General features: G+C 41.5%; 16 protein-coding genes, 1 long non-coding RNA gene and 1 pseudogene across 24 annotated transcripts in view; 9 read left to right on the top strand and 9 right to left on the bottom strand.

Annotated features, from left to right (window-relative positions):
- The first annotated feature begins 2362 nt into the window (after positions 1-2362).
- On the top strand, positions 2363-7571 carry LOC102701522 (myosin-11). 2 transcript variants are annotated; one of them, XM_006649251.2, is made up of 13 exons: positions 2363-2688; positions 2929-3104; positions 3192-3295; positions 3543-3626; positions 3717-3820; positions 3899-3985; positions 4430-4632; positions 5170-5371; positions 5454-5504; positions 5585-5683; positions 5794-5853; positions 6001-6122; positions 6222-7571. In XM_006649251.2, the coding sequence occupies exons 1-13, from the start codon at positions 2464-2466 to the stop codon at positions 7351-7353; spliced, it is 2649 nt and encodes an 882-aa protein (XP_006649314.1). In that variant the 5' UTR covers positions 2363-2463; the 3' UTR covers positions 7354-7571. The 2 variants fall into 2 exon arrangements, with proteins under 2 accessions (XP_006649314.1, XP_015690276.1); XM_015834790.1 differs by having other exon boundaries at positions 2464-2688; positions 5998-6122.
- A 211-nt stretch (positions 7572-7782) lies between these two features.
- On the bottom strand, positions 7783-10755 carry LOC102701244 (bZIP transcription factor 29-like). Its single transcript, XM_006649250.2, has 4 exons — positions 9914-10755; positions 9654-9786; positions 9479-9563; positions 7783-8274 (listed from the first exon to the last, which is right to left on the bottom strand). Exons 1-4 carry the CDS (start codon positions 10753-10755, stop codon positions 8057-8059), a joined length of 1278 nt encoding a protein of 425 aa, XP_006649313.2. The 3' UTR covers positions 7783-8056.
- A 10535-nt stretch (positions 10756-21290) lies between these two features.
- Positions 21291-36406, bottom strand: LOC121053870. Its single transcript, XR_005811375.1, has 2 exons — positions 36155-36406; positions 21291-21624 (listed from the first exon to the last, which is right to left on the bottom strand). It is a non-coding gene; the product is annotated as an uncharacterized LOC121053870 (long non-coding RNA).
- LOC102700970 (NAC domain-containing protein 105-like) lies at positions 32207-34556 on the top strand. Its single transcript, XM_006649249.3, has 3 exons — positions 32207-32369; positions 32500-32771; positions 33888-34556. Exons 1-3 carry the CDS (start codon positions 32207-32209, stop codon positions 34554-34556), a joined length of 1104 nt encoding a protein of 367 aa, XP_006649312.2.
- Positions 36407-36595: 189 nt separating the features above from the next.
- LOC102721719 lies at positions 36596-40274 on the top strand. Of its 3 annotated transcripts, none has more exons than XM_015834779.1 (3): positions 36596-36796; positions 37294-37464; positions 39280-40274. In XM_015834779.1, the coding sequence occupies exons 1-3, from the start codon at positions 36704-36706 to the stop codon at positions 39331-39333; spliced, it is 318 nt and encodes a 105-aa protein (XP_015690265.1). In that variant the 5' UTR covers positions 36596-36703; the 3' UTR covers positions 39334-40274. The 3 variants fall into 3 exon arrangements, with proteins under 3 accessions (XP_015690265.1, XP_015690266.1, XP_006650999.1); XM_015834780.1 differs by lacking the exon at positions 39280-40274 and adding an exon at positions 39151-39271; XM_006650936.3 differs by lacking the exon at positions 39280-40274 and adding an exon at positions 38832-39144 and having other exon boundaries at positions 36603-36796.
- A 7273-nt stretch (positions 40275-47547) lies between these two features.
- On the top strand, positions 47548-51916 carry LOC102700504 (CBL-interacting protein kinase 9). Of its 3 annotated transcripts, XM_006649247.3 has the most exons (15): positions 47548-47857; positions 48531-48593; positions 48677-48748; positions 48921-49028; positions 49147-49227; positions 49451-49504; positions 49591-49716; positions 49795-49884; positions 50051-50173; positions 50283-50393; positions 50639-50755; positions 50895-50951; positions 51087-51161; positions 51415-51491; positions 51581-51916. In XM_006649247.3, exons 1-15 carry the CDS (start codon positions 47675-47677, stop codon positions 51582-51584), a joined length of 1341 nt encoding a protein of 446 aa, XP_006649310.1. In that variant the 5' UTR covers positions 47548-47674; the 3' UTR covers positions 51585-51916. The 3 variants fall into 3 exon arrangements, with proteins under 3 accessions (XP_006649310.1, XP_015690984.1, XP_015690985.1); XM_015835498.2 differs by lacking the exon at positions 49147-49227 and having other exon boundaries at positions 47549-47857; XM_015835499.2 differs by lacking the exon at positions 47548-47857 and having other exon boundaries at positions 48546-48593; positions 48665-48748.
- A 3140-nt stretch (positions 51917-55056) lies between these two features.
- Positions 55057-56514, bottom strand: LOC102700219 (heavy metal-associated isoprenylated plant protein 39-like). The gene is made up of 4 exons (XM_040522390.1): positions 56408-56514; positions 56158-56262; positions 55947-56022; positions 55057-55828 (listed from the first exon to the last, which is right to left on the bottom strand). Exons 2-4 carry the CDS (start codon positions 56164-56166, stop codon positions 55329-55331), a joined length of 585 nt encoding a protein of 194 aa, XP_040378324.1. The 5' UTR covers positions 56167-56262; positions 56408-56514; the 3' UTR covers positions 55057-55328.
- A 3504-nt stretch (positions 56515-60018) lies between these two features.
- On the top strand, positions 60019-61590 carry LOC121053955 (transcription repressor OFP8-like). Its single transcript, XM_040522639.1, has 2 exons — positions 60019-60803; positions 60976-61590. The coding sequence occupies exon 1, from the start codon at positions 60056-60058 to the stop codon at positions 60794-60796; it is 741 nt and encodes a 246-aa protein (XP_040378573.1). The 5' UTR covers positions 60019-60055; the 3' UTR covers positions 60797-60803; positions 60976-61590.
- Positions 61591-63320: 1730 nt separating this feature from the next.
- LOC102721435 lies at positions 63321-68190 on the top strand. Of its 2 annotated transcripts, XR_005811462.1 has the most exons (9): positions 63321-63674; positions 63771-63823; positions 64227-64286; positions 64611-64688; positions 65181-65310; positions 65536-65588; positions 66623-66787; positions 66928-67158; positions 67315-68190. XR_005811462.1 is itself a non-coding variant. In XM_015834213.2 (8 exons), the coding sequence occupies exons 1-8, from the start codon at positions 63344-63346 to the stop codon at positions 67072-67074; spliced, it is 1017 nt and encodes a 338-aa protein (XP_015689699.2). In that variant the 5' UTR covers positions 63321-63343; the 3' UTR covers positions 67075-67308. The 2 variants fall into 2 exon arrangements, 1 of the variants encoding a protein (XP_015689699.2); XM_015834213.2 differs by lacking the exon at positions 67315-68190 and having other exon boundaries at positions 66928-67308.
- An 850-nt stretch (positions 68191-69040) lies between these two features.
- Positions 69041-73954, top strand: LOC102721150 (C-terminal binding protein AN). Its single transcript, XM_006650935.3, has 7 exons — positions 69041-69763; positions 70574-70742; positions 70878-71008; positions 71623-72411; positions 72554-72601; positions 73238-73354; positions 73558-73954. The coding sequence occupies exons 1-7, from the start codon at positions 69182-69184 to the stop codon at positions 73630-73632; spliced, it is 1911 nt and encodes a 636-aa protein (XP_006650998.2). The 5' UTR covers positions 69041-69181; the 3' UTR covers positions 73633-73954.
- Positions 73955-78070: 4116 nt separating this feature from the next.
- Positions 78071-83272, top strand: LOC102720865 (anthranilate phosphoribosyltransferase, chloroplastic). The gene is made up of 10 exons (XM_040522165.1): positions 78071-78357; positions 78470-78613; positions 78727-78888; positions 79034-79117; positions 81119-81307; positions 81761-81851; positions 81996-82055; positions 82218-82336; positions 82687-82837; positions 82928-83272. Coding segments are annotated over exons 1-10 (1191 nt in total). The 5' UTR covers positions 78071-78168; the 3' UTR covers positions 82930-83272.
- On the bottom strand, positions 83190-85623 carry LOC102720589. The gene is made up of 2 exons (XM_040522166.1): positions 84823-85623; positions 83190-83692 (listed from the first exon to the last, which is right to left on the bottom strand). Exons 1-2 carry the CDS (start codon positions 85332-85334, stop codon positions 83539-83541), a joined length of 666 nt encoding a protein of 221 aa, XP_040378100.1. The 5' UTR covers positions 85335-85623; the 3' UTR covers positions 83190-83538.
- Positions 85624-87532: 1909 nt separating this feature from the next.
- Positions 87533-93167, bottom strand: LOC102699939 (DUF21 domain-containing protein At2g14520-like). Its single transcript, XM_006649245.3, has 13 exons — positions 92784-93167; positions 92626-92702; positions 92457-92540; positions 92230-92343; positions 91409-91495; positions 90915-91054; positions 90745-90832; positions 89921-89994; positions 89270-89463; positions 88976-89178; positions 88617-88663; positions 88288-88544; positions 87533-88069 (listed from the first exon to the last, which is right to left on the bottom strand). Exons 1-13 carry the CDS (start codon positions 92959-92961, stop codon positions 88056-88058), a joined length of 1557 nt encoding a protein of 518 aa, XP_006649308.1. The 5' UTR covers positions 92962-93167; the 3' UTR covers positions 87533-88055.
- An 8093-nt stretch (positions 93168-101260) lies between these two features.
- On the bottom strand, positions 101261-102777 carry LOC102720313 (annotated as a pseudogene).
- Positions 102778-105977: 3200 nt separating this feature from the next.
- On the top strand, positions 105978-109536 carry LOC102699665 (DET1- and DDB1-associated protein 1). 2 transcript variants are annotated; one of them, XM_040522809.1, is made up of 4 exons: positions 105978-106109; positions 106680-106737; positions 108523-108584; positions 108664-109536. In XM_040522809.1, exons 1-4 carry the CDS (start codon positions 105981-105983, stop codon positions 108757-108759), a joined length of 345 nt encoding a protein of 114 aa, XP_040378743.1. In that variant the 5' UTR covers positions 105978-105980; the 3' UTR covers positions 108760-109536. The 2 variants fall into 2 exon arrangements, with proteins under 2 accessions (XP_040378743.1, XP_006649307.2); XM_006649244.2 differs by having other exon boundaries at positions 105978-106142.
- Positions 109537-111747: 2211 nt separating this feature from the next.
- Positions 111748-115571, bottom strand: LOC102720033 (probable serine/threonine-protein kinase At1g01540). Its single transcript, XM_040522808.1, has 7 exons — positions 114764-115571; positions 113946-114050; positions 113735-113857; positions 112696-112866; positions 112474-112603; positions 112188-112394; positions 111748-112101 (listed from the first exon to the last, which is right to left on the bottom strand). The coding sequence occupies exons 1-7, from the start codon at positions 115516-115518 to the stop codon at positions 112003-112005; spliced, it is 1590 nt and encodes a 529-aa protein (XP_040378742.1). The 5' UTR covers positions 115519-115571; the 3' UTR covers positions 111748-112002.
- Positions 115572-120985: 5414 nt separating this feature from the next.
- LOC102719754 (sphingoid long-chain bases kinase 2, mitochondrial) lies at positions 120986-124727 on the bottom strand. Its single transcript, XM_015834756.2, has 12 exons — positions 124496-124727; positions 124319-124395; positions 124100-124153; positions 123952-124011; positions 123772-123849; positions 123430-123476; positions 123297-123337; positions 123051-123135; positions 122858-122972; positions 122631-122753; positions 122447-122547; positions 120986-121642 (listed from the first exon to the last, which is right to left on the bottom strand). Exons 1-12 carry the CDS (start codon positions 124638-124640, stop codon positions 121513-121515), a joined length of 1056 nt encoding a protein of 351 aa, XP_015690242.1. The 5' UTR covers positions 124641-124727; the 3' UTR covers positions 120986-121512.
- Positions 124728-125152: 425 nt separating this feature from the next.
- LOC102699382 (G-patch domain-containing protein 1) overlaps positions 125153-125280 on the bottom strand; it is a 4025-nt gene continuing 3897 nt past the window's right edge. Inside the window, exon 11 of the mRNA XM_006649243.3 lies at positions 125153-125280. This exon is cut by the window's right edge and continues 236 nt beyond it. The gene's annotated coding sequence lies outside the window, so the exon portion shown is untranslated.

The raw sequence follows: 125280 nt of genomic DNA, 5'->3' as shown, positions 1-125280 counted from the left end.
GCCAAACAGATCGGCGTGCCTGCGTGGGCTTTGTATCATCCGCCGGCGCAAGCGCCATGCCATGCCATGCCATGCATGTCATTGATGGATCCAACGGGAGAAGAAGAGGGTAAGCATGGAGAAAGTTTGTTGGGCTTTGGAGTTCAGCGTGCCTTTCTGTCGGCAATGATTCGTCGGAACGCATCATCGTGGAACTGACGTGGTTGCTTGCCCGACGATCGATGATGATGCGTTCCACTTCCACTGCCATGGCTTTCAACTCTCGCTGTGTGCACTCATGCAACACGCATGGACAATGCGAGAGAGGTCTCTGTCCAAATTGGTTAACCAACCTCCATAAAGCATTGCCATGGATGAAAACGATGTCATCCATGCGTCCTTGTTTATCTAGAATGAGTACCATATGCTCAAAAAGTCGAAATGAACACAAATGCCACGATGAAACATTGCGGAAACGGAAACGGATGAGAGGAAAGTGTCATACCTGTCTATTTTGGGATACAAAAGGTCTAACCTGATTCAGTAATTTCAACTCCATCTGTTGCTTTGCTTCTATTTATGTTTATAGGTTAAAATTTAAATTTTTAGCTTTAAATTTATAGTTGATTTAAAAATATCACGAGAGTTTATTTTTCAGACTTGACTTTTATATCATTGGGAATACATATATAAATACTTTTAATAAATTATTTTTTTTTCACAAATATTATGTTTTGTTTTTTTCATGAAAAAGCTAAATATACCCTCTCTAACTACATAAACAACTGGGGTTACGGACGGACTTACGGGCTTGCCGACGCCGTGCTGCTACGTAAATCGAGCTGTTGGATGGTTATTTTGAATTCGATGACCTTGAAGTAATGACGTAGCAATGTGGCATCCTTAAAGTCTAATGTACTCCAGGTTGAGATTAATAACTCTCCCATTATCCAATTTGTATATCACCAGTACATGCTAGGGGTAATAGTTATCACCTCTCCTTGATACCATTTACAGCAGCACTCGACAAGCAAAAAACCGATCAATTATAAACTTAAGCTCAAAATTTCAAAATAAATTTTCTCCTTGTAATATATTGAGATGTGACTTTCTATTTCCATTACCACGACGGGTATTTTGCTAACTTGAGAAAAACCGTGATGTTAGATTTCACCATAAATATCGTTGGGGTAGGGAGAGTGTTTTATCCACGGTTGCACGTATTTTATCCACTCGAGTGAACATCCACGTAGTGCATACAATACTATTTCCTCTGCTCACGTGTAACTGTGCATTGACTAATAGCGTCGTAAGTTTAAGCACTGATAATTTTCAATGAGGAGATTATAACGAAAAGATTAATTCTTAGTATATTGTGTACTCATATAATTTACATGTTTATCTTTTAAAAAGAGACGATACTCTCTCCGATCAAAACTATTTAGCATTTAGAACTAGATTTGGTCAAAATTTTATCAGTAATTCCTTAAATGCTTAGTTTAAATACCGGACAAATAGTACACATACATTCTCTCTAAAAGTACTTACATAATACCATGAACTTATTACTCCTTCATTCATTTCATATTATAAAACATTTTAGATGTGTCTAATTTTATCTATTGATTAATGCTTATGGTTAATATGTGGCTATATTCACTAGTACTTATATTAATATATGTAATGTTAAAAAATCTTATATTCTAACATTATATTTTATATATTAATTTCAACACAAGTTTGCTCGTCATAATTTTTTAACTAAATCTATTTATAAACGATAAATATTTTGTACTTGGTGACATATATAAATATAAACCGTGCGAGTGCTACACTCTCTGTATCAATAAACTAATTCAATACAACAGATCGATATAATTACTAATGGACTGCACAAGTGCACGTCAACACATAGAGAAAATAAAAGAAATGATATTTTTAAGAAAACACTTGATTTTTTTTCTGATTGTTATGAAAGCGATGATTTTTACATGGCGTGGTGAGAGAGGACGTGGTGTTTTTTTTTTCTGACTTGATAAAAGATCTGTTTGGAAAGCTTCTTTTAGCTACAGATTTTCCTAAAATCTTCTTTTGTCAAAAGAAGTCTTAAACGATAGAATCTATAGCTACATAAATCAGTCCTAAAGTAAAGATATATTCCATGTACACAGATTTACTGCTATTTTTATACGCGCTGGGCAAAAATAGGGTTGGTGGGTAAAGTGTAACGCCACCTGGACCACCTGGTTCCTTCTCCAGGACGATTCGGTTCGGTCTCTGGTCTCGATCTAACGGCCAGGATGGGCTAATCTTCACCGACGCAAATCTCAAAGCTTGTAACTTCTCCCTCTCTTCCGACTCCACGAACGCCCACGCGCTCCACTACCACTCGCTCCCGTCGCCGTCCGCCTTTTCCCGCGATCCCAGCCGCCCTCTCCCGCCGTCCTCCGCCGCGCGTACCCCCCCCTGAGGCCGCCGCCCGCAATGGCGGCGCCGCACCCGTCGAGCGAGCTGTTGGTGACGCCGAAGACGGCGACGAAGGATGAGGCCTCCTGCAATGCGGCCACCCCGACCAAGCCCACGCCGGTGTCACCCGGAGAGATGCGCGCGGTGGCGCGCAAGTTCGCCGACCAGCCCGTACAGAACCCAGAGGATGGCGTCTGGGCTGTCCTGACGGCCATCTCTAAGAATGCTCGCCTGCGCCCTGAGGTCCCCTCCCCTTAAACCCTAACCCTAAACCCCACAATGTTTCCTTCCGGAACTGCTAGTACTGAGCATTGCCATGTTCCTGTATTTTGTTTTGGCTGCCTCGGTTTTAATGCATTTAATCAGCTCACTAACTTCTCTAGAAATTCATGGTCTTTTATCAATTGTTAGCTGTGCATGAAAAAGTTGAAGATTGAATCATTTGCTGAGTTAGCTGATCGGATTCATTTTGATTCACTGAAGGGAATGAACATTCTTTTGAGCGCTGATGAGCACTACCTAGGCCGCATCGTTCAGGAAGCCAGCTTCAGGATTTCTTGTCCGCAGATCAGTGCGAAACATTGCAAGATATATAGGGACACCGTGTTGGGGGAGCTGAACCGCAATGAGCCTGTACCTGTTTTCCTCAAGGACACAAGGTTTTTTTTTTTGTTCTTCTGGTTATCTCTGTCATGTATTGCAATAAACAGTTCCCTTTCTTAAACTAATTTATTGTATCACTGCAGCTCAAATGGGACATTCATCAACTGGACAAAGCTTAAGAAAACTTCACCTCCAACCAAGCTTAATCATGGGGACATTATATCACTTGTCTCAGCTCCTCATGACAGTAAGATTCTGCTCTTATTCCACTCTCTAATCCAAGCCTATTGTTCTTTTAAAGATTACGATATTCATTGGCTCGTACCCTTTTAAAGAGTTTTCCTGCACATTGCCCCTGCTAGTTTACCTCTTTGTACTCGATTATATTTACTGTGTTTTTCTTGTTTTACCTTGCATACATTTTCATCGTTTTTCTTGTATATAATTGATATCAAGCTTTTTCTGTCCGTTTATGAGACATGTTCGATCTGCAGATACTTCCTATGCATTTGTCTACCGTGAAGTTAATGCTGTCAGTTGCACAGATAATGAAGTTACAATCCTTAAAAGGAAGTCAGGTAAGAGGGAACATGTGCTCTCTTAAGGTTTGGTGATTAAATCTTCCAGCTAGTAACAATATATGCCACAATTTGTGTTTGATCTTAAAGATGAGATCCGTTCTGAAAGCAAGAGACTGAAGGGTCTTGGGATTGGTTCCCTCGATGGTCCTGTTTCACTAGATGATGTTCGCCGACTAGAAAAATCTAATGCTGTAAGTTGACCCTTTCAAGATGGTAGTTTTTTATTGCCATGACAGTTTCTTAATCTTAATTAGCAAAAATCCACGCAGGAGCTCAGGGAACAACTTGAGGAACATGTTGTCACAATTGAGACTTTGAGAACTCAAATTAAAATTTCTGAAGTACAGCATGAAAAGGTATCTACTATGTTTGTGTTACCTCCTTTTTCACATGGCAATATGGCATGTTTTGGTTTTGCACCTCGGTGTTGTGTGTCTTCTAGGGTATAGGATATTTGCCCCTTTTGTACTGCATGACACAGTGGTACTGTCTACTGCCACTTCTAATGTCCCTCTAGTCTACTAAATTAATGATGATATTCCATATTCTAATGTCAATTAATTTTTTGCCAGTGTTGCCAAGCTATCTAAATAGCTATCAACCTGGCCTGGAAGACATTTTAGAAAATGTCTTCTGCTGGTTAAACCATCCCTCTCCCAGAAGTGAATGTACTGGTGTTTTCCGTTTAAATTGCCCTTATTTTGTCAAAGAATATATTATATTTTGTCAAATATGTGTGGCTCGTGCGCTCATTATTCCCCTTTCCTATATCTGAATCTTTTGCAAATCTGATGATGTAGGAATTGAAGGAGTTGAAAGAGATTATATCAAGTTCTTATGTTGATCAAGCAAAATCTCTTCAGCAAACACTAGAGGACAAGCAGAAACAAATAGATTCACTTAGTACATCAAATACAGAGCTGCAGAATTCAATAAAAGATCTGGATGAGAGGCTTGACGCATATAAGCAATCACGTGCGGAGGCTGATGAGATAATTCAGAGGTTATTTTTTCTGTTCTTTTGATTAATGCTTTGTGGCAATAGAGAGACTTACCCATAACTTTTCATTTTCCATATATAGTGTTATTAGCATGATGTTAAAAGACATGACATTAATTGGAAATAAAAGATAAGAATAATGCAGATATATTTTTCAGTTATGATCAGTAAGGTCATATAAAAAACACAGGTATATTTCACCTTTATTTTTTGCAAAATACAAGCATATTATTATCTAATAGTATAATTGTGTGAGACTAGGAAATTTGGCTAGTTTACTTCAGGATCTCATATGTTAGAGGGCACATGGATTCGAGAATCCATAAAACACTCTTGTTTGGAATAAAGGATTTTGATAAGAATTCCAGAGGGATTGTTCTGTTCCGTAGAAAATTCCCATAAAATTCATGTGTCACAGGCCAAGTAAGACTTCAGTTGATCCAAGTAGAAAAGTGAGATGTTCTTGTGGATAGACATTTAGGCATTTTCAGCAGACAGAAAGATCAAGTTTAACATCACTCTCCACTTATATGTTTTCAGCCAGAAATCAAATATATGTGAGCTTGAGGCACAGCTAAGTGAGGAAAGAAACTTGCGAAGAGAAGAGCGTGATAAGGCTGCAGAAGACTTAAAGTCTGCATTGCATAAAGCGAATGCAGAAGCTCAAGAAGAAATCAATAGACAGGCTGAGGCTTACCTTAGACAACAACGAGAACAGAAAGAAGTTATTAGCAAGCTTCAGGTTTTACCTTTTTCTTTCCATTTCTAGGCATGGTCAGGAATTGGAAATAATGTATTGCATTGACCTTTCGATTTATTTTCAGGAATCTGAAAAGGAAATCCGTTTGCTTGTGGAAACGTTGAGATCTAAGCTAGTATGCTTTTTTTGCTGTTGTTTATTAGAACGCTTTCATTCCTTTTCTTACCACAGTTTTTTTTTTTCCTTCACATTCAGGAAGACACTCGAGAGAACCTTGTAACGTCTGAGAAAAAAGCGAGAGAACTGGAAGCTCAACTTCAGGATGAGCAACTTGTATCTTCCAACAATCAGAAGGTTACTGTCGTGCACATGTTATCAGATGTTAGCTCTGGGTTGTTTTCATTTGCCATTCTTTGAATGTATATAACATCCTTTTCCCACTTCCTCCTCCACTGCAATGGCAGAAAGCAGAGAAACTGGAAACAGAATTGAGAAAAGTGAAGAAAGAACTTGAGCATGAGAAGGTAGAAAAAGATTTCAAGTTAACTTCATTTGATTCATTCTGCCGCTTTGATTTTTTCATCACATAAGCTAATCTTCCCTGGTCTTCATGAATAGAGGACTGCTCTTGTTTACTTACAAGCTGATTATTTGTGTTCTTCTGTTAGCAGGCTGCTCGGGAAGAAGCATGGGCAAAGGTATCAGCTCTTGAGCTTGAAATAGCTGCTACAATTAGAGATCTATCAATTGAGAAACAGAGGTATCAAGGAGCAAGAGAGAGAATTATTTTACGGTAAGAAACAATATTCGAGTTTCAGATAGAGATGAAACCCAAGTTTGTGAAGCTTCAAATCAGCTTACCTCCTTTTCTTTCCTTTGCTGCGTACTGCAGGGAGACTCAGCTGCGTGCTTTCTATTCAACTACAGAGGAAATATCTTCTCTGTTCGCAAAACAGCAGGAACAGCTTAAAGCTATGCAGAGAACTCTGGAGGATGAAGAGAATTATGAGAACACTATAATGGGCGATGATCTCAATAAGGTGCCACTGGCAACCGTAACAGCTGACAATGCCCGTGTAAGGGTAGACTACTCAAAAAATACAATGGAAGCTTCTGGTGCTTCAACAGAGAATGCCCAGGCAAGTGAACAAAGTTCCAGTGGTGATGATTCCAAGGAGACTGAGCAACAGGATGATTTTACCAGAGTTGAAGGTGCAAACACTCAGGAGTGCAATAGTCCAGAAACACCAACAGAGAGATTCAGGTCTGATTCACATGGTGATCATGCTGCTACAGCTCCAGAGCTAGAGCCAACAGATACAGAGCAAGTTCCTGAGACAGAAAGCCAAGCTGGTAACATTGGCTGTCGTGATCAGAATTCAGCTCTTCAAAGATTTAGCGATATGGGAGGTGATACCATGCAGCTAGATGATGAAATGCAACCACAAGAGAATGATGAAACCACTTTGATTTGCAATGATGGAGGGCAATCGCAACGAAATGAGGAACCATCATTAGCTCTCAAAGGTGGCATTGGTCACTGTTCCGAACAAAAACATGAGGTTGGCTGTTCTGAGAACAAACATGAGGACATCCAAACCAGAACTATTGGGACAGCTGATTTGTTGGCCTCAGAAGTTGCTGGTAGCTGGGCAGTGGAAACAGGTCCATCTGTCAATGGGGAGAATGAGTCTCCTAGGAGCTTGGGGGAGGCTACGGACCATGCTGGGGAGCAGGACGAAAATGTCAGAGGGGTCACAGCAGTTGATGCTTCGGTGAATTCCGATGGACAGGCTGCTGGGAGTCAGAGTAATATTGATAATGTTATCACCAAAATAACTGATCATCATCGTATTCTTAATGCTATGATTGAAATTGTTGATCCAGATTTCAGAAAACAACTCCCAGGAAGTGGTGTTGGAAAAGACGATTTGATGTCTGATGCCGAGACTGAGGAAGGCAGTGAGGCGGAGGATACAAGTAGCGACAGTGAGGAGGTCATGGTTGAAGATTCTGTTGGCTAGGCTAAAAGGCTGCTAATTTTTCTCGTAAATATCTCATCAGCCATTTTTATCCTGCACTCGGGTATGAGCTTGTAACATTTCGATTCCAAGCATTTTTTTTTCTAATTTACTGTATCATTTAAGTATTGTGTATGGTTGTTAATGTCAATTTTATGTAATGTTCACCACGGGGGTGATTGTTTGGGTGATTCAGGAAAAAAATCAAATGTCATTTACAAATCCAACATAATCTGTGAATAAAATTTTTATGTGTATTCTTAGTAATTTAAAAGACAAGGCTAAAAAAATAAAATACGATAAAAACCTTAAAATCAACTTTAAATTTAAAGTTGAAAATTCAGATTTTGGCTTATAAGCATAAGCAAAAGTGAAATAATGAGGTTAATATTGTTCTTTGGTTGAATACTGGTGTGTCCTAACGAATCGGGGTACACAAAACACTCGATAAATAGGACTAGATATTACTACAAAAGAATAATAATGAGCTACAGCTTCATCAGTTTGGTAACTTAAACGACAACTGTATCATCCAAAGAATCAATGAACATTGAAAGGTAAAAAAAGGAGGTTCACCAACCACCGCCTAGAAAAATGCAAGGTGATTATTAACAATATTAAAACAAATGAGTTAGGAAATCATGCGAATTCAGCTCATCTAAACCGACATTCTTTCTCCATGAACTAGCCCAAAATGCCTCTGGAATCATTCATTTGCTTCATTGTTCTTCGCTGCACCGTTCTGTTGTGTCTGCTGCAGTTGATAGAATGGTATAGCCTGCTGCGGTTGCTGCAGTTGGAACATCTGATTCTGAGTATTGAGTTGGATCTGCTGAACTAGACCGCTGGACGAGCAAGTATCTCCGAGCTCAGCGGTGGCGAGTTTCAGGCGTTGGACTTCTGTTGTCAGTGCCTCATTCAAAGCTGTCCAACACGAGAGAACGGCCAGCAGTCAGCAGTTGGGCATCAAAAATCAAAACCAGAACTGACAAGTAAACAACTCCTGAACTCTATTTTTTTTTTCAATTCACTCCTGAACTCTATTCATGGCATGCTTTCATGGTGCAATGTTTAACAGGATAATGCAATAGGATGAATTCACCTAGTTAAATCTACAACCACTACATATACTCCATGACAGATGGATTAACCTTAAGGATGAAGTCAGGTACATTATGCAAAAGGCAATAGACATCCTAGACCAGTGTAGATTCCTGGAACGACGGACTACTTGTGAGAGGGAAAAAAAAAGGAAATGTGGCTATCACATGGCAACATGGCATCCAAGGAGAAACACTGATATGTGAAAGCCCTGAAAACGAGGGTGGCAATACGGAGAAGTCACCGCAGAATCGGAATACTCCAAAACATTCTTCTCCTACACGGGACTGCAGGCTCCTACTAACATGCTAGCAACTAACAGTTTCAGACTTGAGAGGCACCACAGGGCATATATTTTATCTTGATTGGGAGGAAAGGCACGCACAAAGGCAAATCTTCGTTCTTGGATGATTGCCAAGGCATGTCCTCCCTACCAGTACCACTACATGCTAACGACCACCGGTTCCCGGCGAGAAATATACATAAAGAAAAGCTTAACTACCAACCACCGAGCCTAGCTAGCCAAGTTACCTCCAAGTGCAAACACGAGCTGAGCTTATATGGGCAAACGGTTGACAAGCACTAGCTAGGACAAGCAAGCATGTCAACGTCAATAACTTAGGCCTCGTTTAGTTCCTAAAAATTTTCACTCAAAAACATCGCATCAAATCTTTAGATACCTAAATAGAGTATTAAACATAGATAAATCAAAAAACTAATTGCACAATTATATGAGAAATCATAAGACGAATCTTTTAAGCCTGATTAGTATATGATTAGCCATAAATACTACATTAACCCACATGCGCTAAGATTCGTCTCGCGGTTTTCATACCAGCCGTGAAATTCGTTTTTTCTTCTAACATCCGGTCAAACGTCTGATGTAAAACGTAAAAATTTTTATTTCACCGACTAAACACCCCCTTATCCAAGATTGTGCTACGTCTAGTGCCAAGCACATCTGAACGACGTTGGCGAGCACAACACAGCAGGAGGAGGAGAGCGAGGGGGTAAGGGACGCACGTACCGTCGCGCAGATGCGCCTGCTGCTCCATGGCCTGCAGCCTGAACTTGAGCTCGTTGTTCTGCGTCGCGAGCCCCGCCGAGTCGCGCTGCCAACACGCACAAGATACGACCGTGTTGATTTCACGCAGGAAAGAAAAATTAAGATGAGACGGCAAGTGCACGAGAAAGCGGGGTACCTGCAGGATGGTGACCTGCGTGGACAGCTTGGTGGCCTCCGACTGCAGGATCTGCACCTTCTGCTCCAGCTCCGCGATGTAGCGCATCTTCCTCTCCTTGGACCTCGCCGCCGACTGCCTGTTCGCCAGCACCCTACATTGCATCCGGATCGAGCAACCTCTCGGCGATCAGTTGATCCCATCGTCTCATGGCGTGGCACACAATGCCATTTGTAACAATCGTTGAGATGATCGAGAATGGCGAGTGATCGTGTGATTACCTCTTGACGCGCTTTGGGTCGGCGAGCGCCATCTCGGCCAGCTTCTCGTCGGCCATGATCTTCTTCATCTCGACGGTGGTGAACTCGCCGCTGCCGAATTCCAGGCTGAACCTGTTCGGCCCCAAGCCGGCACCATTCGCCGCCGCGGCCGCCGCTGTTGCCGTGAAGTTGAACTTACCGATGAGGCTGTCCATGGACAGGCTCCTGGCGTGCCGGGCCAGCGGCACGGCGGCCGGCTCCCCGGTGGCGTTCCTCTTGACGCCCTCCCTCCTCTCGGTTCCGTCGGCCCATAGGCGGATCCCGCCGCGGGTGTCGTCGGCGCACTCCTCCGACTCGTTCTCGCTGCTGTCGGCGCCGTTGGTCTTGAAGCTGCTCCCGCGGCTGTCCCCTTCGTCGTGGCCGCGGTCATCCGAGGAGTTGAGCCCGTCCAGCCCCTCCAGGTTCATGTACGCGGTGAACAGATCATCGGCGGCCACCGCGCCGCCGCCGAGGTGGGCCCACCCGGCCTCCACCTTGGGCGGCGGGAGGAGATGGTGCTGCCCACCCAAGTACCCGAACGACACGTCGCTGCTGGAGCGGCGGTGCGCCTTGCGCGGCGGCAGCCCAGCACCTTGCGCCACCGAGTCCTCCATGCACACGTCGCCGCCCGCCGCCGCCGGGCGCTGGCCGGCGAAAACCTGCTGCGGCGGCGTTGGTGGCAGCCCCGCGGCCCTCGGCTTGCTGGCCGGCTCAGCGCCCACGAAGGTCGCCGCCACCATCGGCAACGCCGGCGCCAGAGACATCCCCGGCGGCGGCGCCTGCACCTGCACCTGCATCAGCGCGTCACCGATGCCACCGTTCATGATAGCTCTAGCTTATAGCGAGAGAGAGAGAGAGGGAGAGGCCGGTGTAAATCGGCTCCGCGAACGGGCGGTGCACACGCGGGACGCAGCAGCGGGAGGACGGAGGAATGGGGTTTTTTTGCCGTGCGCGGCCTGGGGATCGGGTCGCTTTTAAGGGGTATTAAATCGGCGCCGGGTGACGACGTTGGTGAGGTGGTGGTTCCGGTGCGGTGGGGTGGGGTGGGGTGGGGTTTGCCTGATTCCCTCGCCTCTCCTCTTCTCTCGTCTCGTCTCGTGTGTTTCACTTTGCTCGGGTCGGTTTCTTTCTCTCTTTCTGCCTCTGCTCGTCTGCCTTGGCTATATGCGCCCCGCACCACTTTTGTACCGTTTTACGCAAAAGCATGTGAATCCCAGCTACACATTGCCCTTGCTGATTTACTTGTCAGTTTTGGTAGCCGCCGGCCGGTGTGGGAAAGGGCGACGAAACGAATGGACGCGCGCGTCGTGTTACGTTGTATTGCCGTTCATCCCAGCGCACACCATTATTTTTGTACCGTTTTATATACAGACGAGCCAACCTGTACTGTTCTTGCTGGTTTACTGCCCATACCACTGGTGCGGGAAAAACGGTAACCAAATGGATGGATGCGCGTGCATCGTGTTGCCATCTGTTATAGCATACTGCACTACTTTTGTGCCGTTTTACATACAGGTGAGCCAGCTTGTACTGTCCTTGCTGGTTTATTGTCGAGAGATGGATGGATGATAAAATGGATGGATGTGTGTGCACTATGCTGTAGAACATTGTATTACTTTAGTACCGTTTTACACATGGGACGGCCAGCTTACACTCTCCTTGCTGGATTATTATCTAGGGGTTGGCAATTTTCGTAGCCAATGGCACGAGAGATGAGTGATAAAATAGATTGATGGGTGTGCTATGTTGCCACCTGTTATAACATACTGTAGTACTCTAGTGTTGTTTTATACATAGGTGAGCCAGCTTACATTGGCCTCTACTGATATACTGCCAATGGATTGGCATTTTTGGCAACCAGTAGCGCGGGTGAAAGAGCGACAAAATAGGTGGATGTGCGTGTTGTGTTGCCACTTGTCGCCACACACTATCAATTTTGTGCCATTTACACATAGGCAATCCAACTTGTATTGTCATTGCTGGTTTAAAAGAGGCTACCAAATTTGTAGCCGCTGATATGGTGAAAGGGTGATAAAATGGATGGATACGTGTGTGTTGTGTTGCCATGTGTTGTAGAACACTGTATTACTTTAGTACCATTTTACATATAGTGAAGCCAACTTACACTCTCTTTACTAGATTATTGTCCATGGGTTGTCAATTTTTGTAACCATAGGCACGAGAGAAGAGTGATAAAATGGATTGGTGGGTGTACTATGTTGCCACCTGTCACAACATACTACAGCACTCTTGTGTCGTTTTATACATTGGCGAGCCAACTTGTATTGGCCTCTACTGGTATGCTGCCCATGGGTTGGCATTTTTGGCAACCACTGGTGCAGGGGGGAGGACGACAAAATGGATGGATATGGGTGTTGCGTTGCCACCTGTTATAGTACACTATATAAATTTTATGCTATTTTACATAGGCAATCCAACTTGTACTATCCTTGTTGGTTTACTAGCGAGAGGCTACCAAATTGGCAACCACCGGTGTGGTGGAAGGGCGATGAAACGAATAGATGCATGTGCGTTGTGTTGTTATATGTTGTAGAACCCTGTATTACTTTAGTACCGTTTTACATGTAGGGAAGCCAACTTGTACTCTTCTTGCTGGATTATTGTTTAGGGGTTGGCAATTTTCACAACCATTGATACGAGGGAAGAGTGATAAAATGGATTGATGGGTGTGCTATATTTCCACCTATCGCAGCATACTGCAGTATTCTTGTGTCGTTTCATACACAGCGAGCCAACTTGCACTAGCCTCTAATGGTATACTGTATATGAGTTGGCATTTTTGGCAATCACTAGCATGGGTGAAAGGGTGACAAAACGGATGGATGTGCGCGTTGCATTGCCGCAAGTCACAACACACTATATTTTTGTGCCATTTTATATATAGGCAACCCAACTTGTAGTGTTCTTTCAAGTTTAATGTCGAAGGACTGGCAATGTTGGTATCTATTGGCGCAAGTAGTGTGCTAAAACGAACGAATGCACGTATTATATTTCTAATTATCATAGCACACAACACCACATTTATACCATTTTACACATATTCAAGCCAGATTGCACTGGCTTTGTTGGTTTACTATCTATCTAACAGTTATTAAATTTTTACTTCATCGACATGGGAAAGGGTGATTAACAAATATATGCCCATGTTGAATTATCACTTGTTATAACACATTACACTGCTTTTATCCAATTTTACGTATAAATGAGCTAGCTTGTATTTTTTGTTTGATTTGCTGTTTAGAGATTAGTAATTTTGCAGCCACCACCATGAGGCGAAGAACAACAAGAGGGTCATTCAATTACTTTTTATTGCCCTACAGTGACATTCACATATCATATATATATATATATATATATATATATATATATATATATATATATTATCACATTAAAAGTAACAAATACTTAAATATCCCGTTTAGGGATGACGCACACTTTATGGTGCGTGTTGCGTCGTCACTCGTAGTAGCGCATTGCACCGGGCATGTTCCAATAGGCTGGCCAACCTCGGACGTACGTACGTCAGTACGTGTGCCTTGCTGATCGGTGTCAGCTGCATGCTGCTGCGAATGTGGGGTGGCTGCCCGGCATGCAATCAAGGCATTCATTCATGGAGGTTTCTGCCTGCAAGGTTTTTTGTACGGGCCTCCTGTTGGATCCCTGCTCATTCCCTACAGGGATTTCTGAAACATGTCTCCCTATTGCATGGGCAGATCAATGGTGGACCTAGGAGGCTCTTAGAACCATGAACTTAACTGTAACTTTTTTTTTCAGAAAATGCTGGCTTCAAACCCTCCAATTACATATATAGAAATTCAAATCAAACATTCAGTGATGAGTCCGAGTGTGGTGGATCCGCCGTTGAGTGAGACGGCGGTGTATTCATACACTGTAGAGCCAGTTGGATATCAACATGTTTATATTTTATTTGTGGAAAAGAGTATGTTTTCATGCTTGTTTCACTCGGACTTAAGCTTCATACTATTTCTAAGCTGGCAGTAAAAATGTAAAATATACTCTCTTCGGCAAGAAAAAAAAAATGTTGTTTTGTCCAGTGCACTTCCGAACCAGCTCACACATGTATATTTCGCTCATTTAAACAATTGGATCTCCATCTTTTTACTTGTGCTTTTGTTTATAAGTCAAATTTTGACTTTTTAACTTTAAATTTGGAGTTAATTTTAGTTTTTTCACCAAAGTTTATTTTCAACATTGGTTTATAGATCACTAAGAATACATATATAAAATATTTATTCACAAATAATTTTTTATTTGTAAATATATCATTTTGTTTTTTATTAAAAAAGCCAAACAATAACCCACTGTATGGAGATAAAATGAGAAGTGATTAATATAATAAATAGTACTACAAATAGTATAAAAAATAATTATATTTGGTATAAGATTTAAATCCTAGAAATACTTACCCTGCTACGGAGGAAGTCTTCTAATGTTTATTTTAAAATTAAAAGATTCAAGGCTTGTCTATAGTTGGAAAAGATGGTTAAGGAATATTTTACCCCAAGACTGCAAGACACAAGTGGTGATCTAGTGTCAGGGTCGATGGTCTTAGTACTATTTGTAATTGTTTCATGTGTGTGTATCTCTGCTATATAGAAGCCGAAAATACTTCTAGAAATGTATTAGAGCATGGGTAAATGCAGATACGATTATACATATTAGTATTATGGAAACTATATACTATCATGGTAGTGTGGTCCATCGACGAGCCCAAGTGGTCCTCACTCATCAGGGTTGCTAGTCCCTGAGAATGTACAATTAATCGAGGGGGGATCGACAACATATTCGTAAAAAAAATATTTATTAATAAAACTTTTATCTATGAATTGTTAGTGATCTAAAAATCAATGCCGAAAATAAACTTGGATGAAAAACCGAAAATTAACCTCAAATTTAAGATTGAAAATTTAATTTTTTTATAAACATGAGTAAAAGCGAAAAGATGGGGGTGATACCCTTTTACCTTATTTGTTCCTCATTTATTAAGTACCATAATCTTTTCTTTATAACCTTAATCTCTGTTAAACAACATATAAATTTACATTTTAAGACGTAGGCAGGGGCGGAGATAGGAGTAGGACGGGTAGGCTGTAGCCCTACTCTTATCCTGAATATGCATTGAAATTTTATTTTAAAACTTCAAAAACAAGAAGATAAAGGTAAAATTATATAAATTCAACTAACTGAGCCCTATGTTTTTTTAAAAAAAATCTGGCTCGGCCACTAGACGTAGGTAAGTTTTAGTGTACACAAATACACGAGACCTATTACTCATTGTTTTCCTGGTATAACTTTCGAAGGATGCCACAATTAAAAAAAACACTCTGTTTCTTGGCCGCCAAGCTGAAGCCACCTCGCCGAGCTGTGGATCTGCATGTATTTGCAGTCGGTGGTGCTGGTGCACCCTCCTGAGCCAGTGAGCCCCTCCGCAACACATCACGTGCATCGGAAGCACCCGGTCAAGTCCAAGACACGTATTTTATTAATCACGATGAATGTACAGCCGTTAGATGAACAGATCATAGTACATCACAATCTTCGTCAAGTGCATAGCAAGCACTGCCGCCACATGGTTGCATAACACAAAAAGCTACTACTGCTAGCTCCAAAGGCATTTTCCGGAGCAGCCACGGCCGGTGTGGAAGACGGGGGCGATTTCACGGGGTTGGAAAAGCGACGACGACCAAGGAGAAAGCTGCTTTTTTGGGCGGAGGAAACCGCGTGGACCCCCAGTGCGCGCTGCGTTGCCCTCCCCTGCTCGCGGTCGCCACGACGCGCGCTCGTGACGCCCTTCTCTCTTCGCCCGTCCCGTGGAAGCTGTGAGGCGACCGAATGGAACACTTGCAATAGTGGAGTATTCTATGCGGATTCTCCACGGGACGAGCGCGCGGCGACGGCCCGTGGTGCCGATCACATCGCCCGCTTTTGTTTCAGATGCAAGAGACGACGTGCCTGCCGCGCGCGCGCGCCCTGACCCGCCCGCCTGTAGGCGTAGCCGACCGGTTCGATTCTATCGCCTTCTGTTTTGTCTGCATTCTGGGTATAATTTGCTGAGACATTATATATTGACGGCCATTCTTAGGCGAAGCTATGGCCCGATCGATCGATTGAACGACAGTTGTCACGAGCGTAGGGGATCGATGTTGCACCCGGACCACACAGCACGGGGATCATCTTCATACGTGTATCAGTATGTACGGGCTAGTTACTCGTGTCACCGACCAGCCGCAACGTACGTACGCACGCACGTACACCTGCAGTATTTTCAGAGGAAACGCAGTAATAATTTCTGAATTCTTGCCGAGAAGAACAGTGACCATTGCAGTTTCCGGCCGTGACGCCCCTGTTCGCGGTGCTGTTACTGCTTTAGCCGCTCTGGGGGCGGATTTCGTACGTGCGCGCGTGCACAGATTGATCGGCACGGTGAGCTAGCCGTCCTCGTGAAAAGCCCTGACACGGCATGTACTATACCGTCTATGACTACAAGGACGTGTACGTATATATGCAGGTATCGATCGATGGCTTGCTCGTGATCAATGGCCATTGACTACTGGGAGGCAATGCGATTTACTGCTGCCGTTCCGGCAGAGGGTAAAAGACGACGCGCGTCGTCAAGAAGAGGACCACATGGGTTGTGGCCTCCGTGGCGTACAGGTTGATTACTGCAGTAGTCTTCCATCTCCAACAGTACGCGGCGCAGATCGAACCGCAGCACCGTACCCCAGTAGTATTTGCGTTTTCAGTAATCGGGTCTCATGCGGCTCTCTCGTGTATGGATGGCTACAGGCCACAGCATGTGCTGACGACGGTGTCCGTGCTGCTGCAGGCACGCCAAACCGCATCGTGATGAAACACGTGCCAGGGCGATAGAGCTAGAGTTTCTTGCAGGTTGCAGCTCAAACGCGACGAATTTTATATGACCACTCGGAAAGACTCTTTAAGCTGCGTCGTAGCACAAAGATACATAGCACCAGTAGATGTTCGATTGTTATTCTTCTGACACTTTGGTACTGTCTCCAAGATTTGTTTGTTCAAGCTATAAAAAGAAGAAGAAGAAATGTGGAAAAAACATGGGCTTCAAAAATCCGAAACAGGTGAGGTATAAAGTCTACACCTAGCCCAATAAGAAAATAATCCAACACAAACTTTGGGCCGAGTGAGAATTGAAGCCCAACTTAAACAGCCCACTCAGTAATTTTTCCCTTCTGTACACTGGGCCAACTTTCAAAGGAGAACAGAAGCTAGCTTGCTACCCATAACATCTCTTTCTATTTCCTTTTTTTTTCTTTTATATACATCCCTTCTGTTATTGCATTTGTGCGCATGCATCGTAATATCTTATCCTCTCATTGTATATGTGTTTTTGTAAAGAAAGGAACAATGAGTCACTGAAGCCTGCTATCATCTTGAAGAGAAGAACAGGAAAAGACAATAGCAAAAGGCCGCATACGTCAATGCAGAATAATGCACAACGGGAATAATTACAGGATAGAAGAGTCAGAGAGACGAAAGCTAGCTAGCTAGCAGCAAAAGGAGAAGAGGAGGCCGTCAGGCCGGAGCTAACGATCGATCGCAAGAGCACCCAGGATCGAGTGGGCTGCAATTCATGGATGCCGCTTTTTAACAGAGCTTTTCACCCACAGCCATATATTGGTGTGTGAATGGAGATCATAGGTACACGAAACTAGAAAGGTAAAAGAAAGGATGGTAACTTTGCGAGAAAAGATTGCTCGCATGAGTTGAAAAACTAGCTACCAAGTGTGATGGCAAGCTAGAGTCTGAATCATGTCGATCAGCCGCCCGGCACAGGCCGCGGCCTCCGTGTGCTCTCTCCAGCACCTCCACTGCGCCGAAATGATGTAGGGCGTACGTCTCCGACGCGGAGGAGCATCGATCGATCGGCAGCAACCGCCCGTGTGCGTGCGGTGGCCAGCCTGAATTTGGCAGTAGTGATCAAAGGCACCGGCCGGCCGGCCATCCACTGCATTCAGAGCTGCAGACCTTGCAGAGGTATGCAATGGCAGTCGCTCGCACTGATCATAAGTAGAAGGAGGCGAGCAGCTACACATCTTACCACTGAACTGTCACTAGCTAATTGTTGCTCTCAATCGTCTATGTTCTGTGTATGTTACCGAGCAGAAGAAGACGATGAAGTAGAAGCACTGCAGTGTACTGTAGAAGATGAATGGTCCAGTTGTCTGTCTGCCATTAGACCAGATCAGAGAGGATCTTGTACTTATGAGCTAGCGAGCTGCTGCTACCATTGCGAGCTTTTCTGTGCCGTATCATTTCGTTTCTTTGCTCGTCGTCATGAGAAACGATCGATTTGATAGAGGAAGCGCGCGATCATTCCGCTGGTTATTAGTCCACGAAATCCATCGATGGCTCACGCACACCGAGGGGCTGCCAGTTTCTTGCATGATTCCGTTCCAGAAGCTAACTCAACATGGTAGATTTTTTTGGGCCACAGAGAGAAGAAGCTAGCTTCCATCAAACTGACATTGATCATGAAGTTCCAGTTAAACAATCGAAGTTGATTCAGTTTACTGATTAAGTATTCTCATGCAAGCTTGTCCGGACAAATGCCATGCTCACGCGGAGTAGCTTTCGAGACAACCATGGCGCTCCATACCCTGGAATGGAACGGCGGTAATGGAGGCCGGCGAGCAATGATAGCAGGGAAGCATCGACAAGCCATGCATGCAGAGACAGCATGTACAGGGGAGAGAAAGGATGAAGGAATAGAAAGAAAAGAAAAGAAAGAAACAAGCTTGATGCTCACATCACATGTATCAAAAGTGGTAAGAGTGTGCAACAAGTATCTATCCCTCCATCTATATATCTATCTATCCTACATCAGCTGCACTTTTCTGCACTTTTTCCAGTAGCCAACGTGTTGTGCAGTCACTCTCTCTTTACCAACCTCCATATATATGTGGCTTCAGCTTCTGTCCACGTAGGAGCATTTCAATAGTAACTTGTAACAACCTACGATATCGATCCTTCTGATGATCGATCCCTTGCCGTTCACCTCTCGACGCACTAGATAAGACATGCATAAGTCGGCTCACATGTATATACATCCATGTAAACACTTCAAAATTATAAGCGTGCCGCCAAATCAATCACACAGTGTGCCGCCAGTGAGAGTCCAAAAAAATCTACTAGTAGCATATTAGCTCGCTTTCTTAGTCAGTTGGAGTAGCATTTTTTAGCACGTCATCACTCCTGCATCAAAGGTATATAAAGAGGCTTTTTCTTGAAGCAGCTAGAGAGGATGAAAGCGCGACCATATAGTAGCTAGCTAGTACAGTACAGATCGAACAGAACTGTGTTACTGTCACACAGTAGCTAAGCTTTTCAACCCAGGCATGCACTAACACATGCTAGCCTTTTTGCCGCTTACGCCAAGGATCTCACACATGTATGCTTGCTAGCCAACTTGCCCGTCTCTTTCCTCACCGAACGACCGACCCAAAAGGGACAGATCGAACCGGCTAGCTGCTGCTTAATTCTCGGCGAAAGGGAGAGGTCACGCCGGCGCCGGCCTCGCGTGTAACCGTCCCGGCCGCAGCGCTAACACCGGCCTCCCGGCCCCCACCCCACCCGCGCGCGCGGCCGCGATCGCGTCGTGCGAAAAAACCAAGCGAATAATCGATCGCGTCGGCGTGGGTCGGCACGCGAAACGCGCGCTCTCGAGCAGGGGTGGACACGGCACGAGAGCCGCCGAGACGTGGAGGGCGCAACGCGTACGCGCGGTGGTGGTGGGGGAGTGGGGGGCGGGGCCAACGTATACGTACGTACGCGCGCGCGGTGTGTTTGGGGGTGGGGGGGGGGGGGGGGGGGGGCGGCGCACCGCGCGAGCGGGATGATCCGTGTAGCGAAGTCGAGCAAATGATGCCCGGCTAACCGGCTTCTTTTCTTTCGGACCGACCGAGCGAGAGGGTACGTGCATGGGCGCCGTCCCCATCCGCACTATGCCACTATGCATACATGCACCGCCCCACTTCACTGATCCATCCTTTGCCTTACCCAGAGTTGGATATATATGTATGACATACTCCTCCCAACAAAATATTTGTCATTTAAGACAAGATTTGATAAAGTTATAAAATTATGGTAGTCAAATTATTTCTTAAATGCTTTATTTAATTGCAAAACAGATGATATAAATTTATTTGGTTTTATAAATTTATTATTTAAAAATAGTTGTCGGAATGTATAAGTTTGACTAAATTTTATTTTAAATGATAAGTATTTTTAATCGGAGGGAGTACACAACGTGACACGAACGAGCTACCGTTACAGTCCAAAATAACTTATCAGGCATTTTTTATCTGGTTACATTGATATTTTTATGTATATATGTTTTTGGAGTTTGATTGTATATATATGGTGTCATCTGTCTTTTTGTCAACCGGAAACAATATAATGCTATCTGGCGGCCGCGGATGCAAACACTCTATCCGAGTTTAAATGGGACTTTGTAAATGTTATCATTGCTTAGGTAACTAATGATGTTAAAGTGAAGCACAAGGGGTTAACTCTGAAAGCGACGGTTGTCCTAGCTGCAGGATATTTTGATAAATCGCCGGCTGGTTAAGTAAAACAAAGGTAACGAGCTCTAGTTTAATACGGCATTTCAGAGATACGCACGGTGCCGACCTACCAGTGAAAGTTAAGTACAAAAACAACATTTTCTGGATAATATCATGCTCAACCTGATCGTGTATTGCGCGCTATCTTTTATCATTTTACTTCTTTTTAAGCAATTTTATCATACTTGAGAAGATACCAGGATGTACCGCTATTTTCTATGTAAAATTTAATATCTTAGCTACCAAAAAGTACCAAATTTTATATAGAAAACCACAGTACCTCATGGTACCTTTTCAAGAATGAAAAAAACTCTTCTTTTTATACTTAACCTTAGATTTAAAGTTAATTTTGAGTTTAATTTTTATCGTAGTTTATTTTCCAGCCTTAACTTTTAAATTAATAATAATACATATATATTTTTTATTTATAAATGTATCGTTTGTATTTTTTCAAAAAGGCCAATCAATAATCCCTGATATGTTACTGTTAGCTAGGTTACTATTAAAACAGCGCAGATAATAATTAACATCCATGTATATATTGCCCGTCACATCACCCATAAAGTACGCTTGTTTGCAAAGTACTACAGTTTTCTGAAAGACTTTTGACTTTTCTGCCTTGGTAGCGGCCGGCTGGGCCACAAAGGCCGGTTTCTGGAGGCAACAATATGTGCCTGCCGGTTTACGTACTGTTCTGTGAAAAGTAACAGCCTTTCATGGAAAAAAAATCTCACCGCTTTTAGAGCGTTCTGAGGAGGAAAAAGATGGAAGGCAAAATTGACACTGTTTACACTCGACGTAGACAGCCAGCTAGCGAACTTCCTCTAGCTACCTCCTCTTTCGCAATATCTACATGCATCACGCATGCATGGCTGCATCTACAATACCTCGATCAACATGCTGATCATCATACAAAGCACAAAGGAGTAGTTGTCCCAGTGTAACAATGCCATTATGCCACATTCACCTGCAGCAAGCTGGGCCCTGTGTGCTTTGCCTTCCCTGCATCTCAACGTCGTCGTCTGTGTATGCAAGCTAGCAACTGCTCCAAGCCTGCCACATGTAAATAACTCTGTCAGAAGATGCTGTCATGGATGTGTACACCCTCCATGCTTACAAGTGGAAATCCTCGTAGCCTAAAACGACGTCGAGTACAAAAACGACGTGTGTATATGTACTTTGCATCTAGTGTATCTTGTACGTAAAGCCTTTGGAATATCATCGACCATCCCATTCGATCGATCGATCGCCTTTATTTGCCGATGCATCCGTCAGCTGCAACCATGTTGGTAATGGTACGTGTCGAGTTCAGAGGTTAGCCATGTCTGGATCTCGACGAGTTGGTGTCCGGACCCAGCAGGCAATATGCAACTTGGCCAGAATTTTCCTGTTCATCTCATACCAACACGTCGATCTGTATTTTGCTTCAGTCATGTCGCTACGTATATATGTACCAGAACCTGAATTGTACTACACTGCTACTACTACTGCAATTGATAGGAGTACATAGTTTCAGACACATGGATCAGTACACTATATATGTGTGGGCCTAAAAAAAGTTGGTGAATATATTGGAAGCTAGCTAGCTAGTTCTAGATGCATCATCGGTAGTAGCATGATTAGTATATACCCTGGACGCCCAGTTATTGGCCACACGATTGTAGTTTATGCATATGTACGGGTGAAGCCTGAAGCGTAACAGCTACTAAGCTTATCCTGTTATTGTTAAGTGCACTTTTGTGGAGATGCTGTTAGGGAAGAAGAAAGGACAAGTCATCAGCCAGCCTTAACCGAGAAAGAAAGAAACATGGCGTGCCGTTACAGGTTTCCGATCGATGATCCAGTACATGTCTGCTGCTGCTGCTGCTGCTCTTCCTGTATGTTCGATCGCATGCAGCTGCTGAAGTACAGGTGGTGTTTAGTTGCTAAAATTTTTTGATAAAAATATCGTATCGAATATTTGACCGAATGTCGAAAGGGATTTTCGGATATGAATGAAAAAACGAATTTCACGGCTAGCCTAGAAACCGCGAGACGAATCTTTTGAGTCTAATTAATTCATCATTAGCACATGTTAGTTACTGTAGCACTTATGGCTAATCATGGACTAATTAAGCTCAAAAGATTTGTCTTAAGATTTCTTTCATAACTGTATAAATAGTTTTTTGGTTCATCCATGTTTAATGCTTTATTTAAGTGTAAAAAATTTGATGTGATGTTTTTGGAAAAAAAATTTAGTAACTAAACAAGGCCTATTACTATTACTAGTGTGTATGTACACGTGTGTAATGCAGTGCGAGATGAAAAGCACATCACTTTATGAAATATGCGGTGATTAGATAGTTAGCTTCAGTTCTGCACATACGGTGCGGAACTGGCAAGCACAATTTACAGATATACTACCTCTAAGATATTTTGATTATATAAATGTAGAGTTTAAATTCTTTATATTTTGAGACAAAGTATTAACTAGAAGTTGGTCAGAAATCAGAGCCGCATGTCATATCGATCTCATAGATGATAAACACTCAGAAGTGCAGATTAACAATTTGGAACTCTGTTAAAACCCTCACTTCTTTCAGGTATATATGTGCTAATTACTATTTACTAATGTCTTCAATTCTTTTGAGGACTATTAAGAAGGGTTAATGGCAATATTTCAAATGCACGTTCTTAATGTAATAATTTATCTGCTTGAATTAAAGTGCATATGCTTGGGCAGACAAAAAAATATCTACATGAATTAATTTATCAACATGCCAACCAAGAAACAGAAACATCATGCAGAAACATCAAACATGAAAAGGGAACACATCTACATATATCCTACTGGCCCCTGTTCCCTAATGCTGCGCCACTCTAACCCTGCAAGAACATGGGTCACCAGGGCACCGCCGAATTAATTAGGATTTAGAGCAAGTTCAATAGTTAACCAACTTCTAGCTCCAACTTATCTATAGTTAATTTAATAGCCAATTCATACAATAGTTACTTACAAAACATTAGTATATGGTCCCACATATCATATACACACGGTGTCCTAGAATCCGTGTGTAGCTGGCTACAAATTAATAGTTCATATTTCTTTAATCTCTTCTCTTATCTATTTTTAATATGCTTATAGCTGCCTTACCGCTTGTATTGGACCTGCTCTAACGCAGAGTAGTGATCTGCAGAGGACGTGTCGTCCGGGGAGCAAAAGTGCAGTAAATGTCGTGCTCCAGCGTGGAGAGCAGCTCCCATCGGGATTAGCGCGCGTGAGATTGTTTTGAGGTGACATAATCATTAGCAGCTGCTCGCTTGGTATGCCCTGCCTGAATTCCTCCCATTTGACCTCTCTCTACCAGAACATTTCTCTAGAGCGAACAAAAGTTTATGAACTAATCTCTCTGTTTTACTTAAATATAAATCTAGCATTAAATATGATACGTACTAGTCCTACGAATCTGAACAACGATCAAATTTATAGCATTATAATGTATCACATTAAATACAAATTTCGGAGGTAGCAGTGTATATATATGTATGTCTATAGCTATAGAGATGAAGGGGCCGGCATTATTATAGTCACCCGCTCGCAAGAACATGATGCAAACCCAACCAAATTGCAGGGCTGCTGGGCCCCTGTGTCCATAATCTTTTCCATCTCTCTCACACTACCTATCCTTATTAGGTTTTGAAAGTTCGTGTTACGACATACATATGGTCCAAAAACCAAAAGTGTATCATTGTTTTGTTCCAGTACATACCAGTGTCTGCTATTAATTTGAGAAAAGAAGAAGAAACATATTACCTACCTCCGTTTTATAATACAGGATGTTTGATTTTTTTAGTTGCAACGTTTGACCATTCGTCTTATTTAAAAATTTAGTACAAATATAAAAAAGACAAGTTGTGCTTAAAGTTTTTTTATAATAAAGTAAGTCACAACCAAAATAAATGATATTTTCATATTTTTTAATAAGACAAATGGTTAAACATTACAAACAAAAAAGTCAGACATTTTACATTATGAAATGGAGGGAGTATATGTTATGCTGTAGCTGGACTCCATTTCCAGCTTTTGTGTTCCTGATCACTTGTTCATCAAGTACTACAAACATGTATATATACTTTGCAGAGGAGGCAGTTAATTAGTCTAAAGGGGTTGCAGTTGAAAATGGAGTTCTTAGTCTCATAAGTATTTCCTCCGTTCCATATTATGAGACTTTCTGACATTGTCTATATTCAAATGTGTGCTAATAAATCTAGACATATATACAAAATATAATATTGATATATGGATAAATTTAGACAAACCCAGAAAGTCTTATAATATGAAACAGAGGTTGAATATATATATATATATATATATATATATATATATATATATATATATATATAAAATAGGGAAATACAGACAAACTCAGTGTGACGAAGAAGATTGTGCGAGTTTACCACTTGATTAATTTAAAATTGTAAACTTGAAAAGATGGCACATATATAAGCGATACTATAATGGGGACTGTATGTAGGTTTTATTATTGAAGGAAAAAGCACATCTTGAGCTTTCTTTGCTTGACGAAAAAGAAAGATCTGAATATAGATACACTACCTTAATCCAAAATTTGACCAATCTTTGCTTTGTCTCTGTGGTCACCCAGTTGAATTAGAACACATTTGTTATAATCATCACCAATTATAGCACACTAGCTACTCCGTAGATTTTCTTGACTTTGCTCATGATACCGTTAGTTAGAGTTGGATTCTGGAGTAGAAAGTTATGCCATTGTTCATATTAGCTAACTTTTTACTTTAATTCTGAGGTAATGTGGAAGAAGTTAATTTGTCCTAATTAAATATATGTCACAGCAGTTTGATAATCAACAAACCTGAAATTCTTTCCCTTTCATTGCATCATGGTAAATATCTTTTCTTTGATCATGAGTTGATCAGCAGCTAGCTAGCTAGCAAGCAATGAGAACCGAAATGATGCGAGGGTTCCCAAATTTGATCCAATCTTATCACACAAGGATTTCTTGTTTCCCGGTGGCTCCTAACAATGGTAGGTGGCATCATACTTAGCACAACATGTTTTGTAATGGATGCCTACACCTCAGTGTTATCGACATCATAATTCCCACTGATCATGCTTCTGGAATATAATTGATTTAATGCTAATGGCTAAGTCTAACAGATGCAATTAGTTCCTCATCAGTCTTGGTGCATGCTCTCTGATCTGAGAACACGAAATTCTAGGTAGGAGATGAATTATAGTCAAGGAAAGGGACATGTGTTTGTATTGCATATTTGCATTTGACAAGTTAGCTAGAGATGATTTTTTACTGCTACTGTGTGGGTGATCAAATCAAAGTGTCACTAGCTAGAGGCCAACTGCTAGATTTAATTACTAGCTTGTTACTTACATATCAAATCAAAACTGTACAGTTAGGTGGTATTTTGATTGAGAAAATTTTTAGGAGAAGTGTCACGTCAAATGTTTGATCGAATGTCGGAAGGGGTTTTCGGACACAAATAAAAAAAACGAATTTCATGGCTAGCCTAGAAACTGCGAGACGAATCTTTTGAGCCTAATTAATCCGTCATTAGCACATGTTGGTTATTGTAGCACTTATGGCTAATCATGGGCTAATTAGGCTCAAAAGATTCGTCTCAAGATTTTTTCCATAACTGTGCAATTAGTTTTTTGATTCATCTATGTTTAATGCTTTATTTAGGTTTCTAAAAATTCGATGTGATGTTTTTGGAAAAAAAATTTAGGAACTAAACAAGGCCTTAGAATCATTTTGTTCAATTCACGCATCACATCAATCAAAATTTCCATGGAAAGTAGGGAACCCCATTCGCCCCAGAAATCTACTGCAATGATACAACAGACTGATCATGATACCTGGACAACTGTACGGGACCTGCAGCATGCAGCAGCACATTCTACTGAGTAACTTGTTCATCTGTCAACGGGGCGACATGTTCCTATAAACAGCTGAAAGCACAGTGGTACCATTGGCAAGAACTAACATGCACTTGATTGCACCCAGAACCAGACTTTCATTCTAATTAGCCACAGAGAACTTAATGCACTTCAAATTAAAGAAAGTTGCACATATAACTAACTTACAGACTAGCATACAATCAGTTTTCTGTATCTTTGAACCGATGGCCAAGTGCTGGCCACTGCCATGTACTCCTATGTATCTGAAGGAGCTATAGGTGAACATATCATCGATCAGCAAGATGCAAAAATTATGGATACTCGAAGACCAGCTACTGATACTAGCTAGCTAGAGCTTCTTCTGTACTGTTCATTGCCGGGAGAGGAAAGGGAAAGAGAGGAGCTAGCAGCGCGGCAGGAAGAGGACGACGTGACGTCAGCTGGTGGGCCCGTGTGGGGCCCAAGAGGCCTTCATTCCCCCTCACCCACGCGCGACGGAAAGGAGAGCGACCTCGACTCCTTTTTTATACCCGCCACCTTCTTCCCCTCTTTTCTCCTCCTCCTCTCCAAATGCAAACTCGATCATCGTCTATCTCCTCTTCCTCTCCTTCTCATGCTATTTATTCTTCCAGACACACAGCCCAACTTCTTGCCGACAGACAGATCGAGAGAGAACATACAGACCAGCTCGTGCTTCTCCTTGCTTGGAGGAGAAGAGAGTTCTTGAATCCGATCGCCTAATCTGTATCGATCGACTAACCACGGACGGCGGTGTTTTGATCTGAGGTGAGTTTCAGTGCTGTCGATCAATTCAGCTAGTTACATATCCTGGTGTGTGTGTCCATCTGTGATCCGCGTGCTGGCTTGATCTGGTTAATTAATTTCTTGTTCAATATAGCTCTCTCTTCTTCTCCTGCTATCCTGAACTGAAAATAGTTGAGCAAAGAGATTTGGGTGGCTACATATATGTCGCCGATACGTACATCTCGATGCAGAAGCTTAGTTTTATTTGTTTTGATTGTAAAAATATGTGGCTATAGATGTGCCCTATTTATTTCCAACATTTTCAGTTCTTTCTCTTTCCCCTCTACACTTCGTTTGATCTTTATTGATCCTAATCAGAGGCTAATTAAAGACATTTCTTCATACTGATGTTGATATCATATGCATCTGACCAGCGTGGTGTCCATCATTTCAAAATCAAGCTATTTGTTGCAATATATAGTTGTCTTGCATTACATATGCTAATTCAACATATATTTTTTTTAAAAAATAAAACAACCGTCTCAAGGTTGACAGTAATATCTGTTTATAAGATTTTTTTTTGTGAAGAAACACTAATAGTAATTTGCATGTAGCTACAGAACAATCATACCATAGAAACATCCTTCTGATTGAGCTCGGTATATGATCATAGTAATTGATCTGCCTCCTTTTCTTTTCGAGAAAAATCCTTCTTATTGAGCTGGTATATTATCATAGTAATTGATCTACCCCTTTTCCTTTTTCGAGAAAGCACATCAGTCATAATATTTTTTCTTCTTCTTGCTTTCTGTTTTATCCCGTTTCCCCACACGGCCACACCCACACACACGAAAGATGCGAATCATACCATCAAATCGTGACCGGAATTTCTTTTACACATACAAATGCGCACATTTGTGGATAGAGCAATTTTATAGTCCTTGAGAATGTACCGTGAGGTACCAAATTTTTAGTGTAAAATTTAGTATCTCACAGTATCTAGGTATCATAAGGTACTAAAATTTTACGCTGAAATTTTGGTACCTCATGATACCTTCTCAAGTACCGTAAAATTACTCTTGTGGATATATATATTATGGTGATATAATACTATATTAAATTAAATGGGCACTCTTAAAATGATCGATTCAGAATATAAACTACTACATGTACTGTATGGTATATATATGTTTGAACCAAATTAGATCTACTTATGTCATACAATAGACGGTGCGAAAACATTCTTTTTTCCCTAAGTGTTACAGTCGATGCATACTTTGTTATTCACCCTTAAACTTTGATATCTTTTCCTGTTTGCAAAAAAAATATTTAAAAAATATGTCATGTTGTCAAAGTGTATTCTATCTCAAACATAATCATAAAACTTTTGTTTATTACAGCCAAACCATTTAAGAGTAACTAGTGCTGAAAATGAAAAGGTGCTAGTTGGTGCTGACAGATATTCGAAAATGGAGAGAAATGTAACTTTTGGCATGTAAAATGATACCAGTACTATACTGATTTGACAAATCTTCTATAACATTATATTTCCAAATTAATGCTAGCATATAATTAGAGATACAAGAAAAAAATGTGTGTGGAATGCAGGTACCATCGCCAATATCTAAAAACTACTAATTTTGGGGAACATGAGAGTCTATATGTGCAATACTTAGGAAAATTAATCTTGACAATTTATTTGTCTCGTTCTCATTAAACATAGATAGGGAGGTCATTGTACATATATCTTGGACCACTACCCCCTTTCTATCCATTCTGAGTTTCTGACCCAACCTGGCACATGCTATATTACAGGCAGTTTGTGACCATCTTAGTTGGCATCCTCGCTCATAATAAACACTTAAGGATTAATACTTTGTGACCGATAGATCGATCAATCAAATTAAATTCACTCTTCTTGTCAGTATCATGGGGGAAGATTATCTAACTTTGGTTTATTGACTTATTTATGAGCGTCGGTTTGTAATTTTGTTATAGAAGGGGTAGATTTCATATGTTAAGGAATGGCTTCACAAGCATTTTATATTACAAATCAATCATGCATTGTGTCCTCTTGCAAATAAGGGAGACAACATGCGTCTATATTTGTACTTCATTAAAAAGTCTCTAGTGGTTACAACACGGTGGATCCGCCACACCCCAGTGCTCCCACTGTGAATTTTGTAACTCGCCCCTTGAGCTTCTCAATATTAAAAACAGTGAAATCTAAATGAATAGTCATATATAAATCAAATTTGAGGTGAATATACTTTTTAGCAAAAGTGGTTAACATGTTTCATGATAGATATTTTTATTTATTTTAATTATTATTACAATATACTTTATATTATCCATAGCAAAACATGTGAATTTGGTTAGTACTCCTTTAGTTATTCGAATTTGTTGCATTGAGCTATACTCTTATGAAAGAGATAGTTATCCGTACACATGGTTTAAAAGTATATACATTAAATAAATGAGTGGGATAAAATATGAAGAAAAATAGTATGTATATTAGCTCTAATATAAACTTATAATTAGAAGTTAGCTCTATTATTAAACTTATTCTTAGGCCCTGTTTAGTTCCAAAAAGTTTTCAAAAAACATCAAATCGAATTTTTGGACACCTAAATAGAGTATTAAATATACACGAACATTAAAACTAATTATATAGTTATGAGGGAAATCATGAGATGAATCTTTTGAGCCTAGTTAGTACATGATTAGCCATAATTGCTACAGTAACCAATATGTGCTAATGACGGTTTAATTATGCTCAAAAGATTCGTCTCGCAGTTTCTTAGCGGAATCTGTGATTTATTTTATAATTAGATTACGTTTAATTAATACTTTAAATATGTATTCGTATATCCGATATGATATTTTTTTAAAAAAAATTTACAAAGGCCTGGTAACACTAGGCCGAGCTTATTTTCTCAACCAAAGGGGAAACACAAAATGATTGATTTGCCTGGACCTTCCTGTCCATCCTACTCCATATACTACACGCCCTACGAGCTACTGGCTCCACCGCCGGCAGTACGGTCGGCACGCCATGCAGCTGATCTGCAAGCAAGCAGTAGCTAGCGGCAGCAAATGTGAGCGCATCTAGCTACCTATAGGCAGCCCAAAATGCATGCAATTGACAAGGGTCCCCTTCCGTGCCAAGGAATTCCTCGACAAACAGACACAGCGGTCAGAAACCGATAGTCGTGTGCCCCTGCTGGCTGCTGCTTCAGTTCTTGGCTTTCTTCCAGCCTCCCTGTGCATGCTAGTAGTAGCTTTCATGGAGCAGTGACTGACTGAATGAGCGAGCAAGTAGCTTTTTTGGCCTCTTCTTCTCCTTTATTTGCAGGCCTGATCGATCTCGCTGAAAGGGCGTCCCAGCTTCTTCTCCGGCCTCACGTTTGTATTCTCCATCTTTTGCTCCAAGCCCCACCTTTGCCAAGTTCTTTTTTTTTTTACATGCCCCCACGGCATGCAGGCATGCAACAAGCGCGTGCTCATCCGCCCGGCAAATGCTAGCAATGCCATCAGCTTTCTCGTTTTCAGTTTCCATATGGTTCTTGTTTTAGTTTTTTATATTTAACATCATTGACTTTTAGATCACGTTTGATCGTTCATCTCATTCAGAAAAATTATATATTTGTTAATTATTTTATTATGATTTAATTTATTACTAAAGAAACTTTAAGATGACTTATAATTTTATATATATATATATATAAATTTAAATAAGATGAATGGTCAAATATATATTTAAAAGTTAGCGGTATCAGATAAAAAAACTAGGGGGAATAATTTTTACAACCACGATATATTAACGTGGCTAGAATGGTGCTATGCAAACTAGTAACTTTGGTTAAGAGGTCAGATATGTCGCAAAGCAGTACACGTAACTTGCCGTCATTAACCTAGCCAGAAGAGACCAATACTGCAATACAATGCAGCTACAGTATGTGCATAAGATTTGCCCTGTCCAATAAAAAATATTTCAAGGTATTAAATTATTTTTTACCATTGGATCTAGCTGAATAGAATACGATCATAGATAACTTGGTATCACCACATATATATACTTTGAGATACTTTTTGTTGGTGCATAGATCTATAAAATAAAGGCCTGTGGTCAGCTCTGCACAACTGCATTGCATTGAGCCGTGCATGCATGCATACCCATTTCATGAGAGCTATATGATCAAGATGAGTATGAAATCATGCATATTAGTTAGATATTCTTAAATAGCTAGCTTGTACCTAGTACACATACTTCAAAGATATTTGCACCGCCCTCTTTCTCGTATAATAATACTATTAAAAACCAAAACGTTATAATTTGATCACTCTAAATCAGTACCATTGTGTAAACTACCACAGCAGCAAGCCATCCTTCTGCTGCTGAAAGCCTGAAACAGCTATAATTCGCTGCTGACTATAGCCCACATGCCTCTGATTTCACCAGTCGACAGTATCATTCGCAGGCCTGTAGCTTTCCTACATTTGTCCCTGCTGCCCAATTGCTGATCAGGCTCTACCGTACTTTGCCTTTTTATCCTAGAAAGTGCTCCGTTCCATAGAGCAAACATGGCTGGATTAAATTTTACCAAAGCACTGAAACCCATACAAACACACAGGAGCACTATACATATATACACCTTGTCAGTCAGTCTGTAGCTAGTCATTCAGTATCGAGATCCAACACTGTAGCCCTTCTCTGCAGATAGCTTTTGCCTTTGTGTGCTATAAATAAAAAAAATTGCAGCTAGCCAGCCTGCTTGCACCGAATGATTCGAGCACTTGCATGTGTTCTTTACTAGTGCCACTCGCGAGCTATATCATTTGATGCATGCAAGGGATGGATTGGATGAATATTTAGAGACGGCGTTGCTGAATCTGATGCACATACGCATATGATCCATCTGCTGAACGGTGCAGGGCAAGCTAGCTGGTGGTGATCATATGGACGCCATGGAATCATGCGTCCCTCCTGGGTTCAGGTTCCACCCCACCGACGAGGAGCTCGTCGGCTACTACCTTCGCAAGAAGGTCGCCTCCCAGAAGATCGACCTCGACGTCATCCGCGACATCGATCTCTACCGCATCGAGCCCTGGGATCTCCAAGGTACGTACGTACATTTGATCTCAGCTAGCTCCTGGATCAATTAAGCTTCAGAGAACTGAAATTAATCGTAACTGTGTGACTGTTTATGTGATCGAAAAAAATGGAATGGAATGGAATGAATGAAATGAAGAGCACTGTGGGATCGGGTACGAGGAGCAGAGCGAGTGGTACTTTTTCAGCTACAAGGACCGGAAGTACCCGACGGGGACGAGGACGAACAGGGCGACAATGGCGGGGTTCTGGAAGGCGACGGGGAGGGACAAGGCGGTGCACGACAAGAGCCGGCTCATCGGCATGAGGAAGACGCTCGTCTTCTACAAGGGCAGGGCGCCCAACGGACAGAAGAGCGACTGGATCATGCACGAGTACCGCCTCGAGACCGACGAGAACGCTCCGCCGCAGGTATGTTCATCTGCATCCATCCTACTTCCAAGCAATTAACCCCTCACTATACATACATACATCTAATGAATTTCTTTCTGATCTGCATACTAGCACAAGAAGTTTTTTTTTTTGCATCGGAATAATAAGCTTAATTAGTACGTCGATAGATCATTTTGTGGTACTTGATTATGTCGTAGTTTGACCTACTAGTATATGTTGGTTCCAGTTATCAAAGAAAATATATCTCACTTAGTAGGTATTCCTTAATAAATTGTGTCATTGACTTTTTGTACACATTTAACTATTTGTTTTATGTAAAAGAATTGTGTAAATATAAAAAATAAGTCACAATTAAAATTTATTTAATGAATTAAATCATAATAAAATAAATTAGTAAGTTTTTGAATAAGGCAAATGGCAACTTATAGCTTAAAGTCAATTGCATAAAATTGGAGTATTTGTGTGTGTTAACCGAAGAAAATAATGTAGTATAAATTAATCAGCTTAGAGGTAAAGGTCTCATGGTGTCTGCACTAGTGTTCTGTGCAGATACCAAGAGATTTAGCACATACAGAACTGCCAAGATACATGTGTCCAAGCATGTATAATACTATGTAACACTACTAATGGAGCATATAAATATTAATGGCACTAACTCTAAGCAACAGAGTGCACCACAACTCTTTTTGCTCTTGAAAGATAAGTCTTGGCATTCCTTTTTGTGAGTCTTCCAAAGTCTTCTATTCTTCCAAAAATAAAGCTAGGTAGCAGTACTGCATCCAGCGTTGATGCCATCCTGACCTTACCACTAACACCAAACCTTTTTCCTAGACAAACCGCATGCGCATGCATGCATGGCTAAGTTAGGGTTTTCCCTGGTGTGAACGTCCTAACACGCGCCATTGTTTACAAGCTGTATGCAACTTGTGTACTAGCACTCATCAAAACCATTGCATGCTAGCTGCATGGCCAACATTGTCACCACAAAACTAAAAGTTTTTATTGTTCCACTATCACACTGTGTAGTGGGGAGCTATCTAACTTAGATGTCAATGTCAACTTTGCAAAATGCAGTTCGATCACAGCTTAGCTTAGATGGTGTGTTAATTCCACTGTGTGTGTGAGTTTCTGCAGGAGGAAGGATGGGTGGTGTGCCGGGCGTTCAAGAAGAGGACGGCGTACCCGGCGAGGAGCATGGTGGAGACGTGGGACGCCAACTACTCCCTGCACGAGCGCAACATCATGAGCGCCGCGGCGGCGTTCGTCGATCCGAGCGCAGCGTACGCGGCGGCGGCGCAGGTGAGGCGGCAGCAGTCCGCCAAGAGCGGGCGCTTCAAGCAGGAGGCGGAGCAGCTGGACGGCGCCGCCGCCGCGCTCCTCCACTACTCGAGCCACCTCGCCGAGCTGCCGCAGCTCGAAAGCCCCTCCGCGGTGGCGCCGCCGGCTCCGCTCCCGCCCAACCCGAGCCAACTGGCCACCGCCGCCGAGGACGACGACGAGGGCGATAACAACGGCCGGAGGGCCAGCAAGAAACCGCGTGGCACCGGCGCCAAGGTGACCACTGACTGGAGAGCGCTCGACAAGTTCGTCGCGTCGCAGCTTAGCCCCGTGGAGGCCGCGCCGGAAGCGCCGGCGGCGGCGGCAGCAGCCGGCGTGGGCTCTCAGCTGGACAACGGCGAGGACGACATGGCAGCATTGCTGTTTCTCAACAGCGACGAGAGGGACGAGGTGGACAGGTGGACGGGGTTGCTCGGCTCGGCCGGCGGCGATGGCGACCTCGGAATCTGCGTGTTCGACAAATAATAATGAGTTGCTAGCTCCGTGCAACGCATTATTCACAGCACAATCGATGTGTCCATCGATCACATCGACCGGATGGGATATATGGTTATAGCTGAAATTTTTATAAAATTGTTCTCCTTTTTTCTTTTCTTCTGCTTCTTTTTGTGTTCCCAAATGTACGTGATTGTAACCTTTAATCTGGCCCCTGTGCAGAGTCATAATATGCATGGCATTGCGATGTGCTTTTTTCAGTTGATAGATGTGATCCTAAACTGGCACTTTGTAAATGTCTTGACTCCCAGCTGGGTGGCATATATAGTACACTATATGCTCTATAGTGATTAATGGCATAAGATTTGAAGGCATCATAAGTACTATTCCTGAAAATGACTAAATAAGCAAGAGGATGCGCATGCAGAACGTACAAAATGCTACTCTGACGCAGCACACTAGGATATATATGACTCGTTGAAGTTGTTTAATTACATTGTGGAAATTTTATCGTGAAAAGCCCTCTAGTAAAATCTAAACTGTGATAGTTATTCAAGTGTGCACGCCATGCAATCCCCTAACTTTTTGTTTCTGCTTATGTTTATAAGCCAAATTTTGATTTTCCAGTCATAAATTCAGAGTTGATTTTAGTTTTTTCATCTAAATTTATTTTTTTCATCTTGGCTTTTAAACCGCTAAAAATACATATAAAAATTTTATTTATAAATTATTTTCGTTTGTAAATATGCCATTTGGCTTTTCAATCACCCCCTAATACAAGAGTTTAAAAATAGAGTTGTATTTTCCGTACAGATTGTTATAATCTATAGCGGCTCAAATTAATACATATCAAATCAATATACACAGTTATAATGTAGACCTATAGAAAATAATAACGTATTTTTGGCTTCAGATTGAATTATTCAGCAACCCTAAACCCTAAACCCTTCCATGCATTTTGATACTATATATAATAATATAATGACTATCTAAATTCCGGCGCCATTGTGTGGCTATATAGATAGTAGGAAGTGATATACCTGTTTATGAAAATTTAGTGTTTGATTAGCTAACTTGTGACTATCTGTGAAAATACAGGTGTATTTTTCATAGAATTGTGACAGCTCTAGTACATCATGATCTCCAGCAAAACATTCGCTCTTGCCGTGTTCGTGATAGATTATTTCTCGGCTTTTGCGTGTATATTTTTTAACGGTTAAACGATGTGTATTTTACAAAAATGTTTCCATATAGAAGTTCATCTTATCACATTTCTAGAATATATTTTAATTTTGTAGTAGTTAATTTCTTCATTTACACCAGTAAATAGCTAAAAAAATTAGATAATGTTCCATCTTTTATCTCTCATCAACAAAAGAACACAGAACATTAGTTGCCTAACAATCTAGATGTAAAATTGGACCAAGGTCGACCGATCTTCCAAAGGAACTAATTTTACTGTAGTGCAATATGTGAATTTAGGTCAAAATCATATAATATGGAACAGAGGAAATATAAGATATGCAGTTAATGAACTCCATCTACAAGACTACAACAATCTGTTCCCGTTGGTCCAAATATTACTATCTAGTATGATCAAATTAAATACTGCAGGGGACGAGGCGTACCTGCTGAATTGCTCCGATCCAGCAATGCATTTGGTAGCTTCTGAAACCCCATCTGCTAGCGCCCAGCGGCCCAGGGCACCACGCGGCACCAGAGCAGGTGGCGGCGGTGAAACCCGGGGGCGGATCGAGCCAGCAGGAGCATGGTGGCGAGAGGATTCGTGTGGCGGCACGCATGAGTGCTCTCCGACGGCCAATCGATCGCGCCGGCGGCGGCGGAGCGAGAGGACGCCTCAGGCGTCAGGATGCCGCAGCCATGGCTACCCTAAAGACAGTGAGGGCAGTGAAATCTAGCCCGGCCCGTGTAGACAATCCTTCTCAACTAGGCCTAATAAAGCCCATCTTATCCGAATTTCATGGGCCTCATCTCATCGGTCTTGTGATACTGGCCTATTTAGAGAATCCCGAGCCTCGTGGGCCCAGTTGGCCTCTCCGTCTACGGGCTCCGGCTGGTTCGTCGTCTCCACTACTACGAGAGGAGCTGAGCAGGTGGGTTCTGCACGAGGGCCGCGCCAGAGTCGAGGAGTGGATCTCCGGTGAGCTCCACCTCTGATGGCACGCGGCGGCGGCGGCTACGGGTGGGCGCTCGCGGCGGGCCTCAACGCCGCCCTCGCCGCCATCTCCGCCAAGTTCTTCGCGCCTCCGGTACTGAACTAGGAGTTCTCTCCGATCTGAGAATTTTATAGCCTGTTTGTCTTGCTTGCAAGGGCGCGACTGCAGCGTCGATTGTCCGCTTCGGCCTTTGTTCGGCTTAATTTTGTTGATTATGCTTCGGTTAATCGAGTTTGTCTAGCTAATGAATTGCAAGGGCATGAATCAGTCACTGACTTGGTTCCGAGATTGCGAATTCGGTAGACAATTCGATGTTAGATGTGAACCCTCTCATTTACTGACTGACTGCTAGAGGCTTTGAAGTATAACTGAGATCATGCGGAAATTATTGATCAAGTCTTAACTATTATTTTGGGGGGAATTAAGTTTTTAGTGGTAACTAATATGTGCGATTCATTTAATTTAAGAAATGAGAAAATATCTCATATTTCAAACTATTCAGGTTTAATCGGTGCTTGTATTAATTCCTCCTACCAGTGTACTAGTAATGCCTGCTAATTTTTCTCTGGCTTTAATATTGCCTTGTACAGCTGGTCAAATACGGCATGGTGATACTTTTCAATGTGACAATGTGGGGGTGCTATGTGAACAGCCTCAAAGCACTGTCGTCCCTCCAAGCAACTGTCACAAATTTCGCCTCCAACTTCATCTCGTCAGGTCTTGCAGGGTATTTTCTTTTTGAAGAACCACTTCCTTCTAAGGTAATTTGAGCTTTTTTCCCCTTTTGTGTACTGAACAGCTAGCAAGTTCTAATGCAAATCAAATAACAAGAAGTCTGCATATGTATTCATTTTAGCTTAGGTGGTGTTTAGATTGAGAAAATTTTTGTGAGAAGTGTCACGTCAAATGTTTGATCGGATGTTGGAAGGGGTTTTTGGACACGAATAAAAAAACGAATTTCACGGCTAGCCTAGAAACCGCGAAATGAATCTTTTAAGCCTAATTAATCCGTCATTAGCACACGTTGGTTACTGTAGCACTTATGGCTAATCATGGGCTAATTAGGCTCAAAAGATTCATCTCAAGATTTCTTCCATAACTGTGCAATTAGTTTTTTGGTTTATCTATGTTTAATGCTTTATTTAAATGTGCAAAAATTCGATGTGATGTTTTTGTAAAAAATTTTGGGAACTAAACAAGGCCTTATACTACTTCTGTTTCAGAATATAAGACTTTCTAGCATTACTTATATTCATATGGATACTAATACATCTAGAAATATATATAAACAATATATATTGATCAATAGATAAATCTAGACATAGCCAAAACGTATTACAATATGAAACGGAGGGAGTATACTCTATAAAAAATAAGTCATTTTCCTCCTTAGTAGGAGTATCCTAGGTTGATCTGTCACATTGATTCTTAGGAGCGAGTTTATTGACCCGTAGTGTGACAATGAAGATAAGCTAGATGACTTTGGCCCTGTTCGGAAGGAGAGGGTGTAAGTTAACTTATCTGTCACGGAAACGTAGTAATAGATTAGTACATGATTAATTAATTATTAATTATTAAAAAAATATAAGATAGATTAATAAGATTTTTTTAAAACAACTTTTCTATAAAAAATTTTTGTAAAAAATATACCGTTTAATAGTTCGGGAAGCGTGCGCGCGGAAAACGATAAGGATAAGTTAACTAGAGGGGGTGGCCGAACATGGCCTTTATCTGGAATTATCTTCATTATTTGAATAGTCGCATAGGTATGCAATAAATTACCTTGCAATTCAGTGTTATATGTGAAGTTTTCCGTTGAGATATGCAGCTATTTGATCGGTAGGAAAGAAATTGAAAAATACACACCAGAATGTTATGTTGTTAGGCTAAAATAGATTTCCCCTTCTATATAATAGAGAAATAGTTACGAGCAGTTACGAATGAGGTAAGCCTTTCATAACTCATAGCAACAACAATAACAATAGATCACTTGGTTACTACATGTGTGCCGCTGAATTTCTGAATAATCTGTAAAATATGGATATGTCATCTTTGCCCTTTTCAGTTTGCATGTATACAGAATTGTTTTAACTGAGATGCAGCTTTTGACTTTGATGTATTCATACAGTGGTTTGTAGGTGCTAGTCTTATCATTGTTGGCGTTTTTATCCTAAGCAAATCAAGCATTGAGAAGAAATTGAACTCTGACTAGAGAAGGTTAATGCCAATTTTTGGTTAGCTATGACACGAATTGTCAGCTTGTACTTGTACATGCCTGTGGTGTGTTTGTCAGTCGGCAATGCTCAGTTTGACCATAACTTGACTGTTTTATTGAAACTTGTGTCAGTTATGCTTTGCAACTTCAGTTCATATTTGTATTTTGTAATTAGTCATTATACTTGAGTTCATATACTAACTAACAAATCGCTATACTCCTTTGGTTCCAGATCCAGTACTAATATTTCCAAGTAACTGAATGTACGATGTAGCAATTGCATTTTTATTTCGATTTTAAGATGTCAACATTCAAGCAGTGGTAGCCTCATATGTTGAAGGATTATCTTTCTCATTAGCAGTCTAGTCGCGGCATAAATTCTTCTTCTCGAAAGGTTCTTTCTCACTGTTCATGAAGGCACAGGAGATCATGCTACTCCGAAACGACAAGCTATTGTCGGATGCTCCATCAACATTACCTCCACATCTGCTGACCCCTCCAAGGGACAGCATAATTTGCTTTTGATATCCACGGTATCTTTTCATCAGTGTTTAGCAGTTTAGTTGTCCCTTCATTTCTTAGAGAACCTTATTAGTGCGCAGTTTGGATTGTTAAGTGTGTACATGTTTGGTGATACTGATGCCTGAACGGCTGAACCTATGTTGTCAGTTATCAGGGCCCTAGCAAATTACAGCTTGTTCTGCCCTGCTAGCAAGCAACACTATTAGTATCTCGGAGGAGATCTTGCGTGGTCGTGCTATCAGCCGATCAAGTGTTGGGATCAAATAGGGATTGGAATGTGATCTGTAGAATATATTAATTCCAAACATGTCTGAGTTTTTCATAAAAAAGAATCATGTTTGTTGGCTGTTGCAGCATCCCTAGAGAAGAAAGAGGAGCACATGCGTCCCATTTGAGCATCTTTTTTTTGGGTAGGGTGGGCTCCAAATGGATGCAATATCGCCATGGCAAGTAAGCCATTCCTGTTGACTAGTACTCCATTTGTACACAAATTCTGCTAAAAAATAGTACTAGTATTCTTCAGACAAACGGAGTAGGACCATTCAAGACGATCGATCAAATGGCTTTCTGCTGGGCAGAGACAAGAGTTAGCTATCTTGATTCCGAGGATGAGTCGACCCAGGGACCCTTTGCAGTGTCAGGTTTGTTTTTTTGTCCCACTCTCTAGAAGAAGACTGGAAGTGCTCTACTTGAAGCATCCCATAGCTGGTGATAATGACAATTACATAGTAGTAGTGTATTCGCCTATCTAATTTGATGAACCTGAAGAAACGGACTGATGGAAATGGCAGAACAACGATCTGAAATCGAGCAATAGTAACTGGAGTACTAGTAAACGCAAAACACCACTCAGGATGAGTCATTTTCCCATGATTATTCTCAGATTTTTTTTACATGCACACTCCCAAAACTACTACAAGATGTATTTTTTTAATATATATATATATATCATCTTATCTTTTAAAAAAGAAATTTTAACTTTATAATAGCTAATTTTATCGTTTATACTAGTTAATAGCTATCATAAAAATTAGATATTTTTTTCATCTTTCATCTTCAACACAATCTCAGTCCTGCGTGAACAAATGAAAAGACATTGGGTGAATCGGATTGATCGTGAACAAATGAAAAGGCATTGCGTGAATCGGATTGCTCGAAGCGTTTCATCCAAAAGTTTTTACAGTCCAAACGAAATGAGACACTGCGTGTTGCTTCGATTACACGTTAGTGCACATCCGGCATGATACGACAAACTTTCCAGCTGAAGCTTGATGTGTGCGAGCAGTGCAACTGCCGGCCGGCAAACGAACACCACCTGATCTCGTGGTGCCAGTACCAAGACCGGACGGACTGAGCTGGATGCAGATTACGCCCCGCAGAATTAATTTGTTGGCGAAAAGACTTATTTTCCGTAATAAATGATTATTTTTGTTTAAAATTTTATCTAAGTGGTTTAAAAGAAAAAAAACAAGAATATAAATAAGTGTTTTACATGCTCTCTATTTACGGTTAGACCTTTTTTTAACTAATGAATCAAATATATTTATGCTACTAAAAAAATATTGGTAGAAGAATATTTTTTTTACTGGCAGTAGAAGTCAAGCTCAAATATAAATATATACAGTTATTATATCCATTGGAAAGTAATGTTAAGACATATTTCAATCATTAGGCATCATTTTTTTTCCAGCCATATCTAGGTTACATTGTTTTTCACGCGTACCGCGTACACTTCTCGAACGGCTCAATATTGTATTTTTTGTTAAATTTTTTATATAGAAAAATTGATTTTAAAAATTATTAACTCTAAAAGTTTATATAGCTAATAATTAATTAATTATATACTAATATATTACTGTATTTTTTTACGATGCTTACTTAACATGACCTAAAAGAGTTGATATATTTGGGAAGTGTCATAGAGCAAGTCTCCAGATCGACCAATATTTGGGAAGGTTGAAATGATTAATAGATATTTGATCTGTCGTAAAATTTGGTTCCGTTTTTCTTGGTAACAAATCAATCAAACAATCAATCCTCTGATCATAACGATTTATAAAATGTTTGGATTTATTACGTGGCAATCATAGGTAATCTTTCTTGTGGCAAGAAGAAAATCCATCGAGTGCATTGATCCTGGCGTGGAAAGCGATATGCGGTGATGTCGCGTCGCGTCGTGTGCAGTAGAAATGGAAGGCTCCGGCGGTGGGGCAAACGAGCCATCACCACTTCACCAGATAACCCCGCCCGCATGCCCCCCCGCCTCAGGCCCCCCTCCCCAGCCTAGTATATTCACCTCGCTGCACGCCACGGCGCGGCGACCACCACCGAGCTAGCGCAATGGCGCCGCCGCCGCAGCAGCAACGGGAGGAGAGGAAGCCGGTCGCCGTCGGCGCCGGCACGCTGGACGCGGAGGCGGGAGGAGGAGTGCGGCGGGCGGCGGCGGCGGGGGAGGGGGAGGGAATGAGGGTGACGCTGTCGTGCCTGGCCGTGGCGGCGGGCGTGGCGGCGACGGGGGTGGCGGGCGCGGCCGTGCTGGTGTGGTGGGCGGTGGTGTTCCACCAGGCGCACGAGCAGCTCTGGATGGTGCCCGTCGGCCTCGTCCTCCTCGGCACCCCGCTCGTCGCCTGGCTCTCCCTCTTCGCCTCCGGCGCCTGCCGCCGGCTCGGCAGCCTCCGCACCGTCCAGGACCAGGTCCCGCCGCCTTTCGCCGCCGAGAGATGACCCGCCCGCCGGCGCAGATTAGCTTCGACCTGTCCGTCCGGCCGGCCGGCGGCGTCGAGTGTACATTTTTTTCGTCTTAATTATTTTCTTCGGTGTTCTTTCTTCTTAATTTATCGTCGTTCCTAAGATGATCGGAATGTGATCAGAATGGGATCCCATAGAGAAGTTCTTTGCTACAAAGCCTGCAGATTTCAGATGCTTCGATTGATCTTGCAGATAACTTAGCCACTTAATTATTCTAATCGATCAATTCACAGTACGTGGGAAATTCTCATCCGAGGCTTTCATTTGGCGAGTTAAAATTGACAGCTCCGGATCGAATTTTGAGAGCTAAGCCCGACAGTGATTCGTCAGAGTCACATCATAAAAAAAGATGGCTACTTAGGTGGTGTTTAGTTGCTAAATTTTTTTAAAAAAAACGTCCCATTGAATGTTTGACTGAAGGGTTTTTTGACATGAATAAAGAAAATGAATTTTACGGCTAGTCTAGAAACCGCGAGATGAATCTTTTAAGCCTAATTAATTCGTCATTAGTACATGTTGGTTATTATAGTACTTATGACTAATCATAGATTAATTAGGCTCAAAAGATTCGTATCAAGATTTCTTCCATAACTGTACAATTAGGTTTTTAGTTCATCTATATTTAATGCTTTATTTAGATATCTAAAAATTTAATGTAGTATTTTTAGAAAAAAATTTAGAAACTAAACACCTTAGTATCGCCGCATAGTCCACATAGACACGAGAAAGAAACAGTTTTTTTTTTCTCTCTCGGCGATCGCAGCCACAGCTTGGAAAACAGAGTGACCATCGCGACGCGAGAGGCTACAGCAACAGCAACGAAGCCCTGATGGAGTGATGGCTGATGCTGATGGTGCCAACTCGAACCAAACTCCCAATTATTCCTCCTCCTCAGCTCTCGATAACGTAGCAGTCGACGTCGCCTTCAACCTCAAATAGTGCAAGGCGGACTACCAAATGAGACGGCATGTAACATTTGTCTCTGGCGGATTATGGGTGGATTTGGACGGAAGCAGCTACTGCTAGCTCTGCGGAGGGTTTCAGTTTGTGTCTTTGTGATACTGGACGTTGCAAACTGCGATAATGGCGAACGGATCGATGGGGCACAGAGCCACAGATGCATGGCCTTGAGTAGACTATAGTAGTGCGGTTTGGTGACGCGTACTGTCTGGTACTACCGCATCTCATTCCCTTGTCAATGGTCAAAAGTTGAGGCTAGCCGCAAGCCGGTGAAGAATCCGGCGGTCGAGTTCGAGCAGCTGTTGGTGTTCAGTTCAGGACCAGCTCTGCGCCTGGTTGATGTGGACTGGAGTATCTAGTGGAGCAGAGCACACTGCCCAGTACAAGTACTGGAGTAGCTTCTTCTCTCTTTCTTGGGACGAGGACAGCAGCAGCAGGACAGGACCAGGTCCTAAACACCCAAAAAAAAAAAACATACGAAGTACTGCATTTTGTAGGCTAAAAATAATTTATGAATAAAATTTTACATAATACGTGTTCTTATAATACGTGTTCTTAGTAATGTAAAGCTAAGTCTGGAAAAAACATTCGGTGTAAAAATATCAAAATCAAATTTAGATTTAAGATTAAAAGTTTAAATTTTAGCTTAAAAGAATAAGCAGAAACGAGGTGAAATTCTGCAGGCTAGCTGGTGCGTGCAAAAGCCTTGCGAGTTCCGACGTACGGGCACCAAACGGGAAACCGGCCGGCACCGAAGCCGTTCGCCGGGTTTCGAGTTCCGATGCTGCTGCGCTCACAGCCACGGCGAGCCGGAGGGCGGGAAGAGACGATCGAGAGGAGGGTGGGTAGCGATCACGGGCATGGCGTCGCCTGGGGCGGTGCCATTCGGTGCAGCGTCAACCCGGAAAGCGGCCGTCCGGTGACACTTTGTACTACTGCAACTCCAAGTTGATGGAGACATTCGGGTTAGTTGACCGCGTGGGGCTCGGACGCTCGGCCATGGATCATCGTCGTTTTAAAATATATACATTTCTAGTCTGTTTGAGTAAAAATTATATTTAAATTAATTTAGTGGGTATTTCTTTAAAAACTCAGTGGATAAGACTTACTTTGCAAGCATCTCATTGAACTGATCCGAACTATGGAAATCAACTCATAAATGTTTGTACAATGGTATAAATTTCAAATCGTAAAAATTGATTATATTTTAAATGGAGATAGCACATTTTTACTTAGATATTTCAAAACGGTACAACAACAATAGTAAATTAGCTTTATCCCAAAAAATATGAATTTTATCTCTTACTGTGCATTTGACACGTGGAACCAATTTGTAACCGTAGAAATATTACATGTGAGTCTGATGGATTGACCCAACCGATCAGACAAACAGAGTTTGCGGTTCTGTGATAATCAATTCGGTATGCAGTTTTCTAAAATACACAATTAAAGTTACAATAAAACGATATATTTGATAAGAAAAGTTATAGTTTTGTTAAATCTATTCATTGATTCATTGTTTCACTCGTTGTGTGTGTGTGAGAGAGAGAGAGAGCGTTTGCATGCGAGAGAATCGGTGGGCTGGAGAAGATTGGGCCAGGATCCTCACCAATATGTATGGGCTCCTAAACAATGCCTCACACAGAGTTCTCACTCTTTCTGTTCGAGGTGTCTCACGAATTTATGATTTCTTTCTATCAACATTTTTTCTTCTGCTGCCATGTTAGGAACATAAATATCCATAAAATTTGTCGACATAAAATTTATATTTTAAATCTTCTCGCCAGGTATTAGATGAAACCTCTAAGAACTGTTGCATAGAACAGTTTAAGACGAAGCATTTCACATACCATACGACTCTCCATCCTTCTTCTAACTGACGTTTTGGACTGTTTTCTGCGAGATCACCAACGCATAGAACTCGACAAAACGCACCGTCCACGGGACCCAATCTGGCTAGCGGCCACAGACAGAGCTCATCAAAGCATCCTCCAGGAATCGAAATCAAACAAGATGACAACGCACAGAAAGCCACACGTGGGAGCTCTCGCTCCAGCACAAACAGCGCACGTACTGTCCCAGTCACAATAATCGCGGCCCAATTCCAACACCACGAAAGCTTCTTGCACTGTGTATATTTATAAATAAAAATATAATTTACTAATAATTTTTCTATGTATTTATTCTTAGCGATCAGATTAAAAACAAACTATAAAAAACTTTAAAATTAACTTTCATTTTAAGTTAAAAATTAAATTTTAATATATAAATATAAGCCGAAGGAAAAGAGAAAATAGAGTCGCTATCACGGCTGTAATAGTGACGGTTACGATTTCTAATCAAACACGGGTCACATTCTGAACGTCCCGATAAAGCCTTCATGGTGATGAGAAAAGATTGGGATTTGGGGGATGTGGTGTGCAGTGCAGTGCAGCCGGGATAAGGCGTGTGGCCCCACCCATCTGATCGCTAGATCAATCACGGTGCTACTGCTGCTAGCTAGCTAGGCGGAGGCGGCCTTCCTGCCTGCTGATTTGTGGCGCACCGCTTCGACGGCGACCGCACCGGGTTGCTTGCGTGATTGATTGCTGGGAAAATAACACGGCAGCAGTAGCAAGATCACACAACATTTTGTAGGGATGAGAATGATCGTGAAAAATTCTTGGCTCCATTCGGTAACGACAACTGATAAAGGATAAAACGAAAAGATAAACCGGGAAAATTGTTTGCTTTATTCAAAGAAAAAACTAAATGGTATATTTTTAAATAGAAAATAGTTTCTGAATAAATTTTTTATATAAGTGTTCTTAGCGATCAGTTAAAACAAAAAATAAACCATGATGAAAACCCTAAAATCTACTCTAAATTTAACGTTAAAAATTTAAATTTTAAATCGTAAGCGTAAACAGGAGATAAACAATGGTGGTAGAAAATGATTTGGTTGTTTTAATGATAGATGGATCACCGCTATCCAAAGTAAAGTCAGAAGCCTGCGAGTGCCGAGATTAGGGATAGGTTAATTATTTGTGGTTACATGTATGACAGTGTTTTGGGTCTTCGTTAGTTTCTGTTTTCCTCGGCTCGTGAGCTTTTCGCATGTTGATGCCAGGTTCTGTGTCCTCGGGTGTGTTCTCGCCCATAGACTTTTGTTTATGCGTTTGGTGTTCGTTTTGTTTGCTTATCCTATAAAACTGGCAACCCCGGTCTTCCGCGAACATGTTTCTAGCTTTATGAAAAGCAGGGCTTTTATTTTTTAAAAAAAATTATTGTTTTAGCAACCCTCGTATTTTGATAAAAATTACCGCTTTAATTATACGGTAATTATCGTATTTTTACGATCATTTTATCTCCAAGTTTTTGCATTATTGAATAGCTGCGGGAGAAACGGGGGAGAGAGACGAGTGATGCCATGCCATGCCATGGTACCACCGGTAGTCGGTAGAGTTGTTTACGGGGAGGACGTGTGCATCACGGATGTTGGACGGATATACCAGCGAGAGTCGTTTTCAAAGGACGAATGATTGAGAGTACGGTACCGTACGGCGTTCCTTCCAGGAAGGTACGTGCTGCCACGCATGTTCAGGTTCGCTCGCTGCCGCCCTGGCTGTCGCTGTGCACGGCCGGCGAGACTTTTGCCTCTTGTGCACTACGCCAACCTGAAGAAAACCGAAAGAATGATGATGGACGAATGATCGTCTCCCAGCACGCGAAATCTGGTCAGTCTTCTTCTTTTGAACACACCACCGAGAGTCATACGGGAGGATTAGGAGCTATCCATCCGATCCATCCACACGGTTAATGCCTTTTATGATGCGTGCGTGTTGATCTCGCCTTGTTTTTGAAAATATGAAAAAGCTCTGAAACTCAACTTCTCTACTTCTGTTCTTATAGTTTATTATTCAGAATTTGTAACTATAGATTTTTAGAAGTTGTGAACCGTTTGAACAGTTTCTCTTCTATATATGCATGTGCATGTACATGTACATTCGTGTAATCATTCATCAATAATATGAGTTTATTTCGATGCACAAGTATAAATATATTATTAGTATAATAAAACATTTATATTTTAAAATAGATAGAGTATAATTTTTATGTTCAAGTAAAAAGGTTTAAATTTAAATTTTTGATAAAATGTATTATTGATTTTCTATTTTTGTTATAAAAAATTTTCAAATTCAGAGATATCGCCTGTAAGCTAGTAGTAATCTTTTATCCGGTATCAGGAGTGTATAGCCTTAGGCAAATAGCGTTGGCGCTCGATCGGATCGCGCACGCGCGAGTGCGCGACGCCACGTCTCCGTGCCGCCCGCCGTCTACGTCTCGCCCCACGCGGTTCCCGACCGGGCCCCACCTGCCGCCGCCACCACCACCTCGCCTCGCCTTATATGAGCCGCGCGCGGCCGGAGCCATCCAGCGTTCCAGCCAGCCAGCCACATACCAACAAGCTCGGCAAGCCGCTCATCGGAAGCGACGAGCCGCGGCGGGAACGGCCGATCGATCGATCTGCTCTGCGTGAGGGATTCATGGCGGATGCCGGGGCGGCGGGGAAGAGGACGACGAGGGTGGGGGACTACGAGCTCGGCAAGACGATCGGGGAGGGGAGCTTCGCCAAGGTCAAGATCGCCCGCCACACGCGCACCGGCGAAGCCTTCGCCATCAAGGTGCTGGACCGCAACCATGTGCTTCGTCACAAGATGGTCGAGCAGGTCGCCTCCCCCTCCTCCTTAATCATCCCTCCCTCCCTTTGTTCATCCTCAAAGTTGTTTTCTTGGAGGGGATCGAATTGATAATTCTAAATTATTCTAAATTATCCTAAAAAGAATGATCTTTATGGGGGGATTAAACATTACTAAACAAGAATATACGCTTAGGTCTCTGTCATGGTCAAGATTCTGTCTGTTTGGATTGTTTGTGATTGAGTGATTGAAGAAAGGTCGTGCGTTTGCCTGTCCGGTGTGCTAAACCTGCTCCATGCTAAGTAAATTAGATGCAATTGTATCAAATATGAATCCGAGATGTAATCACAGGTTACCAAGTTGGGTCATTTAACCATAATAATATCAACAATGCCATGATGCCAACCATGTGTTCATCGATGCTTTCCACGGTTCCGCCTATTAATTAAGCCTGTGCTTAATCTGCCGTTCCTATAAGTGGCAATAATTGAGGGAAAAAGCCGGTACTGTACATTCCAATACATGCTATACGCCTATACCACTCATTGTTCATTGGCTGATTATGCATTGTTTGGTGGAAAATTTAGTATTTTTGTTGAAGATGTGATTTTCCATATGATGTGTTGGCACAATCAAAACTCAAGCTGGAAACACAGAACGACTTCTAATTGTGAATGATAACCTCGTCTTGCACTTCTATCAGATCAAACGGGAGATTTCCACCATGAAGCTAATAAAACATCCAAATGTGGTCCAGTTGCACGAGGTACCTTGCCATCTTTGAAGGAACATAGTGTCATCACCGCTCTCTCCCCCTTTTTACCTGATCTCATTCAGTGTGTTTGACAGGTCATGGCTAGCAAATCAAAGATATACATGGTTCTTGAATTTGTTGACGGAGGCGAACTTTTTGATAAGATTGTAAGGCTCTTGAACTTTCTGTGCCGGATATTATGGCTCTTATCTTTGTCTATGTACGTAGTTGTAGAATCCAACATGTATGATGTTTAGGTACTTGCAGACTAACCCGCAGTCCATGGACCATATGAGTTAACCCATTTACCATTTTTACCGTGATGTTACTTACAACCAGGTCAATTCTGGGAGGCTAGGAGAAGATGAAGCAAGAAGATACTTCCATCAACTTATAAATGCAGTAGATTATTGCCACAGTAGAGGAGTGTACCATAGAGATCTGAAGGTTTGTTGAATTATCCTGCTTACCTCATTTGTGTGTAATCTCCTACCTGGATGGATGTATCATCCATTTTATGCTTTATTTATTGTCATCCATATATTTTTTTATGTGGCATTTCCAGCCAGAGAATCTGCTTCTTGACTCACATGGGGCTCTTAAAGTTTCAGACTTTGGCCTCAGCGCGTTTGCTCCACAAACAAAAGTATGATCTCTTGATAGTACACAGAAGTATGTTTTTGTTAGTTGAAAAATTGTTGACCTTTTTCTTTATCCTTATGGGACACATATGGGAGCATTCTTCTGGTTAATTAATTTGTTCCTTAGCTTGCATTATTATCTCAAATGAACTTCATGCAAAATTATTTGTTCTGGTGACAAGAAAGAGTTGAGAGAAGTAATTTTCATGAACTATTTTCAACTTTTAGGAGGATGGGCTTCTGCATACCGCTTGCGGAACTCCAAATTACGTTGCACCTGAGGTGATTCCTATTGCCTTCCATTAGACGTGTATTTTCCCGAGAAGGTGTAAGGAATGAGGATAATATATTCATACTGTTTCCCTCAGGTGCTTGCTGATAAAGGTTATGATGGTATGGCTGCTGATGTATGGTCCTGTGGCATAATCTTATTTGTCCTCATGGCTGGTTATTTACCTTTCGATGACTCCAACTTAATGACCCTGTACAAACTGGTGAGTTTGTGTAACATACATTCCAATCTTGTGAATTTATTTGATAACCTTGATAGACTTTTGATGTTGTCTTCATAGATTTGCAAGGCAAAATTTTGTTGCCCACAGTGGTTTTCTTCAGGTGCAAAGAAGCTCATTAAGCGCATAATTGATCCTAATCCTCAAACTGTAAGTGACAATTAATGACATACCTTTTATTTACTGTTTAATCTATTCAGCTAACCAGTTTGACCAGACAAGTGCTACTAAATGAATTTTATTATATGTTTATCTTATTAAAGCCTTTTTTATGGCATTTTGAGAGAAGTTAGAAAACGAGTTTTACTCTTTGCAGAGAATAACAATTGCAGAAATTTTGGAAGATGATTGGTTCAAACAGGACTACAAACCACCACTTTTTGAGCAAGGTGAAGATGTGAGCCTTCATGATGTTGATGCTGCATTCGATGGTTCAGAGGTAATGCTAGCTGAATATTCATCTGTAACCTGCATCTTTTTCCAAAAATATGATCTGTTACCCGCATTAAAACCACTGTTAATTCTGTTACATTTGTTTAACCTTTTAGGAGAATCTCGTGGCAGAGAGGAGAGAAAAGCCTGAATCCATGAATGCATTTGCTCTAATTTCAAGATCCCAGGGATTCAACCTTGGAAATTTATTTGAGAAGGGATCGATGGTATGTTGATAGAGTCCAAATATTATAATTCCATGTTGAGAATATGTTAGGTGCTAGTTTTTATTAGATTGATTATTTACAGAAGATGGTGTCAGTTAATCTAGTTTTTTGATTTCCTCTTTTTCTTAGTATACTAATCCTACAGCATCAAAGTAACAATTGGGTTCTGATCAATTTATCATCTTATTGGTCGTACTCCGTGAACCTTATTGATTATTAAATAACCCAAGTCTTCCTAAATATAGGGATCGGCGAAGCGGGAAACATCCTTCACATCTCAATGTACACCACAGGAGATCGTGTCTAAAATAGAGGAAGCTTGTGGACCTCTTGGTTTCAATGTGCGGAAACAGAACTATAAGGTTTGTAGCACTTTTGGATGGCTATGTATGGACTAGCTAGTTTTATGACGGTCTTTGTTAAACCAGTTTCCTTGAGAATTTGCGTTAGTATGTGCATGACTCAGGAGTAACATGGATTTCTTTTTTTATTGGACTCCAGATGAAGTTAAAAGGTGACAAGACTGGAAGAAAAGGCCATTTATCTGTAGCAACAGAGGTACTAGAAACTAAATTGTCATGTATCTTGTTAAGTCTGTATAAGGCTGCTGTAGATTTTTCTTCAATAAAAAATATTGCATATAGAGCTTTATTTGGTTGGCTATATGCTTCATGTTCCCATGCTATCTCACAGGTTTTCGAGGTTGCTCCATCACTCCACATGGTTGAGCTTCGTAAAACCGGAGGGGACACGTTGGAGTTTCACAGTGTATGTTCCCAAACTTTGTGTTTCCCTATTGAGAAATTTTACCATCCTAGGAAAGATACCAAAATTTTAGTATAAAATTTGGTACCTTAGGTGTTAGGAAATACTAAATTTTACACTAAAATTTTGATATCTACTAGTACCTTCTTAAGGACTGTAAAATTATTCTTCCTTACTTATAGTGCCCAGTGTTGAGACAAATCTGTTTCTTGATGGTTTCAAAAAGTTAACGTTGTTTCATCCAAATTGCATGCAGTTCTACAAGAACTTTTCATCAGAATTGAAAGACATAGTGTGGAAATCTGAATCTGATACTAATGCAACCAAGAAAAGGTGAGATTTGGTATTCTAACTATCTAATGCTCCTGGATGTAGACACGCAGTTCCCCCATTGTGTTAAAGTGTTTGTGCCATTTCTCCAGGTGATAACAGAGAATATCGTCTTCATTGTCTTGTGCACATTGGCTGTGAATCCTAGTAAAAGAAGCGCTCTCTTTTTTTTCTCTTAGCGCAATTGTAGACATGCATGTTTAAGGCCCTCCCAGAGATGCACCTTGTATTATTGCAGTTGGGATGCCAAATAGGTGTCCTAAATATGCTTTTGGTGGCTAGTAGGGTTGTGTGCCTTTCATTTAGTGATGAATTAATAAGTATCTAATCAGATCAAAATTTGAAACTGGGCGGCTATGTAATTTAAGACTAAGCTGTGCTCCTGTTCTTGAGAAATCTAGCCGTGAAATGGCAGTGTAACTTTGTTATTAGTTCCTTTTGTGCAACTGTAATGGCTGCACGCACACCCAGCTCTGGCCTCTGGGTGTATGCAAGCATATGATGCAATCTGCATGACCGGATAAAAGATAAGAGTTTTAACTTGGAACGAGTGACTTATAATATCTCTATTACTTAGAAACGATTCATCTCTTCCTCACCTCACGTTAGCCACTACTAAAAAAAACCGTTTATTTTTTCTATCAACATGTGCAGTCTATTATTAATTATATGAGTATATTGTAAAGTACGAGTATATTACTAGTGAAATGGACTATCAGTGAGTAGGGACGACCACTGTTGGAGTACTAAACAATGTCCGTCGTGATCATCGTACGGAAAACTGGACTGACGGTTGAACAAGAGAAAAAAAAACGCTACCTTGGCGACTCGGTTTCGCTGAAAGATTGCCAGTAATCGAACTAGAAAAGAAAAATGGACTAGGTGGTTTTTGGTGAAACGGAATTGAACCAATAAAAAACCAGATGTCCTGGCAGTTTTTTAGGTGAAACGGTGTACCTATGGCGGTTTTTAAGAGTGGCATGCAATCGAATTGATAAAAGTACTGTACCATGCGGTTTTTGTTTACCGGTTTTTTTAAATCAGACCAATTTTTAATTTTTCCTGTGGTAGTATGGCATTATTATATTAACACGCTACAATTATTATTTTAACATCGTGGCCATGTAATATAGATATATTAGGTTATTTATATATTTACTAATTGATAATTCTATACTAAAAATAACATAAATCAAATGTGATATTAATAAATAAAAACCGTTCAATTGAACCGTCTGTCCAGACTCGCTCCGGTTTATTTGTACTGTCTTCCTGTAGCGATTCAGTTATGGGCCTTGCCTGACGGGCTTGTCAACTTATACGGACCAACGACCGTACATCTACATTCGAGGCCCAATATTGTTCATTACTTCTCTTGGGCTGGATCAATGGTAAGGACCCTTCTTAAGCTCAGCACATTGAATGATATCTCCCGTGCACTATCCTACTTTTTAGTGGCCAAATTTGTGTCGCCGTCCACTGGTCGTGCTGCAAGGAAGCTATAGATGATGTGGTTCCTCTAAAAACCAGTACGGTTATCACGAAATCTATACTTTATGAACTGGGTTGATAACACAAACCGCCTGTTATTCCGATCGAGTTAAGAAAATCAAATATACTTTTAAATTTTAGATAAAAATTAGCCGGATTTTATCGGTTTTTAAAAACACTGATGTTAGCTCCACTTTCGCCATGCCGCTTAAAATTTTATTGGCCGCGTAGAGTCTGATGATTAACACACACTTGAGCCGTTCGAAATATCCATACGTTGCCTATATCTACATCACCTGCTAGTTATAGAATTAGGATGGTGCTAGAATAAAATATAAGGGGTGACACTTATTTGCCTGTTAGTGCTTATAATTGACTTCAAATTGTTACATGTGTCTAAATTTAAATTGAGAGTGATATATAATATTGAAAATATATAAACTCTAGCTATAAAAATTTTTAGACCGGGTTATTGGGAACCCCACGCTCTAAGTAGCTCTGCTCCTTTGTATTGCGAGGCCGATTCAATCTGACATGGTGAGCTTTTGCTTAAGAGTTGAGTGCGATGATATAGCAATCCGAATGACAGGCGCAGATGGTTACAAGATTCACACCAGAAACACATCAAAACCGTGGGTAGCTACTTTTGTTTGCTGTTGCGATCATTCATCCGACAATTTTTTACTTGAGGGTAGTAAACATGTAGTCACCTCAAATTGACTCAAAGAACAAAGACTCATCTTTTCATTTTTGTTTATGATTATAAGTCAAAATTTTAATTTTTAACCTTAAATTTAAAATTGATTTTAAAATTTTATTATACTTCATTTTGCAGCATTTGCTTTTAGATCGCTAAGAATATATATAAGTTTTATCTATAAATTATTTTTTGTCCGTAAATAAGTTGTTTGTCTTTTTTGACCATGACCCCAAAGAAAGAACATGAATTTACTCAACTGTCAATGTCTCTGCGGATGATCTCTACGATCATGATGTAACTGACAGTGTTGTTTGTCCAAGAAAATTCTGTCACCGAGTAGTTCTATATTTCACTTTCACCCTCAGCGACAACTAGAGGGTCAGGTTGAAGCTGGATGATAAAAACCGCAGGAGGCAGACTGCTAATTTTCGACCTGCATTTCTGATTTTTCTTCCGTCGCCATCCTCACTGACCACAGAACACACACATCTCCATTTCCGCATTTTCTGTTCTAATATATCACGAGTTGATGACCGGAAGCTGAGCGTGACTTCACCAAATAACCATTTTTCCATATCATCACATGATCACATCTGCATCACCCACATAATTAACAACACCAATTTTTGTGATACAATCTGGAGCACGAAGGCTCTGTTCCATCGGAACTGAAAAAGATGCGTCGCCTTTGGCTGAACTGTTGAGCTCCTTTCGTTTAGTCCTCGAGCGTTGGAAGGCTGGCTGTCGTCATGGGTGACGAGACGTCAGGATCATCCGGCTCACCGGCACCGCGAGAATCGCACTCCTGTTTGAAGGATGCGAAATGCAACTACAGATGAATGGGAACTGAGGACTACAACCAGTCGAGCGCAACCACGGCTACTCCTGCCAATGTTCTTCTGCTAGTGTTTTTCAGGTTAGAAATTAAAACCTACTCACATTATAGAAGCCCCCAGTGATTCGGCTGCCGTCTTTCTTTGCCTTTTGAGTGCTACAAATCTATGGTTATGGTTCTCTCTCTCAACAAAACAAAAATCTATGGTTACAGACTTCCAGTGTGTAGTTTCTTAATGAGAAAAGCTGAAAATGCATACGCAGATCAAACTTTTGGTTAAGCCTTCCTAACTATGGATTACCGTGGTCTTAAAAACCAGTGCGCAGTAAATTGCTAACCCACTAATCTTCAGTTTAATTAGTGGAAAAATGTTCTACGCTAGAGCCTAGAGCATTGAAAGAAAGTGGTTCGTACACTAACTTTTCAGCTTTCGAGTGGCTGTTTCTTCCTGTTGGAAAGCTTAGGACTTTTTTGCTTATGGGTCCTAGTTGAGCTATCCGGCTTGCATTCTTTCTCTTGTCAAAGTTAGTGAAAGCAGATGGTTGAAATCAATGTCTCTAGATGGTTAATTCTCCGTAATACTATGGGCAACAGTCAACAGGCATACGAATGATGATTCTTCCATGGAATGGTTTGACTCGGCTCTGCCATTCTCGTCAGAAATCATCAAAGTTGCCGGCAAATTCTTCTCCCCCAACGAACTCAAAACACCAGATATGCTGTACACTTCTCACGATCGATCAAGAACATGTACATACGGCTCCCTGCTACAGATGATGCAATGCAAGAATCGAATGGTCGCCGTTTGATTTGATCAGCAAATGGCGCACGAGTTGGGGTTCTCCTCCATGCTCATGTTGTGCACGTAGTAGTACTGTGGCGGCGGCACGTACGGGTAGGCCGCCGGCGGCGGTGGCGGCGGCCGGTACTGGTTCATGTACCCCGCGTTGAACATGTACGGCGGCGGTAGCTGGTGCATCGGCATCGGCATCGGCATCGGAGCCACCGCCGCGGCCTTCTTCTCGCCGCCGCCGTCGTCTTTCTTGGCGGCAGCCTCCTCGCCCTTCTTGCCGTCGCCTTCTTTCTTGCCGTCGCCTTCCTTCTTGCCGTCTCCTCCCTCCTTCTTGCCATCGCCGCCGTCCTTCTTGCCATCTCCTCCCTCCTTCTTCTTCTCCGGCTCCTTCGCCGGGCCGAGGGACTCGATGTAGGCCGCCCACGACGCCTTGCGCAGCTTGCTCACCACGTCCACCGGGTCCACCGTCCCGACCACCGTCATCTTGCGCGACGCCATGTCCATCGAAATGGTGTCGATGCCTGATCGGCATAAACGAACGAACAAACAAGCAAGCAACAGCAGAGTCCTTTGGCATCAGCAGAACACGGACAGAAATGGCAGAATCAGAATGGGTGATGGATCGAGCACGACGCGTACCGACAAGCGCAGAGACGACCTTCATGGCCTTCTGCTTGTCCTTGTTGTCATGCAGATCAAGCTTCACCACGATCTTCTGTAGAAGAGGAAGAAACATGTAAAACAGCAGTGTTAGTTTAAGGGTGTTACTCCCAATGTGTGACCGACAAAGCTTTCTGGGACCCTTAAATCACAGAAGCTAATCAAACAGGATCAGAATCCAAGAGCTCACCTTCGACATGTCCTCAGTCCAGCCAGAGTCAGTCACACGCGAGCGAAGAAGAAGCAGGAGCAGGCCAGAATATGATGATCAAAGCAGCAGGGAGATCGATAGGATCTTCAGAAAAAAAGCAGAGCAAAAATATCAGCAGGAGCTAGCCAAGCCAACGCACTTAGGCGAGCGTATCACGCAACGCAACAGCAGCAGCAGCAAAAGCAGAGGAGCGAGGAAGGGGGGTAGCGAAGCGAAGCGTCCTAAATACCACTGGCGAAGTGCGCCGGCGATGGTGGTCTGCCTCCTGCCGCGACCGCAACCCTGGTACGTAGTAGCTCCGGGTGCGCGCGCGCGCGTGCGAATATGCCCAATCTGCGGGTTGATGAGGAGGTGGGGGGAGTACACGATCGACGTAGGAATTGACCCTCCACCAGCCGGTGTACTTGGCCACATCGGCAAAACCCCAACGCAATCTCTCCATTTGGTTAATGGATTCTAGGGATCCCGTTTTCTTGTGTTATCTAAATAGATATAAAATAACGAGATGCATTAATATATAATATATTAATTCATAAACATGTATGTCCAAATTGATCTTTTATAAGGTGTAAGAAATGAGACAAATTAAACTTAGATAGTATACTTGCTTTCATGGTAATTTATTTTACAACTTATAGATGACAAATTTGATTTCATATATTTGCGGATGGATCTATAACACATTAATCTATCTTGATTTTTAAATTTCTTTTACAATCATCTCTACTCGTTGTCTGTGCTCCTCTCCATCACAGGTCACGCAAAACCACAAATTTAAAAAATCTGAAAAAAAATAATTGATTTAACTTTTTTTCTTTTCCCCAGTCCATTATTAATTGCATGGACTATTCTAATACCTGGGTATATTGATAGTTTAGATGCTCCAAGTAACATGGGTTTTACCTCCATTTGTTCAAGTAGGGCGAGCTGTCCTGCTGCCTTCCCGAGTACGTATAGGTTCGTGCGCGACATGTCAGCATCCAACAGAGCGGAACATGAGCCGTGGTAATATTATTGTTGCAACACACAAACAAGAACATCTCTGATTGGTCTGAAAGAGATGAGACCAATTGCTTGACGCCACTGCTGGTTTAGCTGAAGAAAGGCTATACTGCTCACATTTTCTTCCAGAGACTTCCCAACTGGTGCGGCTCTACGCCCCCTCTGTTGGGACGTTGGTACTTTATTTTGGTCGCGTCGTTTTCCAACGGCATGAAGAATATCTGGAGCTGCTCGCGCATGGTGAATGTGGGCAGACAGTCGGCGGCTTTGCAAGACCGGAACCTGACCGACTGACCAAGAAAAAAGATGGTGGCGCTGGCGTTGGCTGCCTAAAAAAACTGAGCCTTTTCTCTTGTGGAAAAAAGAACGTTTCTTTCACATCAGGGCTAGCTATAGTTATACATATGTACTCCATCCGTTACATATCACAAACTTTCTGGATTTATGTTGATTTATCCATATATTAATATATATATCTAGATTCATTAAGCAATAATATAAAGTCTTATAATGTGAAACAGAGGGAATAAGATGTTAAACTCTACGATATTAGCTGGTTTATATCTATTATTATCTTGGTTTTAGGTTATATAAATATTTTGACTTTCTCTAGATTTATTTAAATACTAATAAATTTAAATATATAGGTATATGATATATACATTGGTTTAAAAATAAATCTAGAAATAATTAAAATATATTATAATCTAAAACAAGAGGAGTATTCTTTTTTCGCAAGTGTCTGTTCGTTCCACTTTTTATTACTCTATTTTTTTTTAGAGGAGAGTCGAACAAGTAGGGATTGCTCCACTTTATAAGCGTGTTCTTATCATATTGGGCCTTTTAAGTGGATATAATAGGCTTTTTAGTTTTTTATGCCCAGGTTTCACAAGGCAGATTGTTGGGCTGCTTTCCCTTTTTTGCGTGCACTTGGGTTGTCTGTGTGACCCAGCTAGAGTCCACGAAACAAACAAGCTGTTACGGATTATCTAGGGCTGATATTTTCTTCGGACAATCAATAGGTCGAATTAGTAATTAGTACAATTGGGCATTGCAATTGGGTCCGAAGCCCGTAAAAACATTTTCGGCAACCGTTGATATCAGATTCCCGTACTTAACTTTCCCTAACATAAATGCTGATATATGGACCTATAGCTACATGATCCATATATCAGCTATCAAGTTAGAGAATAGTTACGTCAGAGGAGTGTTGTTTCATATCATATGACGAACTTTTTTATTTGATATCTTTTGTTTTTTAATTTTAAACCAAAACATTCTCACATTTTACTTTCATATCAGAACTTTTCGAGGACAAGAGATTCTACTGCGCCAACTAGACTAACGTGCCAAGAAAACATTATCACGCTCACAGTGGCTGGCGTGACAGCGTGCTGTAACGCTGTGTCTATACACTGTAGTAGCGCCGTCTGCTAGGATTTGTGGATCCTAGTGAGCTAGGACTAGAAGATAATACACAAACAGGCATGAGCCATGAAGCCAATCAAGCCATGATTGAGACTTCCGATTCCGTGCCATTTGTCAATCACACCGATCGACCGCTACTATTCCTGTTTCCAATCAATCCATCGCAGGATGCATCTGATACAGGAGTTGCCAACTTTTATCAGGCGACAACATGTTCGATAGAGTACGTAGCACCTGTGCTAGAGTCAAAACTCCAAAGGCACAAAATAGAGAGAGAGAGAGAGAATGCAATATGAAATCATTGTTTTGGGCTTTTGGCTTTGCTGTATGCAACAATGGCACATTAGCACATTACCATCATGCAGTGATCATTGTATCTGTAGAAAATACTACTACACCTTGTTTGTTACACCTGCTGTTTGGTGTTCCTATTGCATCAATCACCCTTTTCTGACAGTCTGACTCACTTCGATCTCGGCTAGCTGCACGCTGGACAGCAACCGTGCATGTTTGGTGGGCATTCTGTTGATGTTGAGGGCATGATCATGAGCAGCAGCAGCAGAGGAAACACTTTGCCTTTGCCTAGCGTGTCCGGAATGTATTACCAGCAGATGATGCATGTGACGAGGAAGCAACTAACAAACGTCCAGGCCCAGCACAGTGTTTCTTCCAAGGCATCTCTCCTCTCCTGTCTGCAGTAATCTTTAGCTGTTGCAGACTTGCATTTGCAGTACTGGCTGTGTAGGGTCTCTCTTGACCTTGAAAGGAAATCTGCTAATTAGGCCCATCCAAATCTCCCGTCACTTCGTTTTGACATCCCTTGGATTTTCCTGTGTCTCGTGTTATCTGCTCATTTGTTCCATTCGCTGGGATTTAGTTGCGGAAAACGCGCGCAAGACTGGGAAAATTGGCGGGTTACTTGTTCATTTGCCGCACTGTTTTCTGAAGTACTGCAACCTTGCGTGCGTTTCCTAATAACTTCCCTTGCAAATAGAGCTATGCAGAGTCTGAAAGCATCAGTAGTTCTGTGCATGGACAGAATGCTAAGCGTATAAGTCTTGAAACAAATCAAATGGATGTAAAGTAACCGTCTAACGATTAACTGAATTGTAAGAAGAACTGTGTTTGCATTGGGCAAACCATGGCTTGGCCTACTGCTAGAAAGCCAGTGTTGTTTTCACCCTATATTGAGCTAAGATTATCTCTGGTAATCGGCCAGAATCTGACACCGACCTCCTAACAACCGATAGACTGATACTAATTTTTTTTGTTAGTGACTTGGATTTATAGAAATGTGTCTGTAGTTGGAGTAATCTGCTGTTGGATTTTCACCTGGCTATTGCTAAGTCCAGGCTTTAAGAAGGTCTGTCCACCTAGCTCCCCGCTAGTAACTTAGCTAGTCCACAGCAAACAGCAGCACGAGCACGCTTGCTCTCAGCCCAAGGACATGAAAGCGACGACACGTCGCGGCATGGCCGAGGGCCTACCAGGGGAGAAGACGAAGACGAAGACGAAGACGAAGACGAAGACGAAGAAGAAGGCCGGGAACGGAGCCGCTCGTGGCTTCATGTGCGGCTGCGGCGGCGCCAAGTCGGTGTCCGTCGTCTCCCGGATGACCGCCGCCGGCAATATGTCAGCTGCCACGGCAACGTCAAGTACGACCACAACGACGGCGACGGCGACGTCGGCGAAGATGAAGATGAGTGTGCCGTCCTCCGTTCATGACGCCGGCGCCAGCGCGGAGGGCGCGCCGAGCGTGGACGCGCTCCTGCGGCAGCTGCGCGAGCTGGAGCGCGGCGTGCGCGCGCTGGGCGTCCGGGAGGACCGCGGGGTCAGGGCGCCACCGAGGCACAGGCGGAGCGCGAGCGACTGGGGAGCGTCGTCAGCCGCCGGACGCCGGCGCGGGCGGCTGGAGGAGGAGAGCGTGGCGGTGGTGACGGAGTCCGACGACCCGCTGGGCGACTTCCGGCGGTCGATGCTGCAGATGATCGTGGAGAACGAGATCACGGCCACCGCCGAGCTGCGGGAGCTGCTGCATCGCTTCCTCTCGCTCAACTCGGCCCGCCACCACCACCTCATCCTCCGCGCCTTCGCCGGCGTCTGGGAGGAGCTCTTCGCCGGCTGCGGCCAACACCACCACAACCGCCACCGCCACCGCCCGTCATCGTACACCGCCACAACTAGCTAACGTACACGTACGTACGTCTCGTCCACGGCCATGCACAGTTGCACCTTGCACGCCGCTCGCATGCACGTACTGCGCTGACACGTTAACTACGTACAGTTGCAGTATAAATCCACGTCCTCGGGACTAATCCTCTCTGGCTCATATGGCATTAAAAATTCGTATATATTACATTTTGGCAGTGCAGTTTGATGGAGAGGCAAAGGGAGGAGATGAGGCCGTGAAGTGCGGGAGGTTGCTTGTTGACAGCGAGCCAGAGGCACGCAAAGAAAACGAGCTACAAAGCTCGGCCTGCCTACCCACGTACCAACCGGCCCCTTTTCCTCTGGTTTGGTACTACGCGGATGGATCGGTGCGTGTCTGCATGCGTCGGTGCGGGGGCGCGACCGAGACGGGGCGAGAGCTCGCTCGGTGAAACGTCGGATTCCCAGCAAATTTGCCGGTGATCTCAAGGAATGGCGTGCGTACGTGCACGGCGCATGCGTCGCTCAGCTTCGCTGGTTTAATTTGTGGATGTCATGGCGGCGGCGGCGGCGTGGCCCTGTCGCGGTATGTCTCCCGGCGCTAGGTCAGTTGACGTCGGATTAATGTCTGATGCACGTGTGTCCAAATGACCCACGGATTGGAGAAGTTGGGGGCCGGCCACTCCTGCAGATTCATGTATCATCTAGTCATCTAGAGTAGGTGGGTGGAACCTATGGGAAAGTACAAGATTATTCGAACCAATACAACCTCAGAATTTTGTTTGGCTGATTGTCTTGCACTGTTGCACAGTTTTCAAATGTTACTATCATCCTGGGAGCAGCATATTCTCCAGAGTTGAGAGCTTGATTCGAATGAACCTGGCCTGTAGAATGATCAGGCCCAATGTCTGGCTGGCCTACAAAGTTAACTATGTGAGTTGGGCCTTTTAAATTTTCTCTTAGTGGGCCTGATATTTAAAGGCTATTAAAAACCGGAATTGCCTTTACAGGAGATTCCACGTGGATTTATGGCTTTAGGATTTGCCTTCGTGATTTGTGCTCTGACGACTGACGACCACACCTCCTTAGAGCAGGTACAATAGCAGATTATAAGTCAATTATAAACATATTTTAAAGAGATAAAGAGATGAGAGAGAAAAAATGTTGCTACTAATTTATAGCCAGCTACGCATGAGCTCTAAGACAAAATGTGTGTATGGCATGTGGGACTATGTATTGATGTTTGTAGCTAACTATTGTATGAATTGACTATTAGATTGACTATAGATGAATTGGAGTTAGTAGCTGGCTATACTATTAAACTTGTTCTTAAAGCAAGTATAATAGTAGGCTGCAAGCAGGCTAAATGCTTATGTGGAGAAGAGAGAAGAGCAGTGAGCTGTAATCTTATAGCTAACTTGGACACAAAAACCAACAAGTTACATGAGAATGGTATATGGGTCATGCAATAATAAAGAGTTAACTACTAAATAAAATGGCTAAAATCCTCATAGTCAGTTTGTTGACCTTTGCTCTTAGCGGAGTTAGTTTAGGTTCTGTGGCTGGAGAAAGGGTGGGATGGGCTAGCTGCTCAAGCAAACGAGCGTGTCGATACGACTATACGAGCGACGATAGATGGGAGGAGAGGACAAGACAGTTTTCTTGTAGCTGCAAATTTGCTTGTTTTTTACTAGACACTTTTTTACAAATATACATGTGTTTATATCATAAGATCTTTATGTTTTTTTAGATTTATATGAATACTAATAGACTTCGACATATATAAAATATATTCATTAATCTATGGATGAATATAGATAAGATCAAAACATCTAAGTAAATATCCACCTTACCGACCATTACACACTTTATCTTATAATAATTCAGCTTATAGTTATTTAGCCCAATAATCTAGAATCACGAGTGAAAACAAATAGAGCTAAATCATGGTTCAAGAGACAGAACAACTCCGGTTAACAAATTATCAAGAGAAAATTCGTTTCTGGGCCCATCACTACGCTTATATTTATGTTTATGTTTATAAGATAAAATTTATTTAAAACTTAAATTTAATATTATTTTTATTTTTCATCGTACTCCCTCAAGTTTCATAATTCTTGTCATTTTTGGATATAAGGGTGTGGCCAATCTTTTATTGTTTTCACTATTAATAACTTAAGATATTTAGTTTGAAAATGATAGCATAACATGCATAAATGAGTCCTAAATATTATTTTAATTAAATTAAATATTTATTTACTTATTGTATTTTAATAGAAAATTACGGTTAAAGTTAGATTTGGAAGTTAAACGACAAGCGTTATCAAATTGGAGGGAGGGAGTAGTTTATTTTTCTAGCCTTTGTTTTTACACCAAAAATACATTATATAAAAATTTTATCGATCAATTATTTTTTAATTATTATAATCAGTGGTTTCGCTTATCCTTTTTAGAAGGGAAAAAAAAAAGAAAGAGACGTAGATGCTTGGTGAGCGGGAACCCAGCAAGTCGCCTTCTCTCCATCAACGGCTTGAAAGCGCAGGAACCCAATCCGTCGCCGTTGCATTTGCATTCTATCTCATCAGCAATGGCCACCATGCCGCTAACCTCCTCCCCGCCTCGCCTCCTCCACCGCCACTCCCAAGCCAGGCCCCAGCCCCGCTCCGCCACGCGCGTTCCCATCCTCCCTCGACGGGCAGCGGCCGCGGCGCGGCGGCTGTACTGCGCCCCCGGCGCCGGCGGCGGCGGCGGCGAAGTCTCGGCCCCTCCACCTCCAGCCCCTGCCGCCGAGCAGCAGGAGCAAGCGCCGAAGGAGGAGGAGGAGTACACGCTCCTCGCCGTCACCGGCAGCGACTTCAACGAGGTCATCATGATCATCGATTCGCCCGCCACCCGCTACCTCCTCCTCGACACCAACCGTACGTATGCCCGCTGCCCGCAGCAATTTCATCTTCCTCGAAATTGGATTTGTTTGGTGAGTTGAGCTCGTGCTCCCGGTTGGTTGCTTCGTTCAGGGAATGTTCACAGCGTCCTCCCCAAGACCGGCGTCTGGACCAACTCGTATTGGGTATGTATATCAGTATATGTCGTATGGGTAATCTGACCCGGTCGAGTTGAAACCAGAAGAGATTTAGATTGCTACCGTGCCGTCAAGGCATATTGTCGAGCGCCTTGTAAGCATTGGAAATCTGATGCTGGTGAGAAGATGTGATAGTAGTTCTGGTGATCTGGTCTCCCAACATGGCAACATGTCATTAATCAACAAGCTTTTGAGAAGGATAGTAATAGGCTGGTGATAACTGGATGTGCTCACTGATAGTCGGTAGTACTTGCTATCTATGTTAATGGCTGGTTTCTTTGTAAACTCATCCTACTTCTATGTCAACTATTTGTTTGCATCCTATCTTTCAACCTTTTTAAATATCTGCCCATTGTAAATGCTTTATACGATGTGTTTTCCTTTCCTTCAGGATGAGTTCGTGAGCCTACCAGCTGTTGTTCCACGTGGTCCTGTTGCTCTTCTAGGTTTGGTAAATCACTCCGTGCATGCTAATAATTCTCACCTATTATCCTGTTTAGCATCTTTCACTTTTCTGAAACTACTATGCACACAAGCAAAATTCCTACCATGCTTAGAGGGTTTGGGAAGATCTGAAGGGATATCTTACAGGCCAATTGCAATTAGATTGTCAGTGCACATCATAATTTCCTTATACATCCACAAGCATTACTTCTATGCTTCTTATCTGGGCAGCTTACTTCTATGTTTTTTTACGGGCAACTTACCTTTTGGCACACTTGTGACTAGTCAATGCACAATATGATTCCTGTCTTTTCCCCCTGCTTTCTAACAGGGTGCTGGGACTGCAGCACATCTGATGCTAAAGTTTTATCCTTGGTTGCAACTTGTCGGATGGGAGATTGATCCTAAGGTGAAGACTCCTTTCGCTGTTCATTTTTCTATCGTTTGTTGACCACAGACTCACAAATACTAGTGAAATATTTTCACAATGCCACTAGTATACTGTAAAAAGAACTTCAATATTACTATCTCCGTTGCAAAATATAAACATTTCTAGATTGTTTAGCAGGGATTAAGGTTGAGAAGAAAAAACAATGGTGCCTGGGTGGTGAGGGTAAAATGAGAAGAATTTTGTATGTTAAATGATTGATGGGATGAGTAGTATTATGAATAGTATCAAGAATACTTACATTTTGGTACAAGATTCAAATACCAGAAATGCTTATATTTTGGAATGGAGATAGTATATTCCTAGTTAAGCTAGCTCAAGCTGTTAAGCACCTCTGCAGTTTTTTTCCCTTTAGATTTATAAATCCCTTGTACTCCAGGACACTATTTTTTTGTTTGCTCATTTCTTACTCTCAATTTGCATCACTGAAAATTGTATTTCCTCTTGTGACAGATAATTGAACTGTCAAGGGATTATTTTGGTATGTCTGATTTAGAAAAGGCAACAGAATTAGGTGGTTCACTTTCTGTGCGCATTGGTGATGCACTTTCTCCATCAGCTACAATTGAAGGAGGATTTGCTGGTGAATACTTAATACCTGATGCAAATGGAATACATGTTTACTCTCTTGTTATTACGAATCATATAATGCTCTTGAGTGGTTTGTTTTTGAAGTATGCTAGTTGGATTATCTGTGGCACATTGGAAAGTCTGTATTGTTAGACTAGTATTATATTAGTATTCTTTTTTGAGTTTTCAAAGGCTTTGAAAGTTTTTTCGGTCTGATATATCTAGTTAATGTGTCCAGGTATTGTTGTAGATTTGTTTGCTGATGGGAAGATCATACCTCAGCTGCAAGAAGTAAACTGCCTCTGCATCTCTTTCTATTCATTCTTTATTAGTCTATATGCTATGCTTGTTGCACCAGACTTTGTGCTTTTATTATGTCCTCCCTCCATTTCATATTGTGAGATGTTTTAGCTTTTCTAGATCTATCCATGGATCAATTTGTATGTTTTATATGTGTCTAGATTTATTAGCATCTATATGAATCTAGAGAGGACAAAAAAAATCTTATAATATGGAATGAAGGTAATATTTTTTATTTATTACTCCTTGAATCAGTTGAATGCCTTGTCGAGCATGGATGGAATTACGGTTTGGTTTGGTTTGGTTTGAGATCAAAACTGGCCGTACCAAAATGTGCCTGTATGAAATTTGGTCATTACCAATATTAGGTAAGGTAAAGTTGTATTCGGTTTGAGGACAAAGTTAGCCAAACCATAGTTTGATAGTCTTATTTAGCTTCTAGCAAAAGATCTTGCCAAAATTTTACATCAAGCCAAATGTCTAAAAAACACTACTAAGATAGCCAAATTTTGGCAAGGCTAATTTCGGCTTCAATCCAAACTAGCCCTACATGACATCTACAGAAAATGTCTTTGAAGTTTGTAATTAATTTAAATTTATCTCATGATGTGTTGATTATTACCCTTAGGTTGGCTGGCTTGATATATACTGATTTGTGCAGTTGTTGACGACAAAAAGAACTTATGCATCCCAAGGTCAATAGAGGGTGCTTTAGGATACACCAACAAAAATAAGCTACTTTGTGTGACCTTGGTGTTCTTCTTCTTCTTAAAGAATGGGTTATGCATCCTTAGTGTCTTTGACATCCCATGTATTGCCCTCGTTTGCAACTCTTGCTTTCAATACTAATTGGTCAGATGGTTGATACGATACACTACAATTGGAATAATTTGAACTTGCAATTGAAGTGCGTCTTGGAAAGTAGACAGTTCCTGGATGGTACTTCTGTACATTATCTTTTTCCTTTTCGACAAGCTTTCATAGTTATTTATTTTCTGCTGGATTTATTTTCAAAATTGTTACAGGTTGAAACTTGGTTGCAAATCTCGAAAAAGCTAATGCCAGATGGCCGGATCATTGTTAACTGTGGTGGAGCTGATGCTGCTGTATCTCTTGCTGACGATACAGGCCGTTCGTCCTGGGTTCAGAATCCCACAATTAAGGCACTCTGTACTGCATTTCCTGGGCAGGTAAGATGATATATGAGACACATAAATATTCATGTTTCAACTGCTGTTGCAGGTAAGATGATGGAAAAGTATAAATCAGTAAAATCTGGAATAACAATTGTTTTGTTAGAATGCCCAACTGACATAAACCTGAATTGCAGCTAAACTGGAAGCGACTATCAGAGAAAGAGAGTGTAAATTACGTTGCATTGACGGGTCCTCTTCCAGACTTGGATGAGTGGTCTACCTCAGTTCCTAGTGAGTTGAGCACAAAAGTGAAACAGTGGGTACCTTGCGAACTTGCGTGAGGCTGAGAATCAACAGGTTTCTCTAGATATACCCTATTTGCTTCAACAACTTGTTTGCCCCCTCTGTTCATGGCTCCTTTTCTGGTGAGTAGTAGCTGGTAGCTGAAGACCGTATGTACCAATAACGTAACAACACTTAATTATGAGCTCTAGGAAATAGGAGGTACTATGTGCCTGTCTGACTGATTCAAGAACTTCGATGCTATGCTGACTTGGTTATTTGTTCATGGTGTATTTTAGGCATACTCTTCTCATGCAGCTCTCAGATGTTCAAGGAATAGAAGTGCAAGGTAATCGAGCCACACTCAAATTTTGTTTCTTAAGCAGCATAGCGAAGACAAGCATCAGTTGAATTCAGTGAATGTGTGAATCTTGGAAGGATGTCATGACAAATCTGCCACAAAAAGTTCAGAGCGTACTTTGCATAACATTTTTGTCATCTCTGACTGTTCATATTCGTACATTTTTGTTTTGAGGGAAAATCCATGTCAGCTTCGCAAAGTGACAACTTGATTTGTCTGAACAGCTGTCCAGTAGCTTTCACTGACAAATACTGTTCGTTAGTAGCATTCACTGATAGATACATTGCACTTCCCTCCTGATGAGGTCTCTGAAGAAAGCAACCCTGCCGTACTGTTTGTGTGATTGAGCAGAGAATCGGTGCCCAGTAACATGTCTGTTAAATGTTCAGGATACAGCAAAAAAAAAAAAGGTTCAGGATACAAGGGTATGCACCGTGATAAATGATGATGCATTGATGCTCGATGACATCGTCCTGTTGAGTTAAGTTTTGGAGTGAATTGATGTAGTTCAGTACATCCTTTAACTCTTCAGTTGAGATCAGTCCGGCACCCCTACAATCTTTGGTCCGATGTAAGGTCGATATCATCTTACCTAGAGCCCTAGGCTTCTTATCAGTAAGGCTCAGTTGTCATGTTTAACACAAAGGCAACGGGTAGCTGTCGATCCTTGGCAACTAAATGATGTGAAATCTTCTCTTGCTTGGATTGAAGAAATGCAGAGTGCTCTACTTGCTGCTGAAAAACTCAATGATTAAGCATGAAGAGATCAACTTCTCCATACACCCTCATTTTGGTGCATTTGCCTGCTGATCTTTTCTAAAATCTAGCTACTACATCTTCGCAAATATAGGGCTTGTTCTTTTCTTGTTTTGGATTTTCAGTTGCACGTTTCAAACCTTAACGACGTGTTTTGTGAAAAAAAAAATCATGTCAAATTTTCTTGGAATACCTTTCTCAAGCAACACTTCATCAACTTATAGATTAGTTTATAGAGTTATACGGCTCTGTTTGGTATGGCACGGGATCAGAATTTCATTTCATTTATATTTTTCATAAAAAATAAAATTTAAAATCACTTTAATTTGATCTACAAACTACTCTAAATTCAGGATAGATCTAGGATCTGGAGCTGTACTTGAATAACTATAAAAATCCATCAATTCGATAATTTCAGCCATTGGGCCAATAGTCATGGTAAATTATTGGGGTGTTTGGTTGAATGTTTTATAAAAAAAACTCAAACAATATATTTTTAAACAGAAAATAATATATATATATATATATATATATTCTTAGCGATCTAAAAGCCAAGTTAAAAAAATAAACTTCGATGAAAAAAACCTAAAATCAACTTTAAATTTAAATTTTAGATTATAAGTATAACTGTATAAGCGAAAATATCAGATGCATGCTATCGAATCAATACCAGGAGTGTTAAGGAAATAATTATCAGATTTTGTTTGCATATGCCCACTAGTTACACTGGGCCACACTGGCAGTGGCACGAGAGACACAAGCAGAAGCTGGAAAACGCTGCGAATCTGACGGTTACAAACTTGCGATGCACGGTGCACCGTTCCCTCGTGAACGGGTGGCCCCTGTGTGGGCCCACCACTCTGACAAGTCGAGAGGCATTTCTTCCCTCTTCTTCCCTTTGCACGGCGAGGCTAATAAGCCCCGCTCCGGCCGGAGACGCGACACCCAAAACCCGCGCGGCGCGAGAGCCTCACGCCCTCACCCCCCGATCCGAGCGTTGCTGGTGCAGGCGGCGCGAGCTGAGAGGCGCAGGCGCAGGCGCAGGCAGTATGTCCCGCTCGGCGGCCTCCGGCGGCGGGGGGCAGCCACTGGTGGTGTCGCTGAACTGCCTCGACGACCCCTCGCTGGAGCAGGAGGGGCTGGCCGGCGTGGCGGGGGTGGAGCACGTCCCGCTCTCCGCCGTCGCCTCCGGGCGCGTGGAGGCCGCCGCCGCGGTGCTCCTGCCCTCCCTCGCCTTCCTCCCGCGCGCCGCGCAGCGGCGCCTCCGCCCCTGGCAGCTCCTGCTCTGCCTCGGGTCACCCGACCGCGCCGCCGACGCCGCCCTGGCCGCGGAGCTGGGGCTCCGCCTGGTCCACGTCGACGCCAACCGAGCGGAGGAGGTGGCCGACACGGTCATGGCGCTTTTCCTCGGGCTGCTCCGCCGGACACACCTGCTCTCGCGGCACGCCTCGTCGGCCCCGGCTGCCGTCGCCGCGGGGTGGCTAGGCTCCGTCCAGCCGATGTGTCGAGGCATGAGGCGCTGCCGCGGCCTCGTGCTCGGCATCATTGGTCGATCCGCCGCCGCGCGCTGCCTCGCCACTCGCAGCCTCGCCTTCCGGATGGATGTCCTCTACTTCGATCCGCGCTATACGGTACTGGATCTACGACTTGCTACGCTCCTGTAGTTTCATCTTCTTACTACCATTCTACGTATACTTGCACAGTTCTACAATTTTGGATCTTAATGCGCGAATTGTTATTGTGGTAATTTATTTGGCTGTTACCTTTTTGTCATACACCTAAATTTGCTGTGAGCAACTGACTGGAACAGTTCTCCCCAATTCGGAGTACTTATGTTTTAATTCTGGAATGAGTCGCTTTCTGATACTTGGGTACTAAACTAGCACTAATGTTCTACTATGCACAAACTTTTTGAACATGCTAAGTTGGAATAGGTGATTAGACAGTCAGACAGTTCAAGGATTTGGAATGTTGCGACTTAAATGATCCCATTGATTCTTCCTATGACGGGACGTCCAAATTCTTCGGTTTTCTGAGGGTACAACGATATGCTGTGTAAGCAGATGTACGAATGCTAGTTGTTGGATAAAGAAGTAAGAATAGTAGCAAGTTATGCTAAGCTGTCGCATGAATAATCTGGCCTGATGTTAATTTAGGAGACACATAGGAGGGGATGGCATTGTGACAAGAGTTTATTGATGGGCATATCTAATACTGTTCGAACCTATCAGATGCTCACCAGTTTTCATGGCTATTAACTTTCTGTTATATTAAGATGTCTCCCCAAATTCATGTTAAGTTCAAATTCTTTATATCTGAAGTTCATGATATATATCTGTTCACATTTTCATGCATTTTGTACTGGTTTTGAGAAACACTTATATAATTAAGTTAAAAGTATTATTTTGACTGTTCTAACTCTATTACCATGTCTACTGAAGGCCAATGGAAAAGCAAAGCGGCCTTCCATTGTATTTCCTTCTGCCGCCAGGAGAATGGATACTATCAATGATTTATTGGCAGCAAGTGACCTTGTTTCACTGCATTGCACATTAACAAATGACACAGTGCATATACTTAATGCTGACTGTCTGCAGCACGTAAAACCTGGTAAGGTTTATCTTCGGCCTTTTTGTTCTGCTTATTGCATTCTATTGCTTTATGTATTTTGTAATTCGAAATAATGCTTATCCTGTCTTTAGTTTAGCCAAAAAACACAATATAATTGATTTGTTTATCTCACAGGAGCATTCATAGTAAATACTGGAAGTTGCCAACTTATAGATGATTGTGCACTCAAACAGCTATTGATTGATGGTACAATAGCTGGTTGTGCATTGGATGGTGCTGAAGGCCCACAATGGATGGAAGCCTGGGTATGGGCATCAGATTTACGATGTGTTTTTTTTGTTCATAAGTAGTCATTTGTGATGGACTGGATCCATCTAAGATAAAGTATCATCATTTAGAATGCTCCACTATTCTGATGTTGAAAAAGAATCTCTAGGAAACAATAAAAGAAAAGGAGAAAATATTTTAATTTAGTTTGGAATCAAGTATTTCAAGTTCCCTGCACACCATCTATTGAGCTTTATTAGTTTAGGCTTAGCTCATTTGATCTCTGTAAATTCTGCCTATTAAAAATGTTAACATCTCAGTTTGGATAGGTTGCAAAGTGGAGTCTTACAAGAAACTTGCTTTATGTGCTATAATTAGCTTATTCATTTTATCTTTACAAGAAGATGGCTCAAATTCATTGATAAGTTTACCTTTGTTTTCTAAGATGATCTTAAGATTTGAAATTACATTCCTAGGCAACTAGCTAAGGTAAGTTTCTTTTTTCCACAACAAAGGAACAACAATCAATATGCTAGCAGTAAATGACAAACAATTTTGTCCTTTTTTGCATTGCTATGGTTCTGCTGCTTGTTGATCATCAATATTATGTTTTCTTTAGAAAACTGCGATTATTAATATTTATTTGATACAGGTAAGGGAGATGCCAAATGTTTTGATTCTTCCTCGAAGTGCTGACTACAGTGAAGAAGTGTGGATGGAAATAAGAGAGAAAGCAGTTACGATATTGCAGTCCTTTTTCTTTGATGGTGCAGTTCCAAGTAGTGCAATATCTGATGAAGATGAAGGAATTAGTGAAGCTGGAAATGAAGACGATCAACTAGAAGAAAAGGTAAGCAGTTCGCAAGCTTTTGACTTGGAGCAACAAACAGATGAAAGTCAGTTAAAAATGGAGTATGAAAAAAGGAGAGCCATATCCCAGCATAAAGAACCTCAAACGTCTGGTAGATCTCAACATATAGTTTCCCGATCAGAAGGAAGGCACAGCCGTTCTGGAAAGAAAGGGAAAAAGAGACCTGCTCGCCGCAGATCTCAACAGAAAACAGATGAATTATCCACCGTAGAGAGTGGCAGTAATTATTCCTCACGCAGAGATGATGACACTGCAATGAGTGGAAGGGACCAGGTATTAAGTTCCAGTTCACGATTTGCGTCTCCTGAGGACTCAAAATACAAGCAAAAATCTCCTGCGAAATCCCCAATGGAAATAACTTCTGAGAAGAAGTTGCCTGCAGTTCCCAGAAGGAAATATCCTGATACACTCAAAGATGGTTTTGTTGTAGCCTTGAGAACAAAAGATAATTCAGGGTTCCATGTTGCAAGACAAAGACTTGCTGGTGGTGGTGGTTGGATCCTTGATATTGTGTCAAATGCTACAAACAGGGATCCTGCTGCTCAATTTCTAGTCACTTTCAAAAACGAGGTAATATGGTTTTAGCCTTCACTTTTGTTTTTGTGCTTCCTTCAGTTAACCATTCAAATTTTACTTTAATGCCCTTTCGAAAAAAATACTTTAATGTGACATATCTGGCACTGGCACTAGCAATAACCCAATTGCTTTTCAGGATACCATGGGGTTACGTTCCTTCGTCGCTGGTGGTAAACTATTGCAGGTATCATTTCTCCTCACCTCTCATTTGCTGGTAGCTATTGATTATCACTCAAAAGAAAATATTGCCGGGTGGCCAAATTGGCCAACCTAGATTCATTAAGACGGTTAAGGGGGACTCAAAAGAAAAATATTCAGGTCTGGTATCTTGTTTTCCTTTGAAATTAATGGCACTTCTAGTCAAGTGGACTGAAAAATCTGTTCTGTTTGTTTTGACCTTTTAGCAGATTTAGTGAAACTTATCAAAAGCTAGCATTCATTCCGTGTATGAAATAACTAATAGTAATTTAGGCATCAATTCTTAGTTTTTCCCAGTCATCTATTAACTTTCCATGTTTAATCTAATGCCTGTGTTCATTCTACTTGTTTCATCACTTGTACATTCCTCAATTTATAAATGTTTAGGTCTTATACCCTAAAAATATTGTAGATTGGTGACCTCTACTTGTACAAGTTGCACAAGTAAAGGATGATACACCCAACTAAAAGTAATAAGTTCTGTTGCTCACAAGCGCAACATATATAGGTCTGCTATTGCAGCTTTTCCATTTTATTAGGTTGAGAAACAGAAGCATTTTGATTTCTTCTTGGCACCGGGGTTGCTGATGTTCTGCATTTAACTTTTTTAAATGTGCTAAAGATTAATAGGAGGATGGAGTTTGTGTTTGCAAGTCATACATTTGATGTTTGGGAGAGCTGGATGCTGGAGGGGTCCTTGTTGGAGGGTTGCAAACTTATCAATTGCAGAAATTCATCGGTATGAACTTTTTTCCATTTGCATCTAAAAGAGGATTTCTATCTATCTCCCCCTTGGCCCTTGCTCTCCCTCTTCAATAACATAGTTCTGTATAAAACAATAATATGTGATGCGTCCAACAAGGAAATGAAACCGTGACACTGTAGTCCTATCCCACGCGCAAACGCTTGTGTTAACACTCAGCTCCCTTCTGTTTTGTGTAGGCTGTATTGGACGTCTGTATCGAGATCCTTGCAGCTGCGAGTGAAGAAGATGGAGTCACTCGGTGGCTAGATTAGCCCGCTGGGGCCCAAAAATGCTGTAACTCGTCCTCGGTACCTTGTCTGGTTTGTAGCCAACTCTCTGCTTCCTGCCTCAGCATTCAATTTTCGCTTTCCAAGTACAGGAACCTTGTGCGCACAAAGTGTATGACTGTACGTGTTGTGTTGCTAGACCTAGACCTGACCCTCAACATTGTAAGTTTTATCCCTTGCACGTTTGATATTTCCCTGGGAAGCCTACGATGGCATTGTGATGACCTGTGAGTTGCTGTTCACCGGGTTGGACATTTCACGTTGTCATTGGTGTCATCAAATGTCAAAGGTGAATTCGTTCTGTTCATCATTTCGCGAGTTATGAAAGTGTATGAAAGGATACTAATCTCGTCGTTAACTGAATTCAGAACATGAAGATTCATTTTTTTTCTTAAAATAGTTTTTTTGTTGGAACATGATAATGCATATTTCTAGTCTTTCTTCCTTCAAAAATCGATGCATGATAACAGAAGCCTTATTCATTAGGCAATTGAACTTCAAGAGCAGCTAGATCTAGAGTGAAGTTGTGCGCATTACGTTGATGTAGTACTTCCGTAGTAAGATTAGCATGGTTGATGATGTCAGCCCGAGTATTAATAATTCAGCCTTCGACTGTCAATTACAGATTGGTTCAAATTGAATCTGCCTATTGAAAGCCATAGATTGATACCTGAAGCAGACAACCAAATTCCTACTACATGCGAAGCAGCCAGTAAATGTAATAGCCATTAGCAGCCATAGCCCATAGGGGTGAATCTTTGGCTTTTTTGGAAAAAAAAAATCAAACAACATATTTGCAAATTAAAAATAGTTTGTGAATAAATTTTATAGATGTGTTCCCAGCGATAAAAATTTAAAGTTAAAAATTAAACTAAGGCTGAAAAATTTAAAGTTGAATAATTTTTTATAGATGTGTTAAAATGAAATCTAAGGCTAAAAATTAAACTATGATAAAAAAATCCTAAACTATACTCCAAATTAAAAGTTGAAAAATCTAAATTTTGCTTTTAAGCAAAAGAGAAAAGATGAGATTGATAATATTATAAGGCTTCACCTCTTTACCAAATTTGTTACTTCATCTTGCCTTAGTTCTTAAATAATTTTAGTTTTCACTCACCATACATACACGTACCAATATAAATGCTAAAAGACTAGAGAACTCTCTACTTTATTAAATCTCAATACAATTATGCTCTATTTTATCTATTTTTAATGTATTTATTTATTATTTTTATAAACTTCAATACAATAACTGCTTAAAAATAAATTTATTTTTAGTACAAACTAAAAATATGCGAAAATATTCATATTTCAGGACAAACTTAGCACGCTATAATTTTTTTGCACGGGAGTCCGGATGCGCACACGTGATCGTCATGCGTAGCAGAGGAAGCACACGTCAAGTGCTGGTGTCACACTGGGGACGTCGTGCCAGCACACGGCCACCGGTGCTCCGTGATCTTGATATTACCGATCTTCCTCCTGACATTGTTACGGTAGGCGCCGGGCAATCGCCGGCGACCACCACCCACCAACCAACCACGCGAGGAAAATTCCGGCGTGGCCTTCGTCGCTAGCGAGGCATAACAAACACGACGCACGGCAACGGAGCAACCTGCCTTGCCCGGAACCAAAGCTGCTGCTGCTGCTGCTGCTGCACTGGTCGTTTGCCAAGTTCCATTTGTCTATTACATCCACACGCGGTGCCGTGCAGCCGTGATCTACCGCGCGCTTGTCGCGAGGGATCATAAAAGAATGTCGTACTGTGCACGAGTCATAGGTTATTTTAATCGCAACATTACTCGGTTTTTTATTATCTTCTGACTTGTAATGAGCCGCTTGCACGTACTGATGATGGCGGGCAGAAACAATTCTTGCGATGCTATCTCGCTGCCTTCTCTGACCTGGATAATGGAATAACCTACATTTGTCTTCACACTCTAATGCACTGCAACTATGCAACTAACCCCCTGTTCGTTTGGAGGAGATAAGATAACTTACTCTGGCACTGCCAGAAAAACGTAGTAATAGATTAGTACATGATTAATTAATTATTAATTATTAAAAAATATAAAATAGATTAATATGATTTTTAAAACAACTTTTCTATAGAAAATTTTTGTAAAAAGTACACCGTTTAGTAGTTCAGGAAGCGTACGCACGGAAAACGAGAGAAGTTAGATATCTTATATAGGGTGGTGAACGCAGCCTAATTAGTACATAGTAAGTACTAGCTTATAATTAAAACCAATAAAAACCGGGTTGCTTAGTTATTCGATCAAGTTTTTTTTTCAAAAAGTCAAAATAAATACTGAAATTTTAACAAAGTCTGTTCGAATTTTATTGGTTTATCAACGTTTTATTTGCGAAATCTGAAGAATTACTCGTGAGCGATTAACGATGTTCTGGTATCGATAGTATGAAGTATGAACCCTTTCGACGAAAACACTGGTAGTACAACGGGAGCCGTCATGTCATTCGTCAAAAACGAAATCTCTGATACTACTGAAAAGAAAGCCATGTGATACGCGAGATAGCGAAGCGAGCATCAGCCAACAGGTAGGCCATTCCGTCCCTTGTTTGCTACACAGATCATGGTGGTGACAGGAAGAGGTGAGCAAGTTGGATTTGTGATGTTTGTGCAACAACGGGTCAGCAGTTATACAGACAGGCAGCAGCCACAGCCACATCGTTGGAAAGGTCGCCTCCGAAGAGGCAGACAGTCCTGGAGCTCACGACGACGATTTTTTTTCCCTCCAACAACCAAAGCTAACAAAAAAAAAAGCGTGATTTCCACGTGCACAGAAGCTCATTTTATAATGATCTGATCGTGCAGGATGTCTTAAAGGGTGACTGGAGACCTTAAGAACATGAGCAGATATACTGCAGATATAAACTACTCACCGATTGCAACATATACAATCTGATCGGGTGAGATATTTTACTCTGTAAGATAATAAAAGTACCGTAGAAGTAGAACTTGAACATGCGATATCTCGTGACCCATCTTCAAATATTAGAGAGAGAAAAGAATTCATAATAGTACATTACAGTGGAGTATATGTGATTTTATACTCATTTGCTCCTAAAATATAAGCTCCTATTTATTACTAGAATACATAGGACCACTTGATTTCTACGAAATACATAAGGTATTTGTATGAATTAAATCCCATAGAAAAAGGTTTATATTTGGTCAATACGAAGTTGAGGCTTGAAGGATCCTATGAAATTAGTTTGGAATAGCTCAACTGCTCAAGAGGAGGAAGATTTCGATGTTTCCATGCGATCTATTTAAACGGTTATTCATTATTTTTATTTTATGTGCTTTTTAATCCTATGTTTAGACTTATATTACTCTCAAAATCTTACTTGAAATAGATGCAAGATATATAACATTGTCTGAGTTAATATGAATGTTAACAGATTATATATTATATATAAATATATACTACCTCTGTCCTATAATAATTTTATTTTTGTTTTTTCAGTATTCAACGTTGGACCATTTGTCTTATTTGAAAAACTTATAAAAAACTTAAAAAAAATAGTCACTCATAAAGTACTATTCATGTTTTATCATCTAGCGACAATAAAAATATTAATCGCAAAAAATTTTTGAATAAGACGAAGAGTCAAAACATTGTATCAAAAAATTAAAAATAATCTTATTTTAGAACAGAGGTAGTATATATATATAATATACTTGAATCTATACATAATCAAAACGCTTACAACATAAAAAATAGAGAATATTTATTTTTCTCTATCACATGTTTATTCAACAACGTGTTTCACAAACAGCCTTATATTACATGGGACAGAGGAATGCTAAGATTGTGTTTTTTTAGAAAACTATAAACAAAGGTGCTGTGGATCAGCTCATGGCTCATGCAGTTACGCCGCTGTAGTTTCCATAATTGTGATGCATATTATTCCTACATCAAATCAAGAAAAAAAAAAGATGAGTAAGAACTAAGAAGCGGTGATTGGTTGGGAGTTTTAAAGTCAAACAATATATTTGTACACAAATTCTTTATATACTACCTCATCCTATAATAATTTTATTTTTTTTCCATATCCAACGTCTGACCATTCGTCTTATTAAAAAATTTATAAAAAACTTAAAAAAAATTAGTCATGTATAAAGTATAATTTAGTAATAATAAAAATATTAATCGCATTAAATTTTAAATAAGACAAATGATCAAATGTTGGACACGGAAAAACGAAAAATGAGATTGTTATGGGACGGAGATAGTATATTTTTAACAATTTAAAAGCAAAATAAATTTTAGTGCAAAACTCAAAATCAACTTTAAATTTATTTATAGTTATAAATAAAAGCGAAAAAGACAGATGAAATCAGGTTGGTGGCTCGCAATCGCAAATCCTCCCGTACAAATTCCGCTCGCGGAGAGGGTCCTCGCGCCCCCACCACACCACACTCCTCTTCTTCTTTCTGAATCCACGTGAGCGAGCGAATCCCGATCCCCCCTCGCGGAGTTGAGTTCCGCTCCAATGGCGGCCGCGTCGTCGCTCAAGCTCTCCCCCTCCCCCTCGAAGCCCCTCGCCCCGGCGCCGGGGCCCGGGTCCCACCTCCTCCTGCCGCGCCACGCGCGGCCGCTCCCCGCCCGCCTCCCGCCGGCACGCGTCGCCGTGCAGGCGCCGCTGGCCTCCGACTCCCCCCGCACCGCCTCCTTCGACAAGGTGAGGCCCCGCTACCCCCGCCCGCAATGTCTCTCCCCCCCATCCTCGTCTTGGGCCCCCCGCGCGTTTCAACCGTTTGTTTGTTTTGTGGTGGTGGTGGTGGTGCTGTCAGGTGCTGGAGGCGCTGATCGGCGGGGACCACTTCTCCCAGGAGGAGGCGGAGGCCACGCTGCGGCTGCTGCTGCAGGAGGAGAACGAGGCGCGCATCGCCGCCTTCCTCGTGCTCCTTCGGGCCAAGGGCGAGACCTACGAAGAGGTGGGTGCCTGCGGTTCATTGCCTCATCCGCCGTTCTAACTCTTTTTATTCGATTTTCTTCTGTGCCGGCCGGAGATGGAGTGGGGTTTATCCGTGTTTGTCAACTTGCTCAGATCGTGGGATTGGCCAAGGCGATGATAAGCTGCTGCGTCCGGGTGGAGGGGCTCGACGACGCCGTCGACATTGTCGGAACCGGCGGAGACGGCGCGGACACCGTCAACATCTCCACCGGCTCCACCATCCTCGCCGCCGCGGCGGGCGCCAAAGTCGCCAAGGTATTGGCCACTTCCCCTTTGATTTGTTGGTGGGAATCAGATTATGCATGGGCATGCCATTTCCTCGTCAGTTTTGCTCTTTTGGTTTTAGGAGGTAGTGGTGGTGATTATGCACTAATGTGTTTTTTCCTTGCGTTCTCTGCAGCAAGGGAGCAGGGCTAGCTCGTCGGCCTGCGGTAGCGCCGACGTGCTGGAGGCGCTGGGGGTCAACATCGAGCTGGGACCCGAGGTACAGTTGTCTTGCCTGATTGATCAGTGATTACCTGCTGCAGTGCTGCCTGGTTATGCGCTACAGTATTCTTTGTTAGCATTTATATTATGTTCCTGTATTCTGTAGCGCTAGTACCATTCATGCCCCCCATGTATTGGGATCTTGCCTCGTGGATAGATCGTCCGCCTCTAATAGGATGTAAAGTGAAGGCGTAGATCCACCTTGTAGTCTCGATCTTCAACTTCCAACTTGACTTAGTGATTTATGTGTCTGATTGTTTGCCTTTTCTCTCAATCTCAAGTAATCGTACATATGGACCGGAAGCTGAAATAGCATGACCCCCTTTTTGCAAGCCACCCGGAGAAAAGAAGACCATGAATAGTCGAAGACAATCATAAAGCCAAGAACCTCCCTTCATCTAAAGATGATGTGTGATGGTCACAGCATGCATATATTTTTTTGTCTTATAATAAAAAGGTGACTACAAAAGTATGCCACTTGCACTCAGTGGATTGCAAGGTTCAAGTGCATAGCCACAGCACTAAAACGTGATTTGATTTGGTCACACGATACATAAAGTGAGGGATGGATTTTAGGATAGGAACATGGTGAAGCTACAACACTCATATCTAGACCTATAATAAATAACCCAGTTCAAGCCTTTGCACCAACATTGAGGGTGTGTTGCTGATCGCCGAGCTGCCCATCCACCAAGCACTGGTAGCGGAACTAGAAAATTTTTTGTGCAGTAGGAATTACATAATAGCGTGCACCAAATGATAGCAATCTCATTGTCTGTTTGTTGGCTTATCTACCGTAATCAAAATTTTAATTTAGAAAGTTAATTTTGGAATTGGTTCTGTTCTTTTTTCATCGCAATCTTTTTCCAGCATTGGATTTCAAACCATCAATAATACAAATATAAATGTTTTACTTACAAATTACTTTTTGCTGCTTTGTTCACGTGGCTTTGGCTTATCAACTGTAGCCAAATGATCAGAGCCTAGATCGATACTCATTCTAGTGCTAAAGTGTGTATAGAATGGTAGGATACATTAGGGAGAGCTATGCCCCCTACCAGTCCTCCATCTCTCTACCACTGCAAGGTATAGGTTGCTGAATTTGCACTGAGTGTTGAGGTTGGCACCTCCAACCTTCATCTGACCGAGATGCAGAAGCTTGCCCCATTCGTCTAGTTGTCATCTCCAAGACTCCAATCTACAGCATGGATATGTAGATTAGATATTCTATTTATGCTTTTATCATCTGTTTAGGCTTAGCCTATCAGTGTAAAAGGGCACAATTGAATTGTTGGATTCCAGTGATTGAATAATGAAGTACATAGCTTGTTTGTGTAGTCACAAACTGAGGTAGGATGGTGTTATATATTTAGATTCATCTCTAGTAACCTCATGGGAGTTTGGTGACATGTATTTGTGGACAAAAGGAGTAGTTAGTAATTCTAGATATAGTCACTCTTTGTGTCATATGGTTATGTAATGATTCTTGTGACTTGTGAGTGCATTCCATTTTTATATTTATACTAGCATATCGTCCATGCGTTGCAGCGGAATTTTATTAAAAAATATCATTAGCATGCTAATAAATAGAGTTAATAAAAGTGGTTTGATATATAGATCATAATTATTTTTTTCTTTTAAAAAATAGGAGAGAGTTGGTGGTGGGGTAGGTGGCAGATTCACCACCATCCATCACCACCACTACTCATCTTTATAGTAGTATAGATAATTATTTTTTCTTTTAAAAAATGGTAGGGAGTTGGTGGTGGGGTAGGTGGCAGATTCACCATCATCCACCACCACCACTGCTCATCTTTATAGTAGTATAGAATATGGTTGTTTCTTCCATTCACGGAAAGGCTGGTTACCCCTGCCTTTTCATATTTTACATATTATACTTCACTATTATATGCATCTTATGGCTTGAGAAACCTTGTGGGGTTTATATATATTATTGATGTATTGTTCATGTATATTATTGTTGTATTTCCTTTTTAAGGGTATTAAACGGTGTGTCAATGAAGTGGGTGTTGGATTCATGATGTCTGCAAATTATCACCCAGCAATGAAAATTGTCAAACCTGTGAGGAAGAAGCTGAAAATAAAGACAGTTTTCAATATCCTTGGTCCTCTCTTGAATCCAGCAAGGGTGCCTTACGCTGTTATTGGTGTTTACCATGAGAACATAGTAAGTTCCTTATTCTTTTCTTCTTAGTAACTATAACATCAAATCATCAAAGCATAAATAGTATGATATGTAGGTAAAGCATTTTTAAAATGACAATTTAATATTCCATACGACCCACATGATCATCAACTACTATTGTCATACATTTTATACTTTATATTAAAGACCTTAATATTAAAAACCTTAGAGTCAAGCATCAGGCATCTACTGTCAAACTGTTGAACCAAGCTTGCCTTACTTCAGAGTTCAGATATAAGATTCTCCTTTACAATTTTTAGTGAAATCCATCTGTAGCAAATATTTCTGTTACTGGACTAGCAGATACACAGTAGGAGCATGTCTCTTGAGATGTCATGGCAATAGTCCTGCTACAAACTCTATATTGCAATTACTGCCTTTTCCATGTACCGTTCGTTGGTCATCACTAATGAACAGATTTTCCTGCACTCATAGGTTACCAAGATGGCTAAGGCAGCTCAGAAATTTGGAATGAAGAGAGCATTGGTTGTCCATTCGAAGGGTCTGGATGAAATAAGCCCACTTGGTATGGACAACTACTAGTGTATCTACTTGAACACTGTGCTGCATTGCTGCTAAACTTCCAGGATTCTTCAACAAATTACCTAGGGATATTCAAACTAAGCATTCTCTATTTAACTGAGGTTTCCTTTTCCTTTGATTTCTTTAGGCCCTGGATATATCCTTGATGTCACACCAAGAAAGATTGAGAAAATGCTCTTCGATCCATGTATGTGGCTTTTCTATGTTTTTTTCCTCAGAACTCATAGAAGCAGAGACTGTTTGTTTGATGTACTTTATGCAATTCGACTGGGTCATTTGAGTTTAGCCTTATCATTTGGCATGCTTTATGCATATTATACTCACTCTTTAAACTTATGTGATAATACAGTGGACTTCGGTATACCCCGCTGCACGCTGGAAGATCTAAAAGGAGGTGATCCAGCGTTCAACGCAAAAGTTCTCCAGGATGTCCTTGCTGGTCAAAGAGGTTCAATTGCAGATGCTCTTGTAAGTCCAATCATTACAATATCTTCCCTTTCCAATTGTTTTTCCCTTTTAAACATTCTGACGGAAGTAAATGCATTTTTCCTGATAAACTTGCATAATTCTGCAGTGATTAGCCTATCTTTCACATATGGATATCTGATAAGTTCTTCAATATATGGAGTTTGCAATGCATTGCACCCTATTATAAACAGCTTACCAGTCCTTGCAAAAAGCTTACCTGCTCACTAATTTTGTGTCATGATATAATTTTCTTTAGACCATTTCATAAAACATATTTGGAAGCTTGCACAGTTGCACCTATTGAGTTGTACTGCTATGCAAAACATTAATCAATTTGTTTTTCTTCATAGGTTTTGAATGCTGCAGCCTCTCTTCTTGTCAGTGGTAAAGTAAGTAGTTTGCATGATGGTGTAGCATTAGCACAAGAGACACAGCGCTCTGGAAAGGCTATCAACACACTTGAATCTTGGATAAAAGTTTCCAATGATAAAGAATTTCAATGTAAGTACTTTTAATAATTAATAGTTTGCAAAGCACATTCACGTTTTGTCTATCACCTAAATATGAGCCTCCACAAAATTGTTGATACAGAGGTGCAGAGACTGATTTTGGTTGGCCAACAGCAGAATTCTTGGATAAGATCCTCACCGAAGAAAAAAAAAAGATTCTTCAATAAGACCAGTGGAATGATGATAAATAAGGATTATTTTAGGCTATCGTTGTTCGTTGAACATATTGATATGTATGTTCGTTGTAAGTGCCATCTGGGGTGAGATTATAAGGTTATGATTGGGATTGTAGCCTTCTTTTTCTTGTAGATTTAGAGATAGATGACTCTTGTTTGGAGTTCTTGGTACTGCCCGTTAAATTATTTTCTAATGCAAGGCATGGAAGCAAAACGGGGCTATGCAGACAGTCGATCTGTTCAATGTCGCATCTCAATTTTGTAGAATGTTTCCGAAACGATATATATGATTCATCTCCCTCGCCTTCCATTATAAACTGAAGTTGAGTTATGAAAGCATTCCATATGCCTATCTCTACTTTTACATACACAATCAATTCACAAAACACAAAATTAACACTACCATATCACACTCGAATTGAAGTATGTACATAACCACACACATCAACAACGAACGATACACCCATAGTCTGCCGCTAGCTAAAGAGCAAAACATATGGAAGCCAGCAGCAAAACTTCAGACTTTCTTTGGGGAAGAAGCGTCGTGCTTTGCCGCCTTGAGGATCGCCGCCCGGATGGCCGACTCGCCGGCGTGGTCTCCCCGGCTCGACTTGCGCCACCGCCGATCCCACAGCAGCGACCAGCACCGGACGGTCTCGCCGTCTCTCTCCCTGCATCATCATTTCACATCGCCATTAGCAAAGTCAATCTCAACCGTGATAACAACGCAGGCTGGTCCACGCATTCAATGAGACGTTCCCTTGTCCCAACGCATGTGGTTGTGTGGTAACCATCTGTTTGGACACAGCGGGTCACTCACGGGGTAGGTCGTCGCATTTACTTAGTAGTCCATATCCATATCAATGTATAATTATTTTTAAAGTTTAAACTTTTAATTAAAAATATAAATATCTTTGCTACTATTTACATACCATTTATCATCTTAATCACTTGTTATTCAAGATTCTACTCCCTCCCTGCTATACATATGTTTTAAAGCAATTATTAAGTTTGGTAAATTAGTAGACAAATACACTAGTTTGAGAAATAGAATATACATGCATTGGGTTTGATAAAAAGTAAAAGACATTTTAATGAGCTAATAATAAAAATCTTTTGGGGACGGAAGCTATAATCTGTACTGTGTACTCCATCCGTCTAAAAAAATCTTTTCGGTTTTTTGTTGAGCATTTGACCATCCGTCTTATTTAAAAAAACTTTAAGAAATTTTAAAAAATTAGTCACACATAAAATATTATTCATGTTTTATCATCTAATAAAAATAAAATTATTAATCGTAAATTTTTTTAAATAAGATAAAGAGTTAAACATGGTATATAAAAACTGAAAAATTATTTGGTTTGAGACGGAGGGAGTAGGGTATATAGTACCAAACAGTAACAGCTGGAATGATGTGCAACGTACATACAAGCACCAGTCGATCTGCGAATGCAGCACCTAGACCAGGACCATTTCTGTGTAGACTTTTGTTGCTTTGCTTTGGAATTGCCGTGCCGGCTTTGATGATTACTACTCAGCTTTTTGTTCGTTTTTGTTGACTGTCAATCTACGGGTTTGATTGGTCCTACGCCATGGGAGGGAGTACTACAATACTGTCCCTAATCAGGATCAGCTAATTGAATGGTAGAAATGAATTTTTTTAACGAATTAAATTTCTGTTTGTCCTTAATCAGGATCAGCTAATTGGTGTGGTTAATTTGCAATCAAGTTGATGAAGTTTGGTGTTGAATTGGTATTGATGATGTATTAGAGTGTTTGGAGAGAGAATTTGATTGGTCACCTCTTGTTGCGATCGGAGCAGATACTGGCGCTCCGGCCGCCGGAGACTGACGGCGGCCGGCCGGGCCCAGCTGGGCGCGGCGCGGTGAAGCTGCGGGTGAGGGAGCGGGGCATGTAGAAGTTAAGCAGGACGCCGTCGCTGCTGCTGCGGAAGCTGCTGCCCCCGCTGTCCCGCCGCCTCGCCGACCCTCTCCTCTCCGGCCTCCCCGCCGCCGGCGGCGGCGGCTGCTGCTGCCTGCCGGACGACGTCCGCCCCGTCTCCCCCGGGCCCGGTTGCTCCTTCCCCTCGGACGGCGAAGGCGAAGCCGGCGCCACGGCGCCGCCGGTCTTCTCGACGAGGTCCGTGAGCGAGAGCTCGTACTCCGACTCCGGTAGATCACGCAGCATCCCGAGCATCTCCTCCCTCCTCCGCGCGATCTCCTGCGCCCTCGCCGACCCGGCGTCCACCCCCTGCGGGCTCATCCCGGGCACCCACATCCCTGCCGCCGCCGCCTCCGAGCTGGCCTGGAGCATGGCCTACTACGAGAGTAACTGAGTACTAGTAGCAGAGCGTACTGGTCGCGATATAGCGAGCTAGAAGAGGCCGGCCGGAGAAAGTGGTGGTGGTGGTGAGCGAGTGAGTGCGATCGACGGCGAGTGGTGGAGGAAGGAGACGACGCATGCGCGCGTACGCGACACGACACGACGCGCGCGCGGATTTGACGAAGCGATCGCGGGGAAGACGCAGCCAGCGTTGGAATCTAGAAGCTTTTCTTGCTTCTTGGATGATCTTGACCTCATCTAGAGGGCGCATGTATGCCTTCGGTTGCACGCGTTGGATATTCACATGCAAATCCTCTAGAACAGGGTAAAATCGTAATTGTAGGATGGCGATTGTGATCAACCATGGGCGTCCCAATCGAAAGCCAACGGCTGGGATCCGTCTGCGTTCTTTTATTCCTCTGACAGTTAATTTCATCATTTATATTATATAAAATAACTATAAAAATAAAATAATCTTTTATCTTCATTCAACAAAAGAACACAATCCGATCCTAGGAGCAGAGAAGAGCCTACAATACTACAGAATAGAAGTAGAGGAGACCCTATAACACTGATCTCTTCGTTTTGAAATATAAATATTTTTAGATTTAGTAAAAATTATAGTTAAGTAGAAAAATATTTAATGTCCTTTTCGTAACCCTTTAAGAAATCTTACTAATACTATAGGTGGATGTAAGATAAAAATGCGTTAGAATAAAAATGATTGATATTTGATATAATGAGTAATATTTTAATTAGTTCTAAAACATTTATATTATGAAACAAACTTTAAATTTTAAAAGTATACTGTATTTTAGAATGAATGGGACTACAGTGAAGGTGGTCGGTACACTTGCACTTTTGAATGGTTGCAGTGCATTTATCTGCACTACTAGTACTACCTGATCCGTTTTCTTTTCAAGAAAACTGTCCTTGTTATTGGACTGGTAAATGCACTATCTAGTGGCTGGCTTGACGGTCCAGTCGATAATTATGAGATTTGCTCTTTGCGATCTGATTATGTAATTTTAATTTCAGTCTCAACACCATGCTCGTTAATCAGTATAGCTGCCTCATGGCGTCATCTGCTTGCTGGTTAAAATAAGGGAACTTAGGCAATGAACAATGCAAGATCTGTGATCGCCACGAACGCTGAGAACACGCCTCCATCCTTCACAGTGCTATGTGGCTTCAAGGTGACTAAATTTTAAGCCAGTCCATGTAATTTTCTATTTACTCTTCATTCTTTTTCAATTTACATCAAAACTTTGGATTTCACACTAAAACCCTTTAGGGCTTATTCGGTTTGGAGAAATTTCAATCCAAACGAATAGGAAAGATGGAGGAATAGGGATGTATGGCAACACCAATTTATAGGAATTTTTTCAAGAGGTTTGAATAGATGAAAATTTTCCTATGTTTTCTCTCTATATATTGTAGGAAGAGAAAATTTCTTTTCATTTTCCTATGGTTCATTCCTACAAATTGAATGACTTTTAAAGGAATTCAATCCTTAGTAATTGTCTTTGTTTTCATTCAAAACGAATAAGCCCTTAAATCCAGAAAATACTATAAAGTCTCCCTCCCCTTTTCCATCGAACTCTTCTCCCCTTCCCACTCCATCGATGATGGTGAAAGCTCCCCAATGTTTTCCCGATAGCAATGCACGCGGATCGAAGTAATGGCTAGCAGAGTCCAGACAGTGAGGATCGAGACAACAAGGGTTGTCAGAGAAGATCCAAGCGGTATAGATTGGAATGTGAGAGTCAGCAGAGTTGGCAAGGCTAGTGAAGCTTCTGGCGGCGCAAGGTTGGGTCTGTGGTGCTTTCGGGCAGTGAGCGGTGGGTGCCAATGGGTCTTCTTCGCGATGTGCGGCTATGGTCAGGAGAGCTTCCGGATGATGCACAACGGGGTTTCCGCAAGCACACACCTAGACCGGAGAGAGTTCTAGGTGCCCTTGGTAAGTTTATAGGGATGATTTCCTTCGAGTGAGAGCTATGGCAGACATTTTTGGTGGAGGGTCATGTACCATTGCTCCTTTTAGCATGTGTTATTAGTGGTCTAGAGTTTGCAGAATATACTGAGTTTCGTTCTCTCTCCACCTCAACTCATATTGGATGCGGATCTTTAAAACCACTCGTCATGGTGGAGCATTATGCATAGCCTTATGCTATAGGATTTACTAGCAATATAAAATTAAAGGGGGGTAAAACTGTCCTTTTATACTATTGTGGGGAGGGCAATCTTGTAAATTTGTAACATATAGCGAAACATTGCTAGGGGTTTCCTCACTGTACCCCGTTCCAAGTTGTCCTTCAGGCATGGCACCGCTAGCCACCATGAGTTCGGCCACCGTATTGTACCGTAAAAGTCATCTAAAATAATGTGGAACAACACAAATGCATACTACATATAGAGTGCACTCCTGCAGCATTTTATCTTCAAGCTTTCCTCTGCAATAACACTTGCAAGCTGACAAAAATACTTCTCCAGTAGATACCGGGACTTTCATCCATAGCGATGTCCATATGCTAAGTCATATGTATATATACAAGCAAGTAATCAATAAATAAGCACGGACAGTACAAGAGAGACGCTGATCTGTGTAGCTTAGTCCTAAACTCAAAATGCCTTAGTCTGTTTATGTTATCTTGATATCTGGACATATCCAGGAAACTCTGTCCGTAGAGCTCTTTAGCTCCCAATGGCGTTTTACGAATTCAGACCTATGAAGGAAACAGAAGAACTATGAGCATGGTATAGGACACCAACAATTGTTTCACTTTCAAGGGTTAAAAATGCAACCTAAACCTTTATTACAAGTAGATCATAACAATTACCTTGCAGTTGGAGCCAAAGAAATTGAAAATAAAATGATATGTGACACAGTGTGCCAGGAATAGCCTGTATAATCTGCATAAGCGCCAAGCTACTTACTACTCACCCGAGTTAGAATTTGGTGGACTGCGCGAAGGAGTTTGAGAAGCAGGTGATCTTCCAGGAGAAACTATTGTGGGTAAAGTCCCAGGAGATTGAGCATGGTTTGAGGCAGGGGAACGTAGGATGGAGCCACCATGAAGGTATGGTGACAGTGGAGAAGCCATGGGGGTCCTCCGGAGTCCTTGTGATTGATGTCCACCGTTGCTGGGAGATATGGTAGGCGACAATGATTTGCCCAGAGGTAGCATGTTTATTTTGATCCTACAAAAACAAAGAAATGTTAGTCCTCTCACCACTTTGGAGGTTCTCATAACAAGGGTTGGAGCAGCTTACTTGTTATGTACATCAACATATTCGTCGGTTTCATCCAAGATATCTTCCTGCCGAGATAATTTTCCATCAGTTTGCATGTACAACCAAACATATTAAACAGAGAATGATAGATCTACGAAAAATTTCTGGTTTCTTTTCTACCTATAGAAAAACAACCAGATGTCTCTAAAAAATGCAATGGCGTGCTGAATTAAATTGACGGTTGCTCCCATAAGTTGGAGAACAGTAAAAATATTTAGTTAAATAAATGGAAAAATAATGGTGGCCTCAAAAGAGCATCAGGATGTGAAAAATGAAATATTCTGTTCTCGAATAAAAATATAAATTAAGAACAAGCTGTATTGAAGAATATGTCCAACCTGTAGCAATTGTTCCATAACATCTTCCATTGTGATTATCCCCACTGCTTCTTCATCCAATGAATAGCTTGGAAGTGGACCACTATTGAAATCAAGAATATTATCCCGCCTTTTTTCTGATTTCTTGTATATGCGCACATCTCCATTCTTTTCAATGTTATGTCGACGACTTCCAGCAATGCTCACAGGAGAGGGTGACAAACCTAAGGGTATATTTAATTCATCAGACAAAGCCAACCAATATTCATTCCTGGGAAAACAAGTGTCATCGTCGGCTAATAGAGAAGTATGTACCATCAGCATGGGAATCTTTGGGGTTAATTTTGTAATCTGATCTACCACTGTTAATTTTGTAATCTGATCTGTCACTGTTAGTCTTTTCAATGGATGCTCCTGCTTCTTTTATGCGTCTGACAACCACAGCCATGTGACTGTGACCTTTCTGAAATTCGTTTAGAATGTCATAGAGAGGAAGATCATCTGCCACCCTATAAAAATTAGAAGACAACAAATGAACATTTATTAGGAGAAAGATGCACACAAACTACAAGGCAACATTGAGTATATCTTCCTTAAATGAGATATTCCAAATATCTGAGAACAGTTCTCTTGTTTTATAGAGCATAGAAGCATTAAATATTCAGAAGTGCATGTTATAATAAATTCCAAAGAATGTACACAGTACGTGGGAACCATGTTTACACTCAGTTTAAGCCATGGAACTAGTAATATTAACTTGTCAACTTTAGCTATATATGCATAGCCTTGAGCTTTCTTGAAGCATGCCTATGCATTTGCAAATGCGATTTCGATTTCTAACCCAGAGAAAGTAAATAGTGGATACATTTTTTAATCAAGCCAATGAAATGTAGTAGCATTTTATGGAGGAATAGTAAGGGGTAAACAGGCAAATAGCCAATTTGATAAAGCACTAAAATTTCATACCTTGGGATTTTTCTGATAGTAACATTTCGAATGGGCACTTCATCCTCAGGTAGGCAAGTAATTAAGTTTTTAACCTGAAAATGAGATGGTTTTTGCTTATTGGTCAAATAGTAAGACATAAACACATGAAAGTAAAGTGGTAAGATTGGCTACTTCATTGAGATTCAGGATGTCCAGGAAGTGACAATGGATCAGGAATGATAAGTGAATTACTCGTAAGCAATCAAATCTTCTGACTCCACAGTTTCCATTGTTTATTTTATCATGCTCTTTACATTAGGACTTGTTTAGAAAGGCTTAAATTTGTAAATGTTTCCTCAACTTCTGAATTGCTAAGGGCATCTTGTATGGAAGACCCGAAGCTTCTAGTACCCAAGGCTGTGCCAAATTCGTCATATATGTATTTCGTTGAAGTATGCGATACCACAATTAATCAAATGGCATGATCGAATGACTGCTGCAAAGGCGTCACTCTTCAACCAGATAAGTAGAATATAATTGATGAATTTATAAAGTATATTACATCACAACAAAAACATTCTTCTCTAATTAAACCAAAAAGGTCTGAATCATGTCTATATGCGCAATCTTATTCACAACAAAAAGCGTGATTGACAAAGCAGTCAGAACCGCAGCTCAAGCTCCAACCATTGATCATTGACAACATCCCTCCAAGAGTAACATTTTTACTAGGCAAAAAATAATTTTCGTCGGGCAAGAGTAAATAACATGAAAACCATATGTTTATAGGGAACAGAAGATGATTAGCCAACAGGATTTCTGGCACCAAAAAAAGTTAATGTAGTTCATAAAATTTAGCTTACCAATATAAGGCCAATAATATTGCTTGGACTCCCAGAGTATATTGGGACACGGCTATGCCCTTTTGTCATGATCATACCCATTGTGTGCCTGTCAAGAAGAGAACAGTAGCATCAATAGAATACGTCATTCAAAACACACAGACACTACACAATAATTGGAGTATTCTTACAGGTCCAGCTTAGCATTTATATCAAGTGAGAAGGTTTCAGATATGGGAGTCATGGCATCTTTTGCAGTCTTTTGAGTCATCTCCAAAGCTCCTGTAATGATAGTGGTTTCATCATGAGTCAGCTCTCCACCTTTGCCAGCCTAAGAACAAAGTGAAACAGCAGAAGTTTTATGAATATTTGTCTGAGAAAAGCACCAATAGCCATTGCAGAACAAGTAGCTCAGAGAATATTATTGGAGCCAGAAGAAGATTAGAGGCATGTAGGATGCACACTCATAAAGCAATTATCTATATAACAGCAGATATTATAACTTGGCATAAAAAGTTGTCTAGAACCTACTAAAATATGGCCTCTCGAGATCAACTATTGGATGCCACAAACAGTCGTTGTGACAAAGAAATTAACCAACTGTTGATGCAAACTGCCAAGTGTAAAGAGCTACAACTGTTTAGTGTTTACCATAAATGAGTAGACAGAATAGAGTAAAACTGACCTCATTGCCATGCATATCAACTAAAGTCTTTAGCTCAGCTCTCCTCATAAGTGCAACATGGCCTTTTCCTAGTACCCAATCCAACAACTGGGAAAGAAAAGATATGAATCAATAGACACTGTATTAGTGAAAAATGGGGCACATTTATGCATCCTCCAACCAAAGCTAATTTTGTATTAAAATCAAGGAAATGGTTAGCATAAAATGCGTGCTCTGACAGACTAATCATATATTTGCGACAATAAGTACTTTGCTGCCACAAGTAAATGCTGCCTTCCTTTGTCAAAATATGATTTTGCAGCATCACCGATCCAGAAAACAATTATTTTAGCAGGAAATGATTACACTACCAAGCGAACGGAAATACTTCATCTTAAATTAACCACCACTCAAACACTCACACATATGTAGTCACTTCCCCCTTCTGTCTATAAGTTTGATAATACCAAAACGTAACTTAGTCTTCGAGAGGAAAAGAATACTAAAACATGCTTCTTGCTTCACGGCTATGATTACTTGTTCCGGCCCAATTGGGAATGGGACAGATTACATTTACAATTAATTACTCACCAGATACAAAGAATTTTGTAAGCAGATGACTAAATGATTATGGGACAGGCCCCCTGTTTGGAAAATTAATTAATGAATCAGTGAGTGACCGATCTGCATCCTACTTGCGGTCGGCCACTTGTGATGTCCCATCCGAATTGTGAGCGCACCTGCGCCAAGTGACCAACTGCAAGGTTCCAATTCCTCCCCCAAATTCTTTGCAAGCAAACAAGAGGAACGAAACAGCTAGCCGGCGGCACAAGCAGGCGCACCTTACTGATTGGGTAGGCGACCGGGTAGAAGACGATGAGGAGTATCCGGACAACCGGCGCCGCCTTGGCCCCGACGCTGAGCCCGTAGCGCGTGCAGATGGCCTGCGGCATGATCTGCGACACGCAGGAGAAACCGAATCAGGGCCAACCACGCGCCTGCCATGGGACACGGAAAAAGAAGGGCCTTTTTCATGATGGAAGCAAAGCGAGAGGGATCAATGCCTCACCTCACCGAAGGCAAGGATGAGCGTGACGGAGATGAGGATGGCGCCGAAGGACGGGACGAGCGAGTCCAGAAATATCGGCAGCGCCTGTGCACACGCCGCCGACGCAAGCCATCAGCTTCTGTCTGGATACAGGGGATCGGAAAACAGCAGGAGGGATTCGGAGGCGTACCTCCATGGCGAGGGAGTTGCCGATAAGGAGGGTGCAGAGGAGCAAGTGCTGGTTCTTGACGACCGGCAGGATCCTAGCTGCGGCGGCGCGAAGGCGGCGATCAGCGCACGGGGCAAAGCAGCAGCAGTAGCAGCAGTAGAGTCAGGGGGAGGACGTACCGGCGTTGTCCTTGTCCGTCGGTGTGCCGGCCTTGGCGAGGACCTCGAGGTCGACGAGGCTGAGCGACATGAGGCCGAGGGTGAGGCCCGACATGAGGCCGGCGAACATCACCAGCCCCACGCACGACATCAGGTACACCCAGAACATGGGCCCGCAACACACCGCATGCTGCGACATCTCCCCGCCGCCGCCGCCGCAGCCGCGAATCCGCTCGGACCCAGCCGCCGGAATCCTCCGCTGCGCAGTGGCAGCTCAGCTCAGCTCAGCTCAAGCGCGACACGACACGAGTGAGGGCTCGTTAATTTCCCTTCTCTCTTTTTTCACTCGGGGAGGGAGGGTCGCATCGGGCTGTGTCGCGCCGAGTGGAAACTAGCGTGGGGGTTTGCCTAACTCGGGCTTCTCAGCTGCGTGCGTGCGTGCGTCCGTTTTATTAACGGCCGCGGCTGCGCTTGGTTTTTCACTGGCAGCGGGACGGCGTCGACCACGCGGGGCATGCGCTTTTTCCCCTCTTTTCGCGTGCGGTTTCACGGTTTTTTCCCCCGACGCGCGGTGGCTGCTGCTGCTTCGGTGGTGGCGGTTGGTGCGCGCGCCTCGCCTCGCTCGCTTCCCCGGTATTCCCGTGGATTATTGCTCCCCCACCGGGGTGGAGTGGAAGCGACGGACCGATCGGTCGCTCGCTCGCTCGCTCGGTGAATCCTTGCAACTCGCGTTGCGTTTCTCGGTGAAACGGGAAGGGCATTGGGGTCGGTCGGTTCTGCTTGCGGTTAGAAAGAAAAGAGAGCTCGTCGGGGGGCAAAACGTGCGTGCGGGCAAATCTCGCCTGCCCGCCCGATCTCATCTGCGGACGGGGCCAACGTGGCCGTTACTCTCACCAAGGTCGTCAGCGTGACGGTGTATGATGATGACTACTGTTGACAGGTTTCAGTCAAAAGGAAAAGTTACTACAGTATACTAATCTACTACTCCGATTGTGGATGGGTGCGACAAAAGCTAAAGCTTAAAACTCTCGTATCGTATCGTCGTGGCGAAAGCAAATACTCCTAATCAATACGTCGTGGTTACTTCGTTCGTTTTAAAATATATATTCAAATTTTATATAATATAAGTATTTTCACGCTGATACTTATTGTTATAATCATTCTAATGGTTATAAAATCAATCAGATGAAATTTAATCCAAAACTTAAAAATTAACCATTAAATTAACTAAAGAATTTTTTATTTTTTATTTTATCCTAAATGACCGATAATTATTATATTTTAAAACATGATAGTAACTATCAGCAGTCCAATGGAGAAATATAAAAGGATGTCCCAGATTGTAGTTTTGGATTATGAGAAGATCATGCCCCGCATGCTGCTGCGCCTGTGAGGCTGTGATTGTGTTGCTACTCATGCCTCATGTCTCTGTTAAGTAGTGCTGTATACTCCATGAATAATAATAATGCACAGCTCCTATGCCGAGGTAGGCGGTTTCAAGCAGCAGTTTGTGAATGATCAGGCACAAACTGAGCTGGGATGGGACATGATCACCAGCACACGTGAACATGGATACAATCATACAATAGTGCTAATCTGAACTCTTTGAATGATTCTCTCGTTGTTCTCGGCATTAAGAATAGGTTTTTTTTTTTTGGAGCATTAAGAATAGTTTCGGGACGAGGTAACCGGAGGCGGCATATTCTGGAGGTTGCATGACCTGAGTTTCAAGGCGGAGCATCCGGTGATTCACCAGACGCAGGCTTGGGAAGGAATATTGGCCGGTAGATGCTGCTGCATGACCGGAAAAGACACCCTTTTGTTCATCTCAGCCGTTTCTTAAGCTCGCGCCTTCATCTTTTTTTTAGAATTCTTATCGTTTTAGATAACTAATTGTTTTCTAAATCAATCTTTCAAGTGTGATTTTTTTTAAAAATAAGGTTAAATTTAAATTTTGGCTCATGGATATAAACTTAGATGAAGACACGAGACTCTTGATTGGTGTGTAGTAGACCTTTAATTTTCTCCTCAGACAACGTAGGGGGTGTTTGAGCCAACTGTACGAAAAATAATTTATGAATAAAAATTATATATATATATATTACAAGGCCAGAAAATAAACTTCAGTGAAAAACCTAAAATTTACTTTAAATTTAAGGTTAAAAATTTAAAATTTTACTTACAAATATAAATACATAAAAAAGATCGGTCCGTGCATGTATCTTTAGTTTAGTTTGGCATCTTCTGTTGTGTGCACTCTGGATCTTCATCGAAGGGATAGAACAAGTGTTTTTGTTTTCTCTTGTTTATTACTACCTCTATATTTTTCAAATATATGTCGCTCTAACCATTTATCTTATTTTAGAAAACATGGAAGCATCATTAATTTTTATTATGAGTTTTTTATTATGAGTTGCTTTATCTTCTAAGATACTTTAAACATGATTTGTATTTTTATATATCCATGCTAATTTTTTTAGTTAGAAGAATGTTCATATGTTATATCAAAAAGTTAACCACGCCAAACTATTTAAAAACTAAAGGGTACCTGACCTAACTTGGTCAATATCAGAGTTGAACTTGGTCACTGGCTGAGTGACGGACTAACAAATCAGGAAAGATATTAGGCCATGAAAACAATGTGCATGGCCCAACACCACGTTGAAACAGGGCAGAAACAGAGAGAGAAATGGGCAGTACTATATACTAAGGTTATCACGCACAGTGCTGGTGATGGGGGCATGCCATATTCCATTGGTAGGAGTATATTAGCTCCATGTTTTCGTTTCCGCTATAAGTTAAAATTAAAATTTTAATCTTAAATTAAAGTTAATTTTAGGATTTTTTATTATAGGTTATTTATAATTTATTTTTTTAGATCATTAATAACACATATAAAAAATTATTCACAAATTATTATTTATTTGTAAATATACCGTTTAGCTTTTATTCAAAAAAGCCAAACAATCGTCCCTATGTATGCAACCTTTTCTGCAGTAGTGGTGCCTATGCAGTTATATTATCTTCCCCTGCGTTATTAGCCCCATAACCTAGCAGTTCGCCAGAAGCTCTCTATCTTAAGCTGCCAAACTAATCAGGAAAAGAAAAGCAGATGACACTTAGATTTGCACTATGGAGTCAACAAGTCGGTGAAGCGTTTCAACGCGATGTGCGTAAGCAGTTCGGTTAAGTCGTCTTGTGTCTAATTCTGAACTGACCCTGATGTACTTACTTACATCATCCACATTGACAGAAGACAACAGTTCCGGACATGAACATGCAAGTATTCATAAAAATGTGTTTACTCACTGTCTGAAAGTAGAGAAAAGTATTCCATGAGAATTCATGTGTGTACTTCAGGTTAACAATTAATCTTTGACAGTACAATTAAGAACCTCTGGAACGCATGGTTTATAGCTCCATGGATTCGTATCTTATCTGTTCTGTAAGTTGTTCCATCGATAGGCCAACTTACATATATGCCAATCTCATCCTGTTCCATTCCATGGCGATTAGTCTCTGAATAACATATTGGCTTTTGCAGAGCCAATTTGCACCAGGTTATATTTGGGCCGTGATAAATGTCGCCATGGGTGTGAGAAAATTAGGACGCATTCTGCATCTGCACTATCTGAAAATGTCACCATGCCGGTGAGTACATGGAAGACGCCGGCAGTTCGTGGAAGGAGACCATCCCCGTGTTTCTTTGTACGATTCGGGAGACCAGGAAAAAACTGAAAAGGATGAACTGACGGCCTCTCGAGTCAGCTTAGCATGGCGTACTCCATTTGTACAAAATAGCTAGCGTACTTACAGCGACATCTTTTCGCTTATGTTTATAACTATTAGCTAAAATTTTAACTTTAAATTTAAAGTAGAATTTAGGATTTTTATCATCGTAGTTTATTTCTCTACATTAATTAGCTTTTAGATCACTAAGAACATATACATAAAAGTTTTATTTAAAAATTACTTGCTATGTGCAAATATGTCATTTGACTTTTCACCTGAATAAGCCAAACAATCAACCTATATCTCTTTTTCTGCAGAGATCGATTTTAAAAGTTATTTGATTTCGGTGTATACTCTTTGCTCATATTTTTAACAGCTCTGATAGTTTTCATTTTTCACTTACCACTTAGAATAAAAATAATAAATGCATAAATATACCTGTAGCTAGTTGTGCGAGCAAGTATAATAGTAGGCTGTAAGCAGACTAAATGCTAAGATGGATGATAGATGGGAGAAGAGAGAAGAAGCGGGTTGTAAGCTTATAGCCGGCTCGGGCACGAGAACCAAAAAACTCTGTGAGAGAGACAAGTGGATCATGTATTAATTATAAAGAGTTACTGTATGTGTAGGTTGAGAGGATGATGCAAAGAGTCTTACACCCGACTTGTTGACTATATTATTAGCCTTGCTCTAAAAGAGATTTGTTTGGTCGATAACTATAACTTTACCACATCTAACGTTAGATAAGTCATAGTTTTGGTAAATAGTGTTTAGGACGTACCACAACTTTAACTTGACTAACTTTTATTCACCTAGCTCAAATGTCACTCACTATACATATTTTCTTACCTAACTTTGCTTGAGCTTAATTTGTTATTTTGTTTACCACGAGTGTGGAAAAACTAAAGTTAACCATTCTAGAAAAATGTGAGGCAATGTTAGCCTCCAACCAAAAATGTCCTAAATCTTAAAATGGCGTATATTCCAAATTAAATAGAGAGAGATCGGTATTTCATCATACCTTGGGTAACACGGCATGAGTAGATGCATGGAATATATTCCATCATATCTCCAGCAATAAACTCAACCATTTCATCAGCTGCCACACTGTTAATCACATGTGGAAGATCCAACACAAAGCACTTGACATGCAAGAAGGCATTGGCAATTGCTTTTGCTGCCGTTCTTCCTTTTCCCACCACCAACATCAATCAACGAGCTGCTAATCTCTCTGTGAACACCTCAGGACACTCGCGGATTAATTGCAAGTTCCATTGTAATTAACTTGCTATATATCTGACCCCATCCCAACGCTGAAAACCTCACTGAACTCTTGGGATCACGGCTAGCTCATGATTCCCCAAAAGTCGTGCCGTTCGCCATCGCGTGAACGGTGTCGATCTCAACGTACGCACGAATGGTTTAGCTTCCTCGATTCGCATCTTATTGTCGCTATAAACTGAGCCAAATTGCACCAGCTGGGTTTATCTGTCCGCTTGGTAGACGTCGCCATGGTCCATGGATACCAGAAATTCAGGTTTCAGTCAGCATCTGCAGCATTTACTCTCTAGTATCTACTCAGTACTCCATTTGGACAAAATTGTGGAGAACCCAAACTCTCCCAGCCAGCCACTGGTTACAGAAAGGATTGGATTGCATCTTCATGTCGCTGTCCAATTAGCAGCAGTTTTCCCCTCTCCTTAATATAATCCTTAACGATCGTGGCACTCCTGAGCCCTGACTTGATTTAGTATCTGTCCAAGGATACGGCTCCTGCACGAATCTTACCTTGCGGTTTACTTGCAACAATTGATCGTGGATCTATCACACCTTTCTTTTAGAAAAATATAGAAACAAAAACTCATTGCTTTTTATCTTCGAAAGAGAAACACCAACTCACGAATCTTGTTTTGGTAAGAAAGGCGTACTAACAAACAAGGTTATCACGTAGAGCTAAGCACAAATGTGTACGTAGAAATTTATGGGCCTAAAATATATTTTCGGCCCGTGAAATCTAATGCCCAAAACCCATCACTAATGAGACTAAGCCCAAAAGCTCGTTTCTGGGTGAAGCTGGAGGGAGGGTAGAGAGGAGAGCGTCGCCGGAGTCGGAGGCGACACAGCGAGCTCGGTGGCGACGGGGAGCTCTGTCTCCATGGAGAACCCGCAAAACATGAGCCATGTCATCACCGTCGACTAATTATGCTATTGATAGCTTGTCGAGGTAACTAATTATGCTTCGAGGCCGTCTTACTGTGTCTCTCTCTGCTGAAATTCCAGCGTAGATGATTAAGCAAAAGTGATTGACACTCCATAGCTAGAGGTGTCTAGATTCATCAAGATCTATATGAATATGAATCTACAGAGGACTAAGAAAATCTTATAAAATGAAATAAAGGTAATACATTGTATCTTGAAACCCCCATTCCAAACAGATGCTGCCATGAAAACACAACTGTTTTTCATAGTCGTTTGCCTCTTTGGTGGGTAGGATTCATCAGAGCTTTGGTTTTCTATTTGCCTCTGCTGAGTGCACTGATAAAAACCTTTTTTTGGATTGTTTAATTGGTTAATATAAAAATTGAGCTTGGTCACCAACTATGTATAGTCAAAAAAAGAAAACCATAAAAAATAGGGGCAAAATCAATAGTAAATATTAAAACAGGGATACGAATGAAATTGTCTTAAAACAAATACATCTTAATGTTGAGACGATGAAAGTAATATGGTAATTTCTAGGACTTTAGAGTGAATATGATGACTCCAGTAATTTTTCACATTTTTTACGAATATAATAGATGGATACACTGTGGAGATTATAAACTCTCTCGGCGTCTGGTTATGGAAAGGACTGGGCTACATCTAGATCGTTGTTGGATATCCACAATATAAAATTTTTAGATGACACATTTTGAAGTGCACCAGCGGTCTCTAAATTTGTATGCATGTGTCATCTAGGTTCCTGAACTCTCAAAATGCATTTTTAGGTCCCCGAACTTATCCAGGGGTGCCATATAGATCCAAACAGGCTCTGACCCGCTCTATCCGCTGATGTGGCGTCTACGTGTTGGTGGTGCCACGTGAGTCTCACATGTCAGTTTCTCTCTCCTCCTTATTCTTCTCTCTCTTCTCGTAGGCGCCACCGTGGCATGCCACGTCAGCGGATGGAGCGGGTCGGAGCCTGTTTGGACCTATATGACACCCTCGGACAAGTTCGGTGACCCAAAAATACATTTTGAGAGTTCAGGGACCTAGATGACACATGTGAAAGAGTATATCAAGGCCTAGAGGGGGGTGAATAGGCGGTTTAAAAAATAAACCTAAAAAGCGGAAGCTGAGACTTTCGGAAGTTCTGGTCAGTGGCTTCGGAATTTCCGGCCTTCGGAAGTTCCGTTGATCTTCGGAACTTCCGACAGCACCAGATCTAGAATGAGAAAGGAGTAGATCTAGCCAACCAAACCTCAAATAAGCAAACCACCTCCAAGTTTTCCACAAACAACAACTAGAGTACGCGCGGCAACCAAAAACAATGCTTAAATAACAAGTTAGAGAGATTTCACCACAAGTGTAGACGGAGACTTTTTACCGAAGTCCTAATCCTTGAGGGGATTGTACTCTCCGTTGAGGAGCTCAAACTTGAGCCGCGTTCCACAACCCTTTCCTCGGGGTTGCACTCGTGCACTCCCCCTCACTCGAGGTATCTCTTCCCTTTCGGAGGTGAGGTCCAACCTTCACAAACTTTTTTCCGGCACACCACAAGAGCTTCGGTGGCTCGAGGAACAACGTCTAGCCGTCTAGGTGTCCTCAACCACCAAGAGTAACAAGTTAGCAAGGAGATCTTGGGATGAATCTAGGGCTCACGAAATTTCTCACGAAGTCAACACCAAGCACTCAAACCAACTCAAAACAACCAACTCTCACACACACAAAATCCAAATCACTTAGATCCGTGGAGAGAAGGAAGTGAGAAAAGAAGGCTCAAAGTGAATCTCAAGAAAAACAAGCCAAGGGCCAAATGAATGAGTAATAGAAGCAGCAACCCTAGCTTGAGGGTTGGGGGTATTTATATCCCCTCTCAATTTCTGCCCGTTGAGGGCAAAAGATTCCTTCTTCGGAACTTCCGGAGGTCTCCTTCGGAACTTCCGGCCAGTTCAAAATAGCAGCCCCCAACACTTAGAAAATTCAAAGTCAACTGCGAAAAGTCAAGTCAACGGAAGTTCCGGTCAACACCTTCGGAACTTCCGTGAATCTTACAGAACCGATTCTGGCTTCTTCGGAACTTCCGAAGGTCTCCTTCGAAACTTCCGTGAAACTTACAGAACCGATTATGGCTCCTTCGGAACTTCCGTGAACCTTACAGAACCGATTCTGGCTCCTTCGAAACTTCCGAAGGTCTCCTTCGGAACTTCCGTGAAACTTACAGAACCGATTCTGTCTCCTTCCGAACTTTCGACAGTACCTTCGGAACTTCCGTAAATTCCAGCACAACTTCAAAAAGATAACAAAAGATGCACTTCAAAAACATTTCCGAGCACCAGATTCATTCCTAGATTTCATTTGCACACCCCTCTTTATAGTACGGCATTCCTAGTTGACTCAAATTCAAAGTAAATACACACGCCAACATGAATATACCGACTTTACTTCTCTTTTTACGTGAGCGGCGCAACAGCAACTTTTTCATGAGGACTATTTATACCTTCACATTCTCACACACGTCATTAGTCCTTATCATTTGATTGTCATTAATCACCAAAACAAATTAGGGGCCTAGATGGACTTTCAACATGCATACAAGTTTAGAGACAGCTGGTGCACTTCACTCATTTCGCTCCTAGAACTGGCAATATCTTGTAGTTGTTGAATCCTGCTCAGTGAAAATCTTTTGCCATTCATCCTCATTTCGCTCCTTCCCCGTGGTAAACACCACCATGGCCATATCATACAAGAGTTGTGCTTCATACATCTTGTCCGAAGGAGGTCTAAGCACTATGTTTACTATTATTACCTTCCCTGGTGTCTTTCTTGAACAAATAGCCTTTTTACACACTGACAAGATCTTCACACATGTCTCGTCACTCCAGTTATGCAACACATTCTGCATGCAAAATACATATATTAATTATCAAGGACTAAAATTAAGTTATTGCAATTAGTGTCACTAAGTCTCTTGTACAACATGTGTGCCTAATTATAAATACATGCATTTATAAGTCATTTGTACGATGACATTTCTTATAACCTGCATTCGTCAATAACATTTTCTAGACCTAGACGTTTGCCAATAGCATTTTTTTAAGATTCTCTCTTGTTTTAAAACTAGTTTATGAGTGCATCTTTGGCTGTGTAAGTCTTAGTTAAGTAGAAACCATAGTATTCTTGATTTTTTTTATCATTTTCATGTAATTGAAAGTTTAATAAAATTCCCTTTATAAAGATAGTAGTTTTAAAGATAGTCATAGTGGATGTTATAGATAGATCCTAAACAGGGATGTGCAGCATACTAGCATGTATAAATGCATGTATACTAGTATATCATTTTCTATTTACTAATAAAAACAATATATACATAAAACTAACAATAACTATTATTAAACGAACTTTAAAAACAAATTTTTTTACCATCCTTGAAAAAGTATCTCAAGAAAGTATCTCAAGGTACCACAACTTCTAGTGTAAAAAATGTGATAACTTGAGTTACATTGTAACTTGAAGTACCAAAAATTTATATTAAAATTCTTAATACCTTAAGGTAGGACGATAAAAAAACCTTCAAAAACAAACCGTTAGTTTGCCCACCACTTGCATCAATTCCAAATTAAACAAAGAGATCAATTTGCACTATCAACAACAAGGAGATTATTCATCGTACATTGAGAAGCACAGCTTCAACAGGTGGGATATATTCCATCATGTCGCCTGCAACAAACACAACCGTCTCATCAGCCAGCATACCATCGATCACATGTGGAAGATCCAACACGGAGCATTCGATGTGCGGGAAGGCCTCGGCGATGGCTTTCGCCGCCGTCCCATTCCCGCCACCGACATCAACCGACGAACCGATCCCCGTGAACACCTCGGGGCACTCACGAACAGCAAGTGCCATTGCGAACATGCTGTCTGAACCTAGGCCATCGTTGAAGATCTCACTGAACTTAGCATCACGGCTTGTTATTCCATAAACGTCCGTGCCATTTGCCATTATAAAGGGTGTTTCAGGTGCTTTCTCCTCAAGCCGTGTTGGTGTGGTCTCATCCCCAAACCACTTAGCCAAGTGCATGGCTGCATTCACTTGGTAGTGCATGGTCACGGCAACCACAAAGGGTGAGAGGTTGATTGCACGATGCGTGCCAGTGTTGTCCGTGTCACCAATGAGTATGCGAGACATTGGTGTGAGACAGTACACAGCTTGTGTGATCATGTTGGTGCTGCTTTCTTCGCGTGATCTATTGGAAGCATCGGGAAAAAGACCTGACATGGGTCAGAAACCTCATGAGATGAGCGAACGCTTCGTGTTTGTTTGAGTCGATGAGGAGCACGGCGAGTAGCTCCGGCAATGAGGCTGTACCCCCACAACGATGAATGGCGTTAGGGATACCGAGCTTGACAGCGCACTGGAGAGCCATGGATTTTAGATAGCCGAAAGCGTGGCACCATAGATCTGCTTGGGCTTGGAGTACCTCTGAGCCGGATGCAGCAGCCGTTGCTCCTATCTATTAGATTAATTTGAATATATATATATACACACTTTTGGGTATAGTATGTTGTAATATATATACTGGGAGCAAAGATGACCATTGGTAGGTTGTATAATAGTCAATGCGTACCACATAATCTAACCTCGTCCTTGCGACTATATGGCAGATTATTTAGCACCTCCATGGAGTGTACTCCATTTTGTGGAATAATTAACTTTTTGCCACTCTTGCGAGTGGTGATAACAAATTTTTCATCGGACTCATATGTCATAGACATATAAAATATCATATGTCATAGACAGCGAGTGGTATATCCGTTACCATCTAATCTTAAAGAGTGACAAAAAGTTAAATGTTTAAGATTTCGAGCCGTAAAGTATAAAAAAAATTATACCGACTCATGCCAATAGAGAACCCTATCATCCTCTCTCACTGTCTATGAATATACGATGCTTTTTGGTGAAGAAATACAAGGTGTCTTTTTTACCTTTTTTGATGTGTCGTTTAATCATTCATCTTATCAGCAAAATGTTATGCGTTTGGCCAACACAAAAAATATATATTCAATTGTTACTATAACTAATTTGATTTGGTGTTATAGATATTCTTTTATAAACTTGCTCAAACTTAAATTATTTTGACTTAGGATATGTCTGAAACGTCTTTTATCATGTACTAGGGGGAGTAGGTACTACATATTTTGTTGTGACTTGATTTATGATTAAATGCATTTAATCATGATTTAGGTTTTGTCCTAAAGATGAATAGTTAAATATTATATATAATAGTAAACAACATCATGTATTTAAAAACATGCAGAGAGATAGAGTATAAGCAAATCTCATTGTGTCCCATGGAAATCAGGGGGTGGTCCAAGTGATCCTCAGACCTCCCTTGATTTTGGCTTAGAAGGAACCACATCTCTAAATCCAGTCCAAATCCACTTGGTAAGCATGGCTCGTATTTTTTTTAACTTTTGGACATAAAATATGGATAGTAATTTTGTGATATACTATTGTTATAATTACATTAGACTTTGAACAAATTCTCCATATATATACTGAGTTCATGGCGTTATGAAATTTTAGAACGTGCAATAGAACCCGTAAACAAAAAATTTTCGAGAGATGCCGTTGATGGCCATTACCCACAATCCTTTGAAAAAGAGATCTCACCACCATATTTTTGCGTTTTCTTATATATAAGTATAAGTACAAAATTAAATTTTTAACATTAAAATTAAATTTGAAGTTGATTTTAAGTTTTTTTCGTTGAAGTTTATTTTTCAGCATTGCATTTTAGATTACTAAGAATATATATATAAAAGCTTATTAATAAATTACTTTTCGTTTGTAAATATTTCTTTTGAAAACAACCACCCCTCCTTGCTTTTTGCAGAGCCAATTGCTCCAGGTTTGTTACGTGTTGGATGTCGCCATGGGTGTAATAATTCAAGATGCAATCTGCATCTGCATCTGTATCTCTGAAAATATCAGCATGTCGATGCGGATACGGAAGTACATTGATGTAATGAAACTGTCCCCATGTTCCCCATGTTTCTTTGTACGATTTGGGGAGACGATGAAAGAAAAAAACAAGTGGAGGATGAAATGCCGGCCTCTTTCATCAGCTCCGGCCGTTTGGACAAATTGTGGAGAAACCAAACTCTCCCAACCACTGGTTACAGAAAGGACTACATGTGCATGTCGCTGTCCAATTAGCAGCAATTTTCTCCTCTCTTTAATCCTTAATTAATGATCGAGACTCTTAGCCCTGACTTGATTTAGTACCTGTCCAAGGATACGGCTACTGCACGAATCTTATATTGCGGTCACTTTCAATTGATCGTGGATCTATCACACCTTTCTTTCAGAAAAAAAAAAACTCATTGGATTGATTGTTTGCATTTTTCATAAAAAAACCAAATGACATATTCATAAACAAAAAATAATTTATAAATAAAATTATATATACGTGTTCTTAGCGATCTAAAAATCAAATCTACAAAATAAATTATAATAAAAACCCTAAAACTTCTCCTAATATGAGGTTAAAATTTAAATTTTAGCTTTAAAAATGGTGGTGGCTCCACCCCACCACCAACTTCCATTTTTTAAGGTAGTGGGAAAGGCCCATATGTAAGTCTTCCTCCACAAACCCTCTACTTTATATATAAGAGAAAAAAAATACTTTGGGGAAATATATACATAAATTAATAAAAATATATGCAAAATAATAATAATAATAATGGATTAACAATCATTTTTTAATTAAAATCCTGTTAAAACGCAGGAGCAATATGCTCGTAAGCATAACTAAAAAGATGAGGTTGAATGCCTTTTCAAAACTCACAAATCTGTACTGCTACTGTTATTCATTCATAAAATCGCATGAATACACTATTATTCATTTATTTGAATTTGCATGAAGTTTCTAAATTTGACCAAACTTAAAGAAAAAATATAATGACATTTCTAGCGTAAAATAAATATGCTATAAAATATATTCGATGATAGTTTTGATGAAACTAATTTAGTGTTGTATATGTTAGTATTTTTTTGTATAAAAATGTTTAAACTTGAATATGTTTGATTTGGGACAAACTTAAAAACTGGTCAAATGTTTAATTTAGGATAACATAAAGAAACTTATGAATGGAATGGAACGGGCCGTAGAAATTCATGGGCCCTGAAGACCATTTAGGCCCATAAAAAGAAGGCCCAATAGTCCAGCAAAAATGGGCCTTAACCCAAGAATTTATTGTCTTGGTGACTGGGTGTGGTCCATGAGTCCATCGCACTCATCGACGAGTCCAGCGTCGCCGGAGGCGGAGACTTCACGGCGAACTCCACCGGCGGCGATGGGGAGCTCCCTGGGTAGCTGGCCATCCTACAACCCCCAGAACTTCAGCCAGGTCGTCCCCGCCGACCCCTCCGCACAGCCCTTGGTCCGTCTCCGTCACCCCTCTGTCCCTCTTCGCGATCGATCTATGTGCTAGAAATCGTGATCTCCTGCCTTGCGCGTTAATTATTATCCAGAATTAGGCCGGATGTACTGTTGATGCCACGAATTTTCTGCGTTCTGCCCGAGTCCGTCGGTGAAATTCCAGTATGTATGATTAAGAAAAGGTGGTTAGTTTTTGTTTCTAAGTCCCAATGCCAAATAGTTGGACCAAGTTTTAGAGGGATTTATGCATTTAGGTTTTTGTCTCTCTCATGGTCAGTACTCTTCGCAGGCTCAGTTGATATGGCGATCGACTGCTGATGGGCTTATGGTAGATTTCGTTTTTTTCCCCCCCTCTGGTCTGCTTGTAATGCTACTCCAACCATAGAGCCACTTGTATTGCAATTTGCAAAGCATATATTCAGTTGTCATTTCTGTGCTTCTGGCCAGAATATCATGCTGGCAACTTATCTTGTGGACGCATTGCATTGCCCGCATAACTGCCAATACTTATCCTTTTTTTTTTGTGTGTATGTTTCAGAATATCGTACCAGCCACTTACATTGCAACGCACAGGACAGATCCACCTCCCGGTCAAGGTATCTAGTACCCATGTTTCTTGAACCAATGCTGAGATTTTCTGTGCTAATTCTCTCTTCTGCATATGTAGTTGTTTGATTCCCTCACTGTTCAGTTGTGTATAATTGAATGCAATTGCTCATTCATAATACATCAAGTTCGTTTTACAGTAGTACTCAACATAGTATGGCAGATCCCCTGGACTGTTTGGTGCTAGCCAAAAATAATGTAAACCAGTGGCTCTCTTGTTTTTCATGAGGGGAGCAATGTTTAGGCCCAAGCACCTGTACTGAGTTTCAGTAATGCAACCTCTTCAGCTTTATCTTCTGAGTTATAGATCCATGAATAGATGCTCTTGGACTGCTAGAGATGTCTTTACATTCAATATTTTTCCCATTTCCTAGAACTGTAGTTTTGACTTCTTGATATGTAACTCGCACACATTATTGCTAATTTGCCCAACTTACTTTCAAGTAGGTCCCCTGGGGCCTTCGTACTGACAGTATTTAGAACCTCGAAACAAACTTTTCTCTTGGGGTATGAGGGAGAGTAGACAAAGTTGAATCAGAGAGAACCAGGACCTAGCAGGAGAACTGGAAAGATTAGCTATACCTGATCTTACAACTTCAAAGCTGAGTAACCTTGAATTGATCTGATACCAGTTAAACACAATCTTATCTATTCAAACTAGAGTCTTCAGTGTATGTTTGGTTCAATATTTCCTCAGGAACTCTTCAAGTTAACTGTTGGAGGGTTGGAGCCTTCCAATTGAACATGCCATATTGCCATTGATATAAGATTGATTGAACTTAGAGGCCCTTGAGAGCCTGGGCCAAGTGAAGGGGGTAAAACTCCTCTCTTAATATGCCATTACCGTTCAACTTATATTGTACTATATTTGTATTAAAACTTACTAAATTGTCAATATAAATTTACTTCTTATTAATGTAAATATTCCCATATCATTTCCATGTGACAAGTCTAAATGCATAACTTTAGCAGTCAACTTTTGGCTTAGCACATTCTAGCTCAACATTTATTTTGACAAGAGGTTGAAATTGCCTAATGATGGATCAACATAATTTTGTGTTTTCGCCTCAAAGATTTTGATCCAGCCCACTGTGTACCTTCTACAATTTTGTGTCTGCATTTTTTTAAAAAAAATTTTCTCCTGCCTAATCTTTTGCCTGGCCAGGGCCAGGCTGAACCCACCAATCATCCTGGTTGCTTTTAGGCCTGTTCACTGAACTCTCCAGATTTCAGGTGCAGCTATTCAGTAAAAAAAGATACTGTATGCTGCTTACCATCTCCACACACACAAAAAAAAAAAAAAAAAAAAAAAAAAAACAGAGGCGAATTGTCCAATTTCATCAGGAGTGAAATGTACCAACCGACCAAAGTGCTCTCTCATATCTGTCATATTTTTCTAGTGTTGCCGACATAGTGTTGTTGAAGTGTTCTGATTGCAGCATGCTTTGGATTGTTTCATTTATAAAATGCCCTTCTTAGATGTTTTTTGTTGACATTTCTTATGCTTATGGTAGTGGCAGATACATTATCTAAACAATTGCTAATGAACTTTCTTTTTCTAATATATCTTTTGAGTGCATTGGTTCATTAGATATTTTCATAGTAGAACAGACTCAATAAAAACTCACTCTTTTTAGCTCATTTTAATTCTTTGCGGACACACGTCCATTCATACCAGAACTATCACAGACATTCCAATTCTTCCTTTTTCTGTACATAAACCACCTTTATATATGTATTGACTGTTAACTGGTCGTTTGTGTCTGCAATTGCAGTGATAACAACAGACCCCAAGAACATCCTGTTGAGGCATTTTTATGAGAAATCCGAGGAAGAGGTGCACTGCTAAGACTCTCACCAAGTTCTCATATATTAGTATAGAACAATCTATTCTGAACGATTTATCTTATCTGTAGCTGAGGCAAAAGAGAGCTGCACCAGATAATCTCACCCCACAGAACAACGGCAAACAACCAAGAGGCCCTGTCGCTGATGCTGGTGGTAGAAGCTAAATCGCAGCTGGTGTTCCTTCCTGCGTCTCCGATGGCCGTTGCAGCCGCTGCTCCTGATGCGTGTCATACTACCTGTATGTTGCTTGTTCAGGCATATGATTAGCTTGCTCACATAGCAGTGTCATCTCTCTTGTGTGACTGATCAAAAGAGCTCTCCCATGCATGTACAATGTACATAGTACATACCTACATTCTCAGTGCGGCACCTTTGACACGGCACTATTGCAGTCTTCTGTGTGCTGCGTGCATGGATGTGAGTATAAATGTGCCCACGCTAACCCCAACTTGATCGAACCATGACTCCATAATTGCCTCTGCGTCAGCTTTCCAAAGGCTGACAGTGATCATTGCCTCGCTTATCTCTTAGCATCACCTTCTTTTGTCAGATTATATTAGTAGTGCATATCAATCATTCGTGCTCACGCCCGTTGCCTTTCTTTTGGTTTCCGTTTTCTTTTCTCATCCATTTCTGAACGACGACGGCAACGGCGTGGTCTCGTGAGAGAGAGACCGAATTCCACTGGAAGAGGCCGTCGTTTGCCTTTGGCCCGGCGCGTTGTGTGCTCGCGGCGCCGTGCTGCGCGACGCGACGCGGGTCGCTGTCCAGGGGCAGCGGAGCGTGCACGGCTCGGCGTTTTGCTGTCCAGCTAAGCAGCGGCGGGCGAGGAAGACGCGCGCGCGTGATGGGGAGAGTCAGCGTGCCCACGGCAGCGGCCAACCGGGCGCTCGCCGATCGCTGTATGTGTGTACCTTAGTTTGTGGGAGCCCGAAAGTATTGCTGCCTCGTCTTTTCACTTTTTCTTATATTGATAAGTTTAAATTTAAATTTTAAATTTTAAATTTAGAGTTAATTTTAAGGTTTTTTATATTTCATTTTTTCAGTGTTTGCTTTTAGATCGTTAAGAATATTTATATGAAAGTTTTATTTATAAATTATTGTTCGTTTGCACATATGTCGTTTGACTTTTTCTTAGAAACGAAAAGATACCTAAACAGTACCCTGTCAGAATCTGAAAAGGCCGTGTCTCGGCTTATGCTTATTGTTTATTTTCTGAATTATACGATTATAGAATCTCTGAATGTTAGGAGTGGTTGAAGATTCTGAGAGAATCTTGAGTTTCTCATATTTTGGGTACTAATGCTATAAATATGTTTACTATGCATTTTTTATTTTGATACTGAGGGGGCACATCCGAATCTCAGAATCTAATTTGTTCCGAGTAGATGAAGACTCTGGGAGAAACTGTAGTTGCCATAAGCTACCAGGCCATGATATCAAACAACCCATAATCCCATATGTTGAAATGGGTGTAACTCTGGCCGTCTGATCTCTAACCGGACGGTGCATTTTGATGGCACTAGCTAGCAGCGCATGCTGGTTGCTGGCAGCAGCAGCAGAAGAAGAATCGAGCCGCGAGCTGAACACGAGTTCAAGGCTGGACCAGGTCCAGGGAGAGAGTGGCAGACTGGCACCCGCGCCTTCTATAGCCGGGCTGGTTCCATGTGGCGCTGCCGCCCGCCGTCGACTGGCCCACCGGACAAGCCCCCAACGGCGGCGACCCCACCGCCTGGTCCGGTCAATCAAGCTGTACCGGCTGCCTTGTGGATATCGCTCGCGTCCATTTCCGGCCAGCTCAGGCGCTCACGAGGTCGCTACCGGACGGCGATCGCCTCAATCTTATGTAGACGCTACACCGCTATATCGACGTCTCATCTTTCCACTTCTGTTTATACTTATAAATTTAAATTTTTAGTTTAAATTTAAAGTTAATTTATGGTTTTCTTTTATCATAGTTTTTTTTCTAAGTTTATCTTTTTATATAAAAGTTGTATTCACTATTTTTTATTCAAAATATATCGTTTGGCCACGCTGCGTTTTGTTTACCATGGCGTCTGCTCATGCAGCATTATCACCTTGGATTGATGCAGATGTTGTTCACAAGTCACAACGGCAGAGTGGCATGCAAAGCCACATACATAGCTGCGTTTTTCAGCTTTTAGGTTGTTCAGATACTACTTTTCGTGCTGTTTTGCAATAATTAGAGTGAAGCATTAGGCATTCTCAAGACAGGTGATGTTTGTTCTATTGAATAAAGTAGGGAAAAGGAGAAGAACACGTCAGAAATCAACCAAAAAATGTCTCTGTTTTTCAGCCCTGGGTTCATGCATCCTCCAAGCCGTTATTTTGGCCGTTTGTGTGCCGTATCCTGCTCCTCTCTCCTCAGCTCACAAGTCATAACTCTTCCACCTTTTATAATGTAAAAATCCATCTCTGAACATTTACATCGCACAGTAGCTCCAAGCTAACCGTTGAAAATTGAAAGAAACTTCTCTCCTACTACCACTCAATACTCCACTTCAGTACTGTAGTAATAGTCCCAAATAAATCAGCATGGTCAAACCAATTTTTCTCATGGCATCATGTTACTTCACTGTGTTCACAGGTCATTGCATACAGGGAGGATCACGATTTCGCGGTAACTGATGGATCACGTGATAGTGGGATCATCACCTGCTAATTAATCGGTACTGTCAGCGGTCAAGTTTGTTAGCACAAGATCCAGAGTTGGTTGGTTGTAAAAATTAATGAGTAGTAGTAGCACGGAAAAGTCACAGCAACTGAACATGGTAATGAAGATCAGAAGTCGATGAAGACAAGGCGAAGAGACAAGAACTGACGCAAATGCTGTGCAGCTGATCACCAGATGCAGTATAGTGGACAAAAGCATTTGCCAGAAGAATATACAAGTCCCAAGCTCTGCAGCCAACTAACGGAGATCATAAACAAAAGGCTTAGATGCAGGATTGAAGTGTGAGATGAGATGCAGCAGTGGTCATGTGACCTCATGTGCAAGCAAGCAGACACCAAGTATTAGGCTACAAGAAGAAAGCATCAGTTCTTCCACTGCAGTAAAGCAGGCAGGTATCATCATCAGGAGTGGACTGGTAAAAGTCTAAAAGACGCATTAGAGTAGACAAAAACCGTACTTGCGTTAGGTGGAACCACATTAACATTGTACTCCAGTTAGCATTAGCTGGGCATAGTCAGTCACAACACCACCCTACACTTGTGTAGTTTATAAGTGTCAAGTGTCACAGAATGATGCTCGAGTATAATACAGTCAAAAGAGCAAGGAGAGTTGGTTATGAGATCCAAAGAGGAGGAAAAAATTATGTAATGACAACATGGTTAATATTGGCAATCCATACAAACTCATGTTCAGCTGTAGTACTGGGCAGTTGTCATCTGTACCGTTGGTTCTCACGCTTGCTGTAGTTACCGCCATCCCTTGAACTGTGCCTGTCCGATGTGTGAGGTGCATCCCTTCCAGGCTTCTTATCCTGTATGAACAATTGCGTCAGAAGGTGATTTAACTACTGCTTAGTAAATGGAATGCATCCAAATGTTTTGATTGAGTAGAGCATACATTCAATTGTAGGTCATCCATTTCGAGCATGTGGATTACATGCCCCATTTTAGGCCTCTTATGGCCATCAGGATCAACGCAACGAAGGGCGACCAGAAGTGCCCGTTTCAGTACTTTGGGAGAAGGCTTCTCAGCCAGCTTGGGGTCTACTACCTCCTCAGCTTTCCTCTCAGCAACCATGGTCTTCAGCCATTCAACCAAGTTCACCTGAAGAAAAAGTAATAGCTTCGTCAGATATCAGTAGTTCTGGACGAGAAATTCACAAAAGAATAGATAGGATGCTAACCTCTCCAGGTGCCCTTGTGTAATCTACAGGTGATCTACCTGTTATAATCTCCATTATTAGTACTCCAAAGCTATAAACATCGCTCCTCTCGTTTAACATTCCAGTGCTGGCGTATTCAGGTGCCACATAGCTGCAACATAGCCATTATTTCAGTAATGATAAGAGATAACTTTATGAAAAGTAAATGTTGAGAAGCCCTGTGTATGGACTGTCAATACTAACCCGAAGGTTCCCATAACACGGGTAGTAACATAACTTCTCTCTGAGCACAATAGCTTCGCAAGCCCAAAATCTGACACTTTAGCATTCCATTGCTGGTCAAGAAGGATATTGCTAGATTTGATGTCACGGTGGACAACCTTCGGTTCCAGCCCCTCATGAAGATAGGCCAGCCTAGAGAGCAGAAGTTGGGTGTCAGTATTCATGTGTTTCATTATCAAATCCATCTTTTAAAAGAACTGTTGATGTTGTTTAAGCAAGCCTCAGACAATATTGCTTTCAGGAAAAGAATATTATCGGTAGAGTGCTTGTCAATACACATGATGATTTAGTCTAAGGTTTAACTGTCAAACAGGGTCACAATGTTCTAATCCGAAAGCATGTGCAAGGTAAGTATTTAGTTATCTACAGGTGGTATCTTAAATCTCTGTAGAGAGAATCACAACAATCTCAAACTGGGCGCTTTGATTAAAATAAAGCAAGCTGGAACCAGGAAAGCAAAGAAAGGACGAATGCAAGATGAGCACATGCAATGTCCAAGAAATTCGACACCTTTACTTTGGCGTTTGTACTATTTAAATGCACAGGAAATTCTAATTGTTTTCTGAACAATCAAATAATGCCCAATGCTAAGTAGGAGTACATAATGAAAAAACAAACATGTTGTTTCTCCTTTTTTTTGCGTATCTGCTAAACATGGGTTACAATCAGCTGTCTTGGGGAATATGTGCATGCTAAGGAATATGACCTAACGAACTTGAGTAAAGCACCTGAATTCCCACGACAATCAATTTCACCAGATTTAGGCTCTACTATCCTAACTAAGATGCATGTGTCACAACAAAACAGACCTACCTAGCCATGCCAGCTAGCACCTGTCTTCTAAAATCTCAATGATTGTGACCTACGTTTGTCCATGGTATTCATATTTCATAATCCTTAATGTCGAGGTATCAACTTAGGAACAAAATCAGCCAAACATACCACTATTCGAGCTATTCACTTTGGGAAAACTGGCGTGCAACAGTGATAGAAGTATTACCCTTTAGCAGTACCAAGAATTATGTTCATCCTGCTTTCCCAAGTTAGTGGGCTCACATCCCCAACATCACCATGAAGCCATTGATCAAGATTGCCGTTGTCTACATACTCGTACACAAGCATCCTGTTCAACCAAAACGGCGATACTTGTCAAAACTCCGTTATTCAGAGGCAGAATAATAATGCACTAATGGATGCAGAGATTTCCTTACCTGTAAGCTCCCTCTACACAGTAGCCGAGCAGCCTGACGAGATTCTTGTGCCGAACACGCCCGATCGCTTCGACCTCCACCTTGAACTCCTTCTCGGCCTGGCCCCTGCCAAAGCAGGAAAAAATTTGATTTTTTATTTGTCAGAAAGAGCAGGACAAAACAGTGAGAAATGAAACAGTAATCCAGTCCCTAGAAAGGCGTGTAGGATTAAATTGTGTCACAGAGATCGAGACGAATGGGGAATGGAGATGGGCGCAAAGAAGAGTAAATGATGACAGCAATTTGAAACTTCTTGAGCCCCACGAGCCAACCGCTCATAAGCAAACCACTGTTCATGAATAAACTGAAACAAGTTGAACCTAAGCGCAAAATCCTATCGAAAACACAGAAAAAAGGGATCTTTCCCTTCTTCAAATGGAAATTCACAGTTTCTACAGCTCGTTTTCTGGTCCATCATCAGACTTGATCATATCCAAAACCATATTTCGGCAGAAGAACAAAAAAAGAGAGATCTGCCCGTCATTCGATTAAGTAGGGTGAAACACAAACGGAACAGACAGCCAAAGAAAGCGATGAAAAAGAACAAAAACACAAAAGCAATGAACATCTCAACTAAATAAGTGAGATTTTTACTAACAAACCAAATCACAACAACCCAGTTTAAACAGAAGGGGGAAATAGCCTGTTTTAATTAAGAAAAGGGTATTCCTAACCATGGCCACTCACCCAAGGACGAATTCGAAGCTACAAGAATGGAAAATATGGAGATTTCCTGTCAAAATCAAATCGAAAAGCTCCCAGCGAAGACACAACATTACCTATTATTGAGAAGATTCTTGACGGCGACCATGGTGGAATTCTGCAGCGTGCCCTTGTAAACAATCCCGTAGCCGCCTTCTCCGATCACATTCTCCTCCGCGAGCCCGTCGGTTGCCTCCTCGAGCTCCCGGAGAGTGAACCAGTGGCCCCACCCGAGGTGCGACACCTCCGGCCCGGCCGAGGCGCTCGCGGTGCTCCTCGGCGTGGCCGCGTCACGCTCGCTCCCGCCGCTCGTCGTGGCCGACATGCCGCTGGCCGCCGTCGACCGCGTGGATCCCGCCGCTAGCACCGGCGGCTGCGACCGCTGCGGCGGCGGCGGAGTTTCTGCTTTGGCGAGCTGCACCCCATGCTGCGCCACCGGCGTCTGCGACCGCTGCGGCGGCGGCGGCGTCTGCTGCTGCTGCTGCTGCTGCCGGCGAACGATCTCCTGGATGTCCTTGGGCGGCGTGGGCTGCTGCAGGTGCTGCTTGAGAATCTTGGTGTCGGCCGGGTACAGATTGGATGCGAGGTCATCGCGCCGTCGCCGGCGGCGCGAGAGGCAGATGAACACAAGCACGAGGACGAGCACGATGGCGGCGCCGACGGCGATGCCGATGAGCACCCACAGGCGGAGCCCGAACACCGCCGTCCGCTGCGACAGCCACCCGTTGAGGTACCCGGCGCTCCACACCGACGACGGCGCGCCCTGCTGGTGCCGCGAGGAGTGCGCCTGGTGCGGAGGCGCCTCGGCGAGCAGCCTCCTCTGACCCACCATCGCGCACCACGAGAGGGAGCTGACGATGAAGCAGAGCGGCCAAAGAATCCAAGGCCAAAGCGCGCTGCTTTGCTTTGCTTTGCTTACATAGGCGTGCGACTTTGACGACGGGAGAAAGGGGTGGATGCGGGGGGAGCGTTCTGGGTAGATTTTCGTGGGTGACGCTAGTGATTTCTGTTTGTTACTGGTTTGCCTGGGTTGATTTTCTGCGGCGCTCATATGACAGGTGGGCCCACAGACAGTGAGCTGAGAGGGGAGTAGGGACGGAGGTGATTGGATTATGGCACCACAGCACCACTGAAATTCAATCTCTTTTTAAGCATGCTGTTCCTTTTCTCTTAGAACAAATATATATATGGGGTGATAAATAAATTATATATATATATATATATGTATTTTAGCGATCTAAAACTCAAGGGTAAAATAAACTTTGGTGAAAAAACTTAAAATTAGCTCCAAGTTTAATATTAAAAAATTAAATTTTGGTATCTAGCATAAACAAAAAGACATGATGATATAAATCGATAAACATAGGGTATAAAATAATACATTGTGTCAGCAGTACAAGAATTTGACAGATAGGGTGTCAAATGCCGATGTGGCACTTTTGGTGAGGTGGACAAACGACTTGGCGGCAAAGTTTCCTAGCAGTACATGGCAACCTTTTTAACACCTCATCTTTTTCGTTTCTATTTATATTTATAAATCAAATTTTAAAAAATTTTATTTTAAATTTGGGGTTTAATTAGTTTTTTTACCGAAGTTTATTTTCTAGCTTTAACTTTTATATCACTAAATATGTATGTGTAAAAGTTTTATTCATAAATTAATTTTTGTTTATAAATATACCGTAACCAATCACCCCTTATCACAAGCATGTTCACCGAGCAGTATCAATATGTTCGATTTTTAATTTCTTTTAGTACCTAATATAACAAGTCATCTCGGCTCGGCTCGGCTCGGTCTGGCTCGTTAAGATAACGAGCTGGTTCGGCTCGGCTCGGCTCGTTATCGTAACAAGCTAAAAACCCAGCTCGGCTCGGCTTGTTACAAAGCTCGAGCTGGCTCGTTAGGCTCGCGAACCGTGTATGGAAAGTTAACTTAAACAATTTTTCAATAGATTATACAAGCAAATTTTCAGTTCAAACATGCAAATCATATGAAATTGTATCTAAATATTAAAGTTTGAACCAACAAATCACATGGCGAACCTATAAAATATTGAACATATGCTTTTCGGGGTGGAATCAATGAATGCCGGCAAATCGTGTATTCTCGTTAGGCTCACGAGCCAGCTCGAGCTAGCTCGTTATCTCTAACGAGCTAAAATGCTAGCTCGACTCGTTAGAAAAATAAAACGAGTCAAGCCGAGTTTGTCACGAATCAAGGGAGCTAACGAGACACGAGCTTTCTGTCCACCATAATACCTAATTATACCCATATGTCAGGTCTTCTTATTGCTAACGTCATTTACTCAAAAGAGAATTGATTTGTCTAAGAAAATGCTTTCATAGTATCATAGTTTGATACTAACTTATGATTAAGAGTAGTAGTATATGATAGCTGTGCAGCCACTCTCGATCTTCCATAGCATTGACTAAAAATGCAACACTGGAGAGTCTGCACAGTGTATAGTATACACTATGCATTAGTATCTGAAAGTGGCTAATATGTGCAGGCAATAGACAATCAGATGATAATGTCGTGTGTGCTGATTGCTATTTTCTCCTAAATACATACAGATACAGTACTAGGGAGGGACGGTCAGGGAGGAGGGGTATTAGGACCACCACCTCGTTGCTTGGCGGGGCCCTTGTGATTTGGATTTTGGAGAGGAGTTAGGTGACGTGCGCTTCCAAGATTAGCATTGGCTGTCAGATAGCTGCGTGACAGCTCGGCGGCACGGCGACGTCCCCCGCCCACTGCTGCTCTCGTCGTCGAGCCGTCACGCGTTCGCTTTCCTTTCCAACAGGTTATTGTTTGGATTTTTCCAGTGAAGAGCGGGTCATTGTTTGGATTTTTTAAAGAGAAGTCAAATGGTATATTTATGAACGAAACTAAATATAATCTTTATAAAAAGCAAATGCTAAATAATATATTATATTATAAAAAATTTAAATTAACACTAAATTAAAGGTTAGATATTTAAGCTTTAAAGTATAAGCCAAAGCTTAAAAAAAAAGAAAAAGAGAGGGGTAAGTTCCTGCCGCGGCACTGCATGACTGCACCAACGGAATGTGGTGGGCTAGACTCTGGAGTGCTGGGCATGCACGCGGTGACGCAGACGCAGGCAGGGCAACGCAAAAACTCCACCTTTTTTTCCCAATTGATAAGGACGTGCTTTTTGTGGATTTTGGATGTGGCTCCTAATCAATTTCTGGTTGAAATTCTGTATTATTTTCAACAAATTTAAATGTCAAACAGTAAGAGTTCAGTTGAATACGTCAAAAGAAAAGGTGCTAAAATTATCGGAAACTGAAATACCGATGGGACTCGAATCTAATGGTCAAATGGTCGTGCTGTGTTCTTTTAATAGGAGTACCAATTTGCGTTTCTCAATTGGCGGCCGGCCTCTGTGAGGATACAGTCTGGCTGGTGATGTGTGTTATGTGGTTGATTGATAGCGTCATAGCGATGGGATTTCTTTAAAGATGTACGCAAGCTACGGCGCGAATTGCCATTCAGGCATTCACACGATAATCATGGCAGTCAAGTACTCCCAACAGAATGGTGCACGACACCTGGCTGCGTCTCCGTTGCGTATGTGCAATTAATAAGAGGCTGAACGAACTCTAATCACGATAACAATCATGGCCTTCTTACTGCTGGTACTGTCCCAGTACGTACTAATCATCATCAAGCCGGGCCAGCAAAAGCATATATGTGCTCCGATCTGATGATGATCACTGGTTCGTTCACAGGATCACCTGCCTGTGCTCGGATGCCTTACGCGCAGCGCCAACCGCGGGTGTACCAACACAGCACAACAGAAGCACTTTTGTCGCCATGTCCCACGGCGTACGAGTCCGTTTCACGTTCCACCACCACGAGCGCGAGCGCGCGTAAATTCCTTTTGCTCCTCGGGGACGCCATGGGAGGGATGGCTCATACTATACTATCTTTTGTTCCTTAATAACTTTATTTTTTGTTTTTCTGTGTCCAACGTTTGACCATTCATCTTATTTGAAAAATTTATAAAAAACTTAAAAAATATTAATCGCAAAAAAAAATTCAAATAAGACGAAGAGTCAAAATACAATATCAAAAAACTGAAAAATAATCTTATTTCACGACGGAGGTAGTACTAAAAGTCAAACAAAATATTTATAAATAAGTTTTTATATACGCTTTTACGGTGATTTAAAAGAAAATGCTAAAAAAACTTAAATCAATTTTAAAATAAAAGGTTAAAAATTTAAATTTTGAGATGTAAATATAAGGTAAATTCTAAAGCTGGGTGAGCGACGAGACGAGTAGGCTCACGCGCTCGGACGTCGTACAGCAAACAACAGGTCGACGACGAGACGACTAGTGCCGTGCCGCCGTAGTGCGTGATGCGTCCGGTGAAACATTTTTTTGGTCTGGAGCCGCGGCACGGCATGCGACCTGCGGCGATGAAACACACGCGGACGCACGGAACGGTGGCAGCGTCGGCGTAGTCGCGTGTTTCGGTGTTTGGCAGCGTAGGCCGAGACGCGCGCGCGCGCGCGCCGATGAAACCGAACGAATGACCGTCGGGTTGTGGTTGAGCAGATAAGCAAGTAGATTGCAGATTTTTAACTGTTGGCGCATCACATGGGAATTGGGAAGGACGTACGGGGAAAGCGCAGTAAGCGTACTGTCGCGCTGCCGGATTATGCTTTGCACAAGCCTTCCTCCCAGTTTATACGAGCATTTTTAGATTAAAGTTTTATATAATAATATAGTTACTTGTTATTAATTTATATGATTTCAATCATTACAAATAATTCTAGAGTCAGTTTCAATCATTGATTTGAATCTAATCAATTCAAAATTTAAAAATTAACCATTAAAGTCACTAGAAGGAAGCATTTTGGCATCTCTTTAATTTATGCTAAACACTATAAATGCTTAGTCTTATTTTTTTACTTATGCGTATACTTATAAACCAAAATTAAAATTTTAAAACTTAATTTTAAAGTTATTTTAAAGATTTTTCATCGTGGCTTATTTTTCACTATTGGTTTTAGATTGCTACGTATATAAAAGTCATAATTTTTTATTTAGTTCTTTCTATAAACTAAAAAGATAGCCAGTTAATATTTTTGAAAGAAATGGAGACGAGTACCATCATTATCGTCTTCCTTGCGCAGGCAGCAGCACGGTTGAAGGAACACATTCTCTTTCTGAAGGAACGCACTTTATTTCTCGCTATTCATGACCGAAGCTGCTGTAAGGTCAGAACTTCTGACGTCTTTATGGTCAAGCGATAGGAGAACATGGCAAATGATGAGAATAAAGTCAAGTCATAGACAGGGTAAAAGTCTGGTGCCATAGCATCAGGGGGACATGGTACTTTTTAGGAGGAGTATCAATCAATGGGCATTTCAATTTTCAAGCAACAGAAATTATTCCTTACGTATGAAACGAACAAACAGCAAATACCCTGCTTGAGAATCACTTCACAAAAAGAGATGATTTCTATAGTACGTACTACCTCCATCTCAAAAAAGACCTTATTTTTAGCTTATCTTCTTTGTCAACAAATACTTAAGCTTTTTATAAAGGCAAAATTTGCTACAGAACATCGAAAAAAAGTGTAATTAGCCGTGGACATCGAAAGATCACGATTTTGCTGTAAGACACCAAAAAATATGGTAATTAGCTGGTAGGCACTCCGGCCATTATTTTATTAATTTCAAAGTAAAAAATTTTAAAAATAGCGATATTGCCCTTGGTAGTCGGTTTGCCGTCACCCTCGCCGTAGCTAGATCGCTGCTACCGCCGTCTGCTCAGTCGCCCTGTAGGCTAGGCTCTGGGTGTGGTGCGACGCCGAGACAGATTGGGTCTAGTCGAACCGGACCCAGTCGGCATAACGGGTTAGCCATCAAGAACAATCTCGTCATTTTTACTCCGAAATTAATAAAATAATGGATACCAATAATTACCACATTTTTTGATGCCCTACAGCAAACTCGTGATCTTACGGTGTCCACTGGCTAATTACACGTTTTTTCGATGCCCTATAGCAAATTTTGCCTTTCATATTGCATTAGAGTTTAGTAAAGGAGGGGACAAATATATTATGATTTAAAAAGGTAGGGTACAAATACATTGGTGATTGAAAAAATGATGAACATTCTAGACTTTGTATCCTTGTATAGGCATATGTGAGAAATAATAAAAATGAGGTTTGTTGGGATGGAGAAAGTACCAAACAAAACAAAACAAGAAAGCATGGCAGCATGAATCTCATATACAGTACTACGAGTAAGTTAGGAGCTTGAGGTAAATTAATTTTGTATTGAAACTGCAGCTAACTGTGTCCTTGTTGCTGGACAACAGGCAAAGGTATTATTACACATGGTACAAGCCTAAAAAGTCACTGTGATTTACATTGACACCAATTTGTAGGTAGCCCAGTATAGTTCGAACAGATCATAATTAGTGTAAGTGTGCCGGCCCGCCAACCCGCTTATAGACTAATTAAGTGGGTAATTCGGTGAGTTACCCATCTAATTGACCTATAAGTGGGTTTGCGGGCTAACCCAATTACACCTTTATTCATAATACGCCGGCCACCACTCACCACCAAACTTTTGCGGTTAGACTGGATAGCACATATTCCACATTATACTGCATACTAATGGTGGGTGACGGAACAGAGCTTATCCCATGTAATGCCAGAAAATGAATGTAACAACTCAAAAACCTTATCATTTCAAAATAATAGAGATAGTTCTAAGTACACGCAGTGACTTTGATAAAGATTATGAAACCTATGCATCCGACAGGAAGAATGAGTGTACTAATCTAGCAGAAGAAATCGACTGCACCAGGAAGAATTGAAAATTTGGTTGGAAGAAAACCAAAATGCTCCCCATCAGACTGCACAAAGATATCAGCACTGACTTCCTTCTCTGCTACTTCAATTGAGTGGACTCTGAAACAGAAATACTGTCACTCAGTGTATCCAAATAGAACGGTACATTAAACAGCATGATAGGGAAAAAAACTCCCCCTATTTCTCTTAAGCATACTTCCCAAACCGCTAATCGGTGTGTTCGTTTGCAATAATTTTCTGGGGGTGATGGCATATTTGCAAACAAAAAATAATTTGTGAATATAACTTTTATATACGTGTTCTTAGCGATAAAAAAACAAAGGCTGAAAAATAAACTACGATGTAAAAAACTCAAAATCAACTTCAAATTTAAGGTTGAAAATTCAAATTTTGGCTTATAAGCATAAGTACAAGCAAAAAGTTGAGGGTGTCTATCTAAAAGTTGCTTTAAAAATAACATTAATCCATTTCAAATTTGCAACAGCTAATACTTAATTAGTCGTTCACTAATGAGATTCTCATTTTGTGTGATCCTTCTCTTTCACTCACTCTCAAACTCACCCTAATAGTGATGGTTGCTATTTTGAGAAGGCTTGACGATAAGACTGTTGTAGAACTAATAAGATGCAAATCAGGAAGAAAGCAATAGAGCTTGACTCAAAATTCCCCAACAATTTTCACCTCTATTATGTCATAACAAAACTACCAGTGGGATGCTAACAAAATAGTGCCTCTGTAATATGTCCAGAGATCTAACCTATATGCCAAATAACAACTGAAGGGTATTAATCGGATGAAACATAACTGAACTACAACCCTTAACTCAGGATTGTTCAGAACAAGTACAACCAAATTAAGATTCATTAGCAGAGGCATGTGAGACTTAAGGGCGTATTAAATTACCTTATCGATGTCACGCCAGTCACTGATAGATGAGTTCCTCCATACAGCCTATGAAGCTTAAGGAGGAAATCGTACCATTTGAAATCTTGAAGAATAACGACCTATGAAATGGTACATAAATTAGCAAAGACTGACAGTTCATTAATGTTAACTCAAATTGTAAAGAAGAATGACTTCTATGCACCTCAAGGTCACCCCCAAAAGGATCAGCTGTTGGAGTGATCTTCATACCACCACCAAAGTATTTGGCATTTCCTATGCACAGTGCAGTGACTTTATGAATAGTTTTCCATTCTCCACCATTTACCTATTATATGCACTAGTAAATTCAAGAGGTGCAGGGCTGAGAAGGACAAGAAAAATCAGCAAGATTGCAACAAAGCTTCCAACTGGAACCAGTGCAAAGCACACCTTTATTCTAAGATCTCGATTACCATGTCCCCAAAAGGCTCTGAGAGCTCCAAAAACGTAGCATAAATTGCCAAATCTTTTGTACATAGAAGAGAAATAGCCCGCCTTTGCACTCCTGCAGGTGCAGAGCAAGTTATTCCTTTTCAAACCATCCATTGAATTCCACAAGTCAAATGAACCATGTTGGACTTACAAATGGATATCAGCAACATTAACAAAATAATGTGGGTTTCCATCTAGCCCTTCCATTATGCCTATGTCTAGTTTTGATTTGACTCCTGCAAAAATACGCGCCTGTGAGACTCATGTTATGATTGTGAATTCATAGTAAACATAAATCTAGTTTCTATATATTTTCACAAAGATGGCCAGTTCATCACAGCAATAGTGTTGTATGAACTGGCACAAGACATTATAAACGAAGAATCAAAGAAGGAACCTCTCACAATTCGATCAATCGCCTGATGAGGATCATCTGTCCTGGTTTCACAAAAGAAAGAGCCATCAGTACAATGAAACTAGAGGTTATCAAATAGCCATGTCATATGTAGATTATGCTGGGAAAGAAGTACCAGTCGAATGTCCTCGCGAAGTCTGAACCGGTTCCAAGTGGAATGAGCTGTTAGAGAAAAACAAACCCTCCATTACTGAACAAATTGCAGTGCATAAACAAACATTTCAGATCAAAATGGTCTAATTCTCACTTTGTTCCATATTGTAAGACTTTCTGACTCTACCTAGATCCATTTATTGATCAATGTATATGATTTATATATGTGTCTAGATTCATTAACATCCATATGAATTTGCGCAAAACTAGAAAGTCTTATATCATGGAAGAGGGAGTAAATTTCTAAGAGGTTAGAAGAGAGTGATCTGATTGGATACAACAGCTCAATGCTAAGTACACTCACACCAAGCGCTGTTGAATGGTCAGGTCCTTGATCAAGAGCACGGACAGGGCTCCCCTTACAGAAGAATCCATTCACGACCTGCACATTTTATCCACAAATATTACCGTATTCCAATGTCAAATTTCTGGACAAATTCAATACAAAAGTCGTATCAACATTGCAATGTCGACACACAAATACCTCATGGAGTGTTCCATCGCCACCCACAGCAATCACAGCATCAGCCCCATCCTTTATAGCCTACATCATCACACATGCCATGCTAGTGTTCTGTAACAGTAGAACCAAAAGGTGGAAATTGGCAGCGCTATAAGGAGCCCGCACGCACCTCCCTCGTGATATCTATGGCGTCGAACGGCGCCGAAGTGATGCACTCACAAATCTGATCACGACCACGCAATACCCAATAAATCAGAACATTCCGCAAAACCACCAAATTAGCATGGGATCTGAGCCCAAATGTGGTCTCAGACGGCAACTGCAGCCTGAGGTTTCCAGAACAGTACCGAGTACGATCTAGGGCATCTGAGAGATATGGAGGTCTTACGTCGCATTGGTCGGCAAAGCGGGTGCGGAGGTGGGGGAGCAGCTGCTTCCACTGCTTGCCCGTGCGCCCATTGGAGCCTGCGCCGTGGGATCCGCGCGTCCGCGGAAGGGCGTTCAGAGAGCGCGTAGGTAAGGGTAGCGGGGTGGAGGGAGAGGGGGGGTGGGTACGGGTGCGTACCGGAGGGGTTGACGACGAAGACGAAGTTGCGGCGGCGGCGGCCGGAGGAGACGGTGGCGGCGGCGCGGTCGGACGCGAGGCCGACGGCGGCCGGCTGGGAGTGGGACGCCCGCGGCAGGATCCGCGGCGATGGTGGCGCGACCATGGCTTCGCGGGCTTATCCCTATGGCAGTGTGGAGCACACGACTACACGAGCTCCCGGATCGCTTCGAGACGCCGGGCCGCCGCCTAACGCTGTGGAGTGTGTGTGACTTCCGTGCCACGTGGCACAGCTTATTAGATTCACAAGGACTCGATCATTTGATCCTCTTTATATTTGGTGAAGTGAAGAAAAAAACGCTCTTATCGAAACCATTAACTTTTATATTTACATTTAATTTATTTTATTCATTACTTTTACAAATATACATAATCATAAGTCATCTAAAAAGTTTCTTTAGTAATAAATTAAATCACAATAAAATAATTAATAATTATATAAATTTTTAAATAAGACAAATGATCATCCAAAAAGCAACAACATCAAATTAAATATCAGAGTGAGTACATAAAAACTCTTTTTACTCATATAAAAAAATCAAATGTTGAAAATTATATTCTGCTAAAACGCAGAACATTGCCACAAACTAGCCCCAATCATATACCACACGCTCCTAACAGAATAATAATAACTGAAAATACAACAGCTAAGGTACAATAATGTGCACTGGTATTAAGAACAGATCGACAGTTTTGCTGGAAGAAGATAAGGAAAACAAATGTACACAACAGTTTACTCGTAATTA

Source organism: Oryza brachyantha, chromosome 3, assembly GCF_000231095.2.
Source record: "Oryza brachyantha chromosome 3, ObraRS2, whole genome shotgun sequence".
Lineage (NCBI taxonomy): Eukaryota > Viridiplantae > Streptophyta > Magnoliopsida > Poales > Poaceae > Oryza > Oryza brachyantha.
The sequence above is the reverse complement of the archived record's forward strand: the minus strand, read 5'-3'. Positions and strand labels throughout refer to the sequence as shown.

Excerpts from the sequence above, each read along its gene's own strand:
- LOC102720033 (XM_040522808.1), bottom strand. The coding sequence starts at position 115,518 with ATGGTGGGTCAGAGGAGGCTGCTCGCCGAGGCGCCTCCGCACCAGGCG. Across the intron at positions 114,051-114,763 it reads AAGAATCTTCTCAATAATAG|GGGCCAGGCCGAGAAGGAGT; the intron begins GTAATGTTGTGT and ends CTGCTTTGGCAG. Across the intron at positions 112,867-113,734 it reads ATTCTTGGTACTGCTAAAGG|GCTGGCCTATCTTCATGAGG; the intron begins GTAATACTTCTA and ends TCTGCTCTCTAG.
- LOC102700504 (XM_006649247.3), top strand. The coding sequence starts at position 47,675 with ATGGCGGATGCCGGGGCGGCGGGGAAGAGGACGACGAGGGTGGGGGAC. Across the intron at positions 50,174-50,282 it reads CTGCATTCGATGGTTCAGAG|GAGAATCTCGTGGCAGAGAG; the intron begins GTAATGCTAGCT and ends TTAACCTTTTAG. Across the intron at positions 51,162-51,414 it reads ACACGTTGGAGTTTCACAGT|TTCTACAAGAACTTTTCATC; the intron begins GTATGTTCCCAA and ends AATTGCATGCAG.
- LOC102699665 (XM_006649244.2), top strand. The coding sequence starts at position 105,981 with ATGAGTCCATCGCACTCATCGACGAGTCCAGCGTCGCCGGAGGCGGAG. Across the intron at positions 106,143-106,679 it reads ACCCCTCCGCACAGCCCTTG|AATATCGTACCAGCCACTTA; the intron begins GTCCGTCTCCGT and ends TGTATGTTTCAG. Across the intron at positions 106,738-108,522 it reads AGATCCACCTCCCGGTCAAG|TGATAACAACAGACCCCAAG; the intron begins GTATCTAGTACC and ends CTGCAATTGCAG.
- LOC102699939 (XM_006649245.3), bottom strand. The coding sequence starts at position 92,961 with ATGTCGCAGCATGCGGTGTGTTGCGGGCCCATGTTCTGGGTGTACCTG. Across the intron at positions 92,344-92,456 it reads TCATCCTTGCCTTCGGTGAG|ATCATGCCGCAGGCCATCTG; the intron begins GTGAGGCATTGA and ends TGCGTGTCGCAG. Across the intron at positions 88,545-88,616 it reads TATGTTGATGTACATAACAA|GATCAAAATAAACATGCTAC; the intron begins GTAAGCTGCTCC and ends TTGTTTTTGTAG.
- LOC102721150 (XM_006650935.3), top strand. The coding sequence starts at position 69,182 with ATGTCCCGCTCGGCGGCCTCCGGCGGCGGGGGGCAGCCACTGGTGGTG. Across the intron at positions 69,764-70,573 it reads ACTTCGATCCGCGCTATACG|GCCAATGGAAAAGCAAAGCG; the intron begins GTACTGGATCTA and ends TGTCTACTGAAG. Across the intron at positions 73,355-73,557 it reads TCAATTGCAGAAATTCATCG|GCTGTATTGGACGTCTGTAT; the intron begins GTATGAACTTTT and ends TGTTTTGTGTAG.
- LOC102720589 (XM_040522166.1), bottom strand. The coding sequence starts at position 85,334 with ATGCTCCAGGCCAGCTCGGAGGCGGCGGCGGCAGGGATGTGGGTGCCC. Across the intron at positions 83,693-84,822 it reads TGCTCCGATCGCAACAAGAG|GGAGAGAGACGGCGAGACCG; the intron begins GTGACCAATCAA and ends ATGATGATGCAG.
- LOC102700970 (XM_006649249.3), top strand. The coding sequence starts at position 32,207 with ATGGACGCCATGGAATCATGCGTCCCTCCTGGGTTCAGGTTCCACCCC. Across the intron at positions 32,370-32,499 it reads CGAGCCCTGGGATCTCCAAG|AGCACTGTGGGATCGGGTAC; the intron begins GTACGTACGTAC and ends AATGAAATGAAG. Across the intron at positions 32,772-33,887 it reads ACGAGAACGCTCCGCCGCAG|GAGGAAGGATGGGTGGTGTG; the intron begins GTATGTTCATCT and ends GAGTTTCTGCAG.
- LOC102700219 (XM_040522390.1), bottom strand. Across the intron at positions 55,829-55,946 it reads GGTCGTCTCTGCGCTTGTCG|GCATCGACACCATTTCGATG; the intron begins GTACGCGTCGTG and ends TATGCCGATCAG.
- LOC102720865 (XM_040522165.1), top strand. The coding sequence starts at position 78,169 with ATGGCGGCCGCGTCGTCGCTCAAGCTCTCCCCCTCCCCCTCGAAGCCC. Across the intron at positions 79,118-81,118 it reads ACATCGAGCTGGGACCCGAG|GGTATTAAACGGTGTGTCAA; the intron begins GTACAGTTGTCT and ends TTCCTTTTTAAG. Across the intron at positions 82,337-82,686 it reads GTTCAATTGCAGATGCTCTT|GTTTTGAATGCTGCAGCCTC; the intron begins GTAAGTCCAATC and ends TTTTCTTCATAG.
- LOC102719754 (XM_015834756.2), bottom strand. The coding sequence starts at position 124,640 with ATGGTCGCGCCACCATCGCCGCGGATCCTGCCGCGGGCGTCCCACTCC. Across the intron at positions 124,396-124,495 it reads CTTCGTCGTCAACCCCTCCG|GCTCCAATGGGCGCACGGGC; the intron begins GTACGCACCCGT and ends CCCACGGCGCAG. Across the intron at positions 124,012-124,099 it reads CCATAGATATCACGAGGGAG|GCTATAAAGGATGGGGCTGA; the intron begins GTGCGTGCGGGC and ends GTGATGATGTAG.
- LOC102701244 (XM_006649250.2), bottom strand. The coding sequence starts at position 10,755 with ATGAACGGTGGCATCGGTGACGCGCTGATGCAGGTGCAGGTGCAGGCG. Across the intron at positions 9,787-9,913 it reads GACCCAAAGCGCGTCAAGAG|GGTGCTGGCGAACAGGCAGT; the intron begins GTAATCACACGA and ends GATGCAATGTAG. Across the intron at positions 9,564-9,653 it reads CGCAGGTCACCATCCTGCAG|CGCGACTCGGCGGGGCTCGC; the intron begins GTACCCCGCTTT and ends GCGTGTTGGCAG.
- LOC102721435 (XM_015834213.2), top strand. The coding sequence starts at position 63,344 with ATGGCCACCATGCCGCTAACCTCCTCCCCGCCTCGCCTCCTCCACCGC. Across the intron at positions 64,689-65,180 it reads GATGGGAGATTGATCCTAAG|ATAATTGAACTGTCAAGGGA; the intron begins GTGAAGACTCCT and ends CTCTTGTGACAG. Across the intron at positions 65,589-66,622 it reads TCATACCTCAGCTGCAAGAA|GTTGAAACTTGGTTGCAAAT; the intron begins GTAAACTGCCTC and ends AAATTGTTACAG.
- LOC121053955 (XM_040522639.1), top strand. The coding sequence starts at position 60,056 with ATGAAAGCGACGACACGTCGCGGCATGGCCGAGGGCCTACCAGGGGAG.
- LOC102701522 (XM_015834790.1), top strand. The coding sequence starts at position 2,464 with ATGGCGGCGCCGCACCCGTCGAGCGAGCTGTTGGTGACGCCGAAGACG. Across the intron at positions 3,105-3,191 it reads GTTTTCCTCAAGGACACAAG|CTCAAATGGGACATTCATCA; the intron begins GTTTTTTTTTTT and ends GTATCACTGCAG. Across the intron at positions 5,372-5,453 it reads AAGTTATTAGCAAGCTTCAG|GAATCTGAAAAGGAAATCCG; the intron begins GTTTTACCTTTT and ends ATTTATTTTCAG.
- LOC102721719 (XM_006650936.3), top strand. The coding sequence starts at position 36,704 with ATGGCACGCGGCGGCGGCGGCTACGGGTGGGCGCTCGCGGCGGGCCTC. Across the intron at positions 36,797-37,293 it reads CCAAGTTCTTCGCGCCTCCG|CTGGTCAAATACGGCATGGT; the intron begins GTACTGAACTAG and ends TGCCTTGTACAG. Across the intron at positions 37,465-38,831 it reads AAGAACCACTTCCTTCTAAG|TGGTTTGTAGGTGCTAGTCT; the intron begins GTAATTTGAGCT and ends GTATTCATACAG.